At 43.4% G+C, this 144,179-nt stretch overlaps 4 non-coding genes and 1 pseudogene across 4 annotated transcripts; 2 read left to right on the top strand and 3 right to left on the bottom strand.

The window, feature by feature from the left end:
* The first annotated feature begins 27,968 nt into the window (after positions 1 to 27,968).
* Positions 27,969 to 28,040, top strand: TRNAW-CCA (transfer RNA tryptophan (anticodon CCA)). The gene has a single exon. It is a non-coding gene; the product is annotated as a tRNA-Trp (tRNA).
* A 7-nt stretch (positions 28,041 to 28,047) lies between these two features.
* LOC128697112 (U6 spliceosomal RNA) lies at positions 28,048 to 28,153 on the top strand. The gene has a single exon (XR_008408250.2). It is a non-coding gene; the product is annotated as a U6 spliceosomal RNA (small nuclear RNA).
* Positions 28,154 to 42,259: 14,106 nt separating this feature from the next.
* Positions 42,260 to 42,331, bottom strand: TRNAC-GCA (transfer RNA cysteine (anticodon GCA)). The gene has a single exon. It is a non-coding gene; the product is annotated as a tRNA-Cys (tRNA).
* A 91-nt stretch (positions 42,332 to 42,422) lies between these two features.
* On the bottom strand, positions 42,423 to 42,495 carry TRNAF-GAA (transfer RNA phenylalanine (anticodon GAA)). The gene has a single exon. It is a non-coding gene; the product is annotated as a tRNA-Phe (tRNA).
* A 13,468-nt stretch (positions 42,496 to 55,963) lies between these two features.
* Positions 55,964 to 134,817, bottom strand: LOC128696931 (Y+L amino acid transporter 2-like; annotated as a pseudogene).
* Between the last annotated feature and the right edge of the window lie 9,362 nt (positions 134,818 to 144,179).

Genomic DNA, 144,179 nt, shown 5'->3' with positions numbered 1-144,179 from the left:
GTCATGAGCAAATTTGCTTATGTCGCTATTTATTCCCTCATCTATGTCGTTTATGTAGACTGTGAACAACAAGGGGCCCAACACTGACCCTGTGGAACATCCCCTGTGATGTGCCCCCATTCTGATTTCTCCCCATTTACGCAAGCTCTCTGTTGCCTATTCATCAACCATGCCTCAATCCAGGAAAAAATTTCTCCTATTCCGTGTGCCTTAAGTTTCCTCAATAGCCTCTGATGTGGAACTCTATCGAAATCCTTACTGAAGTCCATATACACAATATCATATTCATTACCATGATCTACCTCCTCAAACACCTTAGTGAAAAAAGTTAGTAAATTCGTGAGACAGGAACGCCCCTTTGTAAAACCGTGTTGAGATTCATTAATCAATCTGTGCCTATCAAGATGGCTACGAATTGCTTCGGCTATTATTGATTCCATAAATTTTCCCACTATAGAGGTAAGGCTTATTGGTCTATAGTTCAAAGCCAAGGACCTGTCACCTGCCTTGTAAATAGGTATTACATTTGCCATTTTCCACTCATCAGGCACTTTGCCAGTTTGTAGTGATATGTTAAAGAGGTTAGCCAAAGATATGCTAAGTTCCTCTTTACTTTCCTTTAACACCCTTGCAAACAGTTCATCAGGACCTGGGGATTTGTTAGGTTTTAATTTCTCTATTTGTCTGAGGACCATGTCACTAGTTATTGCAATCGTACATAATTTATTATCGTCCTGTTCTACATAACCTATTATTTCTGGAATTTCGCTAGTATCTTCCTGAGTAAAAAATGAGAGGAAGTAAGAATTGAAAATTTCACACATATCCTTATCACTGTCAGTGATCTGAGTGACCTGACCAGAGTTACTCTTAAGTGGGCCATTTTGTCCCTAATCTTACTTCTATATACCTGAAAGAACCCTTTTGAGTTAGTCTTCGAATTCCTTGCGACCTTAGCCTAATAATCCCATTTTGCTTTTCTTATTTTTTTTATTTCTCTTTAATTGAATATATTGATTTCTTAACTGCCCATCCCCTCTTTTAATACGCCTATATATGCCTCTCTTTTGACCACTGAGATGTTTTAATCTATTGTTCATCCATCTGGGATCATTTTTGTTAGACCTAATTTCCCTACTCGGAACAAAAGTTGTGTGGGCAGCTAGAACTATGCTCTGAAAAACGTCATATTTGCAACCAACACCAGCTACCTGCCCCATAGTCAGGTAATTTTTCAGTCCCATGGAGTCGGCCAAGCGAAAGTCTGAGACAGAGATTTGATTGCAGTTATCCGGATAATTCCATGATATATTGAAAACTAAGCTATTCATGATCACTTTTCCCTAGCTCATCATTAACCTCAAGATTATTAACTAGTGATTCTTTGTTTGCAAGAACCAATTCAAGCAGACTGTTTCCTCTAGTTGGTTCTGTCACAACCTGTTCTAAAAAGCAATCCTGAACCGTATCAAGAAAGTCACTAGACTCAAGATTTCCTGTCACATTGTTCCAATCAATTTGTTTAAAGTTAAAATCTCCCATTAACAGGTGAGTAAGACAGTTTTGTTTAAAAAATGTTGTTTAAACGCTTTTGAGTAATCCCAACAACAGTTAAACTAATATTTTTTTATACTATACTTCCCTGCGTGATCTACACTCTCCTTGGATGATTTGTTAATGCCTTAAATCATTGTTTTATTGTGTGCAATAATAATAATAATAATAATAATAATAATAATAATAATAATAATAATAATAATAATAATAATAATAATAATAATAATAATAATAAAGAAAGAAAATCCTGAAACATCTCCTTATGCAAATAATTACTTTACAGTAATAATAATTCACTAATATAATTATATATTAACCATGGTTTATGACTTTATGCAGTCATGTGATTCAACAGAAAAAGATGGAAAAGGTAATCACAATTTGATCTGCATTTTAATATATATAAAAAGTTATCGACAAATTCTAACTGAAGTATTATTCCAAAGTTTTTAGAAAGTCTTCTACAAGTTATTACAAGTAAAATTACTGACCAAAACAAAAGCCAATGGTAGAGGAGACAAGTCTTAGGCTTAGGCCTAGGGCAAATTAATTGTGGACATATTTTGTCAAACGTTACTAGAAAATGTTAAAAAAAGAAGAGGAGGACCTTGAAATAATCATTAACAATGACTAATTATGCTACGTAATATCAAGCTGTACAGTTATTGGTCCCCAAAATAAGTAAGAAGATAAACTAAAGATAGTTTGTAAAGATACAATAAAGATCGTAACTTCATTAAGAAAAAAAAAATTAATATTGAAGCAGTTAGTCTGATCATCGTAAGGAAGATCTCGTTCAGACATCTTGGATACTAAATAAATTTGATACTATCTGATGTTGGTGAGGGGCTCTTGATTTAGGGAATTGGATCTGTGCTCCAGTTCCCCGAATTAAGCCTGAATGCCTTCCACATCCCCCCCCCAGGCGCTGTATAATCCTCCGGGTTTAGCGCTTCCCCCTTGATTGTAATAATAATAATTTGATACTATCAGTCAGGAATAACTAAACTGAATCATTAGCATAATGATTCACTATAGTGAATCATTATGCTCATAATTAGATTTACATTATGCTCACTCGAGACACAGTGAGCATAACAACTGCTGGTGTATATTTATTTTATAAGTGATTAGTTGTATAGAACATTGGAACAGATTTCTCGCTGGTGTTGTACAGTGCTAGTCACGGCATTATGCCGGGTGAGCGCCCCGGCATAATGCCGTGACGAACGCTGTATGTCCAAGAAAGTACAGTCCTTAGAACACTGTCAGAAAATCACTTTGTAAATGTAACTTTCAGCTAAATACACTAAATATGTTGAACGTGGCCACTAGCACCATAATATTTGTTGAAGATTACCAGGTACAATCAGCTGAGAAAAAACAACTTAGGACCGAGATGTTGTATAAGTAATAAGAGGTAATGTTAGTGGCGCTTGTTGTAGTTGTAGTGGTGTTGTAGTTGTAGTGGTTAAACTCCTACGATAAATAACTTTTGTACGTGTTTTACTCGTTTTGTTCTTGTATCTAACTGATTCTGAGAGTCATCCTTGTGTCAGTAGCCAAACACAGGAATGGTTGGATCATAGTGGAGTCTGACTACACCTGTTACCTGGAGGTTACCTGGAGGTTATTCCGGGGATCAACGCCCCCGCGGCCCGGTCCATGACCAGGCCTCCCGATGGATCAGGGCCTAATCAACTAGGCTGTTACTGCTGGCCGCACGCAGTCCAACGTACGAGCCACAGCCCGGCTGATCCGGCACTGACTTTAGGTATCTGTCCAGCTCTCTCTTGAAGGCAGCCAGGGGTTTATTGGCAATTCCCCTAATGCTTGATGGGAGGCTGTTGAACAGTTTTGGGCCCCGGACACTTATAGTGTTTTCTCTTAGTGTACCAATGGCGCCCCTACTTTTTATTGGGGGCATTTTGCATCGCCTGCCCAGTCTTTTACTTTCGTAGGGAGTGATTTCTGTGTGCAGATTTGGGACCATTCCTTCCAAGATTTTCCAAGTGTAGATTATGATATATCTCTCCCTCCTGCGTTCCAACGAGTACAAGTCAAGTGCTTCCAAGCGTTCCCAGTATTTAAGGTGCTTGACAGAACTTATACGTGCAGTAAAGGATCTCTGTACACTCTGTGGATTACATCTCACACTGGTCTTCAGATGTGTGATAGAACTGATGAACTGGCAAAGAAATATACCTTCAAGGAGAGAGTAGATTACAATCTTCTGCAGTCAGTTAGTGGTTTGAAGACAATAATACGAAAAAGTGCTTCATTTGAGCCTCACTGACTTAAGATTGAGAGAGACTGATACCAGTCAGTTCATTTATCATCATTTTATCATGCAGGAGTCACATGTCTATGGTGCATCCAACAATTTCAGCTGACTCTTTGATGTCACTACCGCCCGGCTCAGGCTGGGCTACAATTATCTCCTGGAGGTTACATCAACATCACCAGCTGCAGTAAACAAACTAGATTTAAATTACTATTCCAAATGTTGAAGAAATGTCAAAGTATTTTGTCCACAGTGGCGTATCCTCATCTGAAGTCGAGAAGATACAGAAATTTTTCCTTATACCCAGATTTCGGCTGATTCCGATACCGACTTATCGGCCGATAAGGATACTTCCCTACATTTGTTTATTTTTAAAATTTGCAATGACTTTGCTCAATATATAAGGGAATATTTATCTCTCAGTAGGTATTAAACAACCCATGGAGGTTCAGTATTTAATAAAAAAAATTCTGAGATGACAGTGTCAATTTAAAACAGGTGGGACGTGCAAAAAAAAAAAAAAAAAAAAAAAAAAAAAATGGCGCCACCCTATTGCTAAAGGAATATGCACCTCTTCTCCTTGTCAACTATTTCACCTGGAAATGTGTTATTTTTCAGTCCTTGAAAGAAAATATTACAGCACACACTGTCAAGCACACCATTTAAAAGGGATAAGAAGGTACAATCACACAGACCTTGGGAACCAAACCAGGGTAGTTACAACCATTCCTTTGGAAGAGATTTTTTAGGGCTCAGAAAGAAAGAGAAACTGGCAGGAAATGACAGAAATATTACACCACCTCAGATCACTACTGGAGTGGAGGCACCACTCCAGGTCAACATAAATTACTGGCAGTCCTCAAAGCCTCTCTACACACCATCAGTACGACATTTGTCTTTGCAAATATACAGGGCCTAAAGTCATCAACAAACAACAAAACACCTTTCTTCAGGGACTGCTCAAATGTAATATGTGTCGCTTTCACAGAGACCCACATAAAGGATCACTTTGACAACGAAAGATGTATCCCAGGTTATACCTTATTCAGATGCAACAAAAAAAGTGGGCAACAAGGGGGTAGGGGGGTTGGCCTGTATGTCACAGAGTTCCTCATTTGCTCGGAATTACTAAACACCACAAATGATGTAGTTGAAGTTTTGGCATTAAAGATTGAAAACCATAACCTTGTCATTATGATTGTGTACAAGCCTCCTGATGCAACCTTCCAACAATTCCAGGGGCACCTTTTGAAAACTAACTACTGTCTGGAAAATCTCGCAACTCCTGCCCTAAACATATTGCTGCGGGGTGATTTCAACTTAAGGAATGTAACAAAAAATGTTTTAGAAGAGATAACCCCAAGAAGCAGCTCAGACGATAATGCACGCACTTGAGCTATTTAATTTCTGCAACAAATTCTGTGGCACTTGAGGTATGCTCAAGGCACATTTCTTTAAGAAAAAGAAAAGAAGATGTAAACTAGAAAGAGAGAGAGAGAGAGAGAGATGCTCCCTATACAGGCGAAGGCGAAGAATCACAGATGTTGAAAGGGGACAGCATATCTGAAATGCGAAAGGAGGTACTAGTCAGAGAAATATCAAATATCGAACTTAAGCTTAAGGAATCATACAGGAGACAAAAAACACAGAAAGATCTTAAAGCCATAAAAGAAAACGAAAAAAAAAATACTTCTTACGCAAAATCTAGGGTAAAAACAGCATCCAGTATTGGATCCCTGCTTAAACGAAATGGGAGTGTGAATTGCTCATTACACTATAATTTTTTCATGATTGTAGCCATGTATAAACGTAAGTAACCATTCTTACAGTATTCATTACCCTTGTAACTTGTGAGTTCATTACCTTGTACCTAGTTCAGCCATCAAAACTTTGGGGCCCAGTCCCTGGACCCATTATGTACCTCTGTAATCTGTAAATACCTTTGTAACTTGTCATGATTGTGACCAGACCAACCTGGAGTTCATTACCTTTGTAATTTGTGAGTTCATTACCTTTGTAAATTGTGAATTCATTACCTCTGTAACTTGCTCAGCTATCAAAACTTTGGAGTCCAGTCCCTGGACCAATTATGTACCTCTGTAATCTTTTGACTACCGCCCACAGGATGGGTATGTGGTGCATAATAAACATATTAAACTAACACAGATGACAGCAAAGAAATGAGTGAAATACTGAAGTTCCAGTGTGACTCAGCGTTTAGTGAGCCATTAATTAGACTAAAACTCAAAATCTGGTTAACTCAAAATGTTTTGATATTATCCTAACACCACATGACTGAAAAAAATAATAAAAGACATGCCCATGCAATCTACCCCAGGCCCAGGCTCTTGGAGCTCCGTGTTCATCAAGAACTGCAAGATACCCCTTTCACGTGTCTTAATTATTCTGTGGAAAGGAAGCACGGACACAGGGGTCATCCGTCAGTCACTAAAATCAACAGACAACCCCAGTCAAAAAGGTGGCAATAAAGTAATTGCAAAGAATTACAGACCGATAGCACTAGCGTCCCACATCACAAAAGATCTTTGAAATGGGTTCCAAGAAGCAAGATCGCCACCCACTTAGATACCTATCAGTTGCACAACTCAGGGCAGTATGGATTTTGAACAGGTCGCTCCTGTATATCTCAACTGCTGGACCACTATGATATAGTCTTGGATGCTCTGGAGGGACAAAAAATGCAGATATAGTATACAGAGACTGTGAGAGCCTTCGACAAGTGCTATCTTGATATAATAGCGCACAAAATGGGTGATAAGGGAATAACAGGAAAAGTGGGCAGATAGATCTCTAACTTCCTAACAAATAGAACACAAAGTCAGAGGCGGTCACAGTGAAAAGCTCTGTTCCACAAGGCACAACACTCATTTCCATACTGTTTTTCTTCCTCATATCTGACAGAGAGAAATGTAAGCCACAACACCATGTCCTTTGCGGATGACACCAGAATTTGCATAACATTGTCATCCATCGAAGACACTTCAGATCTCCAGTCGGACATCAACCTAATCTTTAAATGGGACGCAGAAAACAATATGAAGATCAATGAAGAGAAATTTCGATTACTCTGTTATGGGAAAGTCAAGGTAATTAAAACTGTATCAGAGTATAAAACAAATTCCAACCACACAATAGAGCGAGGAAATAATGTGACGGACCTGGGAGTGATAATGTCAGAGAATCTCACTTTCTAAGTACAGGCTTCCGTTTTACACTCACTTGGCAGGATGGTAGTACCTCCCTTGGTAGACAGCAACCACCCAGGGAGGTACTACCATCCTGTCAGGTGAGTGTAATTGTTTTACATGATGGTAGGTGTCTTTTCTGTGTCTCAAACATGCAAAATTTCAGGTACGTCTTACTTCTACTTACACTTAAGTCACACTACACATACATGTACAAGCATATATACACACACCCCTCTGGGTTTTCTTCTATTTTCTTTCTAGTTCTTGTTTATTTCCTCTTATCTCCATGGGGAAATGGAACAGAATTCTTCCTCCGTAAGCCATGCGTGTTGTAAGAGGCGACTAAAATGCCGGGAGCAAGGGGCTAGTAACCCCTTCTCCTGTATATATTACTAATTTTAAAAAGAGAAAATTTCGTTTTTCTCCTTATGCCGCCCTGCCTTGGTGGGATATGGCCAGTGTGTTGAAAGAACAATATATATATATATATATATATATATATATATATATATATATATATATATATATATATATATATATATATATATATATATATATATTTGTGTGTGTGTGTGTGTGTGTGTGTGTGTGTGTGTGTGTGTGTGTGTGTGTGTGTGTGTGTGTGTGTGTATGTATGTATGTATGTATGTCGTGCCGAATAAGTAAAATTGGTCAATTAGAAGGAAATCATTTAAAATTAAATCCTTTCTAAAATTTTCTCTTATACATTTAAAGATATTTTTCTCATTTATGTTAAGGCAAATATAAACAATTTCGTACCAAAAATTCCTTAAAAAATTTACCTAACCTTATTATAACAAGCGTAATTTAATTTAGCCTAATCCAACTAAATATATTTTAGATAAGTTTACAATAATTTAATAATAAGCAAACACAATTAAATGTATTTTTTCGTTAGATTCAGACTGATTAATGCGAAATTATTGCATACACAAATTTTCGCTTGCCCTATATGGCAAGAAGTGCATTGCTATTTAAGCCAAAATGGCAAGTTTTACTTATTCGGCACGATATATATTGAGCTCAAGTACTTTCACACTTCTCTGTGCGTCATCAGAAGTTGTGTACGAATGGTATACATGTGTCTTACTCTCGTCATCAGAAGTGATGCAATATTGCAAGAGTATCAAAAGAAGAAATGAGGGGAAGTTTCCTCAGAATAAGGTAGTATGAGTGAGACCAGTTACAGCTTCTCTCAGAGTATGAGAGGCACTGATCTGTTTGACTCACACCCACGCACCCTCCACGCCCCTCCCCATATGGGGTAGGGTAGACGAGGGCCTCCAAGTTTACAGAAAGCTTGAAACAGGAAAAAAATTGGAACGGCAGAAACCAAGCAAGAGGATACAAAGGAACAAGGAGTAAGAGAGACAAGGATAGAGACAGGCAGGGATACTCAGAGTCAAGAGGATCAGCAAATACAACCCCCCAAAGAACCACCCATAGAACACTGCAACCAAACTAAATCGTTTCAAAACTCACTCTGCACTCACAGACCCCCCCCCCCAGCACAAACCCCACCTACACAGCAGCATCCCATATCATGCCAGGTGTTCCACTTCACCAGCCCCCACAAACCTCCCAGAATACAATTCTGGAAGAAAACATGAAGGTATGGTACACCAACGCAAATGGAATAAGGAATAAATGGGAGGAGTGACATTTAAGAATCTTGGAAGTATCCCCAGACATCATAACAATCGGAAAATCAAGCAGATGGGAATAACAGATGCGATCTTTTCAGCCGGATAACATATCATCAGGAAAGACAGAGGGAAAAGAAGTGGAGGAGTTGCAATGCTCATCAAAAAACAGTGGAGTTTTGAGGAACTAGAAGGAGTGAATAGAAGGAAAGCAAGGGACTAAATAGTAGGAATACTTCAGAACAAGGGTTCCAGGATTGTGTTTGCAGTGATGTACAATCCGCCACTGAACAGCAGAAGGCCAAGATAATGAAAATATCAGAGACACTAAATGAGGTTGCCAGAAGGACCCACATGGGCACGGCGAAGTTACTAGTTGTGGGTGATTTCAATTACAAGGAGACTAACTAGGGAAACCTGGAGTCACACAGGGACTCTACCAGAGAGAGAGAGAGGAGAGGATGAATCAGCAAGGCTGGAACTCATATTCAGACATTGGGGACATCACATATAAATGGCCCCTTGGAGCTAGCGATCACATGGTTCTGAGCTTCGAATACATTGTTGAGTTAAAAGTAGAGAGAAAAGCAGCACGAGTAGGATGGGAGAAGTCAAATTACACGGGCATGAAGAATTCCGTGCATGAGGTACAGTGGGAGAGAGAGAACTGGTGGGAAAAACAGTAAATGAAATGATGGAATACATGACCACAATGTGCAAAGAAGCAGAGGAGAGGTTAATACCTAAGGACAACAGAATCAATGGAAAGACCAGAACAAGCCCTTGGTTCACCCAAAGGTGCAGATAGTCAAAACTAAGTGCACTAGAGATTGGAAAACTTATAGAAGACAAAGGATCTAAGAAAATAAGGAGATTAACTGAAGAGCCAGCAATGAATATGCATGGATAAGGAGGGAGGTCCAACGGCAATACATGAATGACAAAGCATCGAAAGCCAAATCTGACCCAAAGCTGTTGTTCAGCTACATCAGGAGGAAAACTACAGTCAAGGACCAGATATTTAGGCTGAGGAAGGCAGGAGGGGAGATTAAAAGAAGTGACAAAGAAGTATGTGCAGAGCTAAACACAAAATTTAAGGAAATATTTTCAATGGAGACAGACTGGACTACAATAAGACGGAATGGTGAAGTACACCAACGAGTGCTGGACACATTATGCACAGCCGAGGAGGAAGTGAAGAGGCGGCGGAACCAGACATCTTTTCTAGGGTCCTGAGAAAGGGAGCAAAGGCACTGTGTATGCCACTAGCAATAATCTTCAGCATATTTATCGAAATAGGGGTGAAAAACAGTCCCTATCTTTAAGGAAGGAGACAAGCAGGTAGCATTAAACTACAGATCAGTGTCATTGACTTGTATAATATGCAAACTCATGAACAAGCTTGTCAGGAAGAGACTGGTACAGCACCTAGAAATTCTAGGAATGAGCTTATACATGATAACCCGCACGGTTCCAGAGACGGGAAATCCTGTGACACAAACCTACTGGAGATTTACGACAAGATGATAGAAGTAAGGGAGGAGAGAGAGAGAGAGAGAGAGAGAGAGAGAGAGAGAGAGAGGTGGATAGACTATTTTCTTGGAGTGTAAGAAGGCTTTCGACAAAGTTCTGCACAAAAGATAAGTGTGAAAATTATAAGAGCAGGCAGGAATAACAAGAAAGATACTGCAATGGATCAAAGTATACCTGTCAGGAAGGAAACAATGAGTGATGTTACGTGACGAGGTGTCAGCGTGGGAGCCTGTGACGCGCAGGGTGCCACAAGGGTCAGTCCTAGGGCTGGTGCTGTTCCTGGTATATGTGAATAGCATGACGGAAGGGATAGACTCAAAAGTGTCCCTGTTTGCAGGCGATATGAAGCTAATGAAGAAAATTCAATCGGATGAGGATTAGGCAGGACATCAAAGGGATCTGGACAGGCTGCAAGCCTGGTCCAGCAAACTGGTTCCAGGAGTTTAACCGCACCAAGTGCAAAGTCATGAGGAGAGGGAAAGGTTAAAGAAGAACGCAGACTGAGCAAAGGCCTAGGGACCAAAGATTGCTAACCTCGCTCAAGGAAAAGGATCTTGGGGTGAGTATAATACCGAGCACATGTCCTGAGGTACACATCAGCCAAATAACTGCTGCGGCATATGGGCGTCTAGTAAACCCAAGAATAGCAGTCCGACAACTCAGTAAGGAATCGTTAAAGGCTCTGTACACCATGTTCGTCAATCCCATATTGGAATATGCAGCATCGGTTTGGAACCCACACTGGACAAGTACGTAAGGAAATTAGAGAAAGTGCAAAGGCTTGCAACAAGACACACACACACACACACACGCACGCAAGGAGGAAAGAGAGGCAATGATGAAAATGAGCAGGACCCACACACAGGAGGAAGGGCAAACACACCCCGCAGAAACTCCCGCAGAAGGACCCCAACTGCAACAATCCCAACGCAACTGAGCATTTCTAAACCAGAACCCACACACTGTTCCCTCTGCCACCAACCCCCACATCACAAACCTCACCCCAACAGCTGGCCCCTATGGGCATTCTGACCCCACCCCCTCATCACAAACCCCACCCATACCACAGCCCCCCATAGGCCCCCACCAAGGCTCTCATTCCCCCAACCCCAATATTCTCCCAGGACCACAGTGATAGAAAAGAAGCTGAAGGTTTGGTACACAAATGCGGACGGAATAACGAATAAATATGAGGAGTGACACGAAAGAATCAGCGAGAAATCCCCAGACATCATAGCAGTTACAGAAACGAAACTCGCTGAGACAATAATAGATGCAATCTTCCCATCGGGATATCGGATCCTGAGGAAAGATAGAAGGAGTAGAGGGGGAGGAGGGGTTGCACTGCTCATAAAAAAACCGATGGGGATTTGAGGAAATGGAAGGCAGGGACATGATTGGAGAAAGGGACTACATAGTAGGTACAATTCAGTCTGGAGAACATATAGTAGTCATTGGAGTGATGTATAACCCACCACAGAACTGCAGGAGGCCAAGAGAGAAGTACAAAGAAAACAACAGAGCGATGGTGGACACGCTGGCTGAGGTGGCAAGAAGAGCTCACTCGAGCAGAGCAAAGTTACTGGTAATGGGCGATTTCAACCACAGGGAGATCGACTGGGAAAACCTGGAGCCACATGGGGGGTCCCGAAACATGGAGAGCCAAGATGATGGATGTGGTACTTGAAAACCTCATGTATCAACATGTCAGGGACACCACCAGAGAGAGAGGGGAGGATGAGCCAGCAAGACTGGATCTTGTTTTCACCCTGAGCAGTTCAGACATTGAGGACATCAATTACGAGAGGCCCCTTGGAGCTAGCGATCACGTGGTTCTGAATTTTGATTATATAGTAGAGCTACAAGTGGAGAAGGTAACAGGAATTGAATGGGAAAAGTTAAACTACAAAAGGGGTGACTACACAGGTATGAGGAACTTCCTGCAGGAGGTTCAGCGGGGCAGAGAACTGGTAGGAAAATCAGTAAATGAGATGATGGAATATGTAACAACAAAGTGCAAGGAGGCAGAGGAAAGGTTTGTTCCCAAGGGAAATAGAAATAATAGGAAGACCAAAGTGAGTCCTTGGTTTACCCGAAGATGTAGGGAGGCAAAAACTAAGTGCACCAGAGAATGGAAAAGGTACAGGAGGCAAAGGACTCAGGAAAATAAGGAGATTAGTAGAAGAGCCAGAAACGAGTATGCACAGACAAGGAGGGAGGCCCAGCGACAGTACGAGAACGACATAGCATCGAAAGTCAAGTCTGACCCGAAACTGCTGTATAGCCACATTAGGAGGAAGACAACAGTCAAAGATAAGGCTGAGGAAAGAAGGTGGAGAACTCACAAGAAACGATCAAGAAGTATGTGAGGAGCTCAATATGAGATTTAAGGAAGTATTTACAGTGGAGACAGGAAGGCCTCTGGGGGGACAGAACAGAGGGGGACACCAGCAAGGAATATACCAACAAGTGTTGGATGACATACATACAAATGAGGAAGAGGTGAAGAAGCTGCTAAGGACATCGATACCTCAAAGGCAATGGGACCGGACAACATCTCCCCGTGGGTCCTTAAAGAGTGAGCGGATGTGCTGTGTGTGCCACTTACCACAATCTTCAACACATCCATGGAAACTGGGCAACTACCGCAGGTATGGAAGACGGCAAATGTAGTTCCCATTTTTAAAAAAGGAGACAGAAAAGAGGCACTAAACTATAGACCTGTGTCATTGACGTGTATAGTATGCAAAGTTATGGAGAAGATTATCAGGAGGAGAGTGGTGGAGCACCTGGAACGGAACAAGAGATTAAACGCCAACCAGCACGGATTCATGGAAAGCAAATCCTGTTTCACAAACCTTCTGGAGTTTTATGATAAAGTAACAGAAGTAAGAAACGAGAGAGAGGGGTGGGTTGATTGCCTCTTCTTGGACTGCAAGAAGGCCTTTGACACAGTTCCTCACAAGAGATTAGTGCAGTAGAGGATCAGGCGCATATAACAGGAAGGGCACTGCAATGAATCAGAGAATACCTGACAGGAAGGCAACAGCGAGTCATGGTACGTGATGAGGTATCACAGTGGGCACCTGTGACGAGCGGGGTCCCACAGGGTTCGGTCCTAGGACCAGGGAGGGGACACAGAAACAAGCGGTCACAATTGAAAGTTGAAGACTTAGATGAGTCAAAGGGATATTAGGAAGTATTTCTTCAGTCATAGAGTTGTCAGGCAGTGGAATAGCCTTGAAAGTGACGTAGTGGAGGCGGGAACCATACATAGTTTTAAGACGAGGTTTGATAAAGCCCATAGAGCAGAAAGAGAGAGGACCCAGTAGCAACCAGTGAAGAGGCGGGGACAGGAGCTAGGACTCGACCCCTGCAACCACAAATAGGTGAGTACACACCACGGATTCGTGGAAGGCGAATCCTGTGTCACAAACCTACTTGAGTTTTATGACAAGGTAACTGAAATACGACATGAGAGGGAGGAGTGGGTTGATTGCATTTTCTTGAACTGCAAGAAGGCCTTCGACACAGTTCCTCACTTGAGATTAGTACGCAAGCTAGAGGATCAGGCACGTGTAACAGGAAGGGCACTGCAATGGATCAGAGAATACATAACAGGGAGGCAACAGCGATTCATGGTGCCTGATGAGGTATCACAGTGGGCGCCTGTGACGAGCGGGGTCCCACAGGGGTCAGTCCTGGGACCAGTGATATTCTTGGTACATGTGAATGACACGACGGATGGGATAGACTCAGAAGTGTCCCAATTTGCAGATGATGTGAAGTTATTGAGGAGAATTGAATCAGATGAGGATCAAACAGGTCTACAAAGAGACCTGGGCAGGCTGGACGCGTAGTCCAGCAACTAGCTCCTAGAATTTAACCCCGCCAAATGCAAAGTCATGAAGATCGGGGAAGGGCAAAGAAGACCGCAGACGGAGTATAGGCAAGGAGTCCAAAGGCTGCAAACCTCACTCAAGGAGAAACATCTTGGGGTGAGTATAATACCAAGCATGTCGCCGGAAACTCACATTAACCAGATAACTACTGCAGCATATGATCGCTTGGCAAACCTGAGAATAGCGTTCCGATACCTAAGTAAGGAATCATTCAAGACTTTATACACTGTGTACGTCAGACTCATACTGGAGTATGCAGCACCAGTTAGGAACCCACACCTAGTCAAGCACGTCAAGAAATTATAGAAAGTGCAAAGGTTTGCAACAAGGCTAGTTCCAGAGCTAAGGGGATTGTCCTACGAAGAAAGGTTAAAGGAAATTTGTCTGACGACACTGGAGAATAGGAAGGTCAGGGGAGACATACAAAATATTGCGTGGAATAGGTAAGGTGGACAGAGACAGGATATTCCAGAGATGGGATACAGAAAAAAAGGGGTCACAAATGAAAGTTGAAGATTCAGATGAATCAAAGGGATGTTAGGAAGTATTTCTTCAGCCACAGAGTTGTTAGGAAGTGGAATAGTCTAGCAAGTGATGTAGTGAAGACAGGAACCATACATAGTTTTAAGAAGAGGGAGAGGGAGGACCCAGTAGCGGTCAGTGAAGAGGCGGGGCCAGGAGCTGAATCTCGACCCCTGCAACCACAATTAAACTAGTACACACATACACACACACACACACACACGCACACACACACACACACACACAGTGTTACTGACATGTATAGTGTGCAAAGTCATGGAGATTACCAGGAGAAGAGTGGTGGAACACCTAGAAAGGAATGATCTCATCAACAGCAGCCAACATGGTTTCAGGGACGGGAAATCCTGTGTCACAAACCTACTGGAGTTCTATGACATGGTGACAGCAGTAAGACAGACAAGAGAGAGAGGGGTGGGTGGATTGCATTTTCTTGGACTGCAAGAAGGCTTTTGACACAGTTCCACACAAGAGATTATTGCAAAAACTGGAGGACCAAGCAGGGATAACAGGGAAGGCACTACAATGGATCAGGGAATACTTGTGAGGAAGACAGCAGCGAGTCATGGTACTTGGCGAGATGTCAGAGTGGGCACCTGTGACCAGCGGGGTCCCACAGGGGTCAGTCCTAGGACCAGTGCTGTTTCTGGTATTTGTGAACGACGTGACGGAAGGAATAGACTCCGAAGTGTCCCTGTTTGCAGATGACGTGAAGTTGATGAGAAGAATTCATTCGATCGAAGACCAGGCAGAACTACAAAGGGATCTGGACAGGCTGCAAACCTGGTCCAGCAATTGGCTCCTGGAGTTCAACCCCACTAAGTGCAAAGTCATGAAGATTGGGGAAGGGCAAAGAAGACCGCAGACGCAGTACAGTTTAGGGGGGCCAGAGACTACAAACCTCACTCAAGGAAAAAGATCTTGGGGTGAGTATAACACCAGGCAAATCTCCTGAAGTGCATATCAGCCAAATAACTGCTGCAGCATATGGGCGCCTAGCAAACCTCAGAACAGCATTCCGACATCTTAATAAGGAATCGTTCAGGACCCTGTACACCGTGTACGTTAGGCCCATATTGGAGTATGCGGCACCAGTTTGGAGCCCGCACTTAGCCAAGCACATAAAGAAACTAGAGAAAGTGCAAAGGTTTGCAACAAGACTAGTTCCAGAGCTAAGAGGTATGTCCTGCGAGGCCAGGCTAAGGGAAATCAACCTGACGACACTGGAGGACAGGAGAGATAATGGGGACATGATAACGACATACAAAATACTGAGAGGAATTGAAAGGTGGACAAAGACAGGATGTTCCAGAGATGGGACACAGCAGCAAGGGGACACAGTCGGAAGTTGAAGACACAGATGAATCACAGGGATGTTAGGAAGTATTTCTTCAGCCACAGAGTAGTCAGGAAGTGGAATAGTTTGGGAAGCGATGTACTGGAGGCAGGATCCATACATAGCTTTAAGCAGAGGTATGATAAAGCTCACGGTTCAGGGAGAGTGACCTAGTAGCGACCAGTGAAGTGGCGGGGCCAGGAGCTTGGACTCCACCCCTGCAACCTCAACTAGGTGAGTACAACTAGATGAGTACACACACACACACACACACACACACACACACACACACACACACACACACTAACCAAATAACTGCTGCACCATATGGGCTCCTAGCAAACCTAAGAAGAGCATTCCGACATCTCATCCCTGTTCAGGACCCTCTACACGGAAATTTGAGAAAGTGCAAAGATTTGCACCAATACTAGTCTCGGAGCTAAGGGGCGTGTCCCACGAGGAGAGGTTAAGGGAAATCTACCTGACGACTGAAGGACAGGACAGATAGGAGGGATATGATATCAACATATAAAATATTGAGAGGAATTGACAAGGTGGACAGAGACAGGATGTTCCAGGGATGGGACAGAGCAACAAGGGGTCACAGTTGGAAGTTGAAGACTGAGATGAGTCACAGGGCTATTATGAAGTGTTTCTTAAGTCAAAGAGTTGTTAGGAAAGTGGAATTGTGAATTGTCTGGAAAGTGCGGTAGTGCAGGGAGGAACCATACATAGCTTTAAGAAGAGGTATGATAAAGCTCATGGAGCAGGGAGCGTGACCTCGTAGTGAACAGTGAAGAGACGGGGCCAGGACCTGTGACTACACCTGCATCCACAATTGAGTAAACACACACACACACACACACACACACACACACACACACACACACACACACACACACACACACAAACACACACACACAGTAGCGATCAGTGAAGAGGCGGGGCCAGGAGCTGAGTCTCTACCCCTGCAACCACAATTAGGTGAGTACAATTAGGCGAGGAGTACACACACACACACATGTAGTTCCAGTTTTTAAGAAAGGGGACAGACAGGCAGCATTAAACTACAGACCATTGTCACTGACTTGTACAGTATGTAAAGTTATGGAAAAGATTATCAGGAGAAAAGTGGTGGAACACATCGAAAAGATTGGGCTCATACATGACAGTCAGCACGGCTTCAGAGATGGGAAATCCTGTGTCACAAATCTACTTGAGTTCTACGATAAGGTAACAGAAGTAAGACAGGAGAGAGAAGGATGGGTAGATTGTATCTTTATAGACTGCAAGAAGGCTTTTGGCACAGTACCACACAAGAGACTGGTGCAAAAATTAGAGGAACATCCAAGAATAACGGGGAAAGTACTGCAATAGATCAGGGAATACCGGACAGGAAGGGAACAATGAGTGTTGGTACGTGCTGAAGTGTCGGAGTGGGCGAATGTGTCGAGTGGGATTCCACAAGGTTCAGTCCTTTGCCCGGTGCTGTTTTTTGTATACGTGAATGACATGGTGGAAGGAATAGATTCAGAAGTGTCACTGTTCTCTGATGATGTGAAACTGATGAGGAGAATACGGGTGGGCGAGGATCAGTTAGGATTACAAGGGGATCTGGACAGACTACAAGTCTGGTCCGACAAATGGCTCCTGGAATTTAACCCCAGTAAGTGTAAGGTCATGAAGATTGGGGAAGGACACAGAAGACTGCAGGCGGAGTACAGGTTAGGAAACCAACAGCTGCAAACGTTAATTAAAGAAAAGGATCTTGGGGTAAGCATTATTTCGAACATGTCCCCTAAGGCACACATCAATCAAATAACTGCTGCAACATATGGGAGATTGGCAAACCTGAGATTGGCATTTAGACATCTGAGTAAGGAGCCATTCACGACATTGTACACAGTGTACATAAGGCCTATACTGGAATACCCAGCGCCAGTATGGAACCCTCACTTAGTCAAACATGTCACGAAATTGGAGAAAGTGCAAAAATTTGCAGCACGATTAGTCCCGGAACTGAGGGGTATGTCTTATGAGGAGAGGTTAAGGGAACTCAACCTGATGACACTAGAGGATAGGAGGGATAGAGGGGACATAACAACGTATAAAATACTAAGAGGCATTGACAAGGTTGACAAGGATCGAATGTTTCAGAGATGGGATACAGAAACAAGAGGACACAATTGGAAGCTGAAAACCCAGATGAGTCATAGGGATGTTAGGAAAATTAATGAACAGAAAAAGAAATAATAACAGACAAACATAAACACTTTATTATATAGATAATATAAAATATAAAACACTTAAATATGAAATATTAATCCTACATTAAAGAAAATGAAAAATATAAATGATATCTGAATTCAACGCTAATTTAAAACTTGGTTGTCTGGTGTTGGTGACACTGTGTTGTTGAAATTGTAGCCGTTGCTGATGATGGGGGGGGGGGTCGCAGGTGTTGGTTACAACCCACCGGTTCGTTCTTCAGAGTATAGCCGTGAGTATTATATCCCAATGACAGGAAAGCAGGTTCTTTACCACTGCAATGATGAGGGGTTACGTCCTGCAATTTCATACAGGTGCACAGGTAATTAAATCCAAAAAGGGGAAGTCTCAGGACGTTAGTCCATCTCCATCAGTTCTGCTCGTTGATTGGCAGGTGACCCTCTCTGTCATCCAAGCTGGAAAGATAGACAGGTTACCCACTGCTTAAGAAATCACTCTACATGATAAGTACAATACCTAAAAAATGTGGTGATTATTACAACAGTCAACCTAGAGCAAGACTGAAAGGACTAAGTTTATTATTGGTCAAAAGTGAAGCTTTCAGCAAATAAATCCACTAGAATACAAGGCAGGCATGTACTTACAGTAGTGCTGGGAGCTGTGAGTCTAGTGATTACTGTTTGGACCGGAGCCCCACACGTCACCTTTCGGGGGGGGGTGAAGAAGGAGGGGAATGGATAGCGGGAGCTAGACTGACCCTACCTTAACAAGCAGCCGGCAGTCAAACTATCACTTTCGGGGTGGGGGAAAAAAGGCGGGAATAGCGGGAGTTTGACTTACCCTACCTTAACAAGTAGCCGGCAATGAAACTACTGTTACTATATACTCCCTCTCTACTCCTATCTATTGAACTTTTCCCTCACACTCCCCCATACCAAGACTTATAGTCAAGGAGTATAAGAAGAATAGGCGAGGAAAAAGTTCTAACATATGGAAGTTGCGTAAGGCAAGAAATCTACTGACTGTCATGACTTAACCAGTCAGAGAAATAATTGGATGAACCATTGATATACACAATATAGTACTTAAAAGCCTGGAGTGCCAATGTCCACCTCAAGAGGCGACTGTTGGTTCCCTTAAAAGTTTCTAGGTATATCAAAGGTTTGTGGTCCGTTTCTAAAATGAATTCTTTTCCCAGCAAATAAAATTTAAGTTTGGAGATTCCCCACACAAGGGCCAAACATTCCTTTTCTATGGTGGAGTATCTCGTTTCTGCGGGAAGGAGTTTCCAGCTTAGGAAGCATACAGGAAAGGGAGTACCATCATGGTATTGTAGTACCACTGCACCTAAGCCAGTATTGGAGGCATCAGTTCTTAAACAAAATGTTTTATTAATATCTGGAATCTTAAGTATAGGGTCTTTGGAAAAGATACTTTTAATCTCATTAAACTTTTCCCGAGCTACGTCGGAAAGTTCAAAAGGTTCCTTCACAGACTTTTTAAGGAAGTCGGATAAGATGCCTGTAAGATCAGTAAGGTTCGGGATAAACCGTGCATAAAAATTTACAGAACCAAGAAAGCTATGCATGAGCTTCTTGGTTTTGGGGAATTTAAATTCTAATAAAGCCTTGATCTTACTGGGGAGAGGCTGTTAGGTAAGACACATATGCAACAGTTAGGTATCTTTATTTCGAAACGTTTCGCCTACACAGTAGGCTTCTTCAGTCGAGTACAGAAAAGTTGATAGAAGCAGAAGAGACTTGAAGACGATGTAATCAGTCCATCACCCTTAAAGTTTTGAGGTGGTCAGTCCCTCAGTCTGGAGAAGAGCATTGTTCCATAGTCTGAAACAATATGGAGTTGAAGTGACAGGATGGAGCCTTATATAGCGCCAGGAGGTGAGACGTAGGTCACTAGTAGAACGCAGATGTTGGGAGGTCAGGTCCCTCCCAAATCCAGCCGTTTTCACTAGTAGAGGTTTTCGAAGTTGATTTCAGGTCTGTACCAAGATTCCCTTGTGTTGCAGTGTCTGACAGATTGAACATTAAAATGGTATAAAATACCGACAGGTTGTTAGGTAAGACACATATGCAACAGTTAGGTATCTACTAGTGACCTACGTCTCACCTCCTGGCAGTCAAACTATCACTTTCGGGGTGGGGGGAAAAAAGGCGGGAATAGCGGGAGCTTGACTTACCCTACCTTAACAAGTAATTAGCTGTCTGACCACGGTAGAGTGCGGTTGTGCTCTGCACCCCTCTGCTGTTTTCAGGCAAGCTACCTTGTACCAACATGGCGCTGAGTGTGAGGAGGCACGTAAATACCATTGGTATTGAGCTGCTTCGTGGGGCGATTTCATCCTCTTCAGTGCAGGTATTACTCCCAACAATCATTAGGGAGACCTATGGAATCCAGGACGATGAGGTGTATGGTGTAGCCCTGAATGGGGCTTACAGAATCTTCGTCAAACTGAATTCCACGTCCGTGTATGAGTCTTTGGTGACGAGATTCCAAGACGTGAGTCTTGACGCTACTCCAGCTTTGAAGGTGCGTTTGATCGACGTATCTCGCCACTTTACGTGGGTTAAGATTCGTAATGTCCCATTTGAGGCAGATGAGGCTGACATCAGGAATGTTTTTGAGGCATATGGGACCGTACATCTGGCACAACAGGGCAAGTGGACGGCAGGTGCTTACATGGGTCGTCTGGAGGGAACCTTTTCCCTGAAGATGACTCTGAGACATCCCATACCGTCTTACATCATGTTGGAGGACTTCAGGACGCAAGTTATGGTATCGTATGCCGGACATAGACGTACGTGCAGAATATGTGGGGCGTATGACCATATGGCGGCAGCGTGTGTGAAGCTGAGGAGGGCGCCTGCACAAACTGGTGAAGCACCAGTTACCAGAGTGATAGCTGTTGTTGAGAGCCCCACGCGAAAGCAAGGGCTTGGGCGCTTGTGGAGTGAAGAGGTGGAGGATTGCAAAGAGGAGAATGGCGTGTGTGAGGTAAGCTGTGACGTAAAAGGATCTGTTACTAGGCAAGGGAAACGTACAGAAGTGCAAGTGCAGGAGGAGGTGCAGGCTCTAGAGGAAGAGCTTCAGGAAGTGTTAAGGACATTGACGCCGCCTGCAGAGGATGTTGTTCCTGAGCTGGTGAGAGGCACGGCGTTGCCTGTGGAGGAATGTAATGATAAAAACCATAGAAGGGTTGACGGGCCAACTAGTAAGCGTGAGTTGTCGCCGTGTGCTGTGGAACGAGGCGTGGTGGAGGTTGAGGTACATCGTGAGGGAACCTCATTAGATAACATGGATGTGGAGGGCATCACGAGGAAGAGAGCGGCGGCGTCAGACTCAGATGATGTCCTGACGCCGGCGCAGAGGTCTGGGAGGAAGGAAGAGCACTGTCGAGGTAGTCACGATAAGAGGCATCGCAAAAAAAGGGAGGGGGGGTTGATGGTGTGAAGCCTTGTGCTGGCTCTGGGGCAGGAGGCCCTGGGATGAATGAAGAGAGGAGGAAGGGTTGGAAACTATAAAGAGGCCTTAGGTGTATGACTGTGAACGTAAATGGACTGTGTAATAGTGTGAAGAGGGAATGGTTTCGAAGGTTTCTGTATAAATATAGGGTGGATGTAGTGTTCCTGCAAGAACACAATTTCAAGGAGGGAAGAGTGCTCGAGGTGGAGGGGTTTCGGGTCATGACTCTGCCATCTGTACGTCTGAAAGGTGGTGCGGGTATATTGATCAGGGAGGCGAGCCCGTTTGTGTGGCTAAGAAGTGAGGGGGGAGGGGGGGAAGAGTATTGCGCGTGGATGGGTGGTGGATGGGGCAGAGGGTATCCTTTGTAAGTGTGTATGCACCAGCAGAAAATGATGTGAGGGTAAAAAGGGATTTTGTATGTGAAGAACTAGTTTTCTTCTTACGTGGTTTACCTGCGGTGGCCATCGTTGGTGGGGACTGGAACTGCTCCGCCCCAAAAGGGGCGGGGCACGTGTCGGCGGTGATGTGGTGGGATGGTGTGGCTAAAGAACGGATTAAGCAATATTACGTAAAGGAAGGGAAACGTATCAATTCTTTAAAATATGGGCTTGCCAACTATTTGGAGGATAGGTTATGGGGTTGTTATGCGAGGGGGGCGGTGGTGGGCACTTATCCAATGGATGATATTATGGCAATTAAAGGGAGGCTGCGTGAGGTACAGGATGAGAGGTTCCAAGTGGTGCGGGTACAGGCGGGGGTGGAAGAGGTGTTATGGGGCGATAGACCTTCATCGTGCGTATTGCATAGACAGAAACAAAGACAGCAGGCAATGACTATACCATGGTTGGAGGTTCATGAGTCGATAGGAGGGTACAGGGAGGGGCAGGTCATACAAGCTACGGAAGGAATGGGGGCGTTTGCTGATAAGTGGTATGAGAAGTACTGGCAACGAGAAGGGGTAGAGGATGGGGTTTTAGAACAGGTGTGTGGGAGTGTGGTATGTCAGTTGCGTAACAGTGATAGGGAAGCACTGGGTGGGGAAATATCTGAGGGGGAAATATGGAGGGCTTTAAGTGGAATGCGAAAGGGCAAAGCACCAGGAATTGATGGACTCCCGGCAGAGTTTTATCAGCAGCATTGGGAATTAATGAGGCATTTTTTGGTTAGGTTATTAAATTGCATGAAGGAGAGAAGTGAGCTGGGTGAGAAGCAGGCAACGGCTGTCGTTGTATTGGTACCGAAGGGTAAGGGGCAGCATACGCTTCGGGATTACCGGGCGATCTCGTTATGCGCAGATTACAAACTGTTTGCGAAGATTTTGGGAAATCGGGTCAAGTGTGTGGTGGGGCGGGTAGTATCAAAAACTCAGTTTGGTTTGCCAGGGAGGTCTATGGTGGAGGGGCATGGGTTACTTAGGGATTTCGTGGAGGCAAAAGGGGGGGGGAGAGGGGGTAGGTTTGGTGGCGCTCGATTGGCAAGGGGCATACGATAGAGTGGATCGGAAAGCATTGAAAGCCATCCTCATGGGTCAGGGGTTTGGGGAAGAAATAGTGGGTTGGGTTGAGGCGTTGTATGGAGGTGCAATGGCGAGGGTACAGATTAATGGTCGATTGGGTGGGAAGATTGTAATGGGTAGGGGACTTAGGCAGGGGTGTCCTATGTCACAATAATTGTTTGCGTGCGTACAGGACCCCTTTTATAGATTGGTGGAGCAGCGTATGTGTCACGTAGTGGGACCAGGGTGTGAGGTTGCGAGGGTTTGGCCAGTTTTAATTGGGTATGTGGATGATACAACTGTTCTGATCAGAGAGGGGATGTCAATGGACACATTAGATGGGGTAGTACGAATGTTCTCAGGGGCAACTGGTATGAGGGTAAATTCAGATAAATCCATGGTCATGGGGTTAGGAGCTTGGGCGGGTAGGGTTGATTGGGGTAGTGCAGTTGTGAGGAGGCCGGTGAATTCGTTAAAAATTTGCAGTCTTATTTATGCAGACGATCTAACTGTGGCACGCATGGAAAACTCGAGTAGGATGGTAGAAAGGATTCAGGGACGCTTGGGAGCATTGCGACCTTATCATTTGACCCTTGTGCAGCGTGCAATTGTTATTAATATCTTACTGTATAGCAAAGTATGGCACGTGGCAGCCGTGTTCCCATTAACTGGGCCAGCAATAACGAACATACTTAGGAAGGTTTTTAAATTCTTGTGGAGTTCGAGCTGTGATTGGATTAAAAGGGACGTGGTAATGTTACCTGTAAGTAAGGGGGGGCTGGGATTGCTGGACTTAAAGCGGAGGGTCAAATGTGTCTTCATTAAAAGGGAGGTGATGAGGGAAAGTGTGGGTGGGGGGGGTTTGGCCAGGATCCATAACAGATTGCAACGGATGTATACAGGAGTTGAGTTGCATGAGTGTGAAACTGTGTTGAGGGCTCTGGCGTGGGATCGAGAGCCAGCAAAGGTTAAAATAGGTAGGTTGTGTAGATTGTTAGCCGGGAGGGTTGTAGCGCCTGTAGAGGGAATTTTCCCCATGTATGCATGGGGAAGTATATGGAATAGGTTGAGTAGGATGAGGTTGCAACCTCGTGTTCGGGATGTAATGTATCGTTTTCTGCATGGCATTTTACCGTCGGGTGTGGTTCTACAGGATAGATGAGTCGTTGACGGGGGGGAGTGCGGGACGTGTGGTGGGGAGGAGTCGGCTTTTCATGTAGTATATTTTTGTGACGGACTGAGGAGTGTCAAGGGGTGGTTAAATAGGGTGATAAATAGGATAGGAGGTTAAGGAATTTCTGTATTGAGAGCATTAAGTCTCGACGTGGGGGGTTGGGAGGAAAGTGTAATCAGAGCTGTGGGGTACATTATGGCAGATTATATATATATAGTGTGGGGATTGCGGGGGAAACGGGTTAGTGAGGTGAAGAGGAGGGTGTTAGCGGTAACGTTCTATAAAACGGTATGTAGAAATAAGGAAATTTATGGGAGGAGGTGGGTGAGGGATTTTTCAGAGGGATATAGGCAACTTACGTTACAGGTTTTATTAGACTTGTAATATATGAGGGAGGGGAGGGTACGATTGGAAAGTGTTGCTGGGGTAGGGAAGTCATGGGTGAAAACAGGGTTGCCTCCCTGGTAATGGATGATAACAAATGTTTTCGTGTGTGTTGGATGAGTGATGCGTGAGTGAATAATGTATGGACCACGGGTGCTGCACCTGTGGAGTTGGCCAGTTTTTTGTGTCATGGACTACACACTATTCATATAGTACTCATGTTCATTCAAGGTAGTAGTGAATGATGGATAAGGTATTCAAGGGGGGGGGTTGCCTACATCACTGTGCATAGTGAGGGTAGGGCAGTATATTGATTGGAAGTGATGGACAGTTGCTTGTCCAGTGTGTTGTAGTATTATGTGTAGATAATACGCATATTATTGTATGTAGCAAGATGGGACTACACGCATGTTGGACTTGGACTTGTACTATGAGAATTACTCTCTAACGCCTGTGATCCATCCAAATTAGATTTATTATGGTGTTATCTATGTACATAGTAGTCTTAAGTCTTATTATTATGTTGTTATCTATGTACATAGCAGTCTTAAGTCATATGATGCGAGTTGTGTTTAGGTGCAGTTGTCACAAAAATTTTGTTTTATGTGTGTTAGGGAAGTATGTGGAATTTTTTGCGTGTAGCCGCTACATGGCTGGGGTTTATACTTTATACCTTTGTATTCTGTGATGTTTTTCATAATATAAAGTTTTATCTATACACTATGTTGCATGCATAGGGTTTACATGCTAAGACTGCACATAAGTTACCTTTGAGAGTTGACATTCATTGTTGCAACCTTCTTAGAAAAATTAAACTTTTGGGGTTCCTTTCACCAGGTTGAGGTGCCATTGTGTTAAGTAATGACATGTATCCCATTTAATTGTTATTAATATTTTTGTGTCTAAGATGTTACTGCATCACTCATGATAGTGTAATTCCTATGTATCCTTTAATGTTAAGTTAAGATACAATCAGGTTGGTGATGGTTGTATTTTGCGGGAGGCGGGGGGGGTGAAATTGTGTCAAAAGTTTGAGCCTTCACAGGTATATAACTCTGGTATAACTGGGTGTATATGGTGTGTGGTATTAGGGTGTCAGAACACTTTTGTCTGTTGTAATCATTTTTGTAAGGGTGAATTGGGAATTTGTGATTTAATTCATTTTGTGTAACTTTTAATATAATTTCCACCTTGTATTGTAATGTTTTAAATAAAATATAAAAAAAAACCTTACCAAGTAGCCGGCAATGAAACTATTGTTACTATATACTCCCTCTCTACTCCTATCTATTGAACTTTTCCCTCACAGGAAGTATTTCTTTAGTCTTAGAGTTGTCAGGAACTGGAATAATCTGGAGAGTGAAGTAGTGGAAGCAAGTTCCATAAATAGCTTTAAGAAGAGGTATGACAAATATCATGGAGCAGGGAGAGAGTGAATTAGTATCGACCATTGAAGAGGCGGGGCCAGAAGCTATGACTAGACCCTTGCAACCACATATAGGTGAGTACACATACAAAACACACACAATATTGAGATGAATCGACAAGGTGGTCAGAGACAGGATGTTCCAGAGATGGGACACAGCAACAGGGGGTGAAATTGAAGAATCAGATGAATCACAGGGATGTTAGAAGTATTCCTTCAGTCACATAGTTGTCAGGACATGGAGAAGTCTGTGATGTGATGCAGTGGAGGGAGGATCCATACAAAGCTTTAAGAAGAGGTATGATAAAGCTCATGGAGCAGGGAGAGTGTGCACCTAGTAGGGGCCAGTGAAGAGGCGGGGCCAGGAGTTATGATTCGACCCCTGCAACCACAACGAGGTGACAACTAAATGAATACAAACACACACACACACACACACACACACACACACACACACACACACACACACACACGCACACACACACATACATCAACCACATAACTGCTGCAGCATATGGGCGCCTGGCAAACCTGAGAATAGCGTTCCGATACCTTATTAAGGAATCGTTCAAGACACTGTACACTGTGTACATCAGGCCCATACTGGAGTATGCAGCACCAGTTTGGAACCCACACCTGATCAAGCACGTCAAGAAATTAGAGAAAGTGCAAAGGTTTGCAACAAGGCTAGTTCCAGAGCCAACGGGTATGTCCTACGAAGAAAGGTTGAGGGGAAATCGGACTGAAGACACTGGAGGACAGGAGAGTCAGGGGAGACAAGATAACGACATACAAAATACTGCGTGGAATAGATAAGGTGGACAGAGATAGGATGTTCCAGAGATGGGACACAGAAACAAGGGGTCACAACTGGAAGCTGAAGACTCAGACGAGTCACAGGGATGTTAAGAAGTATTTCTTCAGTCATAGAGTCGCCAGGAAGTGAAATAGCCTAGCAAGTGATGTAGTGAAGGCAGGAACCATACATAGCTATAAGACGAGGTATGACAAAGCTCAGGAAGCAGAGAGAGGACCTAGTAGCGATAAGTGAAGAGGCGGGGCCAGGAGCTGAGTCTCGACCCCTGCAACCACAATTAGGTGAGTACACACACACAAACCAAATAACTGCTGCAGCATGTGGGCGCCTAGCAAACCTAAGAATAGCATTACAACATCTCAATAAGAAATCGTTCAGATCCCTGTAAACTGTGTGTGTCAGGCCTGTATTGGAGTATGCAGCACCAATTTGGAACCAACACCTGGCCAGGCACTTACGGAAATTAGAGAAAGTGCAAAGATATGTAACAAGACTAGTTCCGGAGCTAAGGGGCATGTCCTACAAGGAGAGGTTAAGGGAAATCGACCTGACGACACTGGAGGACAGGAGAGATATGAGGGATTTGATAACGACATATAAAATACATGTACTGAGAAGAATTGACAAGATGGACACAGACAGGATGTTCCAGAGATGGGGCACAGCAACCAGGGGCCACAATTGAAAGTTGAAGATTCAGATAAACCACAGGGATGTTAGGAAGTATTTCTTCAGTTACAGAGTTGTCAGAAAGTGGAATAGTCTGGGAAGTGATGTAGTGGAGGCAGGATCCATACATAGCTTTAAGAAGAGGTATGATAAAGCTCATGGAGCAGGAAGAGTGACCTAGCGGCGATCAGTAAAGAGGCGGGGCCAGAGCTATGAATCAACCTCTGCAACCACAAATAGGCGAGTACAAATAGACGTGTACACATGGCCTCGTGGCGCAATGGTAGCGCGTCTGACTCCAGATCAGAAGGTTGGGTGTTCAAGTCACTCCGAGGTCATCCTTATGTACGTGCTTAAGCGCACATATACTAAAACTGGAACGATACAGAGAAGATTAGCATGGCCCCTGTGCAAGGATGACATGCAAAATCGTGAACCGTTCTACATTTTTACCAGAGAAGAGGCGGGGCCAGGAGCTGTGACTCGATCAGATAGGCGGGTACAAACACAAAAATAAACACACACGTACAGGCAGGATCCATATATAGCTTTAAGAAGAGGTATGATAAATCTCACGTAGCAGGGAGTGAGTGACCTAGTAGCAACCAGTGAAGGGGCCAGGAGTTATGACTCGACTCTTGGCTGTGAATCGACACCTGTAACCACAACTAGGTGGGTACACGCACACACGCCCACACGCCCACTAGGTAAGTACACATACACATATATGCACAGGCATACATACACACATATATCAACCACATCAACCAGATAATTTCAGCAGAATATGGGTGCCTAGTAAGCCTAAGGATTGCATTCCGACATCTCAGTAAGGGATCTTTCAAAACTTTGTACACCGAGTACGTCAAGCCTATACTGGAGTTTCAGCACCAGTTTGGTTAACGCTCTCGCTTCACACGGTGAGGGCCTGGGTTCGATTCCCAGCCAGAGTAGAAACATTGGACGTGTTTCTTTCCACCTGTTTTCTATGTTCCCCATCAGTAAAATGGGTACCTGGGTGTTAGTCGACTGGTGTGGGTCGCATCCTGGGACACTGACCTAAGGAGGCCTGGTCACAGACCGGGCCGCGGGGGCGTTGACCCCCGGAACTCTCTCCAGATAAACTCCAGATAAACACCTGGCCAAGCACGTCAGGAAATAAGAGAAAGTGCAAAGGTTTGCAACGATCAGAGGAGAGGTGAAGGGAAATCAACCTGACGACACTGGAGGACAGACAGGAAAGACAGGAGGGATGTGATAATTATAAAATATTGATAGGAATCGACAGAGTGAACAGAGACAGGATGTTCCAGAGATGTGACTCAGCAACAAGGGGACACAGCTGGAAGTTGAAGACACAGATGAATCACAGGGATGTTAGGAAGTTCTTCTTCAGTCATAAAGTGGTCAGAAGGTGGAATAGTCTGAAAAATGATGTAGTGGAGGCAGGATCCATACATAGCTTTAAGAAAAGGTATGAAAAAGCTCATGGAGCAGAGTGATCAAGTAGCAACCAGTGAAGAGGCGGGGTCAGGAGCTGTGAATCGACCCCTGCACCCACAATTAGGTGAGTACACACACACACACACACGATATGCACACATACAAACGTACGTAAGCTTTACATTTTGTGTTAAGTAGTGAAAAAAAAGGGATTTCAGAGTGTAGGACGAAGAGTCAGGGGATCTGATGAAGAGTAGTCTGGGAATGAAGAATGGACAGCAGAGTTGTTCATTCCTAGGCTAGATGACCCTAGGAATAAAAGGGAAGAGAGGATAGATGTAGAGAGCAAAAAATGGGGGCTACAAGCCGCACCTGCAGAAGATTTGATAAGGAGCATAGAGGAAGAACTAAAAATGCTGAAACGGATTAAAGAACCAATGATCAGAATGGGCATAACATCTGGAACTGGAATATCGGCAATGAGCGAGGAGACTAAAGGAAGGAAGGGAAGGAGATAAGTTGTACACAGAGGCCCTACACAGACTACTGGGGGCCTGGGAAACGACGAGGAGTGAAAACGGCAGGTCAATGGGTACAGGGGCAGCAGACAGAGGGGACTGAAGGAAGGGAAAGAGACAGGTCCCTTGCAAAGGCCTTATCAGACCATCGAAGGATCTAGAAAATGTTAAGGGAGATCCTTAAATCAAATCATGAGATAAGAGGGGATATGCAATGGGAAGATAAAGGGAAGGGTCAATTTTCATTCATGGCCTTCGGGAGGCCGGAGGGGCAACTTAGAAAGATGACAGTAGGAGGAAAAAGAGATTGAAAATATCATGAAAAATACAAGAGAGGAAGAAATGACCCAGCTAAAAAAAAAAATCAGATAATAGGGGATTCTCAAGGAAAAGAAGCCGCCTGGGTCAGAAACCGTTGAAGTCAGAAATGGTGCAAAACAGGATCCTGCTTAAGAAAGCACGACTAAGGGGCTCAACAAATTATCAACGAGTGTACTTCGACCACAACAGAAGACGAGAAGACAGAAACAGAGGGAGGATAATAGGTTAACACCCTTGACCAACACCTTGCCATGTACATTAGGAAATTGGAGAAAGTTCAGTGGTTTGCAACAAGTCTAGTCCCGGAGCTAAGGGGTATGTCCTAAGCTGGGTCACAGGGATGTGAGGAAGTATTTCTTTGACCTTAGAATTGTCAGGAAGTGGAACAATCTGGAGAGTTAAGTGGTTGAGGCTGGATCCATATATAGCCTTAAGAATAGATACGACAGGTCTATTGTAGTCGGGAGACAGTTTACCCAGTAGCAACGAGCTACTAGGTAAACTGTGAGTCGACCCCTGAAACCTGATATAGGTGGGTATTCATGACACAAGGGATGAAAGTTGGAGAAATCCCTGTTAGCAGATAATGTGAAACTAATGAAGAGAATGTAAACAAGTGAAAACCAGAAAAGACTGAAAATAAACCTGCTCAGGCTGCAGGTCTTGTCTTACAAGTGACTACTGGAATTTACCCTCCCCCACCCCCAACAAGTGTAAACTTACAAAGATTCGGGAAGGTCAGAGAAGACCACAAATGAAGTACAGGCTCGGGAGAAAGGCAAAGGCTGCAAACGTCACTTGAGAAGGACCTCGGTGTGAGTATTGTATTGAACATATCCCCTGAAGCGCACAACTGAATAACTGCTGCAGCAAATGAGCATCCGGCAACTATAAGATTAGCTTTCAGAAATCTTAGCAACGAGTCATTCACGACACTGCATACAGTGGCAATGTTCAGGTATGAAGCAGCGGTATGCAATTCACACCTGGTCAAGCACTTCAGGAAATTAGAGAAACTGCAGAGGGTTGCCATGAGACTAGTCAAGGAGCTAAGCGTATTATGTCCTATGAGGAGAGAGTGAAGGAACTAAACCTGACGAGACTAGACGAAAGGACTAGGGGGGTTGTGATAACTTACAAAATATTGAGAGAAATTAGTGGGGTGGACAGGGACAAATTATTCGAGAGACGGGGAACAAGAACACCAGGACACAGCTGGAAGTTCAAAACAGATGAATCGCAGGTATGTTAGGAAGTATTTCTTCAGCCATAGTATAGGCAGGAAATGGAATGACAAAGACAGTGATGTGTTAGAGGCAGGATCTGTACATAGCCAGGAGCGCTGTATAGCCTTTGTGGTTTAGCGCTTGTTCTTTATTATAATAATAATAATAATGTACATAGCCAAATGTTAGTAGCAGCCAGCGAAGAGGCGGAGAATGGAGCTGAGACTCGACCCCTGCAACCACACATAGGCATAATCAGTCCCGGAGCCTTGCAAAACTATACAAAGAAGACAGCACAGCGGATACCTCGTACATCTGATATACAAACCTCTGCTTAACTTTTGGGCTAGAGGTTAGCTAGCTCTTTTCAAGCTAATTCCTTCAAGCTAGTTTGCTAGTTCCTTTCTAACAATTTTCGTAAACTTCTGTTCGAAAACAAAATTATACTCAACATTCAATTTATTTAATGTTAGTTTAGCTACTTCCTCAACACTGCCAGGCTCCTGGTGGTCTATGTGAGAGGGAATCCGCAATAGCTTCTCTGTAATCCATTTCTTAATAATTGTTGTGTATATTTGCATAGTTTTATATGCCAACATAATACATTCAGGTCTCGGGCTATTTAGAGCAAGTAATAAGGAAAGAAAATCAGTAACAACTGCATTGTGCGCGACAGTAGTTTCCACAAACTTGAGATGATGATATTACAGACACGATCATGCAGGGAGCGAGTAAGTTCATGCAGGGAGCGAGTAAGTTCATGCAGGGAGCGAGTAAGTTCATGCAGGCAGCGAGCAAGTTCATGCAGGCAGTGAGTAAGTTCATGCAGGCAGCGAGTAAGATCATGCAGGCAGCGAGTAAGTTCATGCAGGCAAAGAGTGAGTTCATGCAGGCAGCGAGTAAGTGGTTTGCGAAGATGGCTTAAGCTCGTATCATAAAACTGGGTTGGCTTGATATCAACTAAGCTCGATGACTGGACAGCAGGACAATCAAATAATAAATAACTTTTTGCTAGTTCACAGTCATCTTCATACCCAGACTGTCTTGGCTTCACAGACTGGCTGGCTGGCACAAAACTCTCAGATTCTCGCTGAATGGCTGGTAAGAATGATTTACGGGCAAGCAGCAATTAATGACATCACTCAGGTCTTACTTGCTGTTCCTAAGAGATGGCTTGACAAGCCACATGTCTCCTGGTTTGTGAAACAATTAGTTGTGCCGCCTGAGCGGCTAGTGTATTGTGCACCCCATGATCATCCTGTGAGCGGGAGCGGGATTACTAAAGTCACACTGGGTCTTTGTCAGCCCCTATTGAGCAGTGTTATATTGCTAGAAAGGAATATTAATCATTTTCGTATTTTACATTTACTTTACCTCTTCAAGGGGGGCTCCTTGGCGTGGTGAAGAGGCTCTTGGTCTGAGGAATTAGACCTGTCGGTCTCCTTCCTCAGACCGAACCTAATTACCCCCCAATCCCCCCTTCCCTATCCCATCCTCCCCTTTTTCCTTTCCTCCTCCTCCTCCCAACCCCTCCCTTTTGCCCTTCCTGTTTTGGCCTTTGGGATTTTTCCCACAAGCGTGCTAGTTCCTGGGTAGGGGAAAGGGTACCAGGGTCCATCCCATTCCATTGAGGTTCTTGGCGGTGGCATAGTTTGCCGTGGAATCTGGATCGCCTGGGGATGTTTGGATCCCTGGAGCCACCGGAGGGTGGCTTTGGGTGTCTTTCGGGCGACGGGTGTATCTCTGGAAGCCACCTTTCGGATTCCGGGAGTGGTGGCCGAAGGAGGTATGCTTTGTGGCAGATATCCGGCCGCCCTCTCTTTTGTCCACCGAGGTAGCTCGGCAGATGTGAGGTTGCTATCTCGGATTGCTGGTTTACTGGCATGATGGGTAGGGTATGGCACGGGTTCCATGCTGCATCTGCGATACTTGCGGTGCTGAGGTCCTCTTGGGCACAGAGGGAGATTTCTGGTCCTTTCATTCCTCCTAGGAACTATCCCTCCATGGGGACCCCCTTTCTTTATTCTTTTTTTTATTTTTATTTTCTTTTCTTCTTTCTTTTTTTATCTTAAAAACAAAAAGAAAGAAGTAACCTAACCATGGAGTACCCGATCCATGACCCCACTACCCCCGGGCCCCTTATTGTTACCGCACCCCGTTCTGACCTCGCCTCATCTTTTGGCCACTCTTCTGACATTTCTAAGGCCCCTGTACCTCTTGCTGGTGCTGTTTCCTCACCCGCTTCAGGTATCGGGGCTTCCACTGACTCCTTCGATTTGTCTGACCTCCGCTCTCCTTTGGCTATGCTTCCGTCTTCTCCCTCTATGGTGCAGCGATTTTCGAATCGCCAGCCAGTCCCACGTCGGACCAACTCTGGTCCCACTTCTAAACATCAACGGCAATCTCCTAATGATGTTACTTCATTACTTTTCCTTTCTACTCGGAAAAGACCGACACGTCATGCACTCCCTCTCCACACTCAGTTTCAGACCACACAATGGACTAAATTCTTTACATTAAGACCGACTTCTTCTACTGCCTATCTTTCCGACCATAGTATTGGCAAAGCGCTCCTATGCTACGTTGGTAGAGATATTTCCTTTCATGCTCTTAAGAGTGGTACGTGCATCATCACAGTCTAGAATTCTACTCAAGCTCATGATCTTTCTCTTCTTTCACATATCGATACTATTCCTATCACTATCGAAAAACATCATTCCCTCAATTCTTGTAGTGGTACTGTTATTCTGCCCCATACCATAGTCCAACAGAATTTCCAGACATGTAGCACTGATATTCTCGAACAGCTGGAACTCCAAGATCTCCCAATTCTCAAGGTAGACACTTATGTTCTTCCTGCCAGCGGGCGAAGACGATACCCTTGCAATGTGGTTCGTTTAACTTTTGACAGCCGTGAACTCCCATCCTCTGTTTATGTAGCAGGACATTGGTTACAAGTTCAGAAGGTGATCCCTACACTGCACAGTGTAGGAATTGCTGGCGATTTGGCCACCCAGCAAAATATTGCAGATCTATAGCCGAATGCCCAGTCTGTGGTGCCAATGACCATTCTAATACATCTTGCAGTCGAACTCCCTCTTGCCTCAATTGTCATGAGGCTCACCCTTCGTACTCTCGCCGTTGCCAAGTCTACTTAAATGAGCGGGAAATTCGTTGCCTTAAAGAGGCAGAAGGTCTCCCTTATGCTATGGCGGTTTCTCATCTCCACCTCCAAGGGAGACTGCACCGTGTTTCTTATTCTCGTGTTTCAAAGCGTCCCCCCACTTCTGGGGGTCACATCTTCTGCAGCCTCCTCTGCAGTTGCCAGTCCCATAGTCACTCCTGTATCTAATTCTTTTGCTGTCCTGGGCTCAGACATCCCTACTTCAACTCCTCAGTCTGTCCTCACTTCTTCGTGTCCTCCCTCACAAACCCCGGTATCGACAAGACCTCGTACGACACCTCCAAATCATCCCTCTACCTCTCAGAGGCCCAAAAAATCTTCTTTAACCCCTCCTTCTCTTCATCCACCTCCACATTTTACCTTCCCGGTCTCTGTACCTGAGTCTTCCCCTTTCACTGGCTCTGTTACAAGTGTGGAGGTTCATCCTCCTCCTCGTACTGTGCGTTCCTCCCCTGTCCCCTCCCACGTTTCTTCCTCTTCTGCCACCTCCCAGGTTTCTGCCTCTTCTGTCCCCTCCCACACTTCTCCAGTTCCCTCCACCCTTTCGCCCCCCCTACCTTGGTACAGCCCATTACAGCTCCGATCTTTACTCAAACTCCTCCTCTTTCCATCTCCAATATTGTCTCCCATACGACGTCTCTGAACTCCGAAACACTTGAAGCAATCTCTGAATATATTGCAGAGACCAAACCATCAATGGACACTGATCCACCCTCTGTTCCTTCTCTTTCCTCTTCTCCATCTGCGCAACTCCTTTCTTCACAATGCACCATTCCTTCGCTACTTGAACGTTTTCCTTTGCCACCTCATGTAGACTTTTCTAACCCCTCTATTCCGTAGGTACCCTTACCTGCGGATTTCAGGTATCTTTATCGTTGCCAATCATGGCCTATTTACAGTGGAATATTCACGGCCTCAGGGGTAATTGGGGTGAGCTTCAGATGTTGCTCTCCCAGTTTTCCCCTGTTGGTGTTTGCTTACAGGAATCAAAATTACACTCTGCCGTTATCTATCCTATCTCAGGCTATAATTTATTGTATTCTTCAGATCCTTTTCCTGATGGGACCTTTAATGAAAGTGCCCTTCTTCTGCACACTGATATTCCATACCGTCAGCTATTTGTTCGTACTTCGCTGCATTACACAGCAGCCCGTATCCACTTGCATAGGTGGTATACACTCTGTTTTTTGTATCTCTCTCCTTCTCGGGCATTATCTATCCCAGATATTGCCTTTCTTGTTTCGTCATTACCGCCACCACTTCTGTTACTTGGCGATTTTAATGCCCATCATTTCCTCTGGGGGCCTCACTGTGATTCCCGTGGCATTCAGTTAGAGGCTTTTCTTGCTACCCACCCCCTCCATGTTTTAAATACAGGTATTCACACCCATTTTGATCCTCGGACTCATACTCTCTCTTGCATCCATCTCTCAGTCTGCTCTTCACCTGGTCTGTTCTCCCGGATTTACATGACAGCGATCATTTCCCAATCATTCTTACTTCCCCTTCATATTCACCACCTCTTCGTAACCCACGCTGGCAATTTGATCAGGCAAATTGGAACCTTTACTCACAACTAACTGTTTTTAGTGAGGTTCCTTCTTCGTCCTCCATTGATGAGCTTTTACACCTCTTCTCGTCCTCCGTTTTAACTGCAGCTTCTCATTCTATACCCCAAACTTCGGGCAGGCATTCTCAGAAATGCGTGCCTCGGCGGTCTCCTGCTTGTGGTCGTGCAGTACGTTTGAAACGCACTGCAGAGAGACTTCTTGATTTTAAGCAGAAGCGTGCGATCGCTCGCCGTGTCATCCGTGACACTAAATGCACTTGCTGGCGAGATTATGTCTCCACCATCACCTCTGCTTCCTCTGTGAGTGCAGTCTGGAAAAAAGTACGAAAACTGAGTGGTAAATATTCTCCTGACCCGGCTCCTGTTCAGCGGGTTGCCGATGTTGATATAGAAAACTCACTAGATGTTGCCAATGAAATTGGCAATCATCTGGTTCGTATTTCTCAGGGGCTCCATCTATGCCCCTCGTTTCTTTCCTCAAAGTCTGCCAGATAGTTAGCACCCTTGGACTTTTCTTTTCTCAGAGAAGAACAGTATAATGTGCGTTTTACACTTCAGGAACTGGAGGCAACACTCTCAGCTTGCCGATCATCGGCAGCTGGGCCCGACGACATTCATATTCGTATGCTACAACATTTACATCAATCAGCCTTTGCAGTCCTATTACGCCTTTTCAATCTTATTTGGTCACAGGGAGTTCTTCCACAGCTGTGGAAATCTGCCATTGTTCTCCCTTTCTGCAAACCGGGTACTACAGGACATGAAGCCTCCCACTATCGTCCCATTGCTCTTACCAGTGCAGTTTGCAAAGTGATGGAACGCCTGGTAAATAGACGTTTAGTGTGGTATTTAGAGACACACATCAGTTTCTCCACTTGTCAATATGGCTTTCGTGAAGGCCGTTCTACCATAGACCCCTTACTACGCTTGGATACGTATGTAATGCCTTTGCAAATAACCACTCAGTTATTGCCATATTTTTTGACCTTGAGAAGGCATATGACACAACTTGGAGGTATAATATTTTGGTCAAAGCCCATTCCTTAGGCCTTCGAGGCAATCTACCATCCTTCCTTAAGAACTTTTTAACTGACAAACATTTCCGTGTTCTGGTTAATAATGTGCTCTCCCCGGACTTTATCCAAGCTGAAGGTGTCCCCCAGGGATGTGTTCTGAGCACAACACTTTTTCTCCTTGCTATAAATGATTTGGCCTCTAGTCTTCCATCCAATATTTGGTCATCACTCTATGTTGATGACTTCGCTATTGCATGTGCAGGCGCTGACTGTCACCTCATTACAGTTTCTCTCCAACGTGCGGTCGACCGTGTTTCCAATTGGGCCACCACACATGGGTTTAAATTTTCCAGTACCAAAACTCACCAAATTACTTTCACTAGACGCTCTGTCATCTCCGATTATCCTTTGTACCTCTATGGCTCCCGTATCCCTGAACGTGATACAGTCAGGTTTCTAGGCCTCCTCTTTGACCGTAGGTTATCCTGGAAACCTCACATTACCTCTCTGAAGGCAACTTGTCACAGCCGGCTGAACTTTCTTAAAACCCTTGGTCATCTTTCATGGGGAGCTGATCGTCGAACTCTCCTTCGCCTACATTCCGCCCTCATTTTATCGAAACTTGATTATGGTGACCAGATCTATTCAGCGGCCTCTCCTGCTACTCTCTCTAGCCTTAACTCCATTCATCACCAAGGATTACGTTGATGTCTTGGTGCTTTTTGCTCTTCTCCTGTTGAGAGCCTCTATGCAGAAGCGAACGTTCCATCCTTATCCGATCGCCATGATGCCCATTGCTTTTGCTACTATGTACGCTCTCATGATCTCCACAATCCTTCCATTTATAGAATGGTCACCGATATTAGTAGACTTTATTTGTTCGCCGCCCCTGTTTGCTCCTTCCCTTCTCTCATCGCCTATTTCACTCTTGTCTTCTCTTCAATTACCACCTCTCTATGTTCATGTAGCATCTCCCTTTTCCCTACCCCTCTGGGAAGTTCCAGCTGTTCGAGTCTGTTCTTTCTCACTCCCTTGCTCGAAAGCCCAACTGTCTACGATAGCTTCCCTCTCTCTTTTTCTTAACCACTTCCACTCTCATTCTCATGCCATTGCAGTGTACACAGATGGCTCTAAGTCTTCTGACGGCGTAGGATTCGCAGCAATGTTTCTGGACAGCGTCGTACGAGGGCATTTACTATCTTCGGCTAGTATCTTTACTGCTGAATTGCATACCATTCTTGCAGCACTTATCCGTATTGCATCTATGCCTGTGTCATCATTTGTGGTTGTCTCAGACTCCCTTAGTGCTTTACAGGCTATACAGAAATTTGATACACCTCACCCCTTAGTCTTCCGTATCCAACTTTGGCTATGCCGCATCTCTTCCAAGCATAAAGATATTGTTTTTTGTTGGGTCCCTGGTCATGTTGACATACAGGGCAATGGAGAGGCGGACACTGCTGCGCGGTCAGCAGTACATGACCTACCAGTTTCATATAGAGGTGTTCCATATACGCACTATTTTGCTGCAATAGCTACCCACCTTCACACCCGTTGGCAACAACGTTGGTCTACTCTGCTCGGTAACAAACTTCAATCTATTAAACCGAGTATAGGTTACTGGCCGTCTTCTTTTCACCAGTGTCGAGGTTGGGAGACTACTCTCTCCCATCTTCGCATTGGCCATACTCGTCTTGCTTATGGTTATCTCATGGAGAGGCGCCCTGCTCCTCTTTGTGAGAATTGTCAGGTTCCATTATCGGTTAGCCACATTCTATTAGACTGCCCACTTTATCAACGAGCACGCAGAATATACCTCCAACGTCGTCTTCGCTCCGCTGCTCTCTCTTTACCTTCCCTTCTCGCTGATGGACCCACCTTTCATCCAGACTCTCTCATTGACTTTTTGACAACAACTGATTTACTTCACAAGCTCTGATGATACCTTCAGCCCTTTCTACCTCAATCTCTTGCTGCCCTCTACCCCCACACTATCCCCTGCCTCGCTGTTTTCTGTAACCTACTAATCATCCCTCCTCCCTTCTACTGCCCAATACCCTCGCTTCCTTCCCTACCCTGCAGTGCTATATAGCCCTTGTGGCTTAGCGCTTCTTTTTGATTATAATAATAATAATAACAATACATTTACTTTATGTACTTGTACACGGTGATGTAAGGGATATAACAGCTAAAGAAATGAAAACAGAGAAAATATTGTTAAGTAAAAGGACACAAGTGCAACTAACGTGACATTTTATTGTGGCAACGTATCGCTCTCCAGGAGCTTTGTCAAGCCGTAACGAATTGATAAAGCTCCTGGAAAGCGAAACGTTAGATCAGTAAAATGTTAAATTAGTTGCACTTGTGTCCTTTTACTTAACATATTGTCGGTAATTCTACCAACGTTAATACAAAAACATTGGTATTACAATCTCCACGAAGACAGTTTCTTCATCCAGTTGTCTCCTGGAATAAGCCAGACATTTAATACTCAAAATCATCTAGTGGAATTTTGTTTATGATCAAAAAAGAAGCGCTAAACCTTCATCTAGTGGAAACTTGTAAATAAACAACAATATAGTCATATGTTTTGTAATTATTCAAACTTGAACAGGTGTTTTTTTTGGACTTAATATAACAAAAGGGTCCAATGGGCTTGTATCAAGACTTACAGCAGTGTTATACAAGCGAACTGCAACAACTCACCAGGGAAGTTCTTAACGTAAGCGTTCACTATACCATAATATATATATTGACCTGAGGACTCGACATTCTCTGATCGAGGGCAGAGCTGGTGATGGTTATGGCTACAGTCATTTATTAACAATAACCCAAAACTCCCCAACCAGGGACCCGTGGAATGCTGCGCTCCCTCCTGCCTCACCTCCCGCAGGAGACAGTCATAATACCCAGGTCACTGTGTGGGAAATAAGGATCCTGCGTTATTCACGAAATCGTAATGACACGATTGCAAACAAACCATACCAGAGGCGGGGCTTGAACCCGCGGTAAGAGAGACGTAAAACTCCAGACCGAAGGGTTAGGCTCTGGGCCAGTTGGCTACAATAAGATTCATCCAACTAGGTATATTTATACACCATAGGAAGGTTAGCAAAGGCACCACTGTGACCACAAATGCAAGGTTTTACAGACAAATCTCCCGCCAACGTGACCGTCACAAACTCTAGCTCAAGTCCCCTCAAAGCCGTCATTATGAGTCATGATGACGGCTTTGCGGCCACAGTGGTGCTTATGCTAACCTTCCTATGCTATATAAATGTAACTAACTGGATGAATTTTATTGTAACCAGCTGACTCAGTGGCTAGGGCGTCGGTCTGGAGCTATATGACTCTCTGATCGCGGGTTTTATTCCCGCCCGTGTTATGGGATGCTGTGTTATGTCACTTGAAACATTAAATCTGCCAAGATCCGGGCTCGAACAGGGGACCTTTAAATCTTCACCCTGACGTTCTCCCAGGTGAGATGTCTAGGCATTCCTAACATATGTTTTCTTCTACGAGTGGTCGTGGCTCAGTTGGTAACAGCTTCAGAGCTCTCACTGAGGGACGGGCGAAACGTGAGATAGTTTAATACCTTTATTGTATACCCAATACCCATCCTGTGGGTGACTGTCGAAAGATTACAGAGGTATATAATGGGTCCAGGGACTGAGCAGCAAAGATCTGAGAGCTCAAGTTACACTGGTAATGAACTGTTTACATGTTCATACCTGGTTACAGTCGTAATGAGTTATTTATGCTGGAATGAAGTGGTTATGCGTTATTTACGGTAGGCATTTCAAAATCAGAGCATTTTTCCAGAATTGTTGGTAATATGACACTATGGATTAAGTAATTTACATTTCTTCAATATTTCTGAAAATATTGTCTCGGTATTCATTAACTTGATCACATTCTAGCACAAAATAATGCAAGGTGTGACCATTGTCCGTCTGGTAAAGTTTAAATTCAGTTTTGTTTACATTAGCTGGTGGTGGTGATTCAACCTCCCAGAGATACTTATAACCCAGCCTGAGCCTGGTGGTAGCGACATCCAATAGTCTGCTTATTTTGTGTGACATATCATGGACTTGTAGCTCCTGACAGCTGTCAGTGTCCCTCAGTCTCAAGTCAATGAAATTTAGTTAAAGTTCTCTTCCAATTATTGTTTTCCAACTGCTAACTGACAGCCCAAGATTATCATCTACTCTGTCCCTGATGTGACATGGAATCCATAACAACGATGGGAAACGATGAGCATATTTTATTACTCCTCATTTGTTCACCTAGCAGTAAATAGGTACCTGAGTGTTAGATGAGTGGTGTTGGTCGCATCCTTAGACAGAGGATTAAAAGACCCTAACGAAAATAAGGCAAACGATCTGATGACATGACTGTAGTAGGTTATCCTTAGTTACTAACACCACGGGTATATAATCCCAACAAAATCTTCTGCTTCTATTCTTAAGCTTCACCCAGCAGCGTTACTAGTGACTGGCATTGTGACCTCTTTCATATCTACTCTGTGCTACCTTATTACCCAGTGAGACATCCCTAGGACGCCTCTGTTTTAAACTTCATGGTTCACGTGGTAGCGCATTCATATCGTATCTGAAGGACCTAAGTTACATTCCAGCACAAGTGAAAATGGTGTGCATGTTTGCTTGCAGCTGTTGTCCCTATCCACCTAGCATAAATAGGTACTTCCATATTATCCAAGTATTGTGGGTCCCATAGAAACACCTCAGTTACAATAAGTTATAGCGACTATTCTGCTTTACTTGGTTACTAAACCTCTGGGAAAATAGTCACAACAACAGCGTGGTCCTCTTCATCTGCTTGTTTTTCCTCTTCTCACTAACTCCAAGGATATCAACTTCATCCCTGGGTACCAACACTATCTTCCTCACCCCCAACATGCAACCCCCCACCACCATCCCCAACCCCGGTTCTCTCTCTCTGTTGCTTGTACTGAATATCTCTGTATGTGTTTTAATTAAGGTGCTAGAGAGAAGCTAGGAAAGGAAAGGTAGGAGAAAAGAGCATGTAAGAAGTAAGGAAGGAAGAGAAGCATATAAAAGAAAATGAGTGAAATGCGAGAAAGAATGGAGAAATAGCAGAAAGTGAGGTAATGGTCCTAGAAAAGGTTTGTAATAATGCAACAGCATACCTTTTACAAGCTGATAATCACTGAATGTGAGTGACAGGTGTCGTCTACACATTAATAACATGTGTTACCTACACATGTGACAATGTTTAACATCCCCATAAAGAGAGTGAGGGGGCGCCCGGGATTGAACCAGGGACCTCTCGATCTGCAGTCGAATGCTCTACCACTGAGCTACACCCCCAGCTCTCTTATCTAACTCAGCAAGAGGCGGTCACAGTAACCAGCTCACCGAGTGGCAACCTTTCTGAGTGATGATAATTAAAATATTTATCTGCCCAGACCCGGGATCGAACCGGGGACCTTTAGATCTTCAGTCTAACGCTCTCCCAACTGAGCTATCTAGGCTTCCCGTGAAGAGTTTCCACACGTTTTATTCTACGTCTTCGTGTCTCTAATATGGCAGGTTGAGAGTTGGGACACCTGTGGCTTTAAAAATTTCTGGAATCTTTGCAAAGAGATACTTACAGAGTCTAGCAGTGACGACATTGGTACGTCTAATGTTGTTGATTTTTCTGCAGAAATGTTTTATTTAGCACATTTCATAATGATGGGCAGTGAATCTCTAGTTCCATTCACTTCACTTCAGTTATTCAGCAAATTCTGTAAATGTAAAATATAAAATAATCTGAAGGTTAAAAGAATGCACCACTGTTACGAACACAGGTATAGCTTGATCTGCGTCCTGGTCATAATGGGATTCAAAGTGCAGCAAACAATACTCAGTAATAGTATATGACTTGTATTTTCCTTCACCAGATATAATTTTCCAGATATATACAAGTATGTACACTATGTACAGAGGTGAGATAGTAAGTGTACACCACGGTGACAAAAATGGCAAAGCAGAAGCCAGAGAATGCACCGTGCTCAACCAGGAATTCAGGCAAAACTGAATTAGCTTACCACAAGTGAACCATGTTGCTTCAGCTTTGGTGGGCTTGTCTGTGATTGGCCAGTGAACCAAGGTACTGATTTAACGACGGGTACCCTATTAATCGTTAAGTTCACAAAATCAACAATAGCATACATCGTGTCAAATGATAAACATGGCGAAGACATGAAATGTACAAAGATAACTGATGATTGTATGTATTCTTCAAGAGAGATTGGCTTTTTATTCTTCGGGTTCTGCTCTCCTAGAAGACCCAGGGATTACCAGGCTGTCATCCATGAGCTGTGGGGACTCATCCACAATAGTGGACCCTTCTGTGGGACCCACGATGGATGTATAGGGCCTAGAAATACGCGCGGGCCTCAGCTAACATCAGTTTCTGATAGGTAGCTACCTCCATCTAGATTACTCGTTACTGCAAGAGCCTCCCGGCCTCAACAGTCACATGTGTCCTGTTCCACAACTTTTGGTTGAGGTCTTGTATGCTAACGTCCACATCCATCCACTTGAAAAGCGAGCATACGCCAGGCACTTTGTCTTTAGTTTAAAGAGACACATGAAGAAACACTAGGACATACGTTTTTATTCTAATTAATGTCCTGGTGTTTTCTCACGACTTTTAAACCAGTATGTCTGTATCAATTACCAAGGTTTATACCACCTTATCTTTGGTCTTCTCTGCGGTCCCCAACATCTGCACATCCCTGCAATGTAGTATTTCCTTCCAGTGGTCGCCAAGTACAGTCTCACGTAGCTGTCTCCCAGTAGTCAACTTCGCGGGTGACGGTTTATGTCTCATAGGTTCGTGTTGAGATACAGCAAGAGAGCTTTGGAGACTATGTCGGTCAACAGGCTGTCTTGCCCACACAAACAGCGGCCTCTGCCTGCCCATTAAGGTGGCTGTAGTGGGCGGTGACTGTGACACTCCTGTGCTTGAACATTCCGAGCTTTTCAGAGCTAGATGGGTTGGTGGGCTTCTCCATGGAGCTTCCGCCTGGTGAAGCAGTCTCTCAGGTTCAGTATCACTGGTGACTGATGAGGTAACACTGGGCAGGTCTGACACCTCCACCCAGTCCTGTGTCGTGTGTGTGTGTGTGTGTGTATTCACCTAGTTGTACTCACCTAGTTGAGGTTGCAGGGGTCGAGTCCGAGCTCCTGGCCCCGCCTCTTCACTGGTCGCTACTAGGTCACTCTCCCTGAACCGTGAGCTTTATCATACCTCTGCTTAAAGCTATGTATGGATCCTGCCTCCACTACATCGCTTCCCAAACTATTCCACTTACTGACTACCCTGTGGCTGAAAAAATACTTCCTAACATCCCTATGATTCATCTGTGTCTTCAACTTCCGACTGTGTCCCGTTGTTACTGTGTCCAATCTCTGGAACATCCTGTCTTTGTCCACTTTGTCAATTCCTCTCAGTATTTTGTATGTCGTTATCATGTCCCCCCTATCTCTCCTATCCTCCAGTGTTGTCAGGTTGATTTCCCTTAACCTCTCCTCGTAGGACATACCTCTTAGCTCTGGGACTAGTCTTGTTGCAAACCTTTGCACTTTCTCTAGTTTCTTTACATGCTTGGCTAGGTGTGGGTTCCAAACTGGTGCCGCATACTCCAATATGGGCCTAACGTACACGGTGTACAGGGTCCTGAACGATTCCTTATTAAGGTGTTGGAATGCTGTTCTGAGGTTTGCTAGGCGCCCATATGCTGCCGCCGTTATTTGGTTGATGTGCGATTCAGGAGATGTGCCTGGTGTTATACTCACCCCAAGATCTTTTTCCTTGAGTGAGGTTTGTAGACTCTGGCCCCCTAGACTGTACTCCGTCTGCGGCCTTCTTTGCCCTTCCCCAATCTTCATGACTTTGCACTTGGTGGGATTGAACTCCAGGAGCCAATTGCTGGACCAGGTCTGCGGCCTGTCCAGATCCCTTTGTAGTTCTGCCTGGTCTTCGATCGAGTGAATTCTTCTCATCAACTTCACGTCATCTGCAAACAGGGACACCTCAGAGTCTGTTCCTTCCGTCATTCATGTCGTTCACAAATACCAGAAACAGCACTGGTCCTAGGACTGACCCCTGTGGGACCCCGCTGGTCACAGGTGCCCACTCTGACATCTCGCCACGTACCATGACTCGCTGCTGTCTTCCTGACAAGTATTCCCTGATCCATTGTAGTGCCTTCCCTGTTATCCCTGCTTGGTCCTCCATTTTTTTGCACTAATCTCTTGCGTGGAACTGTGTCAAATGCCTTCTTGCAGTCCAAGAATATGCAATCCACCCACCCCTCTCTCTCTTGTCTTACTGCTGTCACCATGTCGTAGAACTCCAGTAGGTTTGTGACACAGGATTTCCCGTCCCTGAAACCATGTTGGCTGCTGTTGATGAGATCATTCCTTTCTAGGTGTTCCACCACTCTTCTCCTGATAATCTTCTCCATGATTTTGCATACTATACATGTCAGTGACACTGGTCTATAGTTTAGTGCTTCATGTCTGTCTCCTTTTTTAAAGATTGGGTCTACATTTGCTGTCTTCCATGCCTCAGGCAATCTCCCTGTTTTGATAGATGTATTGAATATTGTTGTTAGGGGTACACTTAGCGCCTCTGCTCCCTCTCTCAGGACCCATGGGGAGATGTTATCTGGCCCCATTGCCTTTGAGGTATCTAGCTCACTCAGAAGCCTCCTCACTTCTTCCTCGGTTGTGTGCACTGTGTCCAGCACTTGGTGGTGTGCCCCACCTCTCCGTCTTTCTGGAGCCCAATCTGTCTCCTCTGTGAACACTTCTTTGAATCTCTTGTTGAGTTCCTCACATACTTCACGGTCATTTCTTGTTGTCTCTCCTCCTTCCTTCCTTCCTTAGCCTGATTACCTGGTCCTTGACTGTTGTTTTCCTCCTGATGTGGCTGTATAACAGTTTTGGGTCAGATTTGGCTTTTGCTGCTATGTTGTTTTCATATCGTCTTTGGGCCTCCCTTCTTATCTGTGCATATTCGTTTCTGGCAATATGACTGCTCTCCTTATTCTCCTGGGTCCTTTGTCTTCTATATTTCTTCCATTCCCTAGCACACTTGGTTTTTGCCTCCCTGCACCCTTGGGTGAACCATAGGCTCATCCTGGCTTTTTCATTATTCCTGTTTCCCTTGGGTACAAACCTCTCCTCAGCCTCCTTGCACATTGTTGCTACATATTCCATCATCTCATTAACTGGCTTCCCTGCCAGTTCTCTGTCCCACTGAACCCCATTCAGGAAGTTCCTCATTCCCGTGTAGTCCGCTTTCTTGTAGTTTGGCTTCATTCGTACTGGCCTTCCTGCTTCCCCCTCCACTTGTAGCTCTACTGTGTATTCGAAGCTTAAAACCACATGATCTCTGGCCCCAAGGGGTCTTTCATATGTGATGTCCTCAATATCTGCACTACTCAAGGTGAATACTAAGTCCAGTCTTGCTGGTTCATCCTCTCCTCTCTCTCTTGTAGTGTCCCTTACGTGTTGGTGCATGAAGTTTTCCAGTACCACCTCCATCATCTTAGCCCTCCATGTATCTTGGCCCTCATGTGGCTCCAAGTTCTCCCAATCGATCTCCTTGTGGTTAAAGTCACCCATGATCAGGAGCTTTGCCCTGCATGCATGAGCTCTTCTGGCCACTGCAGTCAGTGTGTCAACCATCGCTCTATTGCTCTCGTCGTACTCTTGCCTTGGCCTCCTGCTGTTCTGTGGTGGGTTATACATCACTGCTATTACCACCTTGAGACCTCCAGAGTGAAGCGTTCCCGCTATATAATCACTTTCTTCTCCGCTATCTCCTCTCTCCAGCTCATTAAAATTCCATTGGTTTTTGATCAGCAATGCCACTCCTCCACCCCCCCTGTTCCCTCTGTCTTTCCTCAAGATCTGGTATCCCGTTGGAAAGATGGCATCTGTTATCATACCTGTAAGCTTGGTTTCTGTGAGAGCTATGATGTCCGGTGATGCCTCTTTGACTCTTTCGTGCCACTCCTCCCACTTATTTGTTATTCCATCAGTGTTTGTGTACCATACCTTCAGTTTCCTTTCCAACACTGTGGTTTGGGGGGTCTGTGAAGGTGAGAGACCTTGTAGCGTACTGTGGGATTCTATAGCTCGGTGTTTGGTATAAGCTGTGGGTATGGATTGTAGTTTGTGTTGGAATGGTGTGATAGGTTGTGGAGTTCTGAGGATAGTTGTGTGTGTGCTTGCCCTTGCTGCTCTGCTCTGCTCTGACTGACCTCTGCTGGTTCCATCCTTGTCTCCTTTCCTAGCTCCTTTTGCTTTTTTGTCCTCTCCCTCAACTGCTGTCGTTCTGTTTGTGTTCTATCTCTGTCTAGGAACACCCTCTTGTACTCTTCCGAGTATTTCAACCGTGGTTTCTCTTGGAGGATCCTGTTCCACACTGTTTCTGTCCTGAGAATCAGCTTGATCGGTTGGTTTCCCCCCTTCGAGTACCCCCCCCCATATTCTCTGAAAATATACAATCTCGTCCATCTCTTCTTCACCTATTTCTGTGACGATTTTCTCAATCTCCTTTCTTTCTTCCTGCCGCCTTTCAGTGTGTGTCCTTTCCTCTCTCTGCTGAAGCCCATGGATAAACACTGATTTTGCCCTTTCTTCCTCCCATTGCCTCACCCTCTGTGACTCTGGATCCTGTCTGTATGTGGTCATTTTCTCCCTTAATTTTTCCAGTGGCTCTTGGTAGCATGGTTGTTCCTCAGCATTCGACCTATCACCCTCTCCATCTGCACCCAGCTGTTCTTCCCTATCACTCCATGGCCCTTCTTGGCAGGCTGATATGACCTTAGCATAATTCATATCTCCTTCCTTCCTGTTCGGCCTCTCAGCTTCATATGCTGTGTCTTCTCTGGTCACTGCCCCTGTAACTCGCTTCAGCCTATTTATCTCAACTTCTAGGACCCTTATCCTGGCCACTACAGTTTCAACTTGTGCCTCCCAATTCTTTGTCTCCTTCTCCAACCTCTTTTCCAATTTCACAGAGAGCTCTTTCTCCATTTTTTCAGAAAGCTCTCCTAATTTTCTCTCCCACACTTGTTCCATCCTTTTTCACTGCTCCTCCATCCACTCCTCCCTACCAGAACCATTCTCATCTGATCCCTGGTTCCTGCGCATCACCACCATTTATTTTTTGTGAGAGAGAGAGAGAGAGAAGGGAAAGGCAGAAGGAGAGAGGGGGAGAGTGAGAAGGGAAAGGGGGAGAGAGTGAGAGAGAGGGGGAAAGAGAGAGAAGGGAAGGGCAGGAGAGGGGGAGAGTGAGAAGGGAAAATGGGGAAGAGATAGATAGATAGATAGATAGAGAGAGAGAGAGAGAGAGAGAGAAGGGAAGGTAGAGAGAGAGAGAGAGGGGGAGAGTGAGAAGGAAAAAGGGAGAGAGAGAGAGAGAGAGAGAGAGAGAGAGAGAGAGAGAGGGATGAAATTTGACTCCAAACTAACCATGAAGAACCATGTTGTAAATCTTGCAAACAAGGCAGGCAGGAAGCTTACAGCACTTCACCGTATCTCGCATCTGCTTGACAGAAGGGGTTGCAAATTTCTGTACGAGGCACAAGTACGCTCACACCTTGAGTATGCTCCACTTTCTTGGTTTGCCTGCCCCCTCCTCTCATCTGCGACTGCTTGACAGAGTAGAGAACAGAGCAAGACGTCTCATCTCTCGCCTGGACCCATCCTGGATAGATCTGTCATTTCAGCAGAGCCTTCAACATAGGAGGGATGTGGGTGGCCTTACTGTTATGTACAAGGCCAACATTGTCAAAGTACCACACTTGGATCCACTTCGAGGACAGCGTGAAACAAGCTTTTATGCCACAAGACGGGCAGAAAGCAGCAACTTCACTCGCTGTACCCTTCTCCAGAACATCACTCCATCTGAGATCATATATACCCAGGATGACTCGAGTATGGAACACATTCGTATAGTATAATGATGTCAACGAGACAAAGTCAGTTGATCAAATGAAAATGCTGGCCCACAGATGGCTCCAACTTCATCCTGTTCCCTACTTGTATGCCTCATAACAATAAAAATGCTTTCAAATGAGCTGATGTAGGTAACAGCTCTTAGCTTGCCAATAAAGTTAGGAATCCTTAACCTGTAAATAGCTTGTCAATAATGCTAGGGATCCTTAACCTTGTCAAACCCTGTGTAAAAAAAAATAAAAAATAAAAAGAGAGAAGGGAAAGGTAGTAGGAGAGAGGGGGAGAGTGAAAAGGGAAATGGGTGAAGAGAGAGAGTGAGAGAGAGAGAGAGAGAGAGAGAGAGAGAGAGGGCAAAGAGAGGGGAGAGAGAGGGGGGAGAGAGAGAGAGAGAGAGAGAGAGAGAGGGGGAGAAGGGGGAAAGAGGGGGGAGATAGAAGAGAGAGAGGGGAGAGAGAGGATAGGGGGAGAGAGAGAGGGAAGGAGGAGAGAGAGATGGGAAAAGGGAGAGGGGAGAGATAATGAGAGGGGAGAGATGTTAGAGGGGGAGAGATGTTAGAGGGGGGGAGGTGTTAGAGAGAAGAGATGTTAGAGGGGAGAGATGGGAGAGGGGGGGAGAGAGATAGGTGGAGAGAGAGAGATAGGTAGAGAGATAGGTAAAGAGTGAGATAGGTAGAGAGAGATAGGTAGAGAGGGAGACAGGTAGTGAGAGAGGGAGAGAGAGAGAAGGAGTGAGGTTTAGATTGTCAGTTCACAGGAAGGTGTGAAATCCTGTGTATGTGTGTGCGTTTGCGTGTGTACTACAGCTTTCACAAGTGCTTGTTCCTGTGTGTGTGTGTGTGTGTGTGTGTGTGTGTGTGTGTGTGTGTGTGTGTGTGTGTGTGTGTTTGCATGTGTACTACAGCTTTTACAAGTGCTTGTTCCTGTGTGTGTACGTGTACTCACTTAATTGTGGTTGCAGGGGTCGAGACTCAGCTCCTGGCCCCGCCTCTTCACTGATCGCTACTAGGCCCTCTCCCCCTCTGCTTCCTGAGCTTTGTCATACCTCTTCTTAAAACTATGTATGGTTCCTGCCTCTACTACTTCACTTGCTAGGCTATTCCACTTCCTGACGACTCTATGACTGAAAAAATACTTCCTAACGTCCCTGTGACTCGTCTGAGTCTTCAGCTTCCAGTTGTGACCCCTTGCCCCTGTGTCCCCTCTCTGGAACATCCTATCTCTGTCCACCTTGTCTATTCCCCGCAGTATCTTGTATGTCGTTATCATGTCTCCCCTGACCCTTCTGTCCTCCAGTGTCGTCAGTCCAATTTTCTTCAACCTTTCCTTGTACGACATTCCCCTGACCTCTGGGACTAGCCTTGTTGCAAACCTTTGTACTTTCTCTAACTTCTTGATGTGCTTGACCAGGTGTAGGTTCCAGACTGGTGCTGCATACTCCAGTATGGGCCTAACATACACAGTGTACAGTGTCTTGAACGATTCCTTATTAAGATATCGGAATGCTATTCTCAGGTTTGCCAGGCGCCCATATGCTGCAGCAGATATTTGGTTGATGTGTGCCTCCGGTGACGTGCTCGGTGTTATGGTCACCCCAAGGTCTTTCTCCCTGAGTGAGGTCTGTAGTCTTTGTCCACCTAGCCTATACTCTGTCTGCGGTCTTCTTTGCCCCTCCCCAATCTTCATGACTTTGCATTTGGCAGGGTTGAATTCGAGAAGCCAGTTTCTGGACCACATGTCCAGCCTGTCCAGGTCTCTTTGCAGTCCTGCCTCATCCTCATCCGATTTAACTCTTTTCATCAGCTTCACATCATCTGCGAATAGGGACACTTCAGAGTCTATTCCTTCCATCATGTCGTTTGCATATATTAAAAATAGCACTGGTCCTATAACTGACCCCTGTGGGACCCCGCTCGTCACAGGCGCCCACTGTGATACCTCTTCACGTACCATGACTCGTTGTTGCCTCCCTGTCAGGTATTCCCTGATCCACTGCAGTGCCTTCCCTGTTATTTGCGCCTGATCCTCCAGCTTCTGCACTAATCTCTTGTGGGGAACTGTGTCAAAGGCCTTCCTGCAGTCTAGGAAAATGCAGACAACTTACCCCTCTCTCTCATGTCTTTCTTCTGTTACCTTGTCATAAAACTCCAGAAGGTTTGTGACACAGGATTTGCCTTCCATGAACCCATGCTGGTTTTCATTTATAATCTTGTTCTGTTCCAGGTGTTCCACCACTCTCCTCCTGATAATCTTCTCCATGACTTTGCACACAATACACGTCAGAGACACAGGTCTGTAGTTTAGTGCCTCATTTCTGTTTCCTTTCTTATATATGGGGACTACATTTGCTGTCTCCATTTCTCAGGTAGTTGCCCAGTTTCAAGGGATGTGTTGAAAATTGTGGTAGGGGCATGCACAGCATCTCTGCTCCTTCTCTAAGGACCCATGGGGAGATGTTGTCTGGTCCCATCGCCATTGAGGTATCAAGGTCACTTAGCAGCTTCTGCACCTCCTCCTTGGTTGTATGTATGTCATCCAACACTTGTTGGTATATTCCCTCTTGATGTTCCCTTCTATGCTGTCTTCCCAGAGCCCTTCCTGTCTCTACTGTAAATACTTCCTTAAATCTCCTGTTTAGCTCCTCACATACCTTCTGATAATTTCTTGTGAGTTCTCCACCTTCTGTCCTCAGTCTGATCACCTGGTCTTTGACTGTTGTCTTCCTCCTGATGTGGCTACACAACAGTTTCGGGTCAGTCTTGATTTTCGATGCTATGTTATTTTCATACTGTCGCTGGGCCTCCCTCCTTACCTGTGCATACTCGTTCCTGGCTCTGCGACTAATCTCCCTATTTTCATGTGTTCTCTGCCTTCTGTGTGTGTATGCGCCCCCACTTCTAAGTATTCATACTGCTAATAAATAGTGGTAAATACCAGTAATTCTAAAGCTTACCAATACTTCTAACACTTATCGATTCTACTTATAAAATACAGAAAGTAGCTAGGTTGTAAAATTTAGCTTGTCTCAGCTTAAGTGTCTGACGTTATCCCTCGCTACCGCTTTACTCCTTGCACTCTCGTCTATGCTATTTCTACTCTAATTCTGTAATAGCTTGCAGGAGTGAGTGACCAGTATCTAACAGTAATGCAAGACCAGAACTCAGAACCCTGCAACATACAACCTCAACAGGTGAGCAATACTTGCACTGGCAGCGGTGCGGTGACAAGTTGCCAGATGCTGATGATGTAGTCGTCGTACATAGGCCTTAAATCACTATTTTGGAGATCCTTCACCCGTGATGTTTATAACCATGTATGCTCATACATCCCGCGTTCCTCACGAGATTTCACTTTTCAATTATGATAATATACACTTCACATTATATACACTTCACATTATATATGTATAATGGCACACAACTTGTTGTGATGTCACTGCTTCAGCAGGCCTACTACTGCCACCTTCCCTTGTTATATATTTTATTTTTTCTTTCTCCTTTTGCTTATTAACTTTTTCACTCTCACCGTATGGTGCCCCACATTTCACTTGTTAATCAAACACTGGTAATTCTTGAACACCCGCTTCCACACTCACTTTGATCTTTGTATGTTTGAATCTGTGTGGCAACAGTCCCTAGTAGACCCCCAACGGTTTGGCACTTTGAAATATTAATGATTTCAGACTTCCTCTCGACTTTTTTTAACTAATAACTTTAGTTATCACTCGTAGGATTGTTCGCTGACGTTGTCACTACCGATGATTACTGCTAGCAGTTACTGCACTAAGGTTCTCGGAGCCTTGTGCCCCCACGTCTGCACTCACCATGTGTGTGTGTGTGTGTGTGTGTGTGTGTGTGTGTGTGTGTGTGTGTGTGTGTGTGTGTGTGTGTGTGTGTGTGTGTGTGTGCATGTGTGTGTGTGTCTCCATGTGTGTGTAACTCCCTGGCAACTTTTATTAAGAGAGAATATTTAATAGCCTGCTGTGCCCTACAAGTGGACAAGAGAACTGATTGCATAAATAAAATTAGGATTTCAAGGAATTTCAACATATTATAGCTCTTCATCTGCTAAAACACGATAAACTACATAGCATATAAAACATTATAAACTATATTCACAAGAAGTGACACTGCAGGTAGTATGTAGCTTCCCTAGGAGATACCTGTTTCCACTCACTCTCATTGCCTGAATCAGACTGATTTCCTCAGCAAGTGTTCAGTATGTGAGGTCCGAAGAGCTCCTGCATACACATTGACAAACTTTTGTTTATTCAGTAGCGTTCATGTGTCCACGCTGGACGCCTTATAGGCATATTAAAAGAGTTTTGTATCTGAATGAGTCCCCGTTCGACTGTAGAAGACAGCAGCACAACTGCTGAATCTACCATTCACTGGGAGTTAGTTTAATGTTTATTATGCACCCCATACCCATCCTGTGGGCGGTAGTCAAAAGATTACAGAGGTACATAATTGGTCCAGGGACTGGACTCCAAAGTTTTGATAGCTGAGCAAGTTACAGAGGTAATGAATTCACAATTTACAAAGGTAATGAACTCACAAATTACAAAGGTAATGAACTCCGGGTAGGTCTAGTCACAATCATGACAAGTTACAAAGGTATTTACAGATTACAGAGGTACACAATGGGTCCAGGGACCGGGGTCCAAAGTTTTGATGGCTGAACTAGGTACAAGGTAATGAACTCACAAGTTACAAAGGTAATGAGTACTGTAAGAATGGTTACTTACGTTTATACATGGCTACAATCATGAACAAATTATAGTGTAATGAGCAATTCACACTTCCACACCCGGTCACAACTGTAGTGAGTTATTGGTGCAAATATTGATTGTTGAGTCACACACACACACACACACACACACACACACACACACACACACACACACACACACACACATACACACACACATATACAAATTCACACACACACACACATACACAAACTCATACACACACACGCACACACACTCATACCGGTGAAGAGCAACCGGTGAAGAGGCGGGGCCAGGAGCTAAGACTCGACCCCTGCAACCACAAATAGGTGAGTACAAATAGGTGAGTACACACACACACCCACTCATACACACACACACACTCATACACACACACACACACACACACACACACACACACACACACACACACACACACACACACACACACACACACACACACACTCGCAAATACAACAGGCCTAGTGTCTAATCGACATGTGCCTAGGACAAAATGGTAACTAACACGCACACACAAACACACACACAAACACGCACACACACACACACACACACACACACACACACACACACACACACACACACACAAGCACTGGACAAGCACCTAAAGTCAGTTCCTGATCAGCCGGGCTGTGGCTCGTACGTTGGTTTGCGTGCAGCCAGCAGCAACAGCCCGGTTGATCAGGCTCTGATCCACCAGGAGGCCTGGTCACAGACCGGGCCGCGGGGGCGTTGACCCCCGGAACTCTCTCCAGGTAAACTCCAGGTAAACACACAGGAGCTTGGACTCGACCCCTGCAATCTCAACTAGGTGAATGCACACACACACACACACACACACACACACACACACACACACACACACACACACACACAAACACAAACACACACACACACACACACATGCACACATGCACACATGTGGTAATACTTTATTTACAGCTAGCAAAGTCAGGGTATTTCTCCAGAATGGTCTGCAATATACCACTGTGGATAAAATACTTTGCCATTTCTTGAACACTTCTGAGTGAGTTGTTTCTAAATTCATTAATTTTATCGCACTCCAGTACATAATGACGCAAGGTGTGACGCACTCCAGTACATAATGACGCAGGGTGTGACGCACTCCAGTACATAATGACGCAGGGGGTGACGCACTCCAGTACATAATGACACAAGGTGTGACAATAGTCCATCTGGCAAAGTTTACATTTCGTTTGGTCTACATCTGGTGGTGGTGATTTAACCTGCCAAAGATACTTGTAACCCAGCCGGAGCCGGGCAGTAGTGACATCCAAGAGTCTGCTTATTTTGTTGGATGCACCATAGACATGTGGCTTATCCTGCATGATAGAATGATGATAGATGGACTCACTGGTGTCAATCTCCCTGAGCCTTAAGTCCATAAAATTCAGTTGAAGTTCTTTTCGTATTATTGTTCTCAAACTACTACCTGACAACCCAAGATTGTAATCTACTCCCTCTTTGAAAGCATACAGCTTAGCCAATCTATCAGTTCTATCATGCATCTGAAGACCAATGTGAGATGGAATCCACAGCATGTGCACTCTGACACCACTGTCCACAATCCTACCATACCTATGTCTGGCTTCTGACACAAGCATGCCACAATTTATGCTTAATGAGTTGAGAGCATTTATGGATGACAGAGAATCAGTTACAATTAAACTGTCAATCTTTGATACATAGATGCATTTCAGTGCAAGGAGTATGGCAAACAGTTCTGTCTGAAGGGTAGAGGCCCAATTATTGATGCGTGCTCCAATTTCTTTAAGAGAGCCATCACTCTGTACGACAACAGCAGCACTACCAGCTGCACCAGTGGACTGGTGAACAGAACCATCAGCGTAAATAATTTGCTGTGTGACTAAGTTATCAATACAGCTTAAGGCCTCATGTTTGGCTTCAAGGCGAAGTTTTGGTTGTGATTTAAGAAGTAGTTTGGGGGGAAATGGAGGAATGGTAGTTTGGAATGGGGTAATATTCCATGGAGCGGAGAAGTGCCACTGTTGCCTTACTTGACATAGATCATGTATCTGATTCATGCGGAGGTCGGTTCCAGTTTTTTCGATCCATCTGGAGGAGTGTTCACCAGTGCGAAGCAGAACTGGTCAAGTTTACAGTTACTAAACACACAGTGTCAGGCTACTGAACAAGAATTCCGTCCATTTCGACAGCACAACAGAGAAATCTTGTGTAGTGGCTCACACGTCCTCCTCCGGCACTGTAAGAAACAGCAGCTGACACAAGTACTCCATTTTGTCTGAAAAGAATATACATATGTATTAATAGTCGCAACTTTTATAATAAGTTAAAGAGAACTTGGAGCTCCATGAGTACATTTAGCATAACATTTTTAAAATTTGTACATAGTATCAATTGTCCCTCAGCCTTAATTAAGGGAAGGTGATCAGATGCAGCAGTTTAGAATTAAGTCACATGTGAGCTGGGCTCACTAGTGGAGTAGATTATGCTAAACAGTTGTTAACAAGAGTTGCTGAAGACAACCCTTTTACCATGATACCATAATACCATGGTGTTGCCGTGTCAATCAAGTACCAAATATCTCATTATAAGTGGAATACAATGAGTAAGACAGGTGCAACATTCAGTCACCTTTATTAACAAAATGTTTCGCTTCCTCAGCAGTCTTTGTCAGTCAAAAACAAAAGCGAGAAAAGTCCTGGAAACAGTCCAAGTCTAGAGGTATTTTGAGACTAATTCCACAACCTTGATGAACTAGGGTCAGTCTCTTAGCTTAAAGAAAACGTATTAGATTTATATACTGGAACTTGAAGTGACATGTGACATCTTGCAGATGTTACTTCCTGTTCCATTAAGTCTCTAGACTCACGTCGTCCTTGTGGCTTAGCGCTTCTTTTTGATTATAATAATAATCTAGATTCGCCGGGTCACCATCTGGAGAAGACCAGGGCCGGAAGTACAGGCAAATCTCTACCTAACCCAAACCTGTTCTAGATTAAAAGACTGATCATTTTTTATCAAGTTTGAAGGATTAATCACCAGGAGACAAGTGTTTATAGACTTTGATGAGTTGTTTGATTGTAAACAAGATACCATTTATGAATGAATTCAGAGACATGAGGTAACGGGAAATGAGTCAAGAAGTGGAAAGAACAATGCTTGTACTCTTTTTTTTATTATTTAGCAAAATTGGAGGTAACAACAATGTGGTTGTTACTCTGTTCTATGACAGTTACATAGTGGGAACGAAAACCTTGATATGTCTCCCTGAAATTTTCCCTTACACAAGATGGGTTTACATAGTGCTCGAAGCTGTCAGCCTGAGCAAAGAAACTTCGGTAAGATGATGAAAATATAGTCAAATTTTCCATCTACAGGAGCTCAAAGAGTTTCTTTCCAGTGTTGCAAAAGTTTCTGTTGCTTGGGAATTACCGTATCCAAAGATGCCTTATCCCATAAGTAAAAATATTTTTTTTATGCAGATATCTTCATTATCACTGAGCGTAGTAGCATAGATAAAAAATTCCTGACATATATTTAACATAAACAATGTAAATTTATTATATACTCTTGTACTCAGAAGATGCGGTGGGAAGAAGGGGTGGGAACAAGGGGTGGGAACAAGGGGTGGGAACAAGGGGTGGGAAGAAGGGGTGGGAACAGGGGGTGGGAACAAGGGGTGGGAACAAGGGGTGGGAACAAGGGGTGGGAACAAGGGGTGGGAACAAGGGGTGGGAAGAAGGGGTGGGAACAAGGGGTGGGAACAGGGGGTGGGAACAAGGGGTGGGAACAAGGGGTGGGAACAAGGGGTGGGAACAAGGGGTGGGAACAAATGGTGGGAACAATGGGTGGGAACAAGGGGTGGGAAGAAGGGGTGGGAACAAGGGGTGGGAACAGGGGGTGGGAACAGGGGGTGGGAACAAGGGGTGGGAACAAGGGGTGGGAAGAAGGGGTGGGAAGAAGGGGTGGGAACAAGGGGTGGGAACAAGGGGTGGGAACAAGGTGTGGGAACAAGGGGTGGGAAGAAGGGGTGGGAAGAAGGGGTGGGAAGAAGGGGTGGGAAGAAGGGGTGGGAACAAGGGGTGGGAACAGGGGGTGGGAACAAGGGGTAGGAACAAGGGGTGGGAACAAGGGGTGGGAACAGGGGGTGGGAACAAGGGGTGGGAACAAGGGGTGGGAACAAGGGGTGGGAACAAGGGGTGGGAACAAGGGGTGGGAACAAGGGGTGGGAACAAGGGGTGGGAACAAGGGGTGGGAACAAGGGGTGGGAAGAAGGGGTGGGAAGAAGGGGTGGGAAGAAGGGGTGGGAACAAGGGGTGGGAACAAGGGGTGGGAACAAGGTGTGGGAACAAGGGGTGGGAAGAAGGGGTGGGAAGAAGGGGTGGGAAGAAGGGGTGGGAAGAAGGGGTGGGAAGAAGGGGTGGGAACAGGGGGTGGGAACAAGGGGTAGGAACAAGGGGTGGGAACAAGGGGTGGGAACAGGGGGTGGGAACAAGGGGTAGGAACAAGGGGTGGGAACAAGGGGTGGGAACAAGGGGTGGGAACAAGGGGTGGGAACAAGGGGTGGGAACAAGGGGTGGGAAGAAGGGGTGGGAAGAAGGGGTGGGAAGAAGGGGTGGGAACAAGGGGTGGGAACAAGGGGTGGGAACAAGGTGTGGGAACAAGGGGTGGGAAGAAGGGGTGGGAAGAAGGGGTGGGAAGAAGGGGTGGGAAGAAGGGGTGGGAACAAGGGGTGGGAACATGGGGTGGGAACAAGGGGTAGGAACAAGGGGTGGGAACAAGGGGTGGGAACAGGGGGTGGGAACAAGGGGTAGGAACAAGGGGTGGGAACAAGGGGTGGGAACAAGGGGTGGGAACAAGGGGTGGGAACAAGGGGTGGGAACAAGGGGTGGGAACAAGGGGTGGGAACAAGGGGTGGGAACAAGGGGTAGGAACAAGGGGTGGGAACAAGGGGTGGGAACAAGGGGTGGGAAAGTTGCAGTTAGGAAGGTTGTTTGAACTGCGAGGTACAAACACTTCTGGCAAGACAGCAAGTGAATAAATGATGGTAAAGTTTTTTATTTACTATACCATAGTGAGAGATGGTAAATATGGCTAAAATTAATAATAATAATAATAATAATAATAATAATAATAATAATAATAATAATAATAATAATAATAATATTGCAATTATTAAGCTTGGTTCAGAGTGTCTGGCTGACTAACCCATAACCTGGAGTAACTTCTTTGGTTTGTTGTGTCTGTGGATGGTGAAGTAGTAGACTGGAAGACCTGTGATGATGATGATCACTGCCATCATCACCTCCAGAGGTTGACGGATGACTGGAAGCACCGTCACGAACACACTGACGTTCAAGAATATTATGGGGAAACCGATCCACACCTTGTAAAGAAGAGAATGACTAAAATTAGCATAGCCGTTGCAAAGCATGTCATGATGTAAGAGAGAGAGCAACGTGGATTTTTATTCTTGGCTGCCACAATAAGTTAGATGGTACTGCTGCTTTCTCCAGAGTTAAATCTTTATAGGTGATTATCAGTGACAGCTTATAACATTTATGTGCCTACTTAAACCATTATAAAATACTGCATTTCAGTCTGTAAAAATCATTTGTGGATTTCCTGGATAAAGCTTAATCGATCCTGTCTTTAGTTTGTTATTGGAGAAGCAGACAGATCAACATATCAAAACATCCGAGTTTGTTAAGACGTTAAAGGATGTAAATATATATATATAGATGTAGGTGTATCCATGGGAACATCTGCTACCGGAAGCATCTACTACTGATAGCATCTGCCGGAAGCATCTGCTACTGGTAGCATCTACCGGAAGCATCTCCTACCGGAAGTATCGGCTACCAGGAGGCCTGGTCACAGACCGGGCCGCGGGGGCGTTGACCCCCGGAACTCTCTCCAGGTAAACTCCAGGTAACGGAAGCATCTAATACTGGTAGGGGAAAGTACCTAGGGATTGGCAGAGAGAGTATATAATTCTTTTGTATATAGGGAAGGGGGACAAAAGATATTGTAAAAATTATAGGGGAATAAACTTATTCCCCTATAAGTTTCACAATCTTTTTTACCCTCCTTCCCTATATATATAAAGGAACTACATATGCATTCTGTCAATCCCTAGGTACCTTCACCTCTTTCATACATTTTTAAACAAAAATACCAACCATTCCAGGTAAAGTGTACGGTAGGGTTATTATTGAAAGAATTAGAGGTAAGACAGAGAACAGGACTGCAGATGAGCGAAGAGGCTTTAGAATGGGTATTGGATATGTATATCAGGTGTATACATTGAAGCATATATGTGAACGGTATTTAGATAAAGGTAGGAAAGTTTTCATTGCATTTATGGATTTAGAAAAGGCATATGATAGAGTGGATAGGGGAGCAATGTGGCAGATGTTGCAAGTATATGGAATAGGTGGTAAGTTACTAAATGATGTTAAGAGTTTTTATGAGGATAGTGAGGCTCAGGTTAGGGTGTGTAGAAGAGAGGGAGAATACTTCCCGGTAAAAGTAGGTCTTAGACAGGGATGTGTAATGTCACCATGGTTGTTTAATACATTTATAGATGGGGTTTTAAAAGAAGTAAATACTAGGGTGTTCGGGAGAGGGGTGGGATTAAATTATCGGGAATCAAATACAAAACGGGAATTGACACAGTTACTTTTTGCTGATGATACTGTGCTTATGGGAGATTCTAAAGAAAAGTTGCAAAGATCAGTAGATGAGTTTGGGAAGGTGTGTAAAGGTAAAAAATTGAAAGTGAACATAAATAAAAGTAAGGTAATGAGTGTATCAAACGATTTAGATAATGAAAATTTGGATATCATACTGGAGAGAGGGAGTATAGAAGAAGTGAATGTTTTCATATATTTGGGAGCTGATTTATCAGCGGATAGGTTTATGAAGGATAAGGTTAACCATAGAATTCATGAAGGAAAAAAGGTGAGTGGTGCGTTGAGGCATCAGTGGAGACAAAAAAAAAAAGAAAAAGAAAACGTTATCCATGGAGGCAAAGAAGGGAATGTAGGAGAGTATAGTGGTACCAACACTCTTATATGGGTGTGAAGCTTGGGTTGTAAATGCTGCAGCGAGGAGGCGGTTGGAGGCAGTGGAGATGTCGTGTCTAAGGGCATTGTGTGGTGTAAATGTTATGCAGAAAATTCTTAGTTGGGAAATTAGGAGGTGTGGAGTTACTGGAAAGGAGGGCTGAAGAGGGGTTGTTGAGGTAGTTTGGTCATTTAGAATGGATCAAAGTAGAATGACTCGGAGAGCGTATAAATCTGTAGAGGAAGGAAGGCGGGGTAAGGTTCTTCCCCGAATAGGTTGGAGGAAGAGGGTAAAGGAGGTTTTGTGGACGAGGGGCTTGGGCTTCCAGCAAGCGTGAGTGATAGTGTTAAATAAGAGTGAATGGAGACGAATGGTTTTTGGGACCTGACGAGCTGTTCGAGTGTGAGCAGGGTAATGCTGTGTGAAGCATTCAGGGAAACCGGTTAGCCGGACTTGAGTCCTGGAAATGGGAAGTACAGTGCCTGCACTTTAAAGGAGAGGTTTGGGATATTGGCAGTTTAGAGGGACGTCTAAACTGTCGTATGTGAGTGCCTCTGCAAAGACAGTGATTATGTATGAGTGATGTGAAAATGTTGAATGATAAGGAAAGTATTTTTCTTTCTTTTTGGGTTTTTCTTTCTTCTTTGGTCAACCTGCCTCGGTGGGAAACGGCCGACGTGCCTATTCGGCACGACATATATATATATATATATATATATATATATATATATATATATATATATATATATATATATATATATATATATATCTAATATACATACATACATATATATATATATATATATATATATATATATATATATCTATATATATATATATATATATATATATATATATATATATGTATGTATATTATATATATATATATATATATATATATATATATATATATATATATATATATATATATATATATGTATGTATGTATATTAGATATATATATATATATATATATATATATATATATATATATATATATATATATATATATATATATATATATATATATATATATATATATATATATATATGTCGTGCCGAATAGGCAGAACTTGCGATCTTGGCTTAAATAACAACGCTCATCTTGCCATATAGGACAAGTGAAAATTTGTGTATGCAATAATTTCGCCAAAATCATTCTGAACCTAACGAAAAAAATATATTTGATTGTGTTTGTTTAGTACTAAATTATTGTAAACATATTAAAATATATTTAGTTGGGTTAGGCTAAAATAAATTGCTCTTGTTATAATAAGGTTAGGTAAGTTTTCTAAGATTCTTTTGGTGTAAAATTAAAAATTTTTGCACTAACATTAATGAAAAAAATATATCTTTAAACGTATAAGAGAAAATTCCAGAAAGGACTTAATTTTAAATGAGTTCTTGCTAATTGACCAGTTTTACATATTCGGCACGACATATATATATATATATATATATATATATATATATATATATATATATATATATATATATATATATATATATATATATATAAAAGACAAAATACATTGGCCAAACATTCACAAAAATACAACAGAAAGCAAAACAGCATAGGTAACTCAGAGCTACATCTCGAATACTTCGTCCAGCTCCCCGGCGGTGGGCCGCGTGCTCAGAATGCTGCAGGCATTTCCTCTCTGGATCACAACTCTGAGTCTCTAAAAGAGGAAGCTGGTCGCCCTGTGGTTTTTGGTTTCTATGATGAGCTTTTCACCCAGCTCTTTAAGGAACTTTAGAGCACACTTGCCCCATGCTCCAAGGGTCTCCGACCCTATTGAAATGAAGTTATAGCAAGGGGAAAGGTCTTCATATTTTCGGATCTTCTGGGTCTCTCTGTGGCTGGCAGCTCCACCCCCTTCCACTACGGAGTATGGCAAGTAGGTGTCTGCCAATGTGGCGGCACAGGTATAGTCCCAGGCAATCTGCTTTCCATCCTTCCAGGGTAGCATAGTGGCTCCATCAGGATGCTTTTGACTTCCATCGGACCTCTGTACTTGGGGTTCCCGTTGAGCTGGGCAACGGGCTGTGGCGAGGCTTCTCTTTATGATGTCATTGACCTCATGTCTGGCATACTTCCCTTCTGCTGTGTGGCACACGAGACCATGAAGTCCGAATTGATCAGCTGTCGCCCTGCCGCAAATACACCTATGTTCGGTGAGGATGGGGGCAGCTAGGCAAAGAGCAACACCAATCCGAATGGCCTGTGGGTCGAGACGGGTGCCCAAGGAAGAATTGGGAACAGCTAACAGGAAATCTCCTGACTGTGGTGCCTTCACTGCCAGGAGACGAGCTTTGTCCTTTCCTGAAGCGTTGGAGAGCATTGTGTTGGCGATTTTTTCCATGATCGGTTTGTCCCAGTGGGACTGTTTGTGCTCTTTGGGAGGAGCTGGTCTACTGGCGGAGTCTGTAAGGGTGTCCCACCGAATCGCTGCTTCAGTAAACCTGGGGTCTTGAGCTCCTACCACGTCTCTCAAGCGTTCAGGGACAATCTTCTTGACTAATGCACTGGAAGCCAAACACGAAGACAGAAAAGCAGGTAAAGCAACATGCGTTGCTTTGCGCACCCCTATACCTCCCAGTCGCACTGTGAGGGCTGCCTGATCCCATTGCTGATCCTCTAGTGACAGGTTCAGTGCCTTCTTAAGGGTTGACCTCAGGTGTGCATAATATTCACCGAGTGTTGGGTTGTCAAAAGCGGGTGCACACCTCAGGAAGTAAGTGAGTCTTGGCATAGTAAGACACCTTGTGAGGAGATACAGAGCATCATGTGCATCAAGATCGCTTATTCTCTCCTCCATTCTCATCAGGTCATTCAATTTGTCCTTGAGGACTGTGTCAATGGCCTGGTGACCCAGCAGTGCTCCCAAGAGGGTACTGTTGGACGGAGTGGTAGTAGAGACTTCCGGGAGGATGCTTCACACAGCATTGATTATTTCCTGGTTTGCTGTGATGATTTCACACTTGGAGGGATTGAGGATGAGTCCCAAGTCTTCTCCCCGTGTTTTATATATATATGCAAAACAACCACTGTGAAAGAATAGAGAAATTCCAAGCGCATTCGTGACTACTCACATTATCAAGGAACACTGTTCCTTGATAATGTGAGTAGTCACGAAAGCACTTGGAATTTCTCTATTCTTTCACAGTGGTTGTTTTGCATATTCTGAAATCACCCGTTTAATGTGATCTTATTGTTTGTATATATATATATATATATATATATATATATATATATATATATATATATATATATATATATATATATATATATATATATATGTAGGAGGCAGTTAGGGTAAGATATAAACAGCTATTGGAGGATAGATGGGCTAATGAGAGCATAGGCAATGGGGTCGAAGAGGTATGGGGTAGGTTTAAAAATGTAGTGTTAGAGTGTTCAGCAGAAGTTTGTGGTTACAGGAAAGTGGGTGCAGGAGGGAAGAGGAGCGATTGGTGGAATGATGATGTAAAGAGAGTAGTAAGGGAGAAAAAGTTAGCATATGAGAAGTTTTTACAAAGTAGAAGTGATGCAAGGAGGGAAGAGTATATGGAGAAAAAGAGAGAGGTTAAGAGAGTGGTGAAGCAATGTAAAAAGAGAGGAAATGAGAGAGTGGGTGAGATGTTATCAACAAATTTTGTTGAAAATAAGAAAAAGTTTTGGAGTGAGATTAACAAGTTAAGAAAGCCTAGAGAACAAATGGATTTGTCAGTTAAAAATAGGAGAGGAGAGTTATTAAATGGAGAGTTAGAGGTATTGGGAAGATGGAGGGAATATTTTGAGGAATTGTTAAATGTTGATGAAGATAGGGAAGCTGTGATTTCGTGTATAGGGCAAGGAGGAATAACATCTTGTAGGAGTGAGGAAGAGCCAGTTGTGAGTGTGGGGGAAGTTCGTGAGGCAGTAGGTAAAATGAAAGGGGGTAAGGCAGCCGGGATTGATGGGATAAAGATAGAAATGTTAAAAGCAGGTGGGGATATAGTTTTGGAGTGGTTGGTGCAATTATTTAATAAATGTATGGAAGAGGGTAAGGTACCTAGGGATTGGCAGAGAGCATGCATAGTTCCTTTGTATAAAGGCAAAGGGGATAAAAGAGAGTGCAAAAATTATAGGGGGATAAGTCTGTTGAGTGTACCTGGTAAAGTGTATGGTAGAGTTATAATTGAAAGAATTAAGAGTAAGACGGAGAATAGGATAGCAGATGAACAAGGAGGCTTTAGGAAAGGTAGGGGGTGTGTGGACCAGGTGTTTACAGTGAAACATATAAGTGAACAGTATTTAGATAAGGCTAAAGAGGTCTTTGTGGCATTTATGGATTTGGAAAAGGCGTATGACAGGGTGGATAGGGGGGCAATGTGGCAGATGTTGCAAGTGTATGGTGTAGGAGGTAGGTTACTGAAAGCAGTGAAGAGTTTTTACGAGGATAGTGAGGCTCAAGTTAGAGTATGTAGGAAAGAGGGAAATTTTTTCCCAGTAAAAGTAGGCCTTAGACAAGGATGTGTGATGTCACCGTGGTTGTTTAATATATTTATAGATGGGGTTGTAAGAGAAGTAAATGCGAGGGTCTTGGCAAGAGGCGTGGAGTTAAAAGATAAAGAATCACACACAAAGTGGGAGTTGTCACAGCTGCTCTTTGCTGATGACACTGTGCTCTTGGGAGATTCTGAAGAGAAGCTGCAGAGATTGGTGGATGAATTTGGTAGGGTGTGCAAAAGAAGAAAATTAAAGGTGAATACAGGAAAGAGTAAGGTTATGAGGATAACAAAAAGATTAGGTGATGAAAGATTGAATATCAGATTGGAGGGAGAGAGTATGGAGGAGGTGAACGTATTCAGATATTTGGGAGTGGACGTGTCAGCGGATGGGTCTATGAAAGATGAGGTGAATCATAGAATTGATGAAGGAAAAAGAGTGAGTGGTGCACTTAGGAGTCTGTGGAGACAAAGAACTTTGTCCTTGGAGGCAAAGAGGGGAATGTATGAGAGTATAGTTTTACCAACGCTCTTATATGGGTGTGAAGCGTGGGTGATGAATGTTGCAGCGAGGAGAAGGCTAGAGGCAGTGGAGATGTCATGTCTGAGGGCAATGTGTTGTGTGAATATAATGCAGAGAATTCGTAGTTTGGAAGTTAGGAGAAGGTGCGGGATTACCAAAACTGTTGTCCAGAGGGCTGAGGAAGGGTTGTTGAGGTGGTTCGGACATGTAGAGAGAATGGAGCGAAACAGAATGACTTCAAGAGTGTATCAGTCTGTAGTGGAAGGAAGGCGGGGTAGGGGTCGGCCTAGGAAGGGTTGGAGGGAGGGGGTAAAGGAGGTTTTGTGTGCGAGGGGCTTGGACTTCCAGCAGGCATGCGTGAGCGTGTTTGATAGGAGTGAATGGAGACAAATGGTTTTTAATACTTGACGTGCTGTTGGAGTGTGAGCAAAGTAACATTTATGAAGGGATTCAGGGAAACCGGCAGGCCGGACTTGAGTCCTGGAGATGGGAAGTACAGTGCCTGCACTCTGAAGGAGGGGTGTTAATGTTGCAGTTTAAAAACTGTAGTGTAAAGCACCCTTCTGGCAAGACAGTGATGGAGTGAATGATGGTGAAAGTTTTTCTTTTTCGGGCCACCCTGCCTTGGTGGGAATCGGCCAGTGTGATAATAAAAAAAAAAATATGTATGTGTGTGTGTGTGTGTGTGTGTGTGTGTGTGTGTGTGTGTGTGTGTAGGATGGGGTCCACCTCTGTTGTAAATTGTGGGACCCATAGCCTCAAAGAACTGGATAAAAAGGCTTCAAGGAAGAATATTTGGATATCTTCCTGAAGCCGTTTAAATATTCCACTTCCCCTACCACCCCATCTTTTCATTCTTTTTTACTAATAGGTATATTTTATTACATAATATGGTACAAAAGGTTTAAGATATATATATATATATATATATATATATATATATATATATATATAGATAGATATATATATATACAAACACTGATCTCTGGCTGAAGGAGATTCGAACCTACGAACCTTGGAACAAGGTACGCAGTGCTTTACCAATCTACGCACACTGGACCAATACCTTGGAGTCCAGCTTGCGCTAGACTTTGATCCAAGGCAGCCAGCTTTCAGGGAGAAGGCTTACAGCTTTTTCATCTCATCACCTGCATGCATCAACCTTACTAGAGATATTAACAATGCAAGGAATTCGTGTATATTTCGCCTGCTCTTGCGAATTCCTTGTATACATATATATATATATATATATATATATATATATATATATATATATATATATATATATATATATATATATATATATATATATATATGCATATATATATATATATATATATATATATATATATATATATATATATATATATATATATATATATATATATATATATATATATATATAAGTAGTCATTTTTTCCTCTGGGGCGTCCCTTCCGGTTTAGGCCTTCCTCCCCAAAAATTTCTCAATATTACCAAGTTTTTGGATTCCCCCTATGGGGTTTTTCGAAATTCTCCATCTCCTCGGTTCCCCCCTCCCACTTTGACCCCCCCCCCCAATCCCAAATTTTTCCGAAATTTTTTTTTCTCGATAATACAAAGACTCTACTTCCTTGGATGAAGTTTTTGAGGTTCCCCCTCCCACTTTCACCCCCATCCCAATTTTTTTTTCGATAATACAAGTTTTTTGGATTCCCCCTATGGGGTTTCGAAATTCTTATGATCTCCTCGAATCAAATTTTTAAGGTTCCCACTCCCACTTTCACCCCCCAACCCCAAAAATTTCTCGATAATACAAGTTTTTTGGATTCCCCCCTATGTGGTTTTCGAAATTCCCCCCGCCCCACTTTCACCCCCCAACCCCCAAAAATTTCTCAATATTACCAAGTTTTTGGATTCCCCCCTATGTGGTTTTCGAAATTCTCCAATTCCTTGGATCAAGTTTTTGGATTCCCCCTATGGGGTTTTCGAAATTCTCCATCACCTTGGATCCCCCTCCCACTTTCACCCCCCCAACCCCCAAAAATTTCTCAATATTACCAAGTTTTTGGATTCCCCCCTCTGGGGGTAAGCATGCTTACTACAGGTCTAAACAAGTCAAATGAACTAAGAAGGGTGTTTACTCGGCGGTCAGTGACGTCACATACAAGCTGAATCTTGTCGACCCTTTTAGTTCATTAAAGTTAATAAGGGGACACTTACCTTCTGTCAGTGACGTCACGTGATGACCGCGCACACAGGCTGAATCTTGTCGATCCTTTTAGTTCATTAAAGTTAATAAGGGGATATAGTACCTACATCATAGGGAAAACATTTTCACTCTTAACCCCAATTTTTCTCGTTTTAACCCTTTTAGTTCATTAAAGTTAATAAGGGGACACAGTACATCAGAAAGTCACATTTTTTTTTCGTTAATACCCACAATTTCTTTACAACACAAGTCTAGACATTTTTCTCGTTTTAACTATTTCATCTCAGGTCACTCCCCACGAAGTAACCTTCTCCCCACCCTCCCAAACCCTCACACTCCAACCAACACCTCACAATTTTCACTCATAACCCCACAATTTTTCTCGTTTTAACCCTTTTAGTTCATTAAAGTTAATAAGGGGACACAGTACATCAGAAAGTCACCACATCGCTTACATCCACTTTCGTTAAATTCACTAGTCACAATTTTACATATTACGAAGTTAAATACGCACTTTTACTTTGAACACCTTCAAAACTCTCTCATAAATCATTTGAATACTCACAAAAATACCTTTATACATTTCCAAACAACACTGAAATACTCCAAAAACATCATTCGAACACCCCCAAATCACCTCTGAATACTCCCAGAACACCTTCATAAGTACTCTTGCATATCATTTGAACACCTTCATAAGTACTCTCATAATCATTTGTACACCTTCAAAAACACCTTTGAATAACCTCAAAACACCCTTGAACACCTTCAAAACACTCTCATAAATCATTTGAATACTCACATAAACACCTTTGAACATTTCCAAACAACACTGAAACACTTCCAAGACAACATTTTGAATACTCCCAAATAAGATTTGACATCTCTAATTTATCTACACTTACACATTTCATTAAATTACAACTCATCCCCCCCCCCAAACTCCTCCAGACTTCACAACATTATCACAAGAACTAACTCAAACACTTTTACTTTGAACACCACCAAAACACTCTCATAAATCATTTGAATACTCACATAAACACCTTTGAACACCTTCAAAACACTCTTGAACACCTTCAAAAACACCTTTGAACATTTTCAATCAACACTGAAACACTTCCAAAAAACACAATTTGAGTACTCCCAATTACACCACTGAATACTACTAAAAACACCGCTGAATTCAATCAAAACACCCTTCAACTCCTTCAAACACCCTTGAACACCTTCAAAACACTCTTGAACATCTTCAAAAACACCTTTGAACATTTCCAATCAACACTGAAACACTTCCAAAAAACACAATTTGAGTACTCCCAAATACACCACTTAATACTACTAAAACACCACTGAAGACACTCAAAACACCACCAAAATCACCATAAACTAAGATCAACACCCACATCCCACAACACCCACAACCCACAATTTTTTCTCGTTTTAACCCTTTTAGTTCATTAAAGTTAATAAGGGGACACAGTACATCAGAAAGTCACAACAACAACCCACAACCCACAACACCCACAACACCCACAACACCCACAACCCACAATTTTTTCTCGTTTTAACTAATTTCATCAGAAAGTCACAACAACAACAACCCACAACCCACAACACCCACAACACCCACAACCCACAACACCCACAACCCACAGCACCCACAACACCCACAACCCACAACACCCCACAACCCACAATTTTTTCTCGTTTTAACCCTTTTAGTTCATTAAAGTTAATAAGGGGACACAGTACATCAGAAAGTCACAACAACAACAACCCACAACCCACAACACCCACAACACCCACAATCCACAACACCCCACAACACCCACAACCCACAGCACCCACAACACCCACAACCCACAACATCCCACAACCCACAATTTTTTCTCGTTTTAACCCTTTTAGTTCATTAAAGTTAATAAGGGGACACAGTACATCAGAAAGTCACAACACCCACAACCCACAACACCCCACAACACCCACAACCCACAGCACCCACAACACCCACAACCCACAACATCCCACAACCCACAATTTTTTCTCGTTTTAACCCTTTTAGTTCATTAAAGTTAATAAGGGGACACAGTACATCAGAAAAAGTCACAAAAACAACCCACTTATATCATCTTTTTCGGTATCTCTAATTCGACTACATTACCCACAACCCTCATCAATTACCAATTTATTCACATTTTTTCCCCTTCTTTTTACTGAATCTTAAAAGTAATACACATTCCTCCCTACAGTACTAAAATTCTAATAAAATCCTCTCCATACCCATCTCCTTGTATCCACATAAATTAATATTATACTCGCATCAACTACCCAACTATTGCGACATGTTTCAACACCCTCCATTCTTTCCAATATATCATAACTTTTCATTTCTATAATTTCTTTTTTTAAAATATTCACACATTAACTTTATATTCAGTAAAATCTCCCCATATTTCTAATTACAACCCTCCCCATACATCTCGCCATCTCACCCGCATTTCTTCACATCCACTCACCCATCTCCCTACACACCTCTTCTGAACAAACACAAAATCACATTTCACATCCACAAATGCATCTCAAATCCACTAAAATCACTATAATCAAGACATTCACAAAACTCTATGACCACCTAACACACACACACACACACACACACACACCTACCTAACCTTAACCTAACCTAACCTAACCTAACCTAACCTAACCTACCCTAACCTTAACCCAACCTAACTTAACCTAACCTAACCTAACCTTACCTAACCTAACCTAACCTAACCTAACCTAACCTAACCTAACCTTACCTAACCTACCCTAACCTAACCTAACCTAACCTAACCTAACCTATCCTAACCTAACCTAACCTTACCTAACCTAACCTAACCTAACCTAACATTACCTAACCTAACCTAACCTATCCTAACCTAACCTAACCTAACCTTACCTAACCTATCCTAACCTAACCTACCCTAACCTAACCTAACCTAACCTAACCTAACCTATCCTAACCTAACCTAACCTTACCTAACCTAACCTAACCTAACCTAACATTACCTAACCTAACCTAACTTATCCTAACCTAACCTAACCTAACCTAACTTAACCTAACCCAACCTAACCTAACCTAGCATAACCTAACCTAACTTAACCTAACCTATCCTAGCCTAACCTATCCTAACCTAACCTAACCTAACCTTACCTAACCTATCCTAACCTAACCTAACCTAACCTAAAATATATTGGAACACTTCCAAAATACATTAGAGTACTCCAGAATTACTTTGAACGACTCCATTTTTGGATATTTCCAAATTAGTTTTGAAAACTTTTATCGTAAAATCGAACATTATTTTCTTGTTGGTAAACACACCCATGGTAGAAATATTTACTCGATTTCCGAATAGAAACACTTTTCCTCGCTCTGAGAGACTCATTGAGCTTATATGCCTTAAACCTTCCCCCGACACCACTGTGTAATGCGGTTCACACCCATGGTAGAAAATCACACGACCATCTTACCGAACACCTGCATCAACTCACCTAACCGAACCTAACCTAACCTATCCTAGCCTAACCTAACCTAGCCTAACCTAACTTAACCTAACCTAACCTAACTTAACCTAACCTAACCTAACCTAACCTAGCCTAACCTATCCTAGCCCAACCTAACCTAGCCTATCCTAACCTAACCTAACCTAACCTAACCTATCCTAACCTAACCTAACCTAACCTAACATAGCCTAACCTAGCCTATCCTAACCTAACCTAACCTAACCTAACACCATCAAATACCTCCGAATACTCCCCAAAACACTACTGATTACTACCAAATCACCTAACCTAACCTAACCTAACCGAACCGAACCTAACTTAACCTAACCTAATCTAACTTAACCTAACCTAACCTAACTTATCCTAACCTACCCTAACCTAACACCATCAAACACCTCCGAATACTCCCCAAAAACACTACTGATTACTAACAAATCACCTAACCTAACCTAACTTATCCTAACCTAACCTAACCTAACCTAACCTAACTTATCCTAACCTAACCTAACCTAACCTAACTTATCCTAACCTAACCTAACCTAGCCTAACCTAACCTAACCTAACCTGACCTAACTTATCCTAACCTAACCTAACCTAACTTATGCTAACCTATCCTAACCTAAACTAACACCTTCAAACACCTCCGAATACTCCCAAAACACTACTGATTACTACCAAATCACCACTGAATACTACCAAATCACCGTCAAAATCACCAGAAACTAAGTTTATCATCACCATCCAACATCCTTTTTATAGAATGAATATTCTTACCGCATTTTATGTTGCATATCACATTTCCTCTTCCACATCACCCCTAAACATCCTTCCTTATTCATTCCGTATATCTCCTAGAGTTGTTTTAACCCCCGACGGGACCATCACGACGTAGGAGCCAGAGGAACCATCACCACTCCAACACCACCTACTACACTCTGGCTCCTACGTCGTGATGGTCCCGTCGGGGGTTAAAACAACTCTAGGAGATATACGGAATGAATAAGGAAGGATGTTTAGGGGTGATGTGGAAGAGGAAATGTGATATGCAACATAAAATGCGGTAAGAATATTCATTCTATAAAAAGGATGTTGGATGGTGATGATAAACTTAGTTTCTGGTGATTTTGACGGTGATTTGGTAGTATTCAGTGGTGATTTGGTAGTAATCAGTAGTGTTTTGGGAGTATTCGGAGGTGTTTGAAGGTGTTAGGTTAGGTTAGGTTAGGTTAGGATAAGTTAGGTTAGGTTAGGTTAGGATAAGTTAGGTCAGGTTAGGTTAGGTTAGGCTAGGTTAGGTTAGGATAGGTTAGGTTAGGCTATGTTAGGTTAGGTTAGGTTAGGTTAGGATAGGTTAGGTTAGGTTAGGTTAGGTTAGGATAGGTTAGGTTAGGTTGGGCTAGGATAGGTTAGGCTAGGTTAGGTTAGGTTAGGTTAGGTTAAGTTAGGTTAGGTTAGGTTAAGTTAGGTTAGGCTAGGTTAGGTTAGGCTAGGATAGGTTAGGTTAGGTTCGGTTAGGTGAGTTGATGCAGGTGTTCGGTAAGATGGTCGTGTGATTTTCTACCATGGGTGTGAACCGCATTACACAGTGGTGTCGGGGGAAGGTTTAAGGCATATAAGCTCAATGAGTCTCTCAGAGCGAGGAAAAGTGTTTCTATTCGGAAATCGAGTATATATTTCTACCATGGGTGTGTTTACCAACAAGAAAATAATGTTCGATTTTACGATAAAAGTTTTCAAAACTAATTTGGAAATATCCAAAAATGGAGTCGTTCAAAGTAATTCTGGAGTACTCTAATGTATTTTGGAAGTGTTCCAATATATTTTAGGTTAGGTTAGGTTAGGTTAGGTTAGGTTAGGATAGGTTAGGTAAGGTTAGGTTAGGTTAGGTTAGGATAGGTTAGGCTAGGATAGGTTAGGTTAAGTTAGGTTAGGTTATGCTAGGTTAGGTTAGGTTGGGTTAGGTTAAGTTAGGTTAGGTTAGGTTAGGTTAGGATAAGTTAGGTTAGGTTAGGTAATGTTAGGTTAGGTTAGGTTAGGTTAGGTAAGGTTAGGTTAGGTTAGGATAGGTTAGGTAAGGTTAGGTTAGGTTAGGTTAGGATAGGTTAGGTTAGGTTAGGTTAGGTAATGTTAGGTTAGGTTAGGTTAGGTTAGGTAAGGTTAGGTTAGGTTAGGATAGGTTAGGTTAGGTTAGGTTAGGTTAGGTTTGGTTAGGCTAGGTTAGGGTAGGTTAGGTAAGGTTAGGTTAGGATAGGTTAGGTTAGGTTAGGTTAGGTTAGGTTAGGTAAGGTTAGGTTAGGTTAGGTTAGGTTAAGTTAGGTTGGGTTAAGGTTAGGGTAGGTTAGGTTAGGTTAGGTTAGGTTAGGTTAGGTTAGGTTAAGGTTAGGTAGGTGTGTGTGTGTGTGTGTGTGTGTGTGTGTGTTAGGTGGTCATAGAGTTTTGTGAATGTCTTGATTATAGTGATTTTAGTGGATTTGAGATGCATTTGTGGATGTGAAATGTGATTTTGTGTTTGTTCAGAAGAGGTGTGTTGGGAGATGGGTGAGTGGATGTGAAGAAATGCGGGTGAGATGGCGAGATGTATGGGGAGGGTTGTAATTAGAAATATGGGGAGATTTTACTGAATATAAAGTTAATGTGTGAATATTTTAAAAAAAGAAATTATAGAAATGAAAAGTTATGATATATTGGAAAGAATGGAGGGTGTTGAAACATGTCGCAATAGTTGGGTAGTTGATGCGAGTATAATATTAATTTATGTGGATACAAGGAGATGGGTATGGAGAGGATTTTATTAGAATTTTAGTACTGTAGGGAGGAATGTGTATTACTTTTAAGATTCAGTAAAAAGAAGGGGAAAAAAATGTGAATAAATTGGTAATTGATGAGGGTTGTGGGTAATGTAGTCGAATTAGAGATACCGAAAAAGATGATATAAGTGGGTTGTTTTTGTGACTTTTTCTGATGTACTGTGTCCCCTTATTAACTTTAATGAACTAAAAGGGTTAAAACGAGAAAAAATTGTGGGTTGTGGGATGTTGTGGGTTGTGGGTGTTGTGGGTGCTGTGGGTTGTGGGTGTTGTGGGGTGTTGTGGGTTGTGGGTGTTGTGGGTGTTGTGGGTTGTGGGTTGTTGTTGTTGTGACTTTCCGATGAAATTAGTTAAAACGAGAAAAAATTGTGGGTTGTGGGTGTTGTGGGTGTTGTGGGTTGTGGGTTGTTGTTGTTGTGACTTTCTGATGTACTGTGTCCCCTTATTAACTTTAATGAACTAAAAGGGTTAAATCGAGAAAAAATTGTGGGTTGTGGGTGTTGTGGGTGTGTGTGTGCGTGTGTGTTAGGTGTCATAGAGTTTTTTTGTGAAAATCTTGGTTACAGTGATGACATTAGTTAAAACGAGTAAAATTTGTTGGTAATTGATGAGGGTAGTGTAGTCGAATTAGAGTTACCGAAAAAAAGATGATATAAGTGGGTTGTGATGAAATTAGTTTAAAAACGATATTCAAAGGTGTTTTGAAGGTGTTCAAGGGTGTTTATGTGAGTATTCAAATGATTATGAGAGTGTTTTGGGGATGTTCAAAGTAAAGTGTTTGAGTTAGTTTTTGTGGCTTTTTTTCTGATGTATTGTGCCCCCTTAATAACTTTAATGAACTAAAAGGGTAAAAACGAGAAAATGCCTAGTCTGGAGACTGAGGGATGAGTTGTAATTTAATGAAATGTGTAAGTGCAGATAAATTAGAGATGTCAAATCTTATTTGGGAGTACTCAAATAGTGTTTTGGAAATGTTCAAAGGTGTTCAAAGGTGTTTTGAAGGTGATCAAGGGTGTTTTGAAGGTGTTCAAGGGTGTTTTGAAGGTGATCAAGGGTGTTTTGATTGAATTCAGCGTGTTTTAGTAGTATTCAGTGGTGTAATTGGGAGTACTCAAATTGTGTTTTTTGGAAGTGCTTCGGTGTTGATTGAAAATGTTCAAAGGTGTTTTTGAAGGTGTTCAAGAGTGTTTTGAAGGTGTTCAAGGGTGTTTGAAGGAGTTGAAGGGTGTTTTGATTGAATTCAGCGGTGTTTTTAGTAGTATTCAGTGGTGTAATTGGGAGTACTCAAATTGTGTTTTTTGGAAGTGTTTCAGTGTTGATTGAAAATGTTCAAAGGTGTTTTTGAAGGTGTTCAAGAGTGTTTTGAAGGTGTTCAAAGGTGTTTATGTGAGTATTCAAATGATTTATGAGAGTGTTTTGGTGGTGTTCAAAGTAAAAGTGTTTGAGTTAGTTTTTGTGATAATGTTGTGAAGTCTGGAGGAGTTTGGGGGGGGATGAGTTGTAATTTAATGAAATGTGTAAGTGTAGATAAATTAGAGATGTCAAATCTTATTTGGGAGTATTCAAAATGTTGTCTTGGAAGTGTTTCAGTGTTGTTTGGAAATGTTCAAAGGTTTTTATGTGAGTATTCAAATGATTTATGAGAGTGTTTTGAAGGTGTTCAAGGGTGTTTTGAGGTTATTCAAAGGTGTTTTTTAAGGTGTACAAATGATTATGAGAGTACTTATGAAGGTGTTCAAATGATGTGCAAGAGTACTTATGAAGGTGTTCTGGGAGTATTCAGAGGTGATTTGGGGGTGTTCGAATGATGTTTTTGGAGTATTTCAGTGTTGTTTGGAAATGTATAAAGGTATTTTTGTGAGTATTCAAATGATTTATGAGAGAGTTTTGAAGGTGTTCAAAGTAAAAGTGCGTATTTAACTTCGTAATATGTAAAATTGTGACTAGTGAATTTAACGAAAGTGGATGTAAGCGATGTGGTGACTTTCTGATGTACTGTGTCCCCTTATTAACTTTAATGAACTAAAAGGGTTAAAATGAGAAAAATTGTGGGGTTATGAGTGAAAATTGTGAGGTGTTGGCTGGAGTGTGAGGGTTTGGGAGGGTGGGGAGAAGGTTACTTCGTGGGGAGTGACCTGAGATGAAATAGTTAAAACGAGAAAAATGTCTAGACTTGTGTTGTAAAGAAATTGTGGGTATTAACGAAAAAAAAATGTGACTTTCTGATGTACTGTGTCCCCTTATTAACTTTAATGAACTAAAAGGGTTAAAACGAGAAAAATTGGGGTTAAGAGTGAAAATGTTTTCCCTATGATGTAGGTACTATATCCCCTTATTAACTTTAATGAACTAAAAGGATCGACAAGATTCAGCCTGTGTGCGCGGTCATCACGTGACGTCACTGACAGAAGGTAAGTGTCCCCTTATTAACTTTAATGAACTAAAAGGGTCGACAAGATTCAGCTTGTATGTGACGTCACTGACCGCCGAGTAAACACCCTTCTTAGTTCATTTGACTTGTTTAGACCTGTAGTAAGCATGCTTACCCCCAGAGGGGGGAATCCAAAAACTTGGTAATATTGAGAAATTTTTGGGGGTTGGGGGGGTGAAAGTGGGAGGGGGATCCAAGGTGATGGAGAATTTCGAAAACCCCATAGGGGGAATCCAAAAACTTGATCCGAGGAATTGGAGAATTTCGAAACCCCCATAGGGGGAATCCAAAAACTTGGTAATATTGAGAAATTTTTGGGGGTTGGGGGGGTGAAAGTGGGGCGGGGGGAATTTCGAAAACCACATAGGGGGGAATCCAAAAAACTTGTATTATCGAGAAATTTTTGGGGTTGGGGGGTGAAAGTGGGAGGGGGAACCTTAAAAATTTGATTCGAGGAGATCATAAGAATTTCGAAACCCCCATAGGGGGAATCCAAAAAAATTGTATTATCGAAAAAAAAATTGGGATGGGGGTGAAAGTGGGAGGGGGAACCTCAAAAACTTGATCCAAGGAAGTAGAGTCTTTGTATTATCGAGAAAAAAAAATTTCGGAAAAATTTGGGATTGGGGGGGGTCAAAGTGGGAGGGGGGAACCGAGGAGATGGAGAATTTCGAAAAACCCCATAGGGGGAATCCAAAAACTTGGTAATATTGAGAAATTTTGTGGGGTTGGGGGGTGAAAGTGTGAGGGGGAACCTTAAAAATTTGATTCGATGAAGTGGAGAGCACAAGAAAATGAAATTCAAAAAAATTCGAAAAAAATCGGAAAAAAATTCGAGGCGCGGGGGCGATCCGGACGACGCTGCAGAAGGCGCAGCAAAAGGCGCGGGCGGGGGTCGCGAAGGGCGCGGGCGGTTATCGCGAAGGGCGCGGGCGGGCGCGCGGGCGGGCGTGGGCGGGCGCGCGGGCGGGCGCGCGGCGCGACGGCGGGTCGCGAGGGGGGGGTCGTGGGCGGGGGGGTTATTGGTTGGGGGGTCAAGGGTGAGGTAGTCTCGAGGGCGAGGTCAAGGTCAAACCGGAAGTAACACCTAGGTGTGAAAAGGGGACCCTCCAGCTGCTGGCCCTAGACCGGAAGGGACGCCCCAGAGGAAGGCCTAAACCGGAAGGGACGCCCCAGAGGAAGGCCTAAACCGGAAGGGACGCCCCAGAGGAAGGCCTAAACCGGAAGGGACGCCCCAGAGGAAAAAATGACTACTTATATATATATATATATATATATATATATATATATATATATATATATATATATATATATATATATATATATATATATATATATATATATGCGCACACATACGCATATATGTACACAAGTGTTCATACTTACAGGCTTGCACATACGCACACATTTTTATAATTTGCCTGCGTCGAGGGTAGATGGGGCTGGGCTTACGAGATACAGGGGCACGATTCCCGGATCGCATAGCGATGGGACACCTAGTTTTCACTGGTACTTCTCTAGCCAACAGTAAAAAAAAGTCTGACTTTGAATCTTTATCTTAGGAAATGAAAATACGATTCATCGTTATGAGGTAGAAAGCTCAGCTGTGGTAAGCTGGAACAAGCTCAGCTGTGGTAAGCTGGTACAAGCTCAGCTGTGGTAAGCTGGTACAAGCTCAGCTGTGGTAAGCTGGTACAAGCTCAGCTGTGGTAAGCTGGTACAAGGTCAGCTGTGGTAAGCTGGTACAAGCTCAGCTGTGGTAAGCTGGTACAAGCTCAGCTGTGGTAAGCTGGTACAAGCTCAGCTGTGGTAAGCTGGCACAAGCTCAGCTGTGGTAAGCTGGTACAAGCTCAGCTGTGGTAAGCTGGTACAAGCTCAGCTGTGGTAAGCTGGTACAAGCTCAGCTGTGGTAAGCTGGTACAAGCTCAGCTGTGGTAAGCTGGTACAAGCTCAGCTGTGGTAAGCTGGTACAAGCTCAGCTGTGGTAAGCTGGTACAAGCTCAGCTGTGGTAAGCTGGTACAAGCTCAGCTGTGGTAAGCTGGTACAAGCTCAGCTGTGGTAAGCTGGTACAAGCTCAGCTGTGGTAAGCTGGTACAAGCTCAGCTGTGGTAAGCTGGTACAAGCTCAGCTGTGGTAAGCTGGTACAAGCTCAGCTGTGGTAAGCTGGTACAAGCTCAGCTGTGGTAAGCTGGTACAAGCTCAGCTGTGGTAAGCTGGTACAAGCTCAGCTGTGGTAAGCTGGCACAAGCTCAGCTGTGGTAAGCTGGTACAAGCTCAGCTGTGGTAAGCTGGTACAAGCTCAGCTGTGGTAAGCTGGCACAAGCTCAGCTGTGGTAAGCTGGTACAAGCTCAGCTGTGGTAAGCTGGCGCAAGCTCAGCTGTGGTAAGCTGGTAAAATCTCAGCTGTGGTAAGCTGGCGCAAGCTCAGCTGTGGTAAGCTGGTACAAGCTCAGCTGTGGTAAGCTGGCACAAGCTCAGCTGTGGTAAGCTGGTACAAGCTCAGCTGTGGTAAGCTGGTACAAGCTCAGCTGTGGTAAGCTGGTACAAGCTCAGCTGTGGTAAGCTGGTACAAGCTCAGCTGTGGTAAGCTGGTACAAGCTCAGCTGTGGTAAGCTGGTACAAGCTCAGCTGTGGTAAGCTGGTACAAGCTCAGCTGTGGTAAGCTGGTACAAGCTCAGCTGTGGTAAGCTGGTACAAGCTCAGCTGTGGTAAGCTGGCGCAAGCTCAGCTGTGGTAAGCTGGCGCAAGCTCAGCTGTGGTAAGCTGGCGCAAGCTCAGCTCTGGTAAGCTTGCGCAAGCTCATCTCTGGTAAGCTGGCACAAGCTCAGCACTGGTAAGCTGGCGTAAGCTCAGTTCTGGTAAGCTGGCGCAAGCTCAGCTGTGGTAAGCTGGCACAAGCTCAGCTCTGGTAAGCTGGCACAAGCTCATTTCTGGTAAACTGGCGCAAGTTCAGCTCTGGTAAGCTGGCACAAGCTCAGCTCTGGTAAGCTGGCGCAAGCTCAGCTGTGGTAAGCTGGCACAAGCTCAGCTGTGGTAAGCTGGCAAAAGCTCACCTCTGGTAAGCTGGCACAAGCTCAGCTCTGGTAAGCTGGCACAAGCTCAGCTCTGGTAAGCTGGCGCAAGCTCAGCTGTGGTAAGCTGGCACAAGCTCAGCTGTGGTAAGCTGGCACAAGCTCAGCTCTGGTAAGCTGGCACAAGCTCAGCTCTGGTAAGCTGGCACAAGCTCAGCTCTGGTAAGCTGGCACAAGCTTAGCTCTGGTAAGCTGGTGCAAGCTCAGCTCTGGTAAGCTGGCACAAGCTCAGCTGTGGTAAGCTGGTACAAGCTCAGCTGTGGTAAGCTGGTACAAGCTCAGCTGTGGTAAGCTGGTACAAGCTCAGCTGTGGTAAGCTGGCGCAAGCTCAGCTGTGGTAAGCTGGCGCAAGCTCAGCTGTGGTAAGCTGGCGCAAGCTCAGCTCTGGTAAGCTTGCGCAAGCTCATCTCTGGTAAGCTGGCACAAGCTCAGCACTGGTAAGCTGGCGTAAGCTCAGTTCTGGTAAGTTGGCGCAAGCTCAGCTGTGGTAAGCTGGCACAAGCTCAGCTCTGGTAAGCTGGCACAAGCTCATTTCTGGTAAGCTGGCGCAAGTTCAGCTCTGGTAAGCTGGCACAAGCTCAGCTCTGGTAAGCTGGCGCAAGCTCAGCTGTGGTAAGCTGGCACAAGCTCAGCTGTGGTAAGCTGGCAAAAGCTCAGCTCTGGTAAGCTGGCACAAGCTCAGCTCTGGTAAGCTGGCACAAGCTCAGCTCTGGTAAGCTGGCGCAAGCTCAGCTGTGGTAAGCTGGCACAAGCTCAGCTGTGGTAAGCTGGCACAAGCTCAGCTCTGGTAAGCTGGCACAAGCTCAGCTCTGGTAAGCTGGCACAAGCTCAGCTCTGGTAAGCTGGCACAAGCTTAGCTCTGGTAAGCTGGTGCAAGCTCAGCTCTGGTAAGCTGGCACAAGCTCAGCTGTGGTAAGCTAGTGTAAGCTCAGCTGTGGTAAGCTGGCGCAAGCTCAGCTGTGGTAAGCTAGTGTAAGCTCAGCTGTGGTAAGCTGGTGCAAGCTCAGCTCTGGTAAGCTGGCGCAAGCTCAGCTGTGGTAAGCTGGCACAAGCTCAGCTCTGGTAAGCTGGCACAAGCTCAGCTCTGGTAAGCTGGTGCAAGCTCAGCTGTGGTAAACTGGTACAAGCTCAGCTCTGGTAAGCTGGCACAAGCTCAGCTGTGGTAAGCTGGCACAAGCTCATTTCTGATAAGCTGGTGCAAGCTCAGCTCTGGTAAGCTGGCACAAGCTCAGCTCTGGTAAGCTGGCATAAGCTCAGCTCTGGTAAGCTGGCACAAGCTCAGCTCTGGTAAGCTGGCATAAGCTCAGCTCTGGTAAGCTGGTGCAAGCTCAGCTCTGGTAAGCTGGTGCAAGCTCAGCTGTGGTAAGCTGGCACAGGCTCAGCTCTGGTAAGCTGGCACAAGCTCATTTCTGGTAAGCTGGTGTTGAGAAATGGTTTACCAGCTATGGTTAAAGATTAAACATAGAGGGTACTTAGCTAATAAGACAGCTATCGCCCACACAGCCGCCCCTGCAGGCGAGGTCATGAAAGGTTGTCTTATACACTTCACAATGGGCTGTAATAGAGTATATTATGTTAGTAATAATTTACCCCTAGGGGGTGTTATGTCAGCATATTTCATTCACTGATTGCTGACGAACTTACGTGTGCGGACTCAAAAGTCCGCACCTCACTGCCGACTATAGGTGGATTACAAACTCTTTGCTACACAAGAACTGCACAGTCCCCTGTACTACAAGAAATCTGTAACCCACCTTGCTCTTGTAGCGTGAGCTATGGTGTTCTTTACACCCTCGACAGGTATTGGTGACTTGATAGAAGCTGAAGTGTCCTTTGATGTCTGCGTCTTCTATAGTCTAGGAATATGCACAGTGGTACAATATGTTCTACAAGGTTTGTCTTTATTGTTCACAGTCTTATCACTAAAGAAGTTGATCACATTTCTCTGTAAGTGTTTATCATGTTTTGTGAGACACTTTGTTCACACTAATGCAGGGATCAGTGTTCTTTGTTGGTTATCCTGGCGTCAGTGTGACTCCCAGTAGGGTGAAAAGTAATCTGACCTCACAGTGTCCTACGCCGCTGCAATGCCCCTGGAACATAAAGGAAAAGCTGACCTAGTACTTTTTGCTTCCTTGCCACTTCCTCCATGAAGCAAAGCAGAATGCTTAATTCTTGCTGTCTTAAGCATTGACAACAATGTCCACTATCTTTACCATGGTAATAAAGTGGGAGCAGGATTTTCCTTAATTGTCCTAAGGTAAGAGATGGACTGTCTCTTATTAAACTACACTTTGCAACACTGGACTGCAAGTAGCAGCGGTCGCTTGACCACGTCACATACTCGTATTGCATCTGGGATCAATTACTTGCTGTAGCAGTAAACAGGATGTTTGCCCCTTCTGAGAGGGCTGGGCCCCTCAAGGCTGAGAGGGCTGGGCCCCTCAGGGCTGAAAGGGGCTGATGGGGGCTGATACCCCCTCCTGGAGAAAATTTCTCCACAGCTGGCACAAGCTCAGCTCTGGTAAGCTGGCACAAGCTCAGCTCTGGTAAACTGGCACAAGCTCAGCTCTGGTAAACTGCCCCTTTCAGCCCTGAGGGGCCCAGCCCTCTCAGAAGGGTCAAGCATCTTGTTTACTGCTACAGCGAGTAATTGATCCCAGATGCAGTACCAGTATGCGACGTGGCTCGACGCTCCTTGCAGACTCCTGTGTTGCAAAGTGTAGTTTAATAAAAGACAGTCCATCTCTTACATTAGCAGGACAGTTAAGGAAAATCCTGCTCCCACTTTATTACCATGGTAAAGATAGTGTACATTGTTGTCTATGCTTAAGACAGCAAGAATCAAATATTCAGCTTTGTTTCATATAGGAAGTGGCAAGGAAGCAAAAAGTACTAGGTCAGCTTTTCCTTTATGTGCTAGGGGCTGTGACGGCGTGGGGCGTTGTGAGGTCAGATTACTTTTGACTCTACTGAGAGTCACACTGATGCCAGGATAACCAACAAAGAACACTGATCCGTGCATTACTGTGAACAAAGTGTCTCACAAAACACAATAAACACTTAAGAGAAGTGTGATCAGCTTCTTCAGTGATAAGATTGTGAACAATAAAGACAAATCTTGTGGAACATAGTGTACCAGTGTAAGCATTCCTAGACTATGGAAGACGTGGACATCCAAGGACACTTCAGCTTCTATCAAGTCACCGATACCTGTCAAAGGTGTGAAGAACACCATAACTCATGCTACAAGAGCAAGGTAGGTTACGAATTTCTTGTAGTACCGGGGACTGCGCAGTTCTTGAGTCGCAAGGAGTTTGTAATCAACCTATAGTCGGCAGTGAGGTGCGGACTTTGGAGTCCACACAAGTAAGTTTGTCAGCAATCCGTGAATGAAATATGCTGACATAACACTCCCTAGGGGTAATTTATTGTTTACATAATATGATCTATTACAGCCCATTGAGAGATGATCATGACAACAATTCAAGACCTCGTCTGCAGGGGCGGCTGTGTAGACGATTTGCTGTCTTTTATCCGCTAAGTATTCTCTATATTTAAAATTATAAACTTAGCTGGTAACCCATTTCTCAACAAGTGTTGTTTCATTACTGACCCAACACTGGTATACCAGTGTTGTTTCATCACTGACCCAACACTGGTATACCAGCGTTGTTTCATCAGTGAGTCATCACCAGCTGCCCAGGATCCATGTCAGATCAGATCAACACAATCATGTAACTGCTACTACTAATCTCATTTTTAAAATTTCATAATCACACCCCATCCCCCCATCCCCCCATCCCCCCATCCCCTGGATAGGGGATGGGGGGAGGTGTTCCTCGATATAAGTGAAAGGCTGTTGATCCAAAGAACCGAGGCTACCTTCCTTTTACGAGGATCTGTCCTAATTATGTTCCAGTCCCCAGGGAATGAATGATCTCGATTTCTTTAGCGCTTCCCCACAATTATAATAATAAAATAATAATAATAATAATAATAATAATAATAATTGTGAGCCAACATGTGTTCTACTAACCTTGATAGGTCTGTGGCGGTGAGGTTGCCGGATTCGTAACCAGAAGAATGCCAGTATGGTCCCCAAACTGGTCAGGTTACCAGCATAGGCCATGTAGTTGATGAGGACTCTGACATCTGAGGTGACGAACATCACCATGGTGACAGTGGCCTGAGGGAACATCAATACAGTGCTGTTAAAAACAAAAGTTTACGTGATTTTCCTCATCAAGAGGATTGTTTTCGTGACGATTAAGGTCTCCTGCTGTAACACTTTCAGTTAAACATTTGTACGTGTATGTGTATGGTATATACAGTATCACTGGTATACACTAGGCCACCAACATCACCGATGCTCACCCTGTGACCTCACGTATAAGCTCTCTATACGGTGTAGGCTGTGTATGGGTTCTCCTGTCTCGCGGCTCACTCTGTCAAATCAAGATATCGACACCATGCCTAGCCCTTCTAGGGTAGGGTAGGTGCCTGAGCCAGAGCTTGCAGCTCGCAAGACTGCCATTCCCATTCGCCCCCTTGGGGAAGGGATGGCAGACCAGAGAGGCCTAGCTTGTGGCTAGGCCTGGGGACAGTTGGTCCCAAAGATGAAGAGGTACTTGTGCCTCTTCCCATGGGAGACTTAGGTCTCAGACACTCCCTAAAGAGGGAGCCAAGGCCGGACCATCACTTGGAAAAGGCCCGGGCCGGGAGAATACCGGCTAATCTTTAAAAATAATAAATAATAAATCAAGATAGTTGCTAAGCCCTTGTGGACCATGCTGTCATTACTAGCTCCATATATATATATATATATATATATATATATATATATATATATATATATATATATATATATATATATATATATATATATATATGGTCATATCTTTCTTCCTTGTCTACATTTTTCTCAGTTTCCATTACTGATCTTAAAACTCTGACATCTCATATCGAGAATTATTTATTCTAAGCTTCTGCAGAAATGTACATTCTGCCCCAAGGACTGCCCTAGCTTGGTAGGCAACGCTCTAGGTTCACAAACTGAGTATCTGTGGTTCAATCCTCGGTCGAGTAGGAACGTTGGGCATGTTTTCACTTAGGAGTAATTAGGTATCTGTTTGTTAGCCGACTGGTGTGGGTGGCATCCTGCGAGACAAGATTGAAGGACCCCAATGGAAGTAAGACCGACAGTCCTCGATAACCCACTAACTTTCTAGGATTATCCTGGGCGGCTAACCCTCCGGTTTAAAAATCTGAAGAAAATCTTATCTCTCGCCTTCGCTGTTGCCATCAGACATATATCCAGAACTTAGTGAACCATTTCATGTTCGTGTAGGTTTGCCAGGACGGGTCCTGGCCCGGGTCTTCTCCATGTGGTGACCCGACAGTGGCTCTCCAGGAGTGTCAGAGTTAGTACATGTGATGTACCGCTTACAGCCCTATGACAAAAGCACGATGAGCCGTCTTTGTGTCAAGTGGTGTACCGTTAACAGCCCTATGGCAGGGATAGCCCTATGACAAGGGCACGGTGACTCTTTCAACTCTAATTGGGCCATTCTGGCACTCAGGCCGTAGCCCGAGTGCCAGTACGGCTCAGGAGATTCTCTGGATGTGTACCCCGATCGTGACAGACCTTTACTGTTTCCCCTAAATTACTTTTCATGACGATTCAGTTTTACTCTTGGACACTCAACATGCACAATACTTATCATAACAATGAAACAGGCAACTCACGATGAAGGTGAGGGCAGGGACGGGGGTACAGTTGTGAAGGTGCAGGTGGGAGAACACCCTCGGCAGCTGGCCGCACCTGGAGCTGACAAACAGCAGTCTGGAGTAAAAGAAGAGGGCGCTGTTGCTGGCAGCTACTGTGCAACACGCCACAAAGAAGGGGATCACCCACGCCATCATACCCATAGTCAGGCTGCCGAAGGTCTGCGGTTGCAAAGATTATTATTATTTTTTTTCTATTTCATAGCGTTTATATAAAAATTGGCATTCATTTGCGAGATATTTTTTTTACAGCAACATAACTTCGAGTGATTATAATTGTGCAGAGGAAATTGTTACAGTGAAAATAAAAAAAAATTACCTTTACAGCATATTAATACTTATCAACTGATTAAATTTGTTCGATTATTGAAGCGTTTTTGGAAAATTATTAAATATAAAATATAATATAATTCACATTTTGTATCGCACTACAGACAAGATGCGCTCGATAACTTTCTCATGAGCAAAATAAGAAAATAATAGAAGTTACAGAGGAAACATTTCTGTAACTTAAAATATAACTTCATTATGGTAGAGATTCTAGAAGGAACGTGCTGGGAAGCAGACAAAAATTTCATACCAGAGAGGAGAAGAATTTCAAACAAATAAAAATGACATTAAATGGACAATTAAAAAGAGTCATTTACAGGCGAATCAAAAGAGATGAGGGTCACCATATCGAACAATATATTCAATTTAAGATTAGATTTTGCCACTAAAACTGCTGGTTTATTGTGCACTCTATATCCATCCTGTGGAGCGTAGCACAAGAGTATATGGATACACAAAATGCCAATGAACTAGGCCCCAAAAAAGTTAACAGGAATTCATCTGGATCTGTATCTACAGTTCACTTATATGTTGTAAGGCTCCTTGATATCATATATCAGACAAAATATAATTTTTTTTGGTCAGTCGTAATGACTTATCTTACGATTATAGACCAGATGGCATTGTGGGGTGTGAGAATAAATGTATAACACAAGTGCTGTTTTTTAAACCTTTGTAAACCTTGTAGATCACTGGTAAAGCACTGGATCTGTTACCCATCAATACGAACGTTCAAGTGATGAACGACTGCCAATGACTAAACAGAAAAATGGACGCAAACTCGAACGGCGGTCCTGGCTGGTAGCAGATCCAGCTCTGTACCATTAAGCTACGATGCTTACTGTAGGAAGATTTCACAGACAGTACTTATGTGAGGTGTTCTGTTTCATCGGTCACCAACTGTGATCCTACTGTCCCTTCCCACAGCTCCAGAAGCTTTCATAGTTCAGGCACCGCTTTACAACACTTCTCTCTACAGCATATCGCTAAAATATTAAATTTCAATTAAGCATATTCTTCAATTATTCTGACTTCCTACAATAAATATAATCACCACTCACTGTACGCTAAGAATGAAAATATTTTAAGATAAGTAATGTATGCACTGTATATGTCATTTATAGGTTTAGCTATATTGCTCGCTTAATATATGATAATGTTAACTTATCAGAATTCTATATGCATTTGAGAATAAGAAAAAAAAAGGCTATGGTTCACTTCACAGCGATTTTCGCTTTACAGCAGTAGCCAGAAACCTAATATGTTGTAAGAGCGGGGCCCGCCTTTACCTGACATGCTGTAAGAGCGGGGCCCGCCTTTACCTGACATGCTGTAAGAGCGGGGCCCGCCTTTACCTGACATGCTGTAAGAGTGGGGCCCGCCTTTTCCTGACATGCTGTAAAAGCGGGGCCCGCCTTTACCTGACATGCTGTAAGAGTAGAGCCCGCCTTTACCTGACATGCTGTAAGAGCGGGGCCCGCCTTTACCTCACATGCTGTAAGAGTGGGGCCCGCCTTTACCCGACATGCTGTAAGAGCGGGGCCCGCCTTTACCTGACATGCTGTAAGAGTGGGGCCCGCCTTTTCCTGACATGCTGTAAGAGCAGAGCCCGCCTTTACCTGACATGCTGTAAGAGCGGGGCCCGCCTTTTCCTGACATGCTGTAAAAGCGGGGCCCGCCTTTACCTGACATGCTGTAAGAGTGGGGCCTGCCTTTACCTGTCATGCTGTAAGAGCGGGGCCCACCTGTACATATATTTTCATCCCAGTCAAAGCCACATTGTCTCTAAATTCAAGATAAGTTGCAAGCTGCGACTGTCAATAAATAAACAGAATAATGAATTGTGACTTGAGTTTAGAGACAGTATGGCTCTGAGGAGGTAGATGAATAGAAATATGTACCATGAAAGCTTCTGGGGCTGTTAGAATGGACAGTAGAGCACAGCTGGTGATCGCTGGTGAAGAACATGTCATATGTGAGCCTTTTAGTTCAGTGATACAGCACTGGACCTGCTACCACTCAGAACCACGGTTCGAGTCCCTGCCCCTTCTGTTCACTCACTGACACTCGTTCATTATGACATATCTTGAGTTTTATATAATTATTTACTCCTGTTAATCCAAGGAAAAGAATTTATCCTTACATGAATCTAAACCTAACTGACTCCATCTTCCCGGGGGCTATATGGCAAACACGAGTTTAGAGCTTTTCCCCACATAAATTAAAAACAATTGTGTGCATGCACATACAGTCGACCCTCAACTAACGGCGTCATTAAGTAACGGCAATTTCGTCTAACGGCACTTTTTGCCGTAGAAAACATGCCTTAACCAACGGCGTTCCGGACAAACGACGTTTGACCGAAACGTGTCGATGTGCTCGGAGCGCAGCCTGAGTGGGCCCAGCCACTCCAAGAGTCAGTGTGCCATTGTTTATAAGCTGTTGCGGTCGGTTTCCATGTGTGCCTCCCATATATTTTGGATCATTCCACTAGCTTCTAGTACCAAGCCTGTGTTAAAAAGGGTGAGAATTACGATGGAAATGAAGGCCTTCTGGAAGGGGATTCTCCTTCCAGGCAATAGACAATTCTGAATTTTCCCTGCTGCTGGCACATCACTCATCAACAACTCCACAATAAAAGTAAGTGGTATTTAATTACTGTTTATTTTGCATGTCCCATTCCTTTCCATATAAGGAAATGTATATTTCATGTAAAAAAAAAAAAAATTTCGGACTTTGGGGTGTCAGGAACGGATTAATTCTATTTCCATTATTTCTTATGGGGAAAATTAACTCGACCAACGGCAATTTCAACCAACGGCAAGCCCTCTGGAATGGATTAATGCCGTTGGTCGAGGGCCCACTGTATATACAAATGTGTACATATACGTAATTCTTACATGGCACTATGAACACACACACACACACAAAAATATCATTTGCACTCCAGCATAACCATATATTTAACAAGATAGACACATGTGTAGAAGGAACAGACGTCATCTTACTGATGTTATATAAAAGAAGTAAATGATTTAACACAGGATAAACCAAGGGATCTCAATCATGCATTTACAAAAAATTTACGTATTTACAAGTAATTTGCACAGTATACCTAGCATATAACTTGAGTGATACTGGATTGTTGATTCGTACTGGTAATAAAGGTGGACAATGAAGATACCCTCAAGCCCGAGAATGGGTCTTCTGAAGCCCCGAAGCTACTTAACTTTTAATGGAATGCTTGACGGTATCGTCAGTGTCTTGTTGGAGTCACTCATCTCTGGTTGACAGACTTCATCATTTGATGTAAGATACTCATCCTGTATGTTGGGACATGACGAGGTTCCTAATATGTAAATATTGTAGACTTTAGGCTAACAGCAGGATCTAAATGCCGACAATACTGAAGAAAAGAAACACGTTTCAGAACAAACTTATATTCGGGCACTGTTTCGATCGTTGTAGGGGCTTCATCGAGTCTCCGTAAATGTCTACACAAAGCGAAAGACTGTCACAATTCCATAAAGCTTATTCTGTAACGTGTCTTTGCTTTGCAATAAAGCAACACATGCTAGTGTTCCCAGTAATATTTATTAATAAAGAAAAACACTCACCACAGCCAAAGCAGGAGTAGAGAGTATCTGGTCAGGAGTGAGCACAGCGAAGTAGGCAACATTGGTGAGGACGAACATCACTACGATACCGGTGAGGGAGATGGTGATGGCTCTCGGCAAGTTCCTGGTAGCGGAAGATCAAGACATCAATCAAAATAAAATATCGCATTCCCGACAAGCATGAAGGTAAAGACACGAGCTGCGGCGAGACGTTTTATGAGGTAACTTACAGAAGAGTATACCTACAGTGGTCAGTGGATTTTTTTCTCCTCAAACATTTCAGAACGATAATTAAGGAACGATTCCTCTGACCGACTTGTAACTTTCAACAAAGGTGTTTCCTACCTAGAAGAAGAAGGTTTGGATTGTTACTAGAGTGTGCACTAGCCAATTTATTCAGTTTATTTAAAAAAAATTATTTTTTTTTACCAACCTAAAAATGCCTATAAATCAGTGAACGGGTGGGGTTTAAATCCATGGCAAGTGAGTCTTAAAATCTCACAGTTTTACGACTCACTCGCCATTTGTTCAAACCCCTCCCGTTCCCTGATTTGTTGGCAATCGTGTTATCACAATTTCGTGAGTTAAGACTACCTCTTCCCAGCAGCTGCAGGTTTAACTGGCTTATGTACTTAACATAAAGAAAGATTCACCATAGATTTAAGATGCATGGGGACAAATTGGCAAATCTATAAAAAATTAAAAACGAAGAGATTGTTAGTTTCCATATCATAACTGGAGAATGCCTCTTCTTATTGTCTTCAGACTTTTAGCACTGATGTATTTTGCTCAAAAAAAATCAACATTGTTAATGGAGGACCATAAGTTCCTAATCTGTTAATTTTAATAAGCAAATTGAAATATTAATTTCCATGCAATAGCTGAAGAATGTCTTTCCTGATAGGCTTCGGGGCTTCAACCGCTGGTGTATTTTATATAGAAAATTTTGAGTGTAATTGGGTAATGTAGGTGCCAATTATCCTATTATTAACGTACAAATAGCACAACAGTTTTCTTCCAGTAACTTTAGAATGTAAGGAGGCAAGAATGAACGAGCACTACCGGAGGTCTACTGGCTCACGTGTCACGTGAAACTACTGGCCCATACTAGGCAGGTCTATCTCAAATCCAAAATGGCATAAAATATTGACAAGACGATAAAATAAATGTAACTGTAGCATAATGCAGTCCTTTACGGACGACGTTTAACCCACATATTAAGGGGTTTTTTCAAGTTGTAAACAAACATGGCGAGAGTGAGTATATATACAGGGAAACCTGTGACGAAGGGGTTAGTGATCGGAAAAAATAGACCTTTTGTCTCCTTCGGTTGGAATGAGCCAAACTTCCCTGACTGTAGCCTAGACATTCAACAACCACTAGAATTCCAAAATGTTGTAATAAATAGGGTTGACAACTGTGCGTGGCCGGCACCCTGATGGAGGAAGGTTCCAGGTAATAGAGCTGAAAGTAATGTTTGAGTCGCACACCTTCCCCTTCAGTATAAAATGTTGGCCAACGATGATCCGTGAAGGAGTTGGAACCAAAACTGCAATAGTGACACAAATTGTATGTGGATAAATGGTTCAGAGAACCGACAAACTAATAAATTAGACACAAGTGCAACACTTGGGTATCTTTACTGAAAAAACGTTTCGCCACACAGTGGCTTCATCAGTCCATACAAAGGAAAATGGTGAAGAACAGGAGAAGAATGAGGTAAACAGTCCCTCAGCCTTGACTCGATGTAATTTTCGTACATTTGCTGTATTCTTTTCAAGACTGATTGATTGCATCGACTCAAGGCTGAGGGACTGATTACCTCAAACTCCTAATATTCTTCATCATTCTCCTTTGTATGGACTGATGAAGCCACTGTGTGGCGAAACGTTTCTTCAATAAAGATACCCAAGTGTTGCACTTGTGTCTAATTTATCAACACAAATTGTTATTAAACAGGAACTAAAGCTTAGGAATTTTTATTTAAACTTTTGGTGATGGGACTTTATTCACACTTTACATGGTGCTTGATAAAACGTAAGTACATGTGACGTAGGCTGGAGTTTAGTGAGCCTTGGTGAGCTATACAGTTGTGACATCACCAACTGGATTCAGTGGATAGCTTTAAAATATGTTGGTTCAATGTTTGAGAAGGACCTGCCTAGCATGGGCCAGCAGACTTGCTGCTGTTTTCCTTCATTTATGGTTCATCTGGTGGCTGTCTCACAGTAGGTAAGGGGATACATGTTGGAGAAGCATGTGGGCCAGTGTGGTACACATGCTTTCAGCTCTGCTGTGTAGCTGCAGTCAGGGATGCTTAAGAGCACTGACACCTTAAATCTGGCTTCCTGATATCTGGCTGGCATTCATTCTATTTTATTAAATCTCCATCTGTGTCTTTATAAATTATAGTCATTACTTTGGTCATCTATGCTACAACTATATTTGCGTGCCTTGATCCTAACAAGAAGATTTACTAAGTATCCCGTAGCTCGGATGGTAGCGCACTGAGCTCACACATACTGTGTGTCCGTGGTTCGATTCCCTGTTCACCAGCAGCAAGTACGTACCTGGGTGTTAGTCGACTGGTGTGAGGTAGCATCCTCAGACAGTGGGATTTTGAAATGATCTGAGGTAAGATAATAGCACTTAGTCTGTAGAACTGATCTGTGCTTCCATAGAGTACGATGACCCAGATAACGAACTCCTTCCTCCTGTCTTCATAAACTGTATGGACACGCATCCCTCGTAGTCTCGCAGATGCCCCGTTTCCATTTGGGAGAGTGAAATCCGGTACTTATAATATAATAATATAATATCTTCATTTACCACAAGTACATGTACAAGGTAGACAGGCCTAACTGACATCAGTGACATATTACTATATAGGAAGCTGCTTGTTATGCTGAGCATTTCCCGCAAATTAGGTCAGTTTTGTCCCAGGATGCGACCCACACCACTCAACTAATACCCGGGTACCTATTTTGCTGATGGGTGAACATAGATAACCGGTGTCGGAAACACGTCCGATGTGTTCCACTCCTTCGCCGGGAATCGAACCCAGGCCCTTACTGTGTGAAGTGAGAGCTTTTGCCACTAGGCCACGGGGCACCGTGATAGAAAAGTTGATCATATCTGCAGTTTCCCAATCCAGCCAAGTACAAAGTTACCAGGACTTCAACATCCCAAACACTCTGAAAACCAACAATCTTAGAGTAACATACAAGTACTGTAATTACTTCACGGATTTACAGTCTCTGACTCACGATCTCGGACAGCAAAAACACACGTATCCCGCACTTGTCTCTCACAATCAATAGCCAAAACAAGCAGGAACAATCTCTCTCATAAACCTGCTGCCTCATCACCCCGCCCCCTATTGTCTTATCGAATGCTAATGAGTTTGACCTCTCCTATTTGCTTCACTCACTCGTCTCACACATTACGCACTTTCTACTTTCACATGCGGGTATCCACTCACTGAGACACTCCAACTGCTCCAAGTACTGAGTAAATTGGTACACTGGTTTCTGTGCAATAAACTGAGAAAGCCTCTTCTCACTGACTTCAAAATTTCAACGCTAGTCCATCTCACTTAGCGGTGAATTCAGATTAGTTTTGGGCTGTGTAGGTCTCACTTTTTTTTAGCAGATTAAGATATTAGATTTTTATTTTTATTTTATTTAAAACTTACATAGTACAAAAACGTACACATAAAAAAAAAATTTTTTTGTCCAACATATGGACCAAAATCAAAACTTACACAATTTACAATCTCACCACAACATATACCGATCCATTGAACTAAACCCTTACACACTAGTAACACTCAACACCTGCAATGTGCAGGATGAGAAACCCTTGCTGCAACATAATAGTGGCACAACCCCCCTTTTCATGTACTTAGCTTGCAACTTAAAAAAAGTTGTACCCCAATATATATATACATGATATAAGAACTCTTATAACCTAAATAATTAAGAATCATGTTATTTTATGACAGTTGTTACATACAAACTAACATAGATCTTAGCCTTTTCCAACTATATATTTTATAAATAAAAAAAAAAGGCACAATACCGTGACTGGAACGATACACAAATAACTCGCACATAGAAGAGAGGAGCTTACGACGACGTTTCGGTCCGACTTGTACCATTTACAAAGTCGCACTGTGACTTTGTGTATATATTTTATAATTTATTTATAAAAAAAACTTACAGAATACACTATGTACAAAATTCCAAAAGTTGTCCGAAATATGGACCAACAACAGAATTTACACAATACAACGTCAACGTAATCTATCCTATCTAGAGAACTAAACTCTACACTCTGATTATCACAACCTCAAAACCTGCAATATGCAGGCTAAGAACCCCCCCCCCCCCCGCCACACAGTTCTGACACACCACCTTCTCCCTCACATAGCGTGCAACAAGAAACATATACATATGAAACTCTTCCCGTTAACAAAATATATATTTTTAGACACTTATATTTCTAAACCATGTTAGGCTCTTCATACCAACTTACAAATGTCTAAACTTTTATCTATATACACTATCATATTGTATTTGATAACTAAATACAATGGAAAACCTGACACAAGTAAATTTCATCTTAACTGTATTTCCACCCAGTCATACCAGATATATTGAAGTTCTCTTTGGAAATATAAACACAAATGCAGTATAATGTGATCCTTTATTGACTACGTTTCGCCCACACAGTGGGCTTTTTCAAGTCACATTATACTGCATTTGTGTTTATATTTCCATTGTGTCGGTATTTTATACCATTTATTTCCATCGAAGTTCTCTTTCTTTGAGCGCGTTACTTATGCCTCCTACCTTACCATGTATACCCACTCACTCCCCCACACTTCATCCATTCCCCTACACAAAGCGTTCTTCAAAATCAACCATTGCTATTTTACGTAGCGTACAGTCCCATTACATATCCAAACACAGAGTCATTATGCAACGACTGTATTAACCTCGACACCTTGTCATTTTACTCAAAAAAAAAAAAAAAACAATATGCAAGACATTCAAACATATTTTTTAAACAACATCAGACTACCTCGTTCCCAAAATAATAACATATTCTTTTATATTCTGAAGTACACTGTAAAGTGTTAGTGGCTACCTGCAACCAACAAAAACGCAGTTTTGCTGGTATTACCATACCTTCACTACCATTTTTCTTATTCATTCCTTAAATTTGATTGCTGCATCATAACTGCCCTTCTATAACTTCCCTTTAATCACAAGGCCCTAAAATATACAATCCTTGACTTGTCAAGACCTTTCACACTAAAAAATAATCTTTTGTAATAACCTCCTTCTTCTTCTTCTTCTTCTTCTACCGCTTATACTCCCCCCTCCAAAAACTAAATTGAACCCGCTTATAAAGGAAAACCTTCCCTTACATATAATTAGCTCACCAAGAGAAGGAGACTATTTACCGTAATTTCACGGTAGGTCTCTGGAAAACCTGCCCTCCACTGTCCTCCATAAATAAGTTTGTTCCTACAGACCGTTCTATATATTCCTGCCGCAATTGCTCTAATTCTAATCCATCTCCCCCGTGTCCCTCATTCCCCAGGAATTATACAGGAAATCCGCCACTACATACATAATCGCCCTTTTCACGTCCTCGGAGACCCCTCGTACCTCTAATGTTATGGCTCTCAGGGTCTCTACATTACCTCCACCCATCAACCTGGAAACTCTCGCCAACCATAACCTTACCTCCCTCAACTCTTCACAGAAATAAACGGCGTGGAAAGCTGTTTCCGGTTCACCACAGTGATCGCAGGTCGATTCCCTCCCCAATACCATTACACATAAAGCAGTCTTTGATGCTAATATCTCCATCATAAACCTGTAAACTAACTCCCTCACTCTCGGCATTAACCTAAGTTTTCGAAAATCATTCCATATCATTCCCCAATCATACAAGGGGTATACCGATACCCCCTGCATGGGTTCCGTTTTCCTACTCATCTCCACCAACCTCCTCACCTTAAAATTAAGTTTTGCTGCCTCGCCAACCAATAACAATAACCGTAGCATATTCTCACATTCAAGTAATTTTTTACCACACCACCACCTTCGCACATCCTCCATCACCCTCCCAACTCTTACCCTCTCACCCCCCCCCCCCGTCCTAACGAACCTCTGTTTTATATACAGAGCCTTCACTCTCGGCCCCAACGCTAAAAGTCCCACTCCCCCTCTGCATATATTCGACATTACTACCTTCTTACTGAGCCATGCCCTCCCAAAACCCCAAACGTAACGTAACGCCCGCCTCTGTATCTCTTGGGCCTCCTGAGCCCTTAATGAATACACCACAGCAACACTCCACACTTTACTATAAACCAATGAATTTACTATCATCGCCCTCTGTAGTAAGGTGACATCCCCCGCCCGTAAACTCCTTATCATTTTCACTGCCTTCTCCCCCCACCACCTCCGAGTTCACTCTTCTAGCCTCCTGCTCATCAGCCATGTATATGACTCCACAAATTTTCAGCCGTACCACCACTTCCCACCCAAACTCCAACCTCAAGCCACCCCCCACCCAAGAACCTATCTCTAGTAAACATGATTTAGCTCTGTTTACCCGCATTCCAGACGCCCTCCCAAAAAGCTCCAACACCCGTCCTATCGTTCGCAATCCCTCCACCCCAGTGATCAGTACAGTGGTATCATCTACATACCTTACCACCTCATTGAACCCTGCCTCCTCCCCATTTAAACTCCCCCCTCCCTCAGTTAGCTGGTAAAACGGTTGCTGCATGCACGAGAACAATATTTGAGACAAAGGACACCCCTGTCTCAAACCCCTCTCCATTTGAACAGTCCGACCCAACCTGCCATTTATTTGCACCCTCACCATCGCCGATGAATACATAATATCAGCCCACCGCACTACTCCTTCACCAACATCCAGACGCCTCAAACTAGCCCTCATAAAATTCCACATAGTCATATGCATTTTCCCAATCAATACCTAAAAGTCCTCCTCCATTGCAACTCTCCAAAAAATCCCTAATGCAACTATGCCCATCTCTCATGCTTCTTCCCGGAATCCCCATCTGTCCCTTATGTATTACCCCTCCTATCACCTTCTTCCTGTTTCCCGGTATCTTAGCAAAAATCTTATAGTCGGTACACATTACCGAGACAGCTCTGTAAATATTGGATTCTTGTGTTTTACAGTGTGACATAGACGGTATTTCTCTCACCTCCCACTGCAGCAGAAACACATGAAGTTTTATAATAAATTAAATGCAGATACGACACAACGACCACCCCTCCATTACGACACAACGACCAACTCTCTATTACGACACAACCACCCCTCCATTACGACACAACGACCACCCCTCCATTACGACACAACGACCACCCCTCCATTACGACACAACGACCACCCCTCCATTACGACACAACGACCACCCCTCCATTACGACACAAGGACCACCCCTCCATTACGACACAACAACCACCCCTCCATTACGACACAACGACCACCCCTCCATTACGACACAACGACCACCCCTCCATTACGACACAACGACCACCCCTCCATTACGACACAACGACCACCCCTCCATTACGACACAACGACCACCCCTCCATTACGACACAACAACCACCCCTCCATTACGACACAACGACCACCCCTCCATTACGACACAACGACCACCCCTCCAATACGACACAACGACCACCCCTCCATTACGACACAACGACCACCCCTCCATTACGACACAACGACCACCCCTCCATTACGACACAACGACCACCCCTCCATTACGACACAACGACCACCCCTCCATTACGACACAACAACCACCCCTCCATTACGACACAACAACCACCCCTCCATTACGACACAACAACCACCCCTCCATTACGACACAACGACCACCCCTCCATTACGACACAACAACCACCCCTCCATTACGACACAACGACCACCCCTCCATTACGACACAACAACCACCCCTCCATTACAACACAACAACCACCCCTCCATTACGACACAACAACCATCCATCCCTTACGATTCAACAACCACCCCTCCATTACGACACAACAACCACCCCTCCATTACGATTCAACAACCACCCCTCCATTACGACACAACAACCACCCCTCCATTACGACACAGCAACCACCCCTCTATTACGACGCAACAACCACCCCTTCATTACGATTCAACAACCACCCCTCCATTACGACACAACAACCAACCCTCCATTACGACACAACGACCACCCCTCCATTACGGCACAACCACCCCTTCATTACGACACAACAACCATCCCTCCATTACGATTCAACAACCACCCCTACATTACGACACAGCAACCACCCCTCCATTACGACACAACGACCACCCCTCCATTACGACACAACAACCACCCCTCCATTACGACACAACAACCATCCCTCCATTACGATTCAACAACCACCCCTCCATTACGACACAACAACCACCCCTCCATTACGACACAACGACCACCCCTCTATTACGACACAACGACCACCCCTCCATTACGACACAACGACCACCCCTCTATTACGACACAACAACCACCCCTCCATTACGACACAACAACCACCCCTCCATTACGACACAACAACCACCCCTCCATTACGACACAACAACCACCCCTCCATTACGACACAACAACCACCCCTCCATTACAACACAACAACCATTCCTCCATTACGACACAACAGCCACCCCTCCATTACGATACAACAACCACCCCTCCATTACGACACAACAACCACCCCTCCATTACGACACAACAACCATCTCTCCATTACGACACAACAACCACCCCTCCATTACGACACAACAACCACCCCTCCATTACGACACAACAACCACCCCTCCATTACGACACAACAACCACCCCTCCATTACGACACAACAACCACCCCTCCATTACGACACAACAACCATCCCTCCATTACGACACAACAACCATCCCTCAATTACGACACAACAACCACCCCTCCATTACGACACAACAACCATCTCTCCATTACGACACAACAACCACCCCTCCATTACGACACAACAACCACCCCTCCATTACGACACAACAACCATCTCTCCATTACGACACAACAACCACCCCTCCATTACGACACAACAACCACCCCTCCATTACGACACAACAACCACCCCTACATTACGACACAACAACCACCCCTCCATTACGACACAACAACCACCCCTCCATTACGACACAACGACCACCCCTCCATTACGACACAACAACCACCCCTCCATTACGACACAACAACCATCCCTCCATTACGACACAACAACCACCCCTCCATTACGACACAACGACCACCCCTCCATTACGACACAACCACCCCTCCATTACGACACAACAACCACCCCTCCATTACGACACAACCACCCCTCCATTACGACACAACAACCACCCCTCCATTACGACACAACAACCACCCCTCCATTACGACACAACAACCACCCCTCCATTACGACACAACCACCCCTCCATTACGACACAACAACCACCCCTCCATTACGACACAACAACCACCCCTCCATTACGACACAACAACCACCCCTCCATTACGACACAACCACCCCTCCATTACGACACAACAACCACCCCTCCATTACGACACAGCAACCACCCCTCCATTACGACACAACAACCATCTCTCCATTACGACACAACAACCACCCCTCCATTACGACACAGCAACCATCCCTCAATTACGACACAACAACCACCCCTCCATTACGACACAGCAACCACCCCTCCATTACGACACAACAACCACCCCTCCATTACGACACAACAACCATCCCTCCATTACGACACAACAACCATCTCTCCATTACGACACAACAACGATCCCTCCATTACGACACAGCAACCACCCCTCCATTACGACACAACAACCACCCCTCCATTACGACACAGCAACCACCCCTCCATTACGACACAACAACCACCCCTCCATTACGACACAACAACCATCTCTCCATTACGACACAACAACCACCCCTCCATTACGACACAGCAACCACCCCTCCATTACGACACAACAACCATCTCTCCATTACGACACAACAACCATCCCTCCATTACGACACAACAACCATCTCTCCATTACGACACAACAACCACCCCTCCATTACGACACAACAACCACCCCTCCATTACGACACAGCAACCACCCCTCCATTACGACACGACAACCATCTCTCCATTACGACACAACAACCACCCCTCCATTACGGCACAACAACCGTCCCTCCATTACGACACAACAACCACCCCTCCATTACGACACAACAACCACCCCTCCATTACGACACAACAACCATCCCTCCATTACGACACAACAACCACCCCTCCATTACGACACAACAACCACCCCTCCATTACGACACAACAACCACCCCTCCATTACGACACAACAACCGTCCCTCCATTACGACACAACAACCACCCCTCCATTACGACACAACAACCACCCCTCCATTACGACACAACAACCACCCCTCCATTACGACACAACAACCGTCCCTCCATTACGACACAACAACCACCCCTCCATTACGACACAACAACCACCCCTCCATTACGACACAACAACCATCTCTCCATTACGACACAACAACCACCCCTCCATTACGGCACAACAACCGTCCCTCCATTACGACACAACAACCACCCCTCCATTACGACACAACAACCACCCCTCCATTACGACACAACAACCATCCCTCCATTACGACACAACAACCACCCCTCCATTACGACACAACAACCACCCCTCCATTACGACACAACAACCACCCCTCCATTACGACACAACAACCGTCCCTCCATTACGACACAACAACCACCCCTCCATTACGACACAACAACCACCCCTCCATTACGACACAACAACCACCCCTCCATTACGACACAACAACCGTCCCTCCATTACGACACAACAACCACCCCTCCATTACGACACAACAACCATCCCTCCATTACGACACAACAACCATCCCTCCATTACGACACAACAACCGTCCCTCCATTACGACACAACAACCACCCCTCCATTACGACACAACAACCACCCCTCCATTACGACACAACAACCACCCCTCCATTACGACACAACAACCATCCCTCCATTACGACACAACAACCATCCCTCCATTACGACACAACAACCACCCCTCCATTACGACACAACAACCACCCCTCCATTACGACACAACAACCATCCCTATATTACGACACAACAACCGCCCCTCCATTACGACACAACAACCATCCCTATATTACGACACAACAACCGCCCCTCCATTACGACACAACAACCATCCCTATATTACGACACAACAACCGCCCCTCCATTACGACACAGCAACCATCCCTCCATTACGACACAACAACCATCCCTCCATTACGACACAACAACCATCCCTCCATTACGACACAACAACCATCCCTCCATTACTTTAACTACAAACACATACGTACGAAAATTAGGTAACAAGATATAACTACAATTAACAGGTAATAAAAAAAAGAAGAGATTACCTAATGTTATTATTTGGGACTTATAGAGTAGCATAACATATAACAATATATAAGTTTAACCTACCTTAGCGGGTCCTTAACTTCCTCGAGGATCATGACGACGCTGTCCCTGTAACATTAATTTCTCGTGAACTGCATCTTGATGTAAACTGTCAGGAACACTATGTTTATCAAGAAGAAGAAGAAGACTAGAAGTAGAATTAGTAGTAGTACTAGTAATAAAAAAATAATAATAATAATAATAATAATAATAATAATAATAATAATAATAATAATAATAATAATAATAATAATAATAATAGTAAGTTCAAAGCTGCAAGACAAACACATGATTCTTGAGTTACTGTAGGGAAACAGATTAAATCCGAAATTTGGTGTAAATGTAAAGATATACTTCCCCCCCCCCCCCCCAAAAAAAAAAAAAAAAAAAAAAAAAAAAAAATATTGAATATTCAGAGAACCCAGGAAGATGTTCAACGCTCAGATGATGCAAAAATAAAAATGTTTTAGAAGAAACTTGCGATTTTGGCTTAAATTGCAATGCTTTTCTTGCCGAATAAGGTAAGCGAAAATTTGTGCATTGCAGTAGTGTCGCAAAAATCATTCTGAACCTAACGAAAAAAATATATTTCAATGAGTTTGTAATTGTAATAAATTAATGTAAACTTATCTAAAATATATTTATAGATGAATGGTTCAGAGAACCGACATGTTGATAAATTAGACACATGTGCAACTCTTGGGTATCTTTATTGAGGAAACGTTTCGCCACACAGTGGCTTCATCAGTCCATACAAAGGAGAAACTTGAAGAACAGGAGGAGAATGAGGTAATCAGTCCCTCAACCTTGAGTCGATGTGGTCAGTCCATCTATTCAAGATTGATGGACTGACCACATCGACTCAAGGTTGAGGGACTGATTACCTCATTCTCCTCCTGTTCTTCAAGATTCTCCTTTGTATGGACTGATGAAGCCACTGTGTGGCGAAACGTTTCCTCAATAAAGATACCAAAGAGTTGCACATGTGTCTAATTTATCAAAATATATTTAGTTGGATTACGATGATTAAATTGCGTTTGTTATAATAAGGTTAGGTAAGTTTTCTAAAGCCCTTTTGTTGCAAAATTATTAATTTTTACAGTAACATAAATGAAAAAAATATATTTTTAAACGAATGAGAAAAATGAGTTCTTGTTAACTGACCGGTTGAACCTATTCGGCACGACATTATATATATATATATATATATATATATATATATATATATATATATATATATATATATATATATATATATATATATATATATTAAAACATCGATCGTCTCCCACCAAGGCAGGGTGGCACGAAAAAGAAAAACTTTCACCATCATTCACTCCATCACTGTCTTGCCAGAGGCATGCTTACACTACAGTTATGAAACTGCAACATTAACACTCTTCCTTCAGAGTGGCGGCACTGTACTTCCCATCTCCACGACTCAAGTCCGGCCTGACGTTTTCACTGAATTTCTGCATTAATGTTACCTTGCTCTCACTCCAACAGCACGTAAAGTCCTAAAAACCATTTGTTTCCATTCACTATCAAGCACGCTCATGCATACTTGCTGGAAGTCCAAGCCCCTTGCACACAAAACCTTTACCCCCTCTCTCCAACCGTTCCTAGGCTGATCCCTACCCCGCCTTCCGTACACTACAGATTTATACACTCTCGAAGTCATTCAATTTCGTTCCATTCTCTTTACATGTCCGAACCACCTCAACAACCCCTCCTCAGCACTCTCGATAATAATAATTATGGTAATCCCGCACCTCCTCCTAATTTCCAAACTATGAATTCTCTGCATTATATTCGCACCACACATTGCCCTCAGACATGACATCTCCACTGCCTCCAGCCTTCTCCTCATTGCAACATTCACCATCCATGCTTCACACCCCATATAAGAGCGTTGGCATAACTATACTCTCATACATTTCCCTCTTTGCTTCCATGGATAAAGTTCTGTGTCTCCACAGACTCCGAAGTACATCACTCACCTTTTTCTCCTCATCAGTTCTATGATTCACCTCATCATTCATAGACCCATCTGTTGACACGTCTACTCCTAAATATCTGAATACATTCACCTCCAATCTGATATCCAGTCTTTCATCACCTATTTTTTTTTATCCTCATTACCTTACTCTTTCCTATATTCACTTTTAATTTTCTTCTTTTACATACCTTACCCAACTCATCCACCACCTCTGTAACTTCTCTTCAAAGTCTCCCAAAAGCACAGTGTCATCAGCAAAGAGCAACTGTGAGAACTCCTACTTTGTGTTAGATTCTTTATATTTTAACCCCACACCTCTTGCCAAGACCCTCGCATTCACTTCTCTTACAACCCCATCTATAAATATATTAAACAACCACGGTGACATCACGCATCCTTGTCTAAGGCCTACTTTTACTGGGAAATAATCTCCTCTACTACATACTCTAACCTGAGCCTCACTATGCTCGTAACAACTCTTCACTGCTTTCAGTAACCTATCTCCTATTCCATACATTTGCAACATCTGCCACATTGCCCCCCTATCCACCCTGTCATACGCCTTTTCCAAATCCATAAATGCCAAAAAAAACCTATATCCATATCTAAATACTGTTCACATATATGTTTCACTGTAAACACTTGGTCTACATACCCTCTACCTTTCCTGAAGCCTATTTGTTCATCTGCTATCCTGCTCTCCGTCTTACTCTTTATTCTTTCAATAATAACTCTACCATACACTTTACCAGGTATACTCACCAGACTTATTCCCCTATGATTTTGTAATTTTTGCATCCTCTTTTTTCCCCTTTGCCTTTATACAAAGGAACTATGCATGCTCTCTGCCAATCCCTAGGTACCTTACCATCTTCCATACATTTATTAAATAATAGCACCAACCACTCCAAAACTATATCCCCACCTGCTTTTAACATTTCTATCGTTGTCCTATCAATCCCAGCTGCTTTACCACCTTTCATTCTATGCACTTTCCCCACACTCACAACTGGCTCTTCCTCACTCCTACAAGATGTTATTCCTTCTTTCCCTATTCACGAAATCACAGCTTCCCTATTTTCATCAATATTTAACAATTTCTCAAACTATTCCCTCCATCTTCCCGATACCTCTAACTCTCCATTTAATAACTCTCCTCTCATATTTTAACTATCTAATCCATTCGTTCCCTATACTTCCTCAACTTATTAATCTCACTCCAAAACTTTTTCTTATTTTCTACAAAATTTGTTGATAACATCTCACCCATTCTCTCATTTGCTCTCTTTTTACATTGCTTCACCACTCTCTTAACCTCTCTTTTACTCTCCATCACTTCTGCTTTGTAGAAACCTCTCCCTGACTACTCTCTTTACATCATCATTCTACCAATCGCTCTTCTTCCCTCCAGCACCCACTTTCCTGTAACCACAAACTTCTGCTGAACACTCTTAACACTACATTCTTAAACCTACCCAATACATCTTAGACCCCATTGCTCATCTATCCTTCAATAGTTGCTTATATCTTACCCTAACTGCCTCCTCCTTAATTTATAAACCTTCACCTCTCTTTTACTTGCTGCTTCTATTTTCTTTGTATCCCATCTACCTTTTAGTCTCACTGTAGCTACAACTAAAAAGTGATCTGATATATCTGTGGCCCCTCTATAAACATGTACATCCTGAAGTCTACTCAACAGTCTCTTATCTACCAATACGTAGTCCAGCAAACTAATGTCATTACGCCCTACATCATATCTTGTATACTTATTTATCCTCTTTTTCTTAAAATATGTGTTAACCATAACTAAACCCCTTCTTATACAAAGTTCAATCAAAGGGCTCCCATTATCATTTACACCTGGCACCCCAAACTTACCTACCACACCCTCTCTAAATGTTTCTCCTACTTTAGCATTTAGGTTCACTACCACAATTACTCTCTCACTTGGTACAAAAGTTCCTACACACTCACTTAACATTATTTATATATATATATATATATATATATATATATATATATATATATATATATATATATATATATATATATTATTGTAACCACGAACGAGTGGTATTAATCAATAACAACACTGGGTTAGCCAAGGATTCGAACCCATGTTGTACTGGCCTACCTCATGTTAAGCGAGAACCACATGACGCTTTAAACCACAGGACCACCCAACCCTACAAAGAATGGCGCAGCCAGCCATAATATATAAATACTGCTCGTGAGGCTAGTACACCAAACAGGGATGAGAATGAAATTAGCTTAGAAGCTCCCACACCTCCGTATGCCCTCGGATGGCGGCCCAACAGCTAGCTGTGTGCTGGCTGCGCCATTCTTGTAGGGTTGGGTGGTCCTGTGGTTTAAAGTGTCATGTGGTTCTCGCTTACCATGAGGAAGGCCAGTACAACATGGGTTCGAATCCTTGGCTAGCGCAGTGTTGATATATATATATATATATATATATATATTTAGTAGTAGGTTGGTAGACAGCAACCGCCCAGGGAGGTACTACCGTCCTGCCAAGTGAGTGTAAAACGAAAGCCTGTAATTGTTTTACATGATGGTAGGATTGCTGGTGTCCTTTTTTCTGTCTCATGAACATGCAAGATTTCAGGTACGTCTTGCTACTTCTACTTACACTTAGGTCACACTACACATACATGTACAAGCACATATATACACACCCCTCTGGGTTTTCTTCTATTTTCTTTCTAGTTCTTATTCTTGTTTATTTCCTCTTATCTCCATGGGGAAGTGGAACAGAATTCTTCCTCCGTAAGCCATGCGTGTTGTAAGAGGCAACTAAAATGCCGGGAGCAAGGGGCTAGTAACCTCTTCTCCTGTATATATTACTAAATGTAAAAGGAGAAACTTTCGTTTTTCCTTTTGGGCCACCCCGCCTCGGTGGGATACGGCCGGTGTGTTGAAAGAAGAAGAATATATATATATATATATATATATATACACTATATATATATATATATATATACACTATATATATATATATATACACTATATATATATATATATATATATATGTTAACAAGACTGTATTCATCCTCATATAAATGGTTATATCTATGACCATTATTTTTAAACGGGTGGACCGGTAAGCCAGCGGAAGGCCTCGGTCAGATGATCAGAAGGTCCAACGGCGGGTCATCATCTGACTAAGACCCGCATCAGGAAACATATGTCCTCTTTCCTGACGAACCTTACCTAACCTAACCTACAGTTATCCCTCAGAACAGGGAAGATATATGTGTCCTCCAGATATTGTGCAAAGTAATTTTAAAAGTTTTAAACCAATGCTGACTCTATAAATAGGTTTATTGTTAACTGATACAAAAGGTAGTAACAACTGCCTTACCAGCCACTATAAGCAAAGAGCGTCTGGGAAAAAGCAGCGGCTATTAAGGCTGGGCTCCAGTTAGTACCGGCCATGACGTCTTCATAGTTGTGTGTTCGTCCCCACGCCAAATAGTTGATACCAATCACGATGATAATGATGAGGGCCAACACAGTGGTCAGTGCCAGTATTTTCTGCACTCTGGCAGCCCATTTTACCTTCCTCGAGTTGACCCACGTTAACGTTACTGAGGACACAAGTAAGGTACACACTGTAAGTTGACAAAACACGTGACTACAGTCTCTGGAGACTTGTTTCGCGGACTAAAACAGCGATCAAAATACATTCAATCAAAGATTCTTAAAAAAATGTGAAACTTTGAAATAAATTTTGTAGTATCTTTATTATATGACTACAAATGGGCAGCAAGCTGGAGTGGGGAAGAACGTCATCGTAATAATTAACTTCAAAAGAGAAGATAGGTATTACCTTTCAGTTACCTCCCAGTCAGTCTGGTTTCAGTAGTGATCAAATCATTAGAATCAATAATAGTAGATACAATTCGACTCTTGATGAACATAATCTATTCATTTAATCTCACTAAGATATTTAGGAGGTGGATTATGATACACAATACAGGAGGGCCCCGCTTATACAGCAGGTTAGGTTCTGGTCTACTGCTGTAAAACGAAAATCGCTGTAAAGTGAAACATACCACATTTTCACTTTCAAATCCTTATAAAAGCCTGATAACATGTTTACACTATCATATAGAGCTAGGCCTAAAAACTTGATATACATTACACACATTACTTACCTTAAAATATTTTTTGTTCCTAGCTAATAGTGAGTGGTGAACATATTTATTGTAGGAAGTCTGAATGAATGAAGAATGAGTATAATTGAAAACCGCTGCATTAGCGAAACACCATAAAGCAAAGTGCTGTAAAGCAGGACCTGCCTGTATAATATTTGACTAGACTTCAGTAAGACTTTTGATAGAGAGAGAGAGAGGGGGGGGGAGAGAGAGTCTGTTTCACCAAGGTTAGGTTACGGTTGGTTACATTAGGTTAGGTTAAGTTTGGTAAGGGTAGGTTACATTAAGTTAAGTTTGATTAGGTTAAAGTTAAGTTCACTTCAGTTAGGTTAGGTTAGTCTCAATTAGGTTAGATTAAGTTCAGCCTTAAGTTTTTAATTCAAAGGGGAGTTTTGACCCTCGTGGTTTCTGCGCTACACTGTGTGGGTTGGTGTATAAGTTCAGAGTACCACAAAACCCGCCTAGAAAAAAAATGGCCTGAGAAAAAACCCACCTATACATAACCCACCCATGCTTCATGATGGCTTCACATCCCGCAGCCGCCTTCAGAACGTTTTTGGAGCCGTCGCTGCAAATGCACCTGGGCTGTTAATGTAAAATTGGTTGTAAGTATAATTGCCCCTAAGGAGTGTTGTGTCAGCATTTCATTGAATAATTAAATACTGACGAGGGCCTTATACTCACTTATGTTGGGCTCAAAAGTCCACATCTTACTGCTGACTATAGGACGATTTTGAACCCCTTGTGATACAAGAATTGTGTAGTCCCCTGCATAACAAATATATTCAAAACCTACCTTGCTCTTGTTGTGTCATTTAAGGTGTTGGTTGCACCTTTCGACAGCTACCCGGTGACTTGATTGAAACTGAAGTGTCCTTGGATGTCCACGTCTTCCACTCAGTCTGGAAATACGCAACACTCACACTGGTACACTATGTTCCACAAGATTTGTCCTTTTCACAGTGATGTCATTACAGGAAGCTGATCACACTTCTCTGTAATTGTTCTGCTGTGTCTGTTGAGATTCTTTTATTAACAAAATGCACGATCACTGTCTTTGTTATTACAGCGTAACGCACAAGTTGTCTCAACTAAGTCTAAAAGGAATCTGCCTGTGGCGCCTCCATCGCCCTGGCTTGCCCTCTGACACAAAAGAAGTGTTGATCAACAATATTTCCCTTGCTTGCAAAACTTCCACCATGAAGCAATGCAAAATGCTTGATTCTTGCTGTCTGGGCATAAACGTCAGTGTACATCTTTAACATGGTAATAAAGTGGGTGCAGGATTTTCCTTAATTGTCCTGCTAAGGTAAGAGATCGATTTTATCTCATTAAACCCACTATGGTTGCAACACTGCTCTCATGCAAAGATGTGGCATGATCATGACACACGGTCACATGCCTTCAATTAAAAGTGTTGTTGCAGATGCAAGACACCATTGCTCTTTCTGAGAGGGTTGGGCCCCTCAGGGCTGAAAGGGTTCAAAAGGACTGAAGGGGGCTGATACCCCAGTCCTGGAGAAAATGTCTCCACACTGGGGGGCGGCGGAGGTTTGCCGTAGGTGAACTATTCATCACTTAACATTCATTTGATTTTCTCACTCGCCACCACTGCTGCTTGTCTTTTCTAAACAGCTTTAGTCTGTGTGGTTTCTGGAGAATCACTAACTTAGTTTTTAACACTGTGTAATTCTAATGGCGCTAGTTTATTTATTGTCTGCTTATTCACTACACCTTTGTTCAAAACATCAACTGTCCTGATGATTCCATTTGCATCAGGATATATGGTCACATAACTCACCCGTACATAACACGCCCATACATAAGTCAACCGTACAAAACCCACCCATACATAAGTCACCCGTACATAACCCACCCATACATAAGTCACCCGTACAAAACCCACCCATACATAAGTCACCCGTACATAACCCACTCATACATAAGTCACCAGTATTAAACTCACCCATACATAACCCACCCATACATAAGTCACCTGTACATAACCCACCCATACATAAGTCACCTGTATATAACTCCCCCGTACATAACCCACCAGTACATAACTCACCTGTACATAACTCACCCATACATAGCCCACCCATACATAATTCACCTGTACATAACTCACCTGTACATAACTCACCCGTACATAATCCACTCATACATAACTCACCCGTACATAACTCACCTGTACATAACTCACCCGTACATAACTCACCCGTACATAACTCACTCATACATAACTCATGAAATCGAAATGACACGATTGCAAACAAACCATAATACGGGCGGGGCTTGAACCCGCGGTTAGAGAGACGTAAATCTCCAGACCGAGGCGTTAGCCACTGGTCCAGCTGGCTACAGTAAGATTCATCCATCTAGGCATATTTATACACCAGAGGAGGGTTAACATAGGCACCACTGTGACCACAAATACAAGTTTTTACAGACAAATCTCTCGCCAGCGTGGCCGTGACGAGCTCTAGCTCAAGTCCCCTTCAAAGCTATTATCATGACTCACGAAACTGTAATGATCGTAACGGAGTTTAACGACTCTCTAACCCCGGGTTCAATCCCCGTCCATGGTATGCTTTTTTCACCCGTACTTAACCTACCCGTACATAACCCACCCATACGTAACCCACCCGTACATAACCCACCCATACATAACCCACCCATACATAACCCACCTGTACATAACCCACCCGTACATAACCCAAACATACATAACCCACCTGTACATAACCCACCCGTACATAACCCACCTGTACATAACCCACCTGTACATAACCCACCCGTACATAACCCACCCGTACATAACCCACCCATACGTAACCCACCCGTACATAACCCACCCATACATAACCCACTCGTACATAACCCACCTGTACATAACCCACCCGTACATAACCCACCCGTACATAACCCACCTGTACATAACCCACTCGTACATAAGCCACCCATACATAACCCACCCGTATATAACCCACCTATACATAACCCACCCGTACATAACCCACCTGTACATAACCCACCTGCACATAACCCACCCCTACATAACCCACCCCTACATAACCCACCCATACATAACCCACCCGTACATAACCCACCCATACATAACCCACCCGTACATAACCCACCTGTACATAACCCACCTGTACATAACCCACCTGTACATAACCCACCTGTACATAACCCACCCATACATAACCCACCCGTACATAACCCACCTGTACATAACCCACCCGTACATAACCCACCTGTACATAACCCACCTGTACATAACCCACCCGTACATAACCCACCCGTAAACACAAATGCAGTATAATGTGATCCTTTATTGACTACGTTTCGCCCACACAGTGGGCTTTTTCAAGTCACAAACAGAACTACCTGGGGTGGAAGGAAAGCGAGTATTTATAGTCCGGCTGAGGTCAGGTGAAGAATGCTGCATCTGATGATGTACCGAGTTGGGTTGTAGAGTCTAAAAACTTGGGTAGCTTGGAAAGGAGACTGGACAAGTTTGTGAGCAGACCTTCTACAGTGTTCTTATGTGGGATAGCGATGAAGAAGTTTCTTGGCAAGTGGTTCAGCTATGTTATAGAAGCCACTATTCTGGTTGAAGTTGTCGGATATAGAAATAAGTGATGATTCCAGGATTCTTCGGTATTGGGTGTTGTCTTCTGTGGCGATAAGTCTTGAGTTTCTGTAGTTTATCAAGTGGTTGTGTGAATTACGGTGTTGTACGCATGCATTCCTTGTGTCGTCAGACCTGCTTGCGTATTGGTGTTCTGAAATACGTGTTTGGAGGTCCCTTGATGTTTCGCCCACGTATAACTTGTTGCAGTCATTACAAGGGATTATGTATACCCCTGCAGAGGATGGAGGCTTGTCCTGCCTACTACTGGTGATGTCCTTGATGGTCGTGGTTGTTACTTGGAATGATGTTTTGGCAAAGATGTTGGAAACATGTTTGGCAATGGAGTTGGTGGGAAGGACTATGTATCTCTTCTCGGCAGTGTCTTCTCTGGGTGTGTTGAAGATGTTTAGTGCTCGCCGTCTGCAGTCTCTGATGAAGTGACGAGGATAGTGGAGTTTGGAAAATACCTGTTCAATTATAGTGCATTCTTCCTCAAGGAACTCGTTGCTGCAGATTCTGAGTGCACGCAGGAAGAAGCCTATAATTACACCACGTTTGGTTTTGGTGTCGTGGTGAGAGTAGAAGTGGAGAAGATCGTTTTGGTTGGTGGGTTTTCGATAGACTTTAAAACGAAGTTCGTGGTCAGCTTTGCAGAGTAGAACATCAAGGAAAGGAACTTCGTTTTAAAGTCTATCGAAAACCTACCAACCAAAACGATCTTCTCCACTTCTACTCTCACCACGACACCAAAACCAAACGTGGTGTAATTATAGGCTTCTTCCTGCGTGCACTCAGAATCTGCAGCAACGAGTTCCTTGAGGAAGAATGCACTATAATTGAACAGGTATTTTCCAAACTCCACTATCCTCGTCACTTCATCAGAGACTGCAGACGGCGAGCACTAAACATCTTCAACACACCCAGAGAAGACACTGCCGAGAAGAGATACATAGTCCTTCCCACCAACTCCATTGCCAAACATGTTTCCAACATCTTTGCCAAAACATCATTCCAAGTAACAACCACGACCATCAAGGACATCACCAGTAGTAGGCAGGACAAGCCTCCATCCTCTGCAGGGGTATACATAATCCCTTGTAATGACTGCAACAAGTTATACGTGGGCGAAACATCAAGGGACCTCCAAACACGTATTTCAGAACACCAATACGCAAGCAGGTCTGACGACACAAGGAATGCATGCGTACAACACCGTAATTCACACAACCACTTGATAAACTACAGAAACTCAAGACTTATCGCCACAGAAGACAACACCCAATACCGAAGAATCCTGGAATCATCACTTATTTCTATATCCGACAACTTCAACCAGAATAGTGGCTTCTATAACATAGCTGAACCACTTGCCAAGAAACTTCTTCATCGCTATCCCACATAAGAACACTGTAGAAGGTCTGCTCACAAACTTGTCCAGTCTCCTTTCCAAGCTACCCAAGTTTTTAGACTCTACAACCCAACTCGGTACATCATCAGATGCAGCATTCTTCACCTGACCTCAGCCGGACTATAAATACTCGCGTTCCTTCCACCCCAGGTAGTTCTGTTTGTGACTTGAAAAAGCCCACTGTGTGGGCGAAACGTAGTCAATAAAGGATCACATTATACTGCATTTGTGTTTATATTGCCATTGTGTCGGTATTTTATACCATTTATTTCCATAACCCACCCGTACATAACCCACCCGTACATAACCCACCCGTACATAACCCATCCATACATAACCCACCCGTACATAACCCATCCAAACATAACCCACCCGTACATAACTCGCTCATTAATAATGGAAAATCCATTTGCTCGTTTAAATTAAGTAAGGTTGAATTAAGTTAGATTAACATAGATTAGAGTTCACTTGGTTAGGCTAAATTTAGTTAAGTTACATTGGGCATGATTAGGCTGGGTTAGATTCATTAGGTTATTGTAGGTTCTATTAAGCTAAGTTAGATTAACCAAGGTTAAGTTAAGGTAAGTTAGATGATGTCGGAATGTAAATAAACCATAGATGATATTTTTTTTGTGGGTGATGGAAGTTGTCTTATGTGTTTTTATTTACTGATAAGTTTTAAAAACGATATCTGAAGGTTAGAGTGGAATGTGTGGACGATATTGGACTAATTCAACTTCCAACAACCTGTCAGTTCCACATATCATTTTTACCTAATTTAACTGAATATTTATTCCCTTATATAGCTGGAGGGATATAGTATAAAATAAATTGCATAAAATACCGACACGAAGGAAAAAAAGGCACGAATGCAGTATAATGTGATCCTTTACTGACAACTTTTCGCCCACACAGTGGTCTTTATCCAGTCACAAACAGATCTACCTGGGCAAAGAGTGCATAAGTATATATAGTATATATACCTGAACCTCTTGTCAGCAAACTTCATCATTATTTAACATAACAACATACCTACTTGCCCATCCCGTACAGGTTCGTCTCAAATCCAACCTGCCCAACATTCTCCACCTGACTCTCCACCCTATATATACTCATGTGTACCCATTGTCCAGGTAGAGAAGGGGGGTTGGAAGATTTTTGCTTTTCCCTCTCGCCTTGGCAGGTCATAGCAGCTCTCCTTACTTACTCAGTCTCCCTACGATCCCCGTTGGGGAGGGGAACCTTTACCATCGTCGTCTTCTGCCTTGACTTGCACGATGAGCTATGCAAATCGTGTCAAGATCAAGACAAACAGTGGCACTGTTGATGATTCAACGAAGCTTGCTCTTGCAACTGTCGTTCAGGGTACACTACATGTGAAATTCAACGCTATTCTACCACTCAAAGAAGCTTTCATTGTCGTGTGTCACGATGATGCTGAAGCAGAGAAGTTACAGAAGCCACCACTACTCTTCCTGCTCAAGGATTTACTGTTACATCCTCTCCTGCCCTCAGGGCAAGAAAATCAGTATTCCTGAAAAAAATGACAAGATTCTCACTTCTCTACCAATTGCTGAACTTAAGTCATCTATTGAAACTCAAAATACTTGGGCTACTGTTGACAGCATCACAAAAATCCCGAATGCATCGTCTATGCTCAAGGTCACCTTTACCGACGTGAACATGGCTGCCACTGCTCTGAACGAAGGTCTTGCTGTTTACTACTACTACATCAGTCCCACCTACATAGAAGCAGAGATATTCCACTACATCCAACATTGCTGGAACTGCTATTCTTATCTACACACCACCAAAGCATGTCCAGTTAAAGACAAGAAGTTCTGCACTACATGTGGTAGTGAGGGACACACCTTCAGTTCCTGTACCGCTGCTGCTCCAACATAACCAGCATGTTTAAACTGCAAAAGCAACGGTCACCATACTCTGGCAACATCCTACTAGAAAGGACATTATAAAAAAAACACAAGATGCAGCACAAAAAAAAAATCATCAAACAAGTCACCAACGTATGTAGCAATTGCAAAGTTGCAAGCAGATACTACAAAATTACTTCAAGCTTCTACTCAACCCGCCTCCACCACCACCATCACTCCTCCAACATGTGACGTAACAAAGATCCACTACTGGCAGGAAATGGCAGAAATCGTACACCAAATCCAGTCATTCCTGGAGTGGAACCACAGTCGATGGCCTCCACTCCAAACCAACAGATACAGATACTAATGCCGGAAAAAAAATCCCCCCCTAGTACCAACAATACCACCAGTCCGATAACATTCTTCTTTGCAAATATAAAGGGTCTAAAGCCAGCAACAAACAACAAAATACCTTTCATCCGTGGACTGCTTGCAGAGGCAAAGGCAATGTTCGCGGCTTTCACTGAGACCCACATAAAGGATCACTTGGACAATGAAATATGGATCCCAGGTTACAACCTATACAGATGTGACAGAGTGAACAGGCAAAAGGGGGGGGTTGGCCTGTACATTGCAGAGTCACTTGTTTGCACAGAACTGCTAAATGCCTCAAATGATGTAGTGGAAGTTTTAGCAGTAAAGGTCGAGAACCAAAACCTAGTCATTGTGGTAGTCTACAAGCCTCCGGATGCAACATCCCAGCAATTCCAGGAACAGCTGTTAAAAATTGACCACTGTCTGGAAAACCTTCCAGCTCCTGCACCCAACATCTTGCTCCTGGGGGATTTCAACTTAAGGCACCTAAAATGGAGGAATATAGCAAATAATATTGTTGCAGTAATAACACCAGGAGGCAGCTCTGATGAAAACTCACACTCACGCGAGGTTTTAAATCTCTGCACAAAATTCAATTTAAACCAGCAAATAATAGAGCCTACTAGACTGGAGAATACACTAGACCTCATCTTCACTAACAATGATGATCTGATAAGAAATGTCACCATATCAAAAACAATATACTCAGATCACAACATAATTGAGGTTCAGTCATGCATGCGCGGAGCCCCAGACCGACATAATGAGATTAGTCACGAGGGACCATTCACCAAATTCAACTTCAATAACAAAAACATAAAGTGGGACCAAGTAAACCAAGTCCTAACCGATATAAGCTGGGAAGATATACTAAGCAACACAGACCCCAACTTATGCCTAGAACAGATTAACTCGGTGGCACTCGATGTATGCACAAGGCTTATTCCTCTAAGAAAAAGGAGGAGTAGATGTAAAACAGAAAGAGACAGGCGCTCCCTTTACAGGCGACGGAAAAGAATAACAGAGCGGCTAAAAGAGGTCAATATATCTGAAATGCGTAGGGAGACACTGGTCAGAGAAATAGCAAGCATCGAACTTAAGCTAAAAGAATCCTTTAGGAGTCAGGAATCGCGGGAAGAACTAAAAGCCATAAATGAAATCGAAAGAAACCCAAAGTATTTCTTCTCCTATGCCAAATCAAAATCGAGAACAACGTCCAGTATTGGGCCCCTACTTAAACAAGATGGGTCCTACACAGATGACAACAAGGAAATGAGTGAGCTACTCAAGTCCCAATATGACTCAGTTTTTAGCAAGCCGCTAACCAGACTGAGAGTCGAAGATCAAAATGAATTTTTTATGAGAGCCACAAAATTTGATTAACACAAGCCTATCCGATGTTATCCTGACGCCAAATGACTTCGAACAGGCGATAAATGACATGCCCATGCACTCTGCCCTAGGGCCAGACTCATGGAACTCTGTGTTCATCAAGAACTGCAAGAAGCCCCTATCACGAGCCTTTTCCATCCTATGGAGAGGGAGCATGGACACGGGGGTCGTCCCACAGTTACTAAAAACAACAGACATAGCCCCACTCCACAAAGGGGGCAGTAAAGCAACAGCAAAGAACTACAGACCAATAGCACTAACATCCCATATCATAAAAATCTTTGAAAGGGTCCTAAGAAGCAAGATCACCACCCATCTAGAAACCCATCAGTTACACAACCCAGGGCAACATGGGTTTAGAACAGGTCGCTCCTGTCTGTCTCAACTATTGGATCACTACGACAAGGTCCTAAATGCACTAGAAGACAAAAAGAATGCAGATGTAATATATACAGACTTTGCAAAAGCCTTCGACAAGTGTGACCATGGCGTAATAGCGCACAAAATGCGTGCTAAAGGAATAACAGGAAAAGTCGGTCGATGGATCTATAATTTCCTCACTAACAGAACACAGAGAGTAGTCGTCAACAGAGTAAAGTCCGAGGCAGCTACGGTGAAAAGCTCTGTTCCACAAGGCACAGTACTCGCTCCCATCTTGTTCCTCATCCTCATATCCGACATAGACAAGGATGTCAGCCACAGCACCGTGTCTTCCTTTGCAGATGAAACCCGAATCTGCATGACAGTGTCTTCCATTGCAGACACTGCAAAGCTCCAGGCGGACATCAACCAAATCTTTCAGTGGGCTGCAGAAAACAATATGAAGTTCAACGATGAGAAATTTCAATTACTCAGATATGGTAAACATGAGGAAATTAAATCTTCATCAGAGTACAAAACAAATTCTGGCCACAAAATAGAGCGAAACACCAACGTCAAAGACCTGGGAGTGATCATGTCGGAGGATCTCACCTTCAAGGACCATAACATTGTATCAATCGCATCTGCTAGAAAAATGACAGGATGGATAATGAGAACCTTCAAAACTAGGGAGGCCAAGCCCATGATGACACTCTTCAGGTCACTTGTTCTATCTAGGCTGGAATATTGCTGCACACTAACAGCACCTTTCAAGGCAGGTGAAATTGCTGACCTAGAAAATGTACAGAGAACCTTCACGGCGCGCATAACGGAGATAAAACACCTCAATTACTGGGAGCGCTTGAGGTTCCTAAACCTGTATTCCCTGGAACCCAGGAGGGAGAGATACATGATTATATACACCTGGAAAATCCTAGAGGGACTAGTACCGAACTTGCACACGAAAATCACTCACTACGAAAGCAAAAGACTTGGCAGACGATGCACCATCCCCCCAATGAAAAGCAGGGGTGTCACTAGCACGTTAAGAGACCATACAATAAGTGTCAGGGGCCCGAGACTGTTCAACTGCCTCCCAGCACACATAAGGGGGATTACCAACAGACCCCTGGCAGTCTTCAAGCTGGCACTGGACAAGCACCTAAAGTCAGTTCCGGATCAGCCGGGCTGTGGCTCGTACGTTGGTTTGCGTGCAGCCAGCAGCAACAGCCTGGTTGATCAGGCTCTGATCCACCAGGAGGCCTGGTCACAGACCGGGCCGCGGGGGCGTTGACCCCCGGAACTCTCTCCAGGTAAACTCCAGGTAAACTGTCTACTATACGCTCATATGCAGAACATGGCTGTACCTGGATCCTTCAACTCTACCATCAACGAGTTATTTGCCTTGAATAACATGCCATCATTTACATTTCCAGCATCTCCACCTTCTGAAGAAATTCTCAGATTCACTAAGGACTTTGTCGCCACCTCTGCTGAAGTAGCTCCACCACCACCACCAACTAGTGACGTCACTCAAACAACGTCCAATGAGAAGCCTCCACCGCCACCACTCCTCATTGAAACCCACCAATCAGAGGCCTTGCCACCAGAAACATCTTCCTATTCGTCTACTAAAATTGACAACGTATCTTCACTTCCATCTTCAACACCACTTAACAAGAAAGAATAACCAGCACCAACAACACCATCTTACGACTCTCGACAAGATAACGAAGCAGGTGAAGATACTGACAAATATTGTGAATGGAATGGAATCAACTTCTATACCACAGAAAATTATCCTCAAGATATGCTGCTTTCTGAACTCCATTCTCACCTCATCCAAAAGAAAGTCGAGTTTACAAGAGATTCTTCTTGCACAGCTACTGGTAAAATTGAACTTTCTACTATTCTAAAGTACATTGAAGACCGACTAAAAGAAGGAAAAGATTCCCGCTTTCACCACTCGCTGACACGTCTAAATATGCTCCCTCTACAACGTTTTAAACGTCTTGAAAATGGAACTGAATTCAAATTTCCAATACACATCGTAAAAATACGCCACAACTCCAAGTAACCACCAAACCTCTATGAACTGACCAATCAACGATGAGCTCCTCCCATGTCGCCTGCAACCACCTATCACCATCAAGTCGCAGTTATCTTCCATCCAGCAAGATGCAGTCCGCACCTGCAGAGTCCCTGTTGCCTTCTACATCGTCTTCGCCAGTGTTTCTCCAGGCTTAGTAGTTGGGCCTAGTCCTGACTCTTCTCTCTTCGACTCAAGACATTCCTCTCACCGTCTATTCTTCGCCCTGTCCCCAGTTGCCCCTCGTGGATCCATACCTGTGAGTCCGTGTTGTTGTTGTTGTCCGGGTAGATCTGATTTGTCCACTGTGTGGGCGAAACGTAGTAAATAAAGTGTTCCATTATACTGCATTTGTCTATTATTCCAGGGAGGCAGTGGCGTGAAGACTCTGGTGAGGATTTTGAGACTCACTCCTGGAAGGGGTTGGAACTAATAAATTGATAAGGACCTGTCTAGTATGGGCCAGTAGACCGTTTTCAGTGTTCCTTCATACTATAACCTGTTGCTATGTGGGATAACGATCAAGAAGTTTCTTGACAAGAGGCTGAGATATGTTGTAGAATCAGCTGTTCTTGCTGAAATTAATTACAAAGAGGCAGGAGTCATAGCCATGGAAGCAAATGATGATCAAGACACATGTGCAACAGTTGGCTCTCTTTATTGATGAAACATTTCTCCTACACAATAGGCTTCTTCAGTCAAATACAAAGGGAATCACTGAATTCCGAGAGTTTTTATATTTCCAGAGTGTGACCTTTGGTCAGATTTGTCTGGTGTTTGCCTGATGGACCAGGCTGTTGCTTGCTGGCGGATATATATTTTTTCACTTTCAAAAGCCGTCTTCAGTCATGACTTCGCCACCTGAAAATCTCCTTCACATTTGTAATGGAAGAAAGATAATGTAATCAGTCCATCAACCTTTGAGAAAAAGTATCTGAGATGGTCAGTCCCTCAGCCTGGAGGAGAGTTCAGGCTTCACCCTCCTGACTCATAACTTGTAGATACGTGATGAAGAAAGGAAGATGTCTTCTGTATCAAGATACCGTTGTGCTCCAGCGTCTGAAATTATTGGAAATATAAACACAAATATAAACACAGTATATAATGTGATCCTTTATGGACAGCGTTTCTGTGCGGGATTACCATATTTACACCACACATTGCCCTTAGACAGGACATCTCCACTCTCTCTAATCGTGTATGATGGGTCACCACATGGAGAAGACCCGGGACAGGATCTCCAGGCGAATCTTCCTGTACCTGTCTCTAAATGTAGATTACAAATCAGGACACTTCACATACTTGTCCACTCACTGACAGAGCGAGACACTTCACCAAGGCTCTCACTCATCAAGACTAGCATGCAGCGCACAGTGTGTGCAATTCGCCCACTTCGTGGGGGTAATCTATTCATCGAAGAAGACTTTGGAAACACTCCTGATGACCATTCTGCAGGTGAAACTAGCCAACCTTTTCGGCACCAAAGACGCTTTCATCGTCCACTGTTTTAGTAACGCTGAGAAAGATCATCACTGTCCCAGCAATGAGCAACACAAACGAGTGTGACTTCGAGGAATTTTCCTTTTCAGCTCTGAAGTCCAAAAAATCGGTGTTTGCTAAGAGACAAGACTGCGACATCACCAGACGTTCAACGACCGAACGGAAGACACTCACTGAAGACCAAAACGACTGAGCTACTGTTGATCTGATCACTAAAATCCCCACTGCCTCGTCAGAGCTCTAGATCAGCTTTATCGAAATCTCTATGGCCTCTCAGGCACTCACTGACAGTCTCCGCGTCCTCTGTTGCCCTGTCAATCCAAGGAATGTGGAACCAAAGAGCTACCATCACATTACCCCGCGCTGGAACTGCTGCTCTTATGCACACATCTTTGACTACTGTTCACTGAAAGAGATAAAATATTGTTTCAGCTGTGGCAACTCAACCAAAAGTGACTGTCTCACTCGTGCTACCTAACGCCCACTCAGGAAAGAAATTAAGAACTCTTGAACTCCTCGCCTACTAGCTGTCCCCAGCCTGAATATTGCTACCTCTAATCTTCGCCATCAAACACTCTACTGGGTTAGGCTCTGGCTCTGGTTCTGTGACTGAAGACACTTCTCCCCTGTGTTATTCTCCTATCCCCACTTCTCCGCTCACTCCTTACATGAGAGTTAGTTTGGTTGAGCTACTTGCAACTGGACGAGACCTATTGTTTGGGTGAAATGTTGTCAATAAAGGATTGCATTATACAGCATTTGTCTCTGTTTCTTCCCTCACTTAAGTATTTAAAGAAAACGCAAGCAACAAGAGGCCAAACATTAGACTTTGTGATTGGCATTTGGCACTTATTTCAATTCTATCTTACTTATAAAGCAAACTGTGAATCCTACCAGTCAGCCAGGCTTTAATCCATAAGAGCTATCTATACCAGATAGTCACATTTGTCCCTCAGTCTTTCGAGTGGATCTTTGTTAAAGTCTGATAATTTTTCACTCCCTAGCTGTCTTTCCAGAGATGCAACCCATCTTATGTTTATAAGTTTGATGTTGAATTATATACATTGTCACTGAATCTGATGTTTGCTTTGTGTTAGTGAAGTAGTAATTGACAGAAATACTGACGACAAGCTAACGGTTCACTAAGTTACCCTCCCTCACCAATGAGAAGAATTCCCACTATCCTGAGAGCGGATTGGGGAGGCTCCTGGCAGTCTGGAAACAAGGGCTTCAGGATGTAATTGGCGAAGGTTAGTGCCGTAACAGCTCTACCACTTGGCATGCATATCATAATCATTATTCATAGGTAGAGGAATGCAGGTAAGGGACCAAACGCTTCCTGCAGGTAAATGTACGTTCCGCCACTTTTCTGGATCATTAAACCTGCGAAAGAGAAAGTGAACATCAGATGGGAAATTACCAAGATGGAACAGAAGCTTAGTAGTGAGAGGTGGAGCACTTTTCAAGGACATGCCTGATGGAAGAGAGGTACAGGATTTTACTGGGAAAGAGATACTTGTAACCAGCAACGTTCAGACAATTGGTTTTAATGATGGAAACGTTTCCAAGGACACAGGTACTTGACCAGGTGTATACTATGTTTCAATGAACATGATTATATGAATGACTATCAATATTGATTGACTGGACATATGTACGTGAATGGATTTGTATAGTCAGTCACGAGAGCCACGATGATAATAAACAATTAACTCAGGAGAACTTTGTCATCTGTTAAGGACAGAATAAAGTGAAGCTGAGGAGAGACAATTTCTGAAACAAAAAACAAAACAAAATGAAAACAACTATCAAAAAAATAAGGAAAAAGCTAAAGAAACTGGGAAGTTGTTGGTAGAGGAAAAAGATGCAAATTCCAGGATAAAGAAGAATAAAAGATTAGAAAGTAATAACTTCCTAGAGATGCTTACCGATGAGTGCAGTGAAGAGGAGGCATGTAGAGAAGAGGTATACATGGAAGAGGAGGCATGTAGAGAAGAGGTATACATGGAAGAGGAGGCATGTAGAGAAGAGGTATACATGGGAGAGGAGGCATGTAGAGAAGAGGTATACATGGAAGAGGAGGCATGTAGAGAAGAGGTATACATGGAAGAGGAGGCATGTAGAGAAGAGGTATACATGGGAGAGGAGGCATGTAGAGAAGAGGTATACATGGAAGAGGAGGCATGTAGAGAAGAGGTATACATGGGAGAGGAGGCATGTAGAAAAGAGGTATACATGGGAGAGGAGGCATGTAGAGAAGAGGTATACATGGGAGAGGAGGCATGTAGAAAAGAGGTATACATGGGAGAGGAGGCATGTAGAGAAGAGGTATACATGGGAGAGGAGGCATGTAAAGAAGAGGTATACATGGGAGAGGAGGCATGTAGAGAAGAGGCAAACATAGAAGAGGAGCATGTAGAGAAGAGGTATACATAGAAGAGGAACATGTAGAGAAGAAGTATACATGGGAGAGGAGGCATGTAGAGAAGAGGTATACATGGGAGAGGAGGCATGTAGAGAAGAGGTATACATGGAAGAGGAGGCATGTGGAAAAGAGGTATACATGGAAGAGGAGGCATGTAGACAAGAGGTATACATGGGAGAGGAGGCATGTAGAAAAGAGGTATACATGGGAGAGGAGGCATGTAGAAAAGAGGTATACATGAGAGAGGAGGCATGTAGAAAATAGGTATACATGGAAGAGGAGGCATGTAGAGAAGAGGTATACATGGAAGAGGAGGCATGTAGAGAAGAGGTATACATGGGAGAGGAGGCATGTAGAGAAGAGGTATACATGGGAGAGGAGGCATGTAGAGAAGAGGTATACATGGGAGAGGAGGCATGTAGAGAAGAGGTATACATGGAAGAGGAGCATGTAGAGAAGAGGTATACATAGAAGAGGAACATGTAGAGAAGAGGTATACATGGGAGAGGAGGCATGTAGAGAAGAGGTATACATGGAAGAGGAGCATGTAGAGAAGAGGTATACATAGAAGAGGAACATGTAGAGAAGAGGTATACATGGAAGAGCAGGCATGTAGAGAAGAGTTATACATGGAAGAGTAGGCATGTAGGAACTTTCAGTACAAGTGACAAGACTCCGGCGGGCTGTGGCTCCTCACTGGCCTTTACGCTTCAACAAACCTTACAAAAAACTTGGTAATGACAAAAGGTCACAATTCACAAAAATCATTTTAGATCTTTTCTTCTTTCTTTCAACAAACCGGCCGTATCCCACCGAGGCAGGGTGGCCCACCGAGGCAGGGTGGCCCACCGAGGCGGGGTGGCCCACCGAGGCAGGGTGGCCCACCGAGGCAGGGTGGCCCACCGAGGCAGGGTGGCCCACCGAGGCAGGGTGGCCCACCGAGGCAGGGTGGCCCACCGAGGCAGGGTGGCCCACCGAGGCAGGGTGGCCCACCGAGGCAGGGTGGCCCACCGAGGCGGGGTGGCCCACCGAGGCAGGGTGGCCCACCGAGGCAGGGTGGCCCACCGAGGCAGGGTGGCCCACCGAGGCAGGGTGGCCCACCGAGGCAGGGTGGCCCACCGAGGCAGGGTGGCCCACCGAGGCAGGGTGGCCCACCGAGGCAGGGTGGCCCACCGAGGCAGGGTGGCCCACCGAGGCAGGGTGGCCCACCGAGGCAGGGTGGCCCACCGAGGCAGGGTGGCCCACCGAGGCAGGGTGGCCCACCGAGGCGGGGTGGCCCACCGAGGCGGGGTGGCCCAAAAGGAAAAACGAAAGTTTCTCCGTTTAAATTTAGTAATATATACAGGAGAAGAGGTTACTAGCCCCTTGCTCCCGGCATTTTAGTTGCCTCTTACGACACGCATGGCTTACGGAGGAAGAATTCTGTTCCACTTGCCCATGATGAAGTGGATTAATTAGTACTGGGACACAGGTGGCAGTATGATGGGCATGTAGCACCTGATCGTAAATAAATCATGGCAAACAAGCAAAATTTTTTTTTTCCCGTGTATTCTTTCACCACAATATATATAAATATGTACACTATGTACAGAGAGTATATAAGACTAGAATGGAACAAGAGCCGCTGTAAGTACAGTGCTCACCACCAGAGACGGTGGAAGTCTATCATTTTTATCAAGTCAGTTTGCAGAATTCGTGGGCTTCCAAGTGAATAGCTGTTATGAACCAGTAATAAGCATAGCTCTTGGGCCACCCAACTGCTACACTATGACCTGCTAGTTCACTGGGTGAAAATGCATGTCACACGACTTCTTGAAACGGGGGCTCCTTGGCGCGGTGAAGAGGCTCTTGGCCTGAGGAATTAGATTTTTTGGTCTCCTTCCTCAGACCGAACCTAATTATCCCCCAATCCTCCCTTCCCTATGCCATATTCCCCACCCTCCCTTTTTCCCTTTTCTCCTCCTCCTCCTCATCCTTCCCTTATTCCTTTCCCATTTTCAACCTTTGGGCTTCTTCCCACAGGCACTCTAGTACCTAGGTAGAGGGGCGGGTACCGGAGTCCATCCCATTCCGTTGAGGTCTTTGGCGGTGGTGTAGGTTGCCGTGGATTCTGGATCACCTGGGGATGTCCCGATTCCTCTCTGGTTTCCTGGGGGGATGGCTTTGGGTGTCTTTCGGGTGACGGGTGTATCTCTGTAGGCTGCCTGTCGCATTCTTGGGGTGGTGGCCAAAGGAGGTATGATTTATGTCGGGCATCCGGCCACCCTCTCTTTTGTCCACCGAGGTGGCTCGGCGGATGTGAGTTTGCTATAACAGATTGCTGGTTTACTGGCATGAAGGGTTCCATGCCACATCTGCACTACTTGCGGTGTAGGGTCCTCTTGGACATGGAGGGGGGACTTACGACCCTTTTTTGTCTCCTAGGAGCTATTCCTCCACATCCCCCCTTTTTTTCTTTATTTTCCTTTTTTTTCTTTTCTTCTTCCTTTTTTTCTACAAAACAACAAGACAGAAGTGACCTAACCATGGAGTCCCAAATCCATGGACCTGCTCCCCATGGGCCCCTTAATGATACCACACCCTGTTCCGACCCTGCCTCGTTTTTTGACCGCTCTTTGGACATTCTTTATGCCCCTGTACTTCTGGCAGTACCGTTTCATCACTCCTTCGTTACGTTTGACCTCCTCTTTTTTTTACTATGTTTCCGGCTTCTCCTTCTATGGCCCGGCAATTTTCGGATCACCCACCTGTCCTACGTCGGACCAACTCCGATCCCACACCTGAACGCCCAAGACCATCACTTGATACTTCTATACTTCCTTCTCATTCTTCTCAGAAAAGACCGGCACGTCACATACTCCCTTCACACGCTGTGTTTCAAAATACACAATGGACTAAGTTGTTTACTCTACGACCGACTTCCTCTACTGCGTATCTTTCCGAATATAGCATTGGCAAGGCGCTCCTACACCATGCTCTCGAGAGCGGTACATGCATCATCACTGTCAAGAAAGCTATCCAAGCTCTCGATCATTCTCTCCACACAACTGTCGATACTATTCCTGTAACTATTGGTACTGTCATTTTGCCCCATACCATTGTCCAACAGAATTTCCAGACCTGTGGCAATGACATTCTGGAACAGGTAGAACTCCAAGACCTCTCAATCCTCAAAGTAGGCACTAATATCCTCCCTGCCTGCAGGCGGAGATGATACCCTTGCATTGTAGCTTGCTTAACTTTCGACTGCCGTGAGCTTCCGTCCTCTGTATATATTACGGGACACCATTGCCAAGTTCAAAAGGTGATCCCTGCACCGCAACAGTGTAGAAATTGCTGGCATTTTGGTTATGCAACAAAATATTGCAAGTCCATGGCTGAAAGCCCAGTCTGTGGTGTAGACGACCATACCAATACGTCTTGTAGTCTACCTCCCTCTTGCCTTAATTCTCATGAGGCTCACCCATCTTACTCCCGCCGTTGTCAAGTTTACTCAAATGAGCGTGAGATCCGTTGTCTCAAAGAGGCAGAAGGCCTCCCATATGCTATGGCAGTCTCTCATCTACGCCTCCAAGGGAAACTTCCCTATATTTCTTATTCTCAAGTTACTAAACGTTTCCCCTCCTCTGGGGTCCCAACTTCTGCAGCCTCCTCTGTGGTCACCCCGTCCACAGTCACCCTTGTCTCTAATTCTTTTGCTGTCCTGGACTCAAGTCCCTACCTCGGCACCTCATTCTGTTCTCACCTCTTCCTCTTCTCACTCACAAGTTTCTGTGTCTACGAGACCTAGTACAACACCTACTCCCCATCGCTTCTCTCCTTCTCCGAAGTCCACAACATCCCCATTGTTAAAATTTCCTTTAACACCTCCTTTCCTTCTGCAACCTACACATTTTTCCTTTCCAGTCTCTGTAACTGGTTCATCACCTCTAACTGGCTCTGTTACGAGTGTGGAGGTTTATCCTCCTCCTCGTACAGTACCTTCTTCCCTTGTCCCTTTCCAAGTTTCTTCCTCTTCTGCCCCCTCCCTGGTCGCCTCTTCTCCTGCCCCCTCCCAAGCTTCTTCTCTAGTTCCTTCTACCCTTTCGTCCCCCCCCCCTACTTTAGTACAGTCCATCGTCTCCCCTATCTTTACTCCTCCTTCCATCTCCAAAATTGTACCACATACAACGTCCTTGTCCTCAGAAACACTCGAAGCTATCTCAGAATATATTGAGGAAACTAGATCATTGATGGACATGGCTTCACTTCCTGTTCCTCCTCTCCACTCTTCTCCGTCTGCACACCTCCTTTCTTCGCAGCGTCCCAATCCTTTGCTGCTTAAATGTTTCCCGCTACCTCCACATGTGGACTTTTCTAACCCTACTAGTCAGCAGATACCTCTACCTTCAAATTTCTTGTATCTTTCTATTCGCAAATCATGGCTTATTTACAATGGAATATCTGAGGCCTCGGAGGTAACTGGGGTGAGCTTCAGGTGTTGCTCTCTCAGTTTTCCCCCGTTTGTGTTTGTTTACAAGAACCCAGATTATGTCATTAATATTCATATAGTTTATTTGGACATGATACATAGTTATACAAGAAATTATAGGACTAGCTGGGTTTACATGCCAAAAGCCCCTTGTATGCAGAGCATTATGGGCAGGCTTAAAATTAACTTAAAATTAACAAGCAATGAAGGTTCAGTGGTAGAAATTACCATAAACAGTTAACAATATGAAATACAATTGAGTATTTGAAACATTGAAATTTGAACATATCGATACTGAAGCATTATAATTATACAAATTTTTCACATTAAAATGTATAACAAAAGATGATCAATTTGCTAAATGTTGTCTTGAAGTTTTAAGATTTAAGTAATTGCGAGAATTATTGGTAATGTTAAATACTGAGTGTTGATTATTTAATCCTGGGCGAGTAAGTGGTTTTTTAGAAGAGTCTTAAATTGATTTTCAGGCCTGGTTACTTTAGTATGCTCTGGTAATGAATTCCAGATTTTGGGGCCCTTTATGTGCATAGAGCTTTCACACAGTATATGGACACGGGGTACATGAAAAAGAGATCTGTGTCTTGTGTTATGGTCGTGTGTCCTGTCAAGGTTGTTGAGGAGAAGTTTGAGTGGAGGGTTTATGTTTGCGTGTATTGTTCTATGTATGTAGTAGGTACATGAATAAGTGTGGATGTTCTTTATGGTGAGCAAATTTAGACTACTGAATAGAGGTGGAGTATGCTGTCGCGAGTGGAAATTAGTTATCATTCCGATTGCAGCCTTTTGCTGGGTTATTAGAGACCTTAGGTGATTTAATGTTGTTGATTCCCATGCACAAATTCCATGTGTGAGATAAGGGTAGATGAGTGAATGATACAGTGTAAGGAGAGCTGATTGTGAAACATACTACCGTATCTCTGATAGTATGCCTACTGTCTTAGAGATTTTCTTGGAAATTTGTTGTATATGTGTCTGGAATTTGAGGCTACTGTCTAGGTGGATTCCTAGGAATTTTCCCTCTGTGAGTCTTGTGATGGGTGATCCATTTAGTGTTATGTTAAGTGGAACATTTGCAGCTCTGGTTCCAAACTAAATGAAATAGGTTTTGTCAGTATTTAGGGTAAGTTTATTAGTCATCATCCAGGTAGATATTTTCTGCAATTCAGCACTGACTGTGTTGGCGAGTATGGCTGAGTTTGGGTGTGAGAAGACGTATGTAGTGTCATCTGCAAATAATGTGGGTTATCCATCTTATCTCGGGCTATGATTTATTATATTCTTCGGATCCTTTTCCCGATGGAGCCTTGAATGAGAGTGCACTTCTTACTCATTCTTTCTCTTGCATCGATCTCTCGGTCTACTCTTCCTCAGCTGCACTAGACTTCACCTGGTCTGGCCTCCCGGACTTGCATGACAGCGATCATTTTCCAATCATCCTTACATGTAGTTATTACATGTAGGGGCTCTGGTGGCCTGGTGGTTAACGCTCTCGCTTCACACGGTGAGGGCCTGGGTTCGATTCCCAGCCAGAGTAGAAACATTGGACGTGTTTCTTTCCACCTGTTGTCTATGTTCCCCATCAGTAAAATGGGTACCTGGGTGTTAGTCGACTGGTGTGGGTCGCATCCTGGGACACTGACCTAAGGAGGCCTGGTCACAGACCGGGCCGCGGGGGCGTTGACCCCCGGAACTCTCTCCAGGTAAACATCTTCGTATTCACCACCTCCTCGTACCCCACGTTGGCAATGTGACCGAGCAAATTAGGACCTTTACTCGCATCTAACTTCTTTTAGTGAGGTTCCTTCTTCGTCCTCCATTGATAAGCTTTTACACCTCTTGTCGACCTCAGTTTTGACCGCAGCTTCTCATTTGATACCCAAAACCTCGGGCAGGCATTCTCAGAAGTGCGTGTCTTGGTGGTTTCCTGCTTGTGCTCGGGCAGTACATTTGAAATACGCTGCGTGGGGCAGGTACCGGTACAATAAAACCACACAGAGACTCCTTGATTTTAAGCAGAAGCGAGTGGTGGCTCATCGTGTCATCCGTGACGCTAAACACACTTGCTCGCGGGATTATGTTTCTACCATCACTTCTGCTTCCTCTATGAGTGCAGTCTGGAAAAAAAGTACGGAAACTGAGTGGTAAATATTCTCCCGACCCGGCTCCTGTTCTTCAGGTTGCCGGTGTTGATATTGCAAACCCTCTTGACGTTGCCACCGAAATTCGTAATCATCTTGTCTGTATCTCTCAGGGGCTTCATCTATGCCCTTCGCTTAGTTCCTCAAAGTCTGCCGAAGAGTTAGAGCCCTTAAACTTTTGTTCTATCAGAGAAGAATCTTATAATGTGCCTTTTACACTTCTGAAACTGAAGGCAACACTCTCAGCTTGCTGATCATCGGCAGCTGGGCCTGACGGCATTCATATTCGGATGTTACAACATTTACATCAGTCAGCCCTTGCAGTCCTCTTACGACTCTATAATCTTATTTGGTCACAAAGAGTTCTTCCCCACCTGTGGAAATCTGCCATTGTTCTTCCTTTCCGCAAACCGGGTACTACGGGACATGATGCCTCCCACTATCGTCCCACTGTTCTTGTAAGCAGTGCATTTTGGAAGGTGATGGAACATCTGGTAAACAGATGTTTGATATGGTATTTAGAAACACACAACAGTCTCTCCACTAGTCAATATGGCTTTCATATGGGCCGTTCTGTAATTGACACCTTACTACGCTTAGATATGTATGTCCATAATGCCTTTGCCAATAACTACTCAGTTATTGCCATCTTTTTTGACCTTGAGAAGGCATATGACACTACCTGGAGGTATAATATCTTGGCCCAAGCCCACTTAAGCCTCCGAGGCAATCTACCATTTTTCCTTAATTAAGAACTTCTTAACTGAAAGGCATTTCCGTGTTCGGGTTAATAATATGCTTTCCCCGGACTTTGTACAAGCTAAGTGTGCTCTGAGCACAACATTTTTTCTCCTTGCTATAAATGATCTGGCCTCTGTTCTTCCATCCAATATTTGTCATCCCTCTATGCTGATGACTTCGCTATAGTTTGTGCAGGCGCTGACTGTCGCCTCATTGCAGTTTCTCTCCAGCATGAGTTCAATCGTGTTTCCAGTTGCGCCACCACACATGGGTTTAAATTTTCCAGTACTAAAACTCGCCAAATTACTTTCACCAGACGTTCTGTCATCTCTGATCATCCATTGTACCTCTATGGCTCACGTATCCCAGAACGTGATACGGTCAGGTTTCTAGGACTTCTGTTTGACCGTAGGTTATCCTGGAAACCTCACATTACCTCTCTGAAGTCAACTTGTCACAGCCGCCTGAACCTCCTTAAAACCCATTGCTCATCTTTCATGGGGAGCTGATCGTAGAACTCTCCTTCACCTGCATTCAGCCCTAATTTTATCGAAACTCGATTATGGTGACCAGATATATTCAGCGGTCTCTCCTGCTACTCTCTCTAGCCTTAATCCCATCCATCACCAGAGATTACGTTTATGCCTCGGTGCTTTTCGCTTTTCACCAGTTGAGTCTCTATTCAGAGGCGAATATTCCATCCTTGACCGATCGCCGTGATGCTCATTGTCTTCGTTTTTATGTTCGCTCTCATGACCTCCGCAGTCCTTCCATATGTAGGATAGTCACTGATATTAGTAGACGTTCTTTATTTGTTCGTCGGCCCTGTTTACTTGTCCCTTTTCTCTTCACTTACATTCGCTCTTGTCTTCTCTTCAGCTACCACCTTTCTATGTTCATGTAGCATCTCACTTTTCCCTACCCCATTGGGAAATTCCGACGGTTCGTGTCTGTTTTTCCATTGCCATGCGCTAAAGCCTACGGTGGTTTCTCGCTCTCTTTTTCTTAACCACTTCCGATCTCATGCCATCACAGTACACCGATGGTTCCAAGTCTTCTGACGGCGTCGGATTCGCAGCAGTGTTTCTGGACAGTGTCGTGCGAGGGCATTTATTATTCCCGGCTAGCATATTTACGGCTGAATTGTATGCCATTCTTGTAGCACTTATCCGTATTGCATCTATGCCTGTGTTACCATTTGTGGTCGTTTCAGACTCCCTTAGTGCTTTACAAGCTAAATGAAAATTTCACACACCTTATCCCCTGGTTCTTCGTATCCAACTTCAGTTACGCCGTATCTCTATCAAGCACAAAGATATTGTTTTTTCGTTGGGTCCCTGGTCATGTTGACATACAGGGCAATGAACAGGCAGACACTGCTGTACGGTCAGCAGTACATGACCTCTCAGTTTCATATAGAGGTGTTCCATTCACAAACTATTTTGCTGCAATTGCTACTCACCTTTGCACCCGTTGGCAACAACGTTGGTCTGATCTGCTCTATAATAAACTGCATTCTATTAAACCGTGTATAGGTTACTGGCCGTCTTCTTGTTATTAATGTCGAGGTTGGGAGACTACTCTTCCCTGTCTTCACATCGGCCACACTCGTCTTACTCACGGGTATCTCATAGAGAGGCGCCCTGTTCCTCTCTGTGAGAATTGTCAGGTTCCAGTTTCTGTTAGCCACATTCTGTTGGACTGCTCACTCTATCAACGAGCACGCAAAATTTACCTCGAACGTCGTCACCGCTCTACTGCCCTTACTTTACCTTCCCTTCTTGCTGACGGACCTTCCTTTAACCCAGACTCTCTCATTGACTTTTTGACAGCAACTGATATACTGCACAAACTCTGATGATGACGTCTCTAGTACTTCTCACAGTCCTTTCTCCCTCAATCTCTTGCTACCCTCTACCCCTGCACTATCCACTGCCCCGCTGCACTCCATAACCTAATAATCATCCCTCTCCCTTTTGCTACTCAATACCCCTACATCCTTCCCTGCCCGGTGGCGCTGTATGACTTGTAGGTTTAGCGCTTCTTTTTTATTAGAATAGTGATAATGTTACACGTCGAATAAATTTTAGCATACCCGATGCACATCACAATTAGACAAGATGAATATTTCACTTATCAATAATGAGATGTATTAGCCACTAATTACGAACTCTCACTGACAATACAACAGCCATTCCAACACGATGATTCCTGCAGTGTTAGTAACATAATTAATGAAGTGTTAGTAAGGCTATTCCTGCAGTGTTAGTAAGGTCATTCCTGCAGTTTACTACGGTCATTCCTGCAGTGTTAGTAAGGCTATTCCTGCAGTGTTAGTAAGGTCATTCCTGCAGTTTACTACGGTCATTCCTGCAGTGTTAGTAAGGCCATTCCTGCAGTGTTAATATGGTCATTCCTGCAGTGTTAGTAAGGTCATTCCTGCAGTGTTAGTAAGGTCATTCCTGCAGTGTTAGTAAGGTCATTCCTGCAGTGTTAGTAAGGCCATTCCTGCAGTGTTAGTAAGGTCATTCCTGCAGTGTTAGTAAGGTCATTCCTGCAGTGTTAGTAAGGTCATTCCTGCAGTGTTAGTAAGGTCATTCCTGCAGTGTTAGTAAGGTCATTCCTGCAGTGTTAGTAAGGCCATTCCTGCAGTGTTAGTAAGGTCATTCCTGCAGTGTTAGTAAGGTCATTCCTGCAGTGTTAGTAAGGTCATTCCTGCAGTGTTAGTAAGGTCATTCCTGCAGTGTTAGTAAGGCCATTCCTGCAGTGTTAGTAAGGTCATTCCTGCAGTGTTAGTAAGGTCATTCCTGCAGTGTTAGTAAGGTCATTCCTGCGGTGTTAGTAAGGTCATTCCTGCAGTGTTAGTAAGGTCATTCCTGCAGTGTTAGTAAGGTCATTCCTGCAGTGTTAGTAAGGCCATTCCTGCAGTGTTAGTAAGGTCATTCCTGCAGTGTTAGTAAGGTCATTCCTGCAGTATTAGTAAGGTCATTCCTGCAGTGTTAGTAAGGCCATTCCTGCAGTGTTAGTAAGGTCATTCCTGCAGTGTTAGTAAGGTCATTCCTGCAGTGTTAGTAAGGCCATTCCTGCAGTGTTAGTAAGGTCATTCCTGCAGTGTTAGTAAGGTCATTCCTGCAGTGTTAGTAAGGTCATTCCTGCAGTATTAGTAAGGTCATTCCTGCAGTGTTAGTAAGGCCATTCCTGCAGTGTTAGTAAGGTCATTCCTGCAGTGTTAGTAAGGTCATTCCTGCAGTGTTAGTAAGGCCATTCCTGCAGTGTTAGTAACGTCATTCCTGCAGTGTTAGTAAGGTCATTCCTGCAGTGTTAGTAAGGTCATTCCTGCAGTGTTAGTAAGGTCATTCCTGCAGTGTTAGTAAGGCCATTCCTGCAGTGTTAGTAAGGCCATTCCTGCAGTGTTAGTAAGGTCATTCCTGCAGTGTTAGTAAGGCCATTCCTGCAGTGTTAGTAAGGTCATTCCTGCAGTGTTAGTAAGGCCATTCCTGCAGTGTTAGTAAGGCCATTCCTGCAGTGTTAGTAAGGTCATTCCTGCAGTGTTAGTAAGGTCATTCCTGCAGTGTTAGTAAGGCCATTCCTGCAGTGTTAGTAAGGCCATTCCTGCAGTGTTAGTAAGGTCATTCCTGCAGTGTTAGTAAGGCCATTCCTGCAGTGTTAGTAAGGTCATTCCTGCAGTGTTAGTAAGGTCATTCCTGCAGTGTTAGTAAGGCCATTCCTGCAGTGTTAGTAAGGTCATTCCTGCAGTGTTAGTAAGGCCATTCCTGCAGTGTTAGTAAGGCCATTCCTGCAGTGTTAGTAAGGCCATTCCTGCAGTGTTAGTAAGGTCATTCCTGCAGTGTTAGTAAGGTCATTCCTGCAGTGTTAGTAAGGTCATTCCTGCAGTGTTAGTAAGGCCATTCCTGCAGTGTTAGTAAGGTCATTCCTGCGGTGTTAGTAAGGTCATTCCTGCAGTGTTAGTAAGGCCATTCCTGCAGTGTTAGTAAGGTCATTCCTGCAGTGTTAGTAAGGTCATTCCTGCAGTGTTAGTAAGGTCATTCCTGCAGTGTTAGTAAGGTCATTCCTGCAGTGTTAGTAAGGCCATTCCTGCAGTGTTAGTAAGGCCATTCCTGCAGTGTTAGTAAGGTCATTCCTGCAGTGTTAGTAAGGCCATTCCTGCAGTGTTAGTAAGGTCATTTCTGCAGTGTTAGTGTCATTCCTGCTGTGATAGTATGGTCATTCCTACATTGTTTGTAATATAATTACCTCTTATTAGTAGAATAATATGGGCGAAGCAGTAAGCCAGTGAATGACCAGAAGACTCACTGAGTGAGTCACTTAATAACTAAGACCATCTATCAGCCGTCTTGTAAAATCTGTGTTAAATTAGTTGTCAGCACTCACCCATCTCAGTGACGCAGAAGGCTCCACAAAAGGCGACAACTCCAGAGGCGCCCCACAGCACCAGGGACATACCCACACTACCTGTGTACCACAACACCGTCCTGGGCGTCACAAAGAGGCTGGAGTTCACAATAATACCCAACATAAACCCCACACAGTCAAGCAGTCCAAACTCTCTCTTGAGTTTTACCTCGCAGCCTTCTAGCACCTCACTATACACCTTGCTAACATTTTCACCCTTAGCAGCCAGCTTGTGTTTGTGTTCATTAGCCGTGCTTTTCATTTTTGCAGATGATTCCAGTGCTGTCTTCTCCGGTCTATGTTTCGAGATGCTTTTTGTCGCTATATTTAGCCCACGAAGACGGGTGATGCTGATTCGTGTCCGAGCATTTTTTTCGTTTTCCACGTTGAGGTCTGTTAGTGTCACTGAGCCCGCTAAATTGAGTTCCTTATGTTTCATTCTCAATTCATCTTCATTGATCATTGTGGCTCCAGAACTAGGCTTAACTGCCTGGTGCTCCATGACTTGTCTTTTACACCTGATTTCTGCCTCTGTTGGGACCTGTCTGGGTGAAGTATAGAGAGAGACTCTCACTAAGTGCGATATCGTCATGAAGTGAGATGACGTTCATGTTGCAGCGGCGGACGATGTCTGTATTGTGGCCAAAACATGATGTTCCACCCCCATCGTCACATAACATTTACCCAAAAATGTATGTCAAGATCTAACAATGTTGCCTGGCATAAAAAGTTCGTAATTAAGACGCAATGGGGGTCAGTTATTTGATAATAAGTTAAAAACATTACAATACACTTCCATAACCCACATTTTATACCTTAATAAATTCTGTCAGTGTACTCTTCCACTGAATTACCATAGGAGGTTTGAAGACGGTATTTTGCGTAGTGTATTCACAGTTTTATGTCTAAGGTATAATTTATAATAACTCTTTAAAACTCACTGCCAGACGAAAATTGTGGAAAAGAATGCACCATCACGCAATTATTGCACATAGGATGACATATTAAAAAAAAAAGTATACTATTGTTTTCTTTAAATGGGGCATCTTGAAGCTAGTGAATATCTCTGGGTCCAAACAATTAGAGATATCCATCCATTCTTTGGGCCAAAATTGATTAATTCCCTATCTCCTTACCTGGAGTTCCAAACTGTTGTTTCCTGTCATTGAAACTAATGTATAATATAATAATAATATAAAATAATATAATAAAATAATAACTTTATTTCTACAAGTACATGTACAAGGTATACAGTCCAAGCCGACGTCAATGATATACTAGTATATAGAAAGTCCCTTGTTATGCTGAGCAATTCGGGCAAATTAGGTCAGTTTTGTCCCAGGATGAGACCCACACCAGTCAACTAACACCCAGGTACCCATTTTACTGATGGGGTACATAAACAACCGGTGTAAAGAAGCGCTCCCAATGTTTCTACCCTCTCCGGAATCGAATCCGGATACTCGCTATGTGAAGCGAGAGCTTTAGCCACCAGAAATAACCCGCACATAGGAGAGAGGAGCTTATGACGACGTTTCAGTCCGACTTGAACCATTTACAAAATCATACTAACAAAAAGGAGTAAATGTGGGAGTATATACAGGCCGACAGACAAAGACAGGACAAGAGAGGTAGTAGGAAAGGAAGTAGAGAAGTAGTGGTACAGGTAGTAGTAGTAGTAGTAGTAGTAGTAGTAGTAGTAGTAGTAGTAGTAGCAGTAGCATTATTATTATTATTATTATTATTATTATTATTATTATTATTAGTAGTAGTAGTAGTAGTAGTAGTAGTAGTAGTAGTAGTGGAGTAGTGAGTTTAGACGAGCAGTGTCAAAAGCACTTGTAGTGAGAAGGTTAGAGAGATCTTGTAGAAGAGAAGCAAAGACAGCCCATTGACGCTGACGGATAGTAAAGAAGGCATCTTCAGTTTGACACTTAGTTGAGAGAATGAGCTGTTGAAGCAGGAGACGGGCATGATCATGCTTTCTCTGTCATGAAAAGTGTTCTTATCTCCCTCTTTCTCCGTGCTCTCCGCATTTGTGATCCTCAGTTCCTTGAATCAGAAATTTCCTCTCTTCATAATTCATTTTCCCGTCTTAGCTACTCTTCCCATTTCATAGACTCTGCCTTCTCACGTGCTAAACAGACTTTCTTCTCTTCCAAACTCTCTACTCCTGAGAACTCGCCTGTCCTATGCCTTCCCTATATTTCCAGTCTTTCTAATCTCAACAGCTCTCTCCCTTCCTTAGACATCAAACTTACTTATCACCAGACTAACACTCACCAATCTAGTTGATACCTTTCCTCCCTCTATAGACGTTCCTGGTGTCTACTCTATTTCTTGTTCATGTCCTCTTCAATACTTTGGAGAAACTGGCCGATCTCTTTCTGACAGATTCGGGTAACACAAAAGTAGTGTTAGGCTTGCCGACACTAACAATGCTCTTTTCTGTCACGTCAGAGATCACAGTCATCCTATTGACTGGTCTTCTGCTAAAACTGTTTTCTCTACTTCTAACTTCAACAGTCGCCGTCTGGTTGAATCCTCCCTAATACACAACTTTCCTTGTATGAATCTTAGTCCTTGCATTGTCTCTGTAGATGCCTTCCTTTCCCACTACATTGTAAAAATGCACCTGTGACTTAACCTGAGTCTTTATTCCCCATCCTCCGTCTTTCCCTTTCCTCTTTCCTCCTTCTCCATTGGGTTTCCTTTCTTCTGCCTTGGGTATTTGGTTCATTATTATTATTCCCCTCTTCCTTTATTTCTTGCTCCTACCCTCTGTGGGCCCCTAGCTCCCTTGTGGGCCCCTAGCTCCCTTGTGAGCCCCTAGCTCCCTTGCAGTGCTCCTCTTTCTTAATCTTTGACTGACTCCACTACTACTACTACTACTACTACTACTACTACCATCTCTACCACTATTTTTCTTCCTTTCCTACCACCTCTCTTGTTCCGTCCCTGTCTGCTGGCCTATATATACTCCCTCCTTCTCTCCTTTTTGTTATTGTGACTTTCTAAATGGTCCAAGTCGGACTGAAACGTCATCGTAAGCTCCTCTTTCCTACGTGTGGACTATTTGTGCCTTGTTCCAGCCACGGTATTGTGCCTTATTTGTTATTTAGCCACCAGTCCGCGGGGCCTGGCTAGAGTGGCTCCCCTGAACGTAGTTACCTGGAATTCGTTCTTATTTCTGCAATATTGCAAGCTCTTGAAGATGTATTGATTGCAATACGAAAAGCCTAGAACTATAATTCAACTCCCCATGTGGTTGTTTTGCATCTTGCATCACTTGTTCATGATTATAATTATGGTTGGTATGGTTGTTTTGCATCTTGTATCACTTGTTCATGATTATAATTATGGTTGGTATGGTTGTTTTGCATCTTCCATCACTTGTTCATGATTATAATTATGGTTGGTATGGTTGTTTTGCATCTTGCATCACTTGTTCATGATTATAATTATGGTTGGTATGGTTGTTTTGCATCTTGTGTCGCTTAGTTTGCGATGTTTGCATTATACATCTTTTCATATTTTTTTTTTACCAATTGGAATATTTTATTACATAATATGGTACAAAAGATTTAAGAGATACAAAGGTGATATAAAGGTGGCATATAAGGTACATGTTGTTACGTGTGTATCACCGATTATAAGGTGAAAATCTCATCCAGCTCCTCAGAGCTTGGGCGTGTGCCCAAAATACAGCAGGCATTACCCCTTTGAACAGCCGCACTGAGCCGCTGGAACAGAAAACTAGCTGCCCTGGGATCCCTAGTTACCCTGATGAGTCTTTTTTCCAGCTCCTTAAGGAATTTAGATGCATTCTTTCCCCATGAGCCAAGGGTTTCTGAGCCTATGGGAACAAAAATATAATGATGGGCAAGTTCTCCATATATATATATATATATATATATATATATATATATATATATATATATATATATATATATATATATATATATATATATATATATATATATATGGAGAATATATATATATATATATATATATATATATATGTCGTGCCGAATAGGCAGAACTTGCGATCTTGGCTTAAATAGCAACGCTCATCTTGCCATATAAAACAAGCGAAAATTTGTGTATACAATAATTTCGCCAAAATCATTCTGAACCTAACGAAAAAAATATATTTCACTGTGTTTCTTTAGCATTAAATTATTGTAAACAAATCCAAAATATATTTAGTTGGGTTAGGCTAAAATAAATTGTTCTTGTTATAATAAGGTTAGGTAAGTTTTCTAAGATTCTTTTGCAGCAAAATTAAAAATTTTTACATTAACATTAATGAAAAAAATATATCTTTAAACGTATAAGAGAAAATTTTAGAAAGGACTTAATTTTAAATGAGTTCTTGCTAATTGACCAGTTTTACATATTCGGCACGACATATATATGTATATATATATATATATATATATATATATATATATATATATATATATATATATATATATATATATATATATATATATATATATATGGTAAGCTGAGGTCAGTGGTCACGTGTGGTCATACCTGCCTAAGCTCTTGGGAGTTAGCGTGGGCTGTTACCAAGCACCATGGCTTGTTGTAGTGTTTTAGAATCTCAGGTTCAAGTGTTGAAGAAGGAGATTCTACTTCTTCAGGAGGAAAATAGGAAGCTGAAGCTTCACATAGATGAGTTTGGGAGCGAGTGTGAGAAGGATTTAGCTGGTAAGGAAGGAATGGTCACCAGCAGTGATAGTGGCAGCCGCTCTAAGTGGCAAGTGGTTCACAGTTCAGGAAGAAGGAAGATGAGGAGAGCTAATAGAGAAGATGTGAAGGTAGGAAATCGATTCTCTGTTCTCCAAGACGAGCGTACTTCAGTGGTTAATGAGGTTGAAGGTACCACTGATTCCCCTGCTAATCAAGGTAAGAATATTTTGAGAATAGGTGATTCTCAGGTAAGATATATGGACCATGCATTTTGTAAGAGACAGAAAGGTCAGACAGAGAGTGTGTCTTCCTGGAGCTGGTGTTGGTGACATAGTCAGCAGGTTGGATAATATTATGGCAAGTAATGGGAACAAGCCCATTATCTGTCTTAGTGCTGGGGGTAATGACACTGGGAAGGGCAGGAGCGAGGAGCTGCTGGATAAGTACAGGTCAGCCATAGAAGTAGTTAGGTCTAAGGGAGGGATCCCAGTCATATGTAGCGTCTTGCCTAGAAAGGGAGTGGGCAATGAATGAATGTCTAGGGCAATTGGTATAAATTGCTGGCTAGACAGGTACTGCAAGGAACTTGCAATCCCATTCATTGATAACTGGGACCTATTCTTTGGCAAACGTAATATGTATGCAAGGGATGGGGTTCATCTCTCTGGGGATGGAGTGGTTGCATTAGCTAATTCAATTGAGAGGGTAATTGATGACTTGTCTAGGAATTTAAACTAATAGATTATAGAGGTATGGGTGTTTGTGGGAAACAATCAGGCTGCAGTATTAGGGTTAAAAACAACAGTTATTACTGGGATACCTCAGGGATATGTTTAAAAGACAATATTCAAAATAAAGTTGCTAGTAATGGCAAATCAGTTGATCAACAAACAAAGATAGTAGAGGGCAACGAGTGACTAGCTCCCTTAAGGTTTACTATACAAATAGTAGGAGTCTAAGAAATAAGATAGATGAGCTAAGATTACTTGCAAGTGTAGGTAATATAGATATTATTGGTATAACAGAGACCTGGCTCAATCTGAAAGATAGAGAAATGCCTTCTGAATGCAACATACAGGGTTATAAACTATTCCACACTGATAGGGTCGACAGGAATGGTGGTGGAGTGGCGATGTATGTCAGAGAAAATTTAAATTGTTGTCTTAGACATGATATAAGATTAGAAACATCGAACACAGAATCTGTTTGGCTACAGTTTCTCGAGGGACGTGACAAATTAATTTTGGATGTGATTTATAGGCCCCCAAACCTTGATAGGGAGTGCAGTAAGCTGTTATGGGACGAAATTCATAAGGCATCTAGATATGAAAATGTTGTGATAATGGGAGATTTTAACTTTAGACAAATTGATTGGAACAATATGACAGGAAATCTTGAGTCTAGTGACTTTCTTGATACTGTTCAGGATTGCTTTTTAGAACAGGTTGTGACAGAACCAACTAGAGGAAACAATCTGCTTGATTTGGTTCTTGCCAACAAAGAATCACTAATTAATAATCTTGAGGTTAATGATGAGCTTGGGGAAAGTGATCCCAAATCACTTAGTTTCAATATATCATGGAATTACCCAGATAACTGCAAATAAAGCTCTGTCCCAGATTTTCGCTTGGCGGACTTCATGGGACTGAAAAATTACCTTGGTGGGCTAAATTGGGATGTCCTGACTATGGGTCAGGTAGGTGATCATGGTTGCCAATATGACGTTTTTCAGAGCATAGTTCTAGCTGCCCAGACAACTTTTGCTCCGAGTAGGGAAATTAGATCTAACAAAAATGATCCCAAATGGATGAACAATTAATTAAAACATCTCATTGGTCAAAAGAGAGGCATATATAGGCGTATTAAAAGAGGGGATGGGCAGTTAAGAAATCAATATATTCAATTAAAGAGAGAAATAAAGAAAGGAATAAAAAAAGCAAAAAGGGATTATGAGGCTAAGGTCGCAAGGGATTCAAAGACTAACCCAAAAGGGTTCTTTCAGGTATACAGAAGTAAGAATAGGAACAAGACTGGCTCACTTAAGAGTAACTCTGGTCAGATCACTGACAGTGATAAGGATATGTGTGAAATTCTCAATTCCTACTTCCTCTCAGTTTTCATCTAGGAAAATACTAGCAATATTCCTGAAATAATAGATTATATAGAACAGGATAATAAACTATGTACGATTGCGGTAACTAGTGACATGGTCCTCGGACCAAAAGAGAAACTAAAACCTAACAAATCCCCAGGTCCTGATGAACTGTTTGCAAGGGTGTTAAAGGAATGTATAGAGGAACTTAACATACATTTAGCTAATCTTTTTAACATATCACTACAAACTGGCACAGTGTCTGATAAGTGGAAAATGGCAAATGTAATACCTATTTACAAGGCAGGTGACAGGTCCTTGGTTTCGAACTATAGACCAATAAGCCTTACCTCCATAGTGGGAAAATTTATGGAATCAATAATTGCCGAAGCAATTCGTAGCCATCTTGATAGGCACAGATTGATTAATGAATCTCAACACGGTTTTACAAAGGGGCGTTCCTGTCTTACGAATTTACTAACTTTTTTCACTAAGGTGTTTGAGGAGGTAGATCATGGTAATGAATATGATATTGTGTATATGGACTTCAGTAAGGTTTTCGATAGAGTTCCACACCAGAGGCTATTGAGGAAACTTAAGGCACACGGAATAGGAGGAGAAATTATTTCCTGGGTAGAGGCATGGCTGACAAATAGACAGCAGAGAGTTTGCATAAATGGGGAGAAATCAGAACGGGGCACGTCACAAGCCGTGTTCCTCAGGGGTCAGTGTTGGGCCCGTTGTTGTTCACAATTTACATAAACGACATAGATGAGGGACTAAATAGCGACATAAGCAAATTTGCTGATGACATCAAAATAGGCCGTCCAGTTCATTCCAATGAGGACACTAGAGCACTCCAGGATGATTTGAATAGACTTATGCAATGGTCGGAGAAGTGGCAGATGCACTTTAATATTGACACATGCAAAGTTCTAAATGTTGGACAGTTAAATAACCATGCCACATATAAACTAAATAATGTAGATCTTAATACTACTGATTGCGAAAAGGATTTAGGAGTTCTGGTTTAGCAGTAATCTAAAACCAAGACAACAGTGCATTAGTGTTCGCAATAAAGCTAACAGAATTCTTGGCTTCATATCTAGAAACATAAATAATAGAAGTCCTCAGGTTGTTCTTCAACTCTATATATCCTTGGTTAGGCTTTATTTTGACTATGCTGCTCAGTTCTGGTCACCGTATTACAGAATGGATATAAATGCTATGGAAAACGTACAGAGGAGGATGACAAAGATGATCCCATGTATCAGAAAACTTCCCTATGAGGATAGACTGAGGGCCCTGAATCTGCATTCTCTCAAAAGGCGTAGAATTAGGGGGGATATGATCGAGGTGTATAAATGGAAAACAAGAATAAATAAAGGGGATGTAAATAGTGTGCTGAAAATTTCCAGCCAAGACAGGACTCGCAGCAATGGTTTCAAGTTGGAAAAATTCAGATTCAGGAAGGATATAGGAAAACACTGGTTTGGTAATAGAGTTGTGGATGAGTGGAACAAACTCCTGAGTACAGTTATTGAGGCTAAAACGTTGTGAAGATTTAAAAATAGTTTAGGTAAATGCATGAGTGGGTGTGAGTGGGTGTGAGTTGAACCTGACTAGCTTGTGCTGCTGGGTCTGGTGCCGTGCTCCTTCCTTGAGTGAAGGTGACCAGACTGGATGGGTCATTGGACTAATCGGGGGAGGGGTCATTGGTCTCAGCCGGGGGGGGACATGGACCTGCTCTGCATGGGTCAGTAGACCTGTTGCAGTGTTCCTTCTTTATGTTCTTATATATATATATATATATATATATATATATATATATATATATATATATATATATATATATATATATATATATATATATAAAGGTTGGATGTGAAAAGTGGGTTATAGTAAGCGTATATGCACGTGGAGAAGAGAGAAGTGTAGAGGAGAGAGAGAGATTTTGGGAAATGTGGGGTGAATGCGTGGGGAGTTTTGAACCAAGTGTGAGAGTACTTGTGGTTGGGGATTTCAATGCTAAAGTGGGCAAAAATGTTGTGGAGGGAGTAGTAGGTAAATTTGGGGTGCCAGGGGTAAATGTAAATGAGGAGTCTTTAATTGAGCTATGTGTAGAAAGAGATTTGGTATTAAGTAATACATATTTTATGAAAAAGAGGATAAATAAATATACAAGGTATGATGTAGCACGTAATGAAAGTAGTTTGTTAGATTATGTATTGGTGGATAAAAGGATGATGGGTAGGCTCCAGGATGTACATGTTTATAGAGGGGCAACTGATATATCGGATCATTATTTAGTTGTAGCTACAGTTAGAGTAAGAGGTAGATGGGAAAAGAGGAAGGTGGCAACAACAAGTAAGAGGGAGGTGAAAGTGTATAAACTAAGGGAGGAGGAAGTTTGGGTGAGATATAAGCGACTATTGGCAGAAAGGTGGGCTAGTGCAAAGATGAGTAGTGGGGGAGGTTGAAGAGGGTTGGAATAGTTTTAAAAATGCAGTATTACAATGTGAGGCAGAAGTTTGTGGTTATAGGAGGGTGGGTGCAGGAGGAAAGAGGAGTGATTGGTGGAAAGATGAATTAAAGGGTGTGATAAAAGAGAAAAAGTTAGCTTATGAGAGGTTTTTACAAAGCAGAAGTGTTATAAGAAGAGTAGAGTATATGGAAAGTAAAAGAAAGGTGAAGAGAGTGGTGAGAGAGTGCAAGAGAAGAGCAGATGATAGAGAAGGAGAGGCACTGTCAAGAAATTTTAATGAAAATAAGAAAAAAAATTGGAGTTAAACAAGTTAAGAAAACCTAGGAAATGAATGAATTTGTCAGTTAAAAACAGAGTAGGGGAGTTAGTAGATGGGGAGATGCAGGTTTTGGGTACGTGGCGGGAATATTTTGAGGAACTTTTATATGTCGACGAAGAAAGGGAGGTGGTAATTTCATGCACTGGCCAGGGAGGTATACCATCTTTTAGGAGTGAAGAAGAGCAGAATGTAAGTGTGGGGGAAGTGCTTGAGGCATTATGTAGAATGAAAGGGGGTAAAGCAGCTGGAACTGACGGGATCATGACAGAA

This window comes from Cherax quadricarinatus, chromosome 49 (assembly GCF_038502225.1).
Source record: "Cherax quadricarinatus isolate ZL_2023a chromosome 49, ASM3850222v1, whole genome shotgun sequence".
Lineage (NCBI taxonomy): Eukaryota > Metazoa > Arthropoda > Malacostraca > Decapoda > Parastacidae > Cherax > Cherax quadricarinatus.
The sequence above is the reverse complement of the archived record's forward strand: the minus strand, read 5'-3'. Positions and strand labels throughout refer to the sequence as shown.